Below are 144,179 nucleotides of genomic sequence, written 5' to 3'. Positions count from 1 at the left end.
AACGTCTGAATACCACAAAATATCTCCTTTATACAGTTTTCCAGGTAGTTAAAACTATCACTCATGTTGTCAGTTCTATTTCCTGCCCCTGAAAATACCTCTTTTCGAGTCCTACATATTCCCATTCCAGCCTGGTCTGACTGGACTCTGCTCCAGATTTGCTGAATAGTGTCCCGTGGACTTGAGTTTGCTGCTGTCCATCTTGTAGTTTCTCTTTGCTAGATCCCACGGCTGCGGCTTTTTTACCTTTTGTAGCGGAGCACATCGACTAATAGTGTCCCAAACAGCAGGGTTTGGGGGTAAAATGCATATATTTTAGAGTATATATTTGTTTAGATTTTGTATGTCTGAGAATGGCCTTAGGTTAAACTCTCACTTGACTGATAGTTTGGGTGTAGATTTCTAGGTTGCAAATCGTTTATACTGGTAATTTCTAGGTTGTATTGCTCCAGAGACTTCTAGATTAAAAATGACTGTTTAGGGGCGCCTGGGTGGCTCAGTTGGTTTAGCATCTGCCTTCAGCTCAGGTTATGATCCCGGAGTTCTGAGATGAAGCCCTGTGTTGGGCTCCCATGCTGGGGTGGGGGGTGGGGGGGAATCAGCTTCTCCCTCTGCCCCTCCCCGGTCATGTTCTGTTTCTCACTATCAAGTAAATAAATAAAATCTTAAAAAAAAAATTACTGTTTACTGGTTTGCTGCCATGCCAATTCCTCTTTCTTTATGATCTTTCTCCCCTAGTGGAAGCTTCTTTAGGAACTTCTCTTTATCTAATACAGTAATGTGCCTTGGTGGGGGTGATTTTGGTTTTTTGTTTCTTCATTTCTTGTGCTGAATACTCAGTTGGCTTTTTCCTTCTGGAGTTTTGGAATCCATCTGGAGTCTTGGTATCTGGGAATATTTCCTGCATTATTTCTATTTCTTTACTCTTGTTAAATTGAGATATACTTCACACACCATATTTCTCCCACTTAAAGTGTACAATTCAATGGGTTTTAGTATATTCACCAATCAGCCATCACCACTATCAATTTTAGAACATATTCATCACCCCCAAGGGAAACCCTATGCCCATTAGCAGTCACTGCCCACTCCTCCTACCCTCCCCTGTCCTCCACCCCTGCACAACCACTAATCTCTTTTCTGTTTCTATAGATTTGCCAGTTCTGGAGATTTCGTATAAATGGAATCATACAAACGTTTTTTGTGAGTGATTTCTGTCACTTAGCATGCTTGCAAGTTTCATCCACATTGTAGTATGTACTGTATTTATTGCCAAATACTATCCCATCAATTGGATATACCATATTTTATCTTTCTATCAGCTGATAGTTGAGTTGCTGCTGCAAACATTCCTGTACAAATTATTGTGTACACACGTCTTCGGTTCTTTTAGGTTTAGACCTTGGAGTTGAATTCCTGGGTCACATGGTAACTGCATTGTGTTTGATAATTTTGACTCCTTGGTTCTTTTCCGCACTTTCTGGAAAGGACATCAATTAGATATTGGACCCTCTGAATTTCTTTCTTATTTTTTCTAAATTGCCATCTCTTAATCTTCTTGTTTTACTTTTGAGAAAATTTCATGTTATCTTCCAGCCTTCCTATTGAATTTCTTTCAACATTTACACCTATAATTTCCAAGAACTCTTTCTTGTTTTTTGTTTGTTTGTTTAATGAATGGAATATCTTGTTATCTGTGGGAGGATAGTAATTATTCTGAAACTTTGTATTTATCTCTAGGTTTTTTGAGGTCCTATTTTCTCTTTGGGTTTTGTGTGCTTGTTTTCATTCATTCAGTTAACCAATATGCACTGAGAAACTATATGTCAGGCATTTTTCTAGGTATTTGGGGTACATCAGAACAAAGATTCTTTGTTGGACTCAAGTCTTTGATCTCTGCATTTAAAGGCCTCCCTCAAGGGGCACCTGGGTGGCTGGGTCGGTCAAGCATCTGATTCCTGGTTTCCGCTCAGGTCATGATCAGGGTCATGATCTAAGGGTTGTGAGATTGAGCCCCATGTTGGGCTCTGCACTCAGTGGGGAGTCTGCTTGAGATTCTCTCCCTCTTCCTCTGGCTCTGCCCCCACTTGCACATGCTCTTTCTCTAAAATAAATAAATCTTTAATAAATAAATAAATGCCTCCCTCAAATGTCTGGTGAATCTTGATTTATTATTTTTTAGATAAAACTTACATAAAATGCATAAATATGTAGCCAAATAGTTATACATTTATATACGGCCATGTGAGCAACACTCAGATCAAGATATAGAATATTTCCTTCACCCAAAAAAGTTCCAAGTGCCCAATCCCAATTAATATCTCCCCTCTCCCCATGGGTAATCACCATAGATCAGTTTTGCCTATTCTGATTTCATACACAGTATGTATGCACTCTTCTGTGACTGGTTTCTTTTATTCAACATAACATCTTTGAGGTTCATCCATGTTGTATCAGTAATTCATTTTTAAAAAATATTTTTGTGTTGTGTTTCATTATATGTTATGCCACAATTTATTTTTTTCATCCTACTACTGATGGATATGTGGGTAGCTTCCAGTTTTTTTTATTATGTCCACTTATTTTTTTAGAATGGAATACAAAAATGTTTCTGGAAGCTCTATGTAACTGGGACTTAGACACTGAATGGCTCTGCAGTATAGGGTGATTGGACTGGCCAGCTGGATATGTGGTTTGAGATCTTCAAATTTCACAATATTTATAGCTCTTTTCTCTCAGGTTGTTCAGTTTCTCTAAAGGATCATCTAAGATGTGTGAGCCAAAAGGCCAGTATTCTGGAACTTCAAGTCTTACCATTCCAATGGAGAATTTCATTCTGACCATTTGTTTGTTCTGAGTTTCTACCCTTACTCTCCAGGGACTCTTTATTTCAATTTTTTTTCCAGAAAACAAGCTCCTCTGGCAAAGGCAATTGCTGACAGTGAGTGGAGGGGTGATGGACACAATCTCATCTTCATGCTCCTCCATCTCATCTCAGCTTTTTGCAGTGTCCTCCATTCTTTCAGATTCTGGGGGCGAACTGGCAAATTTCACTTACCAGTCTCTCTCTGCAGACACTTAGATTTGATCTTCTGATCTGCTAATTCATTACTGTTTCCTCCATACACATTCCTTCTTCATATGCTATGGTCTAGGCAATATACCTCCTGGTTTCATCATCAGATGAGTGTGTTGTTTCTCTCGTTCTTCCTTTCTGGGGGTAAGTGCTACACAAGAAAAATGGACTCAACAGATTTCTCCTTCCTTTCCCCTCCTTTGTCGAATGGCTCCTCATTGCCAATTCTAAAAAGTACAAAGTCCTTTAGAGCTGACCCTGCCTCTCTTCAAGTTCACCTATAGCAAGACTTTTTAGACAAGACCTATACATATAGCCTTACCTGATGGTCCTCAGTACACCATGCTCTCTCCCAACCACCTGCCTTGGGAAATTCTCTTCACACTGCAGGGATCTTCCTGATTATTTGCCTAAAACACTCGAAACTGCTGAAATGTCACCTCTACAAAGACTTTCACGACTTCTTCCCAAAGTCTGCCACATACACGTATGTATAGCATTAGCTGCTTTGTGTGATCATTGTTTACATGCTCATTCTCATTAGCATACGGGCTTCTTGAAGACAATGTTTATCCTAGGAGTGTTTTCATCTCCCTCATCAAACCAAGTAGTAAAAGTGCTTATAGAATGCTCACTATGTAAATTATGTGCCGCGTACTAGCCTACGGACTTTACATTATGAACACATTTACTTCACATAATAACCCTATGATGTAGGTATTACCATCGTCCCCATGTTACATTAGAGGAAACAGCAGCACAGAGAGGCTAAGTAACTCTAATACTCCAATATTCCAATACTATTTAATAATATGAACTAATAATATGAACTAATAATAATTAATAGATGATCTCGTTCTGAGACTATGCTCTCAACCTTTCTGACTTTTGAACTGAGTAGGAGCTTAACATGTATTTGTTGAATGGATGACTGTGAAGGGGGAGAAGGAAAAACCATGCCCTTCAACAGAAGTCAAACAAGTTCAGTTTTAGAGACAGCTATATTTTGAAGCAAACAAAATGTTTTTTATTGACTTTGTTCTTTATGCAGCCCAAGCCATAATGACCCAGAGAAGAAGGTCTAGGATAAGATTTCTGTTGTCTGCTGTTATGGACTGAATGTTTGTGTCCCCTCAAAATACCTTGATGAAGCCCTAACCCCCAAGGTGGGCTCTATTTGGAGATGCGTCCTCTAAGGGAATAATTAAGGGTAAATAAGGTCATATGGGTGGGACCATGATCCGACAGCATTAATGTCCTTATAAGAAGAGATACCAGCTCTCCCCCGCCATCCGCACGCATATACAAAGGAAGAGAGGCCGCACCAGAAACTGAATTTGTTAGCATTTTGGTCATGGACTTTAAGCCTCTAGAGATGTAAGAAATAAATTTGTTTTTGAAGCCGTCCAGTCTAATATTTCGTTATAGCAACTCAATCAGACTAATATAGTTTCCAATGGCTGAAGTTTAGAAAACAGATTTTCCTTCTCCTCTTTCAGAAACCAGCCACTTTAACAATGTTCTCTCTCCCTTGGAACTGGATTTGACCTTCTTGTGCTGTGCTTTTTTTGTATTGTTTTGGTTGAAAGCAAGTTTTAAGACTTCAACCAATCTGGTCTTCTTTTTACCATAAGGAGGCCAACATTTGATTTTGTTTTCCTTCAACATTGCTTACAACTATAGACTTTCTTACTTTTCATTATCTAATTCTTGGCTTATGCGGGAATCCAATTTCTCTTCCTAAAAACGTATACTTTGGGCACCTAGGTGTCTCAGTCTGAAGAGCATGTGACTCTTGATCTTGGGGTTGTGAGTCCAAGCCCCATGTTGGGTATAAAGATTACTAAAAAAATAAATTAATTAATATAAAAAGAAAAGTATACTTACCCAATACTTTTACTGATACTGGCCATGCTTATCCTAGTTAATAATGCTAATATAATGTCCTTCCCACTGGTATTTCATTTGGAACTCTGCTATAATTGTGGAGTGACACTCTGGGCTCTCTGGGGGATTTCAAGTTTCAGTTGTCGGGAAAATTTAAAATATAACAAACTTTTATTTTTAATTATGCAAATTTCCAAATAGGCACAAGAGTAAAAGGATGGTTATATCACACAGATCCAATGTTATTAAGATTTTTGCCACATTTACTTAATCTATTCCTTTTCTTTTTTTCTTTGCTGACATATTTTAGAGCAAACACAAGACATCAAGTCATTAAATTCTATGTATCTCAATATGTATCTCTTAAAAAAGGAAGACGTTTTCTTATATAATCACAATGCAATTATCTAATCTAGGAGAATTAACAATAATTGTTTTGTTTACAGGCTATTGAAATGAAACAAATCACACAGAATTTTATACTATAAAAACATAGCACTACATTAGAATAACAATATTCTGTAGCTTCAAAACAATTTTAAAGGGAAACTTAGTATGTTCTGAAAGGCAGGATGCTTACCTACCATTCACCTAAAGCTGAGTTCAAGATGTCTACAACAACTAAAAAATACACAGTATCAAGATTCCAGTCTTTGTACATTATTTTAATTAAAAACACATTGCTATTACAAACATAAAGATCTGAAATTGTAACATAAAATACAGAGTGCAATAAAGTGGCTTTGTAAATCTTCTTCACTGAGACAGACTTTGTCACAGTTAGACATTTATGATTGTTAAGACATAAGTAAGTACAGATTTCCCAACGTAATGATTAGTAAATTCCTCTGCAAATGAATGAAGTTATACAGTCAGCAAAGGAGAAAAGTTAGATGACCCTGTCTACATTGTATTAATGTGAGGAAGAGACACAGTAAGAGCTATAAGAAACTACAGCGATAGAGCTTTCTCAGCCTTCTACCAATAACATCCTTGATAAAGAAATGTCCTTAAATGTAAAATAGTTCCGTATGACTGCATCTATATTTGTTCCACAATAACAATTTGTCAATTTTTAATCCAATATATATTTCTGAACTGCAATCATGTACAAAGATATAATGAGAAATCCTGAAAAGAAACCCTTAGTCCCAAGTCAAATAATGTTTAAAAGTTGAAAGGCTTGTGGAAAATAAGTGTGGACAAGAAACACTGGCTACATGCCAATTTTTATTTCTAAGAGAGAGTCTTATATAAATAAGTTGTCTTGTCTTACAAAACAAAACAAAAACAAAAAAATCCTAAAAGTAATACCACAAATCCAAATTAGCTGAACTTGGAGTAGCAAAGTCAAAGCCAGTCTTCTCATCTGCATATCAGTGTGATAAATCAAACTGCATTGGGGGAAAAACACAATTTTGTCTGCCCCTGGCTCCTAAGCAGAACTGATGATTACTTTCAGCACTTAAACAGAGACAACTATGACACTGCTCTTTTTAAAAGAAAGATGTATACTAGAAATCCAAGAGAATGTGTTTCTCGTGACCCTCTACAAAAGCTGTCAGGCAGCCAAGAGCGGATTACATTTAAGGACCGTAAAAGCTTGCACTCTTAATGCCCACTGATGGGCTTTGTGCCAATATTCAAAAGATATACTTTTCATCTACTAAAGACGAAATGATGAGGAAATACAATTGTTACATTATATCCCAGCATAGAGCTACTATATTTGTATAAAGGAATCACTAAAGAATTACTTGTCTTTTTAAATGAAGTCCTGTCTAGGCATTAGGCTGTTATCTAAATGTTGACAGTGCCAAATTTTAACTCTCAAGACAAACAAGAAGAGCTTATGTGTCAAGATTAATTCTCTTTGGCCGCAGCGGATACCATTTTCTCTGGGGGCAGTCTCTAGTTCGCCTTCTTTTCAGGACCAGGTCAGTGGCTTTCCTGGTTGAAGTCTCTGTTGGTGTGGTTTCTATTCGTGTTATAAAGCTCTCAGGTTTAACATCTGGTTTCCTAGAACAACCGGAAAAGACTTCTTGGTGGACTCTCTGGAGCTGGATAATAGGCTGCATCTTTAAAACTTGGGAAAATCCATCTCCTTGTTCAATTAAAGCAGGCAAGGACTTAAACAAACAACAGTAATACTTAACATTAATTTCAGGTTGGAACGCAAACACACAGAGACAAATACAACCCTCTAGATTTTCATTCTTCAGGTCAAAGCTTTTTCTAAGACCTAATTATCTGGGTCATGGATATTTGGTTTTACCTTAAAATGCCAATGTTAGTTGAGGATTTTAACCAAAAATTAAAACTAAAAAAAAATATTCTATTCCTACGATGACTGGTAGTAGAATAAAACTTTGGCAGCAGGAAGTAACAGAATTTCAGAGCCAAGGATTTAATGTCTGAAATTCCATATTTTAAGATAATAAGTGTTTTAGAAATCTTGATCATCAAGAGCAGGAATCAGTACATTTTTCCTGTAAAGGGCCTTACACCTCTGTCACAATTACTCAACTCTGCCATTGCAATGTAAAGAAGCCACAGACAATAAATAAATGAATGGAAATAGCTGTGTTCCAATGAAGTTTTATTTACAAAGACAAGTGGCAGGCTGGGTTTTTGCCTGCCTGCCACAGTTTGCCAACTCCTGATAATGAAAATGCTATGAGTACCAGAAAATCATGGAATCAATACAAACCACAAAAGAATGTTATAGAAAATTATCAGAACATGGGATATTCAGAGGAGTTTTAAAATAGTTTTCATACACTAGAAATCCAAATGTTTTCCTGTATGCATAAAATAAATGTCAAGAATATAAGCTATTTTATTATAATAATATTAAGATATCCAAGTTGGGTGTGCAGCATAATATAGTGGTTAAGAATATAGGCTCGGGAGCCAAATATCCAGGGTTTAAGTCTGACTATTTATTTATTTGGGCTATCTATAGCCTCTCTGTGTCTCAGTTTCTCAACTATAAAATAGGGAAATTAGCAGTATCTATCTTATAGGGTTATTGCAAGGATTAAATAAAGTGATATCTGTAAAGTAGTTAGATGGTGCCTGACCCATAAATGCTCACTAAATGTTAGGTGCTATTATTATCCAAAATTGTTTGATAGACTGCTAACTCTCAGAATTCAAAAATATAATCAGTGTTCAAAGCAGCTAGATATAATACTGGGCACATACTGGTGCCTACTAAATGTTAGTTATTCTCAATGTTATTGTCACTTTAATAAATTCATTAAAGATCTACTTAAGAGACTACTGAGAATTCCTGTTACAAAAGACTAAAATACATATGGACGCTGAAAGCAAATACCTAGCTACATTTTGTTCATTTTATAACTTTTTAGCATGTAGGTTTTACCTTTATGGCTTCACTGATCTCCTTAGCTATTGTTTCTCCTCTGCATTTCAAATTTTCCACACGAGAGGCTGCAAAGAAACCGCCAAATAGTATTTTAGGCTTTTTATCTAATACCAAGTCATAAAAGACACAGATGCTATTTGGACAAAAATCAGTTAGGACTATCCACCTTAGCTCAATCTTTCTTAAAATACTTTGTAATCTATTAAAATGAGTGTCCTATTAAATTTATTTAGATAAATAAAAAGAAATGTTAGAATAGTAGAGTAAAACTAACAGTTATGGTAGGCAACAAGAGTTATATTAGGAGTAGGCTTAGCACTGTGTGCCAATAATAGCCCAATGTTTGTTCTATACGTATCTACACTGTGTTTAACATCGTCAAGCCCTGTCATCACATTTGAAAATAGATATAGGCTAATATTTGATATTTGTATTACTCTGAGTCTTATGTAAGTAAAACATATTTGAATTCGGAACATACAATATCACACTGTGTCAACAATACCTAGATGGGATTTCTGGGGGGGAAAAACCTGGATTAGACTGTCAGTAATATTAATTTTTCTTTCCTTCCTTCCTTGGTGCTTTTCTGATTCCTAATACATTTTATTTCCTTCCAATCTTTGTTATAAATGTTCATGGCTACTTCACAATAGAACTGCATATTCAATGATATAAAGGGATAAAAATCCTACTAAAACTCCAAGCAAAACTGGATAAGAAAAATCATTCCATTTTGAAATCATCTACAAATTAGTTTTGAGAAGTGTAGTTGTCACTAGAAATTACTTCAAGTCTAAGCAAATACATAACCATGTTAGGAAAGTTACAGCCTTACTGGCTTCAAGAAAGTGGCAAATAACCAAGCAAAAAATTTCTTTCAGAGCTGTATTTTTCTTTTCTGACTTTCCTTAGGTCAAAAAGTGAGAACAAATTTAGAAAAAAAAAAGGAAATGAATAGCAAAAGTAACTGGGAGAAAGAGGGTACTCAAAGAAAGAGAAAGGCAAAGGCAACAGGATGGACTCAGAAAAAGGGTTCTTAACCATTTTTGCTACCAGACTTCTTTGGCAATTTGATAAAGGCTACAGACACCTTCTAAGAATAGTTCTAAATGTATTAGTTTTTAAATTGAGGTGTAATTTACATACAGTGAAATGTAGATCTCAAGCTTAATATTCAGTCATCTGTAATATATGCATACCATGCATAGGACACTTCCATCATCCTAGAAAGTTCTTTTGTGTCCCTTTCCCAATCAACCTTCTCTACAAGAAGCAACCATTCATCTGATTTCTATCATTATAACACTGTTTTTGCTTACTCTAGAATTTCAGAATGTTTTAAAATAAAATTTAAAAATATAATTATTATGAAGTTATGATAGGTAATACATGAGCTTCTTTATTAATGGCTTAAATAACAAGATCAAGTGGCAGGTCTAATAATCACCATGATATAAAAATAATGAGCATAAAAATATTGTGAGGTACCTGCAACAAATGAAATTGAAAATATCTATGGCTTTTAGTAGCAAAAAACATTACAGGTACTGCTAATACTACCACTGTGACCTACATTTAACATTGAAGGAAATGTTAAATTTCAGTCTGAGGTTAGTAAAAATAATGTAATTTTTTTCTATCCAAGTTCATAATCCCCCTTTATTCTAAGGACCCTTGCCTTAGAATAATATGCTAATTTCAATTCTTTTAAGATTTAAGGAGATTTCCCCCAAAGTACTTAGGCAATTATTAAATTTTCTTCTGAGTACGGCAAATACGTGATCCATCTCTTGGTACTCTGGCAGCAATTTGACTTCTGGCCAGCCCCACCCTTCAGCTCTCTCCCTCACACTTACACACCTGTGTGGGAGTTGTCCATTCTTCCAACATTTATTATGTATTTTCTGTGGGCTAGGCCCAGCACTAGGGACTCAGAATCAGGAAAAATGGTCTCTGCCCCTCAAGGAACTTGCAGGTTAGAAGAGAGACATAGAAACACACAGAAACCAACCAGTACTTGTTGAAAATCGGCTCAAACTTCTCCTGTGCAGCCTCGCATTTCCATGATTCCTGCCACGGATTCTACCCTCTGCCTGAACTGAGCATTCCCGGGCTACAGACTGCCACTGTGTCCTGACAGTGCCATCAGAGTACCTGGAAGACTTCATCGCACTGATGTGTTTAGAATGGTTTCTCAACCCTATCAGATCCAACCTCCCCCTTTAGAACATATTTCGTAAAGTTCCCTTACTATTCCAAAAAAAAATTCATAGATTTTTGTACGTATAAATAAAAATGCAAAGGAAAATAGACATTTATAATAAAATATTATTGAATATGTTTAATATGTTCATATCCAACCATATCAGAAGACATAATGAAGTACTCAAATAGTTGTACCTATTATTATAAGTTTGGATTTAAGAAAATTTATATTAGAAGTCATTCTACATAGAAAACAAAAGATCAGATAAACAGAAATAGAAAAATTAGTGGTTTTTTATGAGAAATAACAGACTATACTATTTGAATATGATAAGGAGAAAATACGAAGTATGGCTAACCTACTGAGACAAAGTATAGGCTGTTGAAATGGTGAAAATTTGGGGTGCCTGGGTGGCACAGCGGTTAAGTGTCTGCCTTCGGCTCAGGGCGTGATCCCGGCATTATGGGATCGAGCCCCACATCAGGCTCCTCCGCTATGAGCCTGCTTCTTCCTCTCCCACTCCCCCTGCTTGTGTTCCCTCTCTCGCTGGCTGTCTCTATCTCTGTCAAATAAATAAATAAAATCTTAAAAAAAAAAAAAAAAGAAATGGTGAAAATTAGAAGGTGCAGTATTTCTACAAATGAAATGGCCTTATTAAAAATGTCATGTCAAAATAATTCCCTACATTATAATATGGGAAGGTGTAAGATTAAATCCTACTCTGCAATTCCCCCATAATTCAGACTACATTTAGTATACACATTTACTTAAAAAGACTTCAGTGATCATACTATCAAAAGGCAATGAGGAACACAGGATAGACTGGGCCAAAATGAGAATGTGAGAAACCATAGAGAAGATATGTGGTTGATCGCTATGAATCAGTTCTGGACTATGGATAGCTCTCTGGGGATAGATTCTGAATAAGAATAAACACAAATGATCTAAAAATACAACCAGAATTTTAAACAGATTTTTTAATATTAAAGTTTTAAAATCATATAATCTATATTACAAAAATATATTTTTAGTATTTAGTGCAGCAATAATAGGAAGTATTTTAAAATCATGTCTTGGGGTGCCTGGGTGGCTCAGTTGGTTAAGCATCGGACTTTTTTTTTTTTTTTAAGATTTTATTTATTTATTTGACAGAGAGAGACAGCGAGAGAGGGAACACAAGCAGGGGAAGTGAGAGAGGGAGAAGCAGGCTTCCCGCTAAGCAGGGAGCTCTATGCGGGGCTCGATCTCAGGACCCTGGGCTGAAGGCAGACGCTTAATGACTGAGCCACCCAGGCACCCCAAGCATCTGACTCTTGATTTCAGCTCAAGTCATGATCTCAGGGTTGTGAGACTGAGGCCCACATTGGGATCCACACTGGGGATGGAGCCTGCTTAAGAACTTCTCTCTCCCCCTCTCCCTCTGTCCCCCACCCCCGCTTCCACCCCCACGTACATGCTCTCTCTCTAAAAAAAAAAAATAATAAAGAAAAAAATTATTATTTTAAAAAATGAGATTCCTACATTTTAGCTTTCCATTAACTTAGTAACATTTGGTTCTAGTCCTATTTAAAAGGACTCTCAAATCTTCTATAACATATTTCCCATCAGCTTTGTTGCTTTTGTAATAACCATATACTGTACCAAAATCCTTTTCCATTAAAAATGCTGTTGGAAATGCTAATTAATTGTCCTTTGAAAAAAAAGGAGTATGAAAGTTGTAATTGAACCTAAAACATTTCATAGACTGATAAAATGCAGCTCTGGTTGCAAAGATTCGTTTATTTAGTTTGTTTCTTTTTAGTTTTATTTACCTTTCCTGCACATGTTGACTAATAGAGAAAGAATATTTGAAGAAATATGATGATGTAAGTTAGAATAGTGGTTACCTCTGGTGGCCAGGGATTGCTAACTAGAAAGGAAGGTAAGGAAACTGCTTTGGGTACTGAAAATGTTACAAAGTACAGACTATCCATAAAGTCAGGAAGCAGAATCAATATGTGTTAGTTACATTTTCAGATACTATACCCAATATCTTTTTCTTTAAACTCAAATTACCTTTTTAGGTAAAATATTTCTAAATTTAAGGCAATGGGTCCAATTGTTAATACATAATAAATACACTATTTTCCTGTTTCTAGACTTTTTGGATACTTTCAATTGTACTTATTATATACATGAAAGCATAATACACACGTTATTTGAAAATATACTGTTTACAAATAAGTTTGTCCTATGTTTCCCTACCATGCAGACATTCAGCATGTCTAGATCAAAGTGGCAGTTACATGTGTTTATGTGTATGCATGTGTATGGATTCATCAAGCTATGCACTGTATGTTATACGCCAATATAAAAACACATCCACACAACAATGAACAGAACCTTTTTTAACATCTACTCTAGAAAGTTATCTTACTTTTACTTATAGGATATGGTAATTTATATTCTTCATTGTTACTGCATGATTTACAAAATAATCTATCATCCAAGGGAGTCTTAATTTTTGTATAAACACATGATATTTTGAAAAAAAAAAACTGTCTATAAACCCACATTGACGGACAACAATAGCTGTTATCTGCTGCACAAGCAACGACAATGTAAAAGTGCCAAGAGTAGTTTATGTGTAAAATGGAGTTAGGTCCCAGGTTTGGATAATTATCAATAGATTTTCACACATGAATTTCTGGTGGAATATTCTAAAGTTGTGCTGGACATATAAGACGTTCAGTGTTCAGGGCTCTTGACTACAAAATGTCAGCTGTACCTTCCCCATTACTGTGGTAACCAAAAACTTCCCCCACTTTTTCAAAAGGGCCGCTAGGGGGCAGTACTGTCTCCAGTGAGAACCAAGGTGTTCTTATCCGTTAGCACTTCCTTGGGAACAAGAACCTCATTCTCTTACCCTTGGACTCCCTAGTGTTGAACACAGTGCCTGACATGTAGAGCAGGTGCTCAGTCCTACGATGGAACAAGGCTATGACAAGAGTGTGCTGCTGAAGCACAAAGAAGCGTGAGGTCAGTCCAACAGGGGAACTGAAAGAAGAGTAGAAGCTTCACAGGTGTTTGAAGAAAGTTTCCGTAGAAGAGGATCTGGTGCTGGATGGCTGGGGTGAGTGGGAATGGGAGGTCATGGTAGAGGATGTGCTATACCAAAACAAGGGAATAAATCAAGAAAGAAGAAAACACAGGAACCAGGAAACATGATTCAAAACAGAAGTACAGGAAATTCCTAGGATGATGAGGAAAGGAAAAGATGGGACAAAAGCTTTGCAGAGGCCTAGACGGCAACCAGTCCAGATTAGAATAGGAAAACAAAAGGGCTCCCAGAGGAGTATCTCCAAGAAAAAGGAAAAGGCTTTAAAATGGATTTGACAGATTACCTTAAGTGTTTACCATATTGAGAGGAATTTTACAGTTCTATTGAAGAGTTTGGGAAAGAATTAGTGATAGACACAACAGCAAACAAAACAAACAGAAAAATAAAGCAATTATCATTCCGAAGGAGGATGGAAAGCTGTTCGAGAAAAATATATTCATAGTAATGATTACCTGACTCATACTGAAGAACATTTATATAGTCATAATAAAAAAAATACTAACTACTACTGATTTTTTGACAAAAATGAGAGATTAAAAGTGAAGCTGATGACTGCAGTTTATTCTTTGAGAAACTTGGCTATGAAAAGGAAACAGGAGTTCAGAGAAGAGAAACACAATGGCATGACTGCTGTCTCTACTTAATCCCCTGACAGCCCACTCCTACAGTAGTATGGGGTGGCAGCCATTGCCAATCAATCAGGTGTAATAACCATTAGCAACCCTGTGAGGCAAGCAAGTTTCATCAGCCTCCTTTTATAGATAAGAAAACAGAAGCTGTGAGAACTGAGAAATGATCTAGAATAGAATTAGAACCCACATTTCCTAGAATTCAAAGCATATGCTCTTTTATATTCTATATGTAACTTTCCAAAATAGCCCTTTGTCCAGAATTATACTATACTCATAAGAATGTAAGTTAACAAATGGTCAAAAGTTAGCTCCAACATAATAAAAATCTCTTGAAATTAAAAATAAATTATGTCTGGTAAAACACTGAAAATAGAACAATTCTAGAGTTAACTCTGTTTTAACTAGTAACATTATAGTATCCTTTTTTTTTTTAAGTGAACTAAATTCCTTCCATTGAAAACTAAGGAACATCAATAATTTTAGGAATAAAACCAAGCACACAAAGATTTTAAAAAGCACTAAAAGAGGAGGGGAAAACAAACACACAATTAAAAATGATCACTAAATATGTGAATATGTTGCCTACAAATGCATCCAAAAAAAGCATTTTCCAACATTAATATCTGCTTAGAAAATTTCAAATATGTAAACTTTCACTCCCTCCCTCAAGATTATTTTAAATAAAATTTTTACTTCTTGTAACTGGTAAGAGCATATAGGTACTCCTGATATACAAACATCTGACTGAAGAATGTAGCACATGCAGATGGCGGTCCCTGCCATGTAGGAGATTGCAGACGGGCTTCCTCCAGAAGCATTCCCAATGGCTTTCTCTCCACAGCCTTCACACGGACATCTTTGTGGCTCCACTATCCTCTCACTGCAAAGGTGCTTAGGGATCCAAACTGTCCCCTCCAAATCCAATTTAAGGATCTGTAGTGGAATTAATGTGCATCTGAAATGTGATTTTCCTAATATTTTTCAACATAAATGGGTAGTATTTCAGCTACATTATAAGAAAAAATAGGTCTTTAAAGGGTAGCCTAGAAACTTACCAATTTATAAAAGCACTTGCAAATTTTTTCAGAGGGGAAACGCATTTCAAATTCCAAAGGTCAGATTGAATAAGTATTTTTGAAACATAACCATTTATAAGTGGGTGACTACCTGTAAATATTCAGGCAGTGGCTTAAGCAAGTTGGCGTTATTTGGAAAGAAGAGGAACTGTCTCTAAGTCTTCTGCTTGTAGGGTCAGCAAAAGAACTGGAAGTATCAAGTCTACTGTAGAGAAACTTAAAATAGCTCCTTGTCATCACTACATGTTTAGTGAAGGACAAGGGAAAAAAAGGGAGTCTCTTCAATTAACTTCAAAGAACTTTTTTTAAAAAAGAAGACAATATAGAAGCAATTATTAATTTTGCTAATAGGATCACAAAAGGTTATAACTGGCAAATGAAAACTCATCTTACTGGTAGACAACCGATCAGAGGATTGCTGCAAGGATATTAAAAAAAAAAAAAAGTTTGCTCTAAAAATGTGGAAGTAGGCACCCTTGAGGACATTGCCTTCCCTAGGCACTTGCTTTCTAAAACATAGGGAAATGAAAAAGTGGAAATGAAAGATTGGGTAATCAACCTAGTTTTGCTTTCAGGTTACTGCACTGACTAAACTGGGAAACATGAACTTCTAAAAGCCTGCACGAATGTAGACATTCAGCAAAAAAGCACTAACTGAGGGCTTCCTTGCTATTCCTAGTGTATTTTATGTGCATAAATGAGCAAGCACGCACGCATTACATAGTATGTCTGGCTTATACTGGTTGCTAAAGGGATAACTAAAGGCGTGAAGAACGATGAATTGAAAAGTAGCACCCCTGGTGAAAATGAAACAAAAAACTAAGCAGTGATTTATGACTTTCTGGAAGGTAACCCTTTGCTACAACTTAAACAGAGCTGTTGAACACACCTGCTAGGTCACAGATGTATACAATCCTCTATAAAACCACTGCTACCTGCACATCACCAGCATCGGTCCATACTGAAGAGTTGTATCTCTTTTAAGGTACCACGTATTTTCAAACTCCTAGACAGTGTTGCTGGCCTGGGCCGACTCTCTAACATTATCCTGTAATGTTCTTTCCCACTCCTCCCTCCACTATAGCCTCAGTGGTCTTTTACTCCCTAAATACTCAAGCTCACTCTTGACTTAGGAACCTTGTTCTAGCTAGCTCTTCCCTAACTGAAAAAGCTCTTCCCCTTGATTGTCATAAGATAAATTCCTCCTTGTTACTTCCCCCAGAAAGTGTTTTCCATCACCTAAACACATCACCCTACCACTGGTTGTTTACTTTTATATTTGTTTATACTTTTTGCCCAACTAGAACATAAACTCCGTAGAGCAGGGACCTTGTTTGTGTTGCTCAACATTATATCCTCTTCAGTGCGAACCGTTCTGGCATAGAGTAGACATCTGATAAATACGTTGAGTGCATAGATGAATAACAGTCACTCATATTTATTGAGCATGGTGCTACATGCTGGTCACATATAATGCAAATGTAAAGTAAAAAAGCTCACAGAGCTTTCAGTTTTGTGAGGCCGTAAACAAGGAAATACACAAATATACTGTAACAAGTCCTATTAAGGAAATAAACAAGTATTATGATAGAGTACTAGGGAGAGGCTATTGTCATTAGGGTGGTTAGGGAAGATCTCTCTGAGGAGGTAGCATTTAAATGAGAAAGAAAAATTGAGAAGATGCCAACTTTAGAAGCACCAGGGAAAAGCACGTGGGAAAGTAAGGCACTTTCAAAGAACTGAAAGGTAGACCAGAGGGCTTTGGCAAAAAGGAAAGTGCCTGAAATGAATTTGGAGAGGTAGGTGGGGGCCAGATCATGTAAGGGAATGTTAAGAAGTTTGAAATGTATTTTATATATATGTTGTTGTTGGGGTTTTTTTAATTGGAAGATTTTAAGATCTTAAGCCAAGGAATGAAAACTGATTTCTGTTTTAAGAGTATCATAGACTTCTGGTCAAGTTGGTCTTGGAAATTCACAAAACTCCCCACCTTTGTCCAAAACATCATCGGATAAATACAGAAAATTAAAAAGATATCCCAAAGCATATACAAAATAAACACTCCTATGAACCACAATAAAGTAAAAGAGAAAAAGCTGTAAGTCAGGCCAAAGTTGCAGATCCACCAGTAAGCAGATGGTAAGTAGACAGTAGGTAACCAGGAATTTGCTTCCTATAACATAAAAGGGGCCCACCCAAAGTGCCCCAGAGGAGCAGGAAATGGGAAGAGTCAGCTTCACTGTATGAAACCAAGGGCTGAAATAGAGTTTTCCTACCCTGAAAAGGAGGCTGAAAAAGACCTGCCATTAACCATGGCCAGGAGCTGAGACATACATTAAAAATTATGGGAGCCAGATAATGCCTCAAAGCCTGGGCCTGGACCAAGCTGCCTGCTGACTTAGTGACTAGATCCACTCTCTCCTATATAATACAGTGGAACAGGGGCCCCAAGCTGCCAACTCAAGATTGGCTCTTTGCTGAAACTGTTCAGGGACCAGATGAAAGGCAACCGCAAAACTACTAGATAGGAAGGGGGGAAAGCAGTCACAAGAAAATAGGCACATAAATAATCTTAGCAAAGGAGAGTGTGCAAATCAAAACTCCAAAATACATGAAGAAATCACAACCATGAATAACAGCCAATATAACTAATGTCAAGGTGAGAAACTTACTGCATGCAGATGGCATAAAAATAGAGCAATCTGAAAATAATTCTGAAAGTTTAGGATCCTCTTATAGTTGAGGGAAATCATAATAGACATTACAAAAGAAAAATAAATTATTAAATAAAAACAAGAATACAAAAATAGAAGAAATGTAAAGAAGCAAAGTTGAAAGATTAGGTTAAAGATTTTCTAGAAGATGAGAGTCCTCTGATTGAAAGTATACTTGGAAATGTGAGTGAAGATGGGAGGAAAGAGGATGCAAGCAAAACAAATAAAAAAATCCCACCCGTCCCAAATGTACCTCATCTATTTAAATAAAATTGTGTGGGTACAAAGCACAAAGAAATTACCAATAAAATGCAGAGTTGAACTATTGTTACACTGTTGAGTGAAAAAGTCACAGAATGTATTGTGTAATACTTATATAATAAGCAACTTAAAACCCCCTGTGCCTGTTTGCTCACTTACAAATACACTGATAAAGATCTAAAATCAGACATCTCAAACTGTCAAAGTAGTTGTCTATTTGAAGGTGTGTGGGATCAGGCAGACTTAGAGGAGGATTTTCATTTACCACTATATATACAGCATTGGTTATTTAAAATTTCATATTAAACTTGCATTTACTGTGAGCACAAAAACTATAAAAATATAATTTAAAATACAAACACAGATCTATGGTAGTTGAATTGGAGGATTTCTTCCATATACTTAGGTTAAAAGAGTAAATTGCACGTCATATGAATACATGAATCAATTTTCTGTAAAATAAATTATCCTGCAAATGTCCAGTGCATATGTATTCCTGTATGATTATGTAAGTGGAGAAAGATGGACAAATGGATTTGTACCAGGTTAAGATTGGCTATCTGAAGGTGTAGTGAATAGAAGGCAGAGAAGAAGCCAAAAACAATATGTAAAAAATAGAATACTATATATTTTTTAAATATATATGATCAATTTATATAAAATTGTGTATTTATTTCATAGTTACTTCTTGAGTGTACAATGTCAGATAATGATTCTAGAGAGCTAGCAGGGGATACAGAAGTACAAAACAAAGTCCTTGTTCACAGGGAGTTTATACTACAGTGGGGGGGGAAGGATGAAGATGATAAAAAACAGAAATTATATGTCATTTAAGTGGTGAAAAAAACAAAAGCAGATTAAGTGGATTATGACCAAGGGGGTCAGAAGGGAATGTGACATAGGTTGTCAGGAAAGACCTCTCTGATGAGGTAACTTCGAACAGAGCTGAGTGAAGTGGGTCAGGCAAGTGGTTTCAGATAGGAACCAGGAACAGCAAGTGCAAAAGCCACAGGGCCAGTGTGTGTCGGGCAGTCCTTGGGGAAATAGCAAGAATGCTAGTGTGGTTGCAGCACAATAAGGAAAGGTGAGAATGATAAGAGACTAAGGTCAGAGATGAAATCAGAGAAGCAGCCAGGGACCAGGTCAGACAGGATCTTGTATACCAAGGGAAGTAGGATGGAGAGCCACTACAGGGTTTCAAGCAGGGGGTGACATGATCTGATTATGCTTTGAAAGGAATTCTCTGGATGCTGAGTGGAAAACTGGAATGGAAAGAAGGAGACCAGTGAGGTGACTACCATAGTAACCCTGCTAAGAGAACACCGATAAGAGAGGTAGTGATGGATTTGGTAAAAAGTGGCTGAATTTGGAATATGTTTTCAAGGTGAGGGCAGCAAGATCTGCAGGTAGACTGAAGGTGTAGAAGTCAAGCAATAATCATGAGTATGTGAGTTCATGTAATGTATTTCTTATGCTTTTAACATTTTTAGAATGTGAATGTATTTTTATATCAAGAAAAAGCAATAAAGTTATTTTCGATGTTAAAAAAAGAAGAAAAAAGGACACATCAAACACCACGCTAGATAACTAAAAATAAACATCTAGACATATTATGGTAAAATTGCAGAGCATTAAGAATACAGAGAAAATCTAAAAAGTCAGGACAGAAAAAACAGACGATCTATAAAAGAACGGCAATTAGACTCTCAGGAGACTTCTCATCAACAATGAATACCAGGCATGCAGATTGGAAAGGGAGAAGTAAAACTACATCTATTTGCAGATGATATGATACAATCTTTTATATAGAAAATTCTAAAGAATCCACTAAAAAACTATTAGAATTTATAAATGAGTTTAGCAAGATCAATATATAAAAATCAATTCCATTTCTATACAATAGCAATGAACAAAGTGAAAATAAAATTTTTAAAAATTCCAATTACATTAGCATCAAAACAATAAAATACTTGGAAACAGATGTAACAAAAGAAGTGCTAAAAACTAGAAAACTTTGTTGAAAGAATTCAAAGAAGATTTAAATAAATGGAAAGACATTTGTTGTTCATGGATTGGAAAACTTAATATTAAGTTATCATTACCCCCATTAATTTACAATTTCACCACAAGCCCCATCAAAATCCCAGCTGGCTTCTTTGCAGAAATTGACAAACTAATTCTAAAATTCATATGGAAAGTTAAGGGAGCCAGGAGTGCCAACAATCTTGAAAAGGCACCAAGCTGTAGGCCTCATATGCTCTGATTTCAAAACTTACTGCAAAACGTTAATAATCAAAACAGTGTGGTACTGGCCCAAGGACAGATATACAGATCAATGAAATAGAATTGTAGGACCAGAAATAAACCTGCACATTACAGTTAACTTACTTCCAATAAGGTTGCCAATACAATTCAATGAGGTAAAAAATAGCCTTTTCAACAAATGGTGCTGAAAACAATTTAGATATACATATACAAAAGAATGAAGTTGGACTCCTACCTCACACCATACACAAAAATTAACTCAAAATGGATCAAAGACCTAAATGTAAGAGCTAAAACTATAAAACTCTTAGAAATAAATCTTCATGACCTTGTATTAAGCAATGTTTTCTTAGATATGACATCAAAAATGTAAGCAATCAAAGGAAAAAAGTAAATAAATTGGACTTACCAAAATTTAAAACTTTTGTACTTCAAAGAAAACCATCAAGAAAGTGAAAGATAACCCGTAGGAGAAAATATTTGTAAATCATGTATCTGACAATGGACTGATTTCCAGAATATATAGAACAATTACAACTCAACAATAAAAAGATAAATAACCCAATTGAAAAATGGTTAAAGGATATGAATAGATATTTCTCCAAAGAAGATAAACTAATGACCAATAAGCACATGAAAAGATGCTCATTGTTAATCCACTTCCCACCCACTAGAATGGCCATGAACAAAAAGACAAATGATAAACTAATGACCAATAAGCACATGAAAAGATGCTCATTGTTAATCATAAGAGAAATGCAAATCAAAATCACAGTAAGATACCACTTCCCACCCACTAGAATGGCCATGAACAAAAAGACAAATGTAACAAGATTTGGTGAGGATGTGGAGAAAATGGAACCCTCACACTCTCCTGGTATTAATGTGAATGATACAGCCACTTCGGAAAACAGTTCAGCCATTCCTCAAAAAGCTAAACTAGAGTTGGGGCACCTGAGTGGCTCAGTCGGTTAAGCGACCCACTCTTGATTTCTGCTGAGGTCATGACCTCAAGGTCATGAGATCAAGCCCTTGAGTAGGGCTCCATGCTCAGTGTAGAGTCTGCTTGAGATTCTCTTCTCTCCCTCTACCCCTACCACCGCTTATGTGCTGTCTCCAAATAAATAAATAAAATCTTAAAACAATAAGGGAGGGGGGTGCCTGGGTGGCTCAGTCAGTTAAGCATCTGCCTTTGGCTCAGGTCATGTTCTCAGGGTCCTCCTGTTCAGTGGGGAGTCTGCTTCTCTCTCTCCTTCTGCCTTCCCCCCCGCTTGTGCTCTATCTCTCTCAAATGAATAAACAAAATCTTAAAAAAAAAAAAAAAAAAAAAGCTAAACTAGAGTTACCATATAATCCAGCAATCCCATTCCTAGTTACATATGCTCAAGAGAACTGAAAACATACGTCCACACAAAACTTGTACACAAATGTTCATAGAACTATTCATAATAGTCAAAAGTTAAACAACTCAGAAATGTCTGTACTCAGTACAGCATGCATCACTTGATCTCAGGTCACGAGTTCAAGCCCCACACTGGGCACAGAGCTTACTTAAAAAAAAAAGTCTCTACACTGATAAATGGATAAATAAAAAGTATATACATAAAAGGGAATATCATTTGGCAATAAAATGAAGTAGTGATACATGCTACAACACAGATGGACCTCGAAAACACTACACTAATTAAAAGAAACCATTCATTCTTTTTTTAAAAATTTAAATTCAATTAATTAACATATAATGTATTATTTGTTTCAGGGGTACAGGTCTATGATTCATCAGTCTTACATAATACTCAGTGTTCATTACAACACATACCCTCTCCAATGTCCATCAGCCAGTTACTCCGTCCCCCCATGTCCCTCCCCTCCAGCAACCCTCAGTTTGTTTCTTAAGATTAAGAGTCTCTTATGGTTTGTCTCCCTCTCTGGTTTTGTCTTGTTTCATTCTTAAAGAACTACATATTGCATGATTCCATTTATAGGAAATGTTCACAACAGTCAAATCTAAGGGACAGTAAGCAGATTAGTGGTTGCCTAGCGCCAGGGGAGAGAGAGAAGAGACTGGAGGAGAATGGCTAAGGAGTATGAGAATTCTCTTTGAATGATGAAAATGTTTAAAAATTTATTTTGGTGATGGTTGTATAACTCTGTAAATATACTGAAAGCCATCAAGTTGTACACTTTAAATGTGTAAACTGAGGGGGCACCTGGCTGGCTTGGTCACTAGAGCATGCAACTCTTGATCTCTGGGTTGTTAAGTCTGAGCCCCATGTTGGGTGTAGAGTTTACTTACAAATAAAATCTTTTTAAAAATTAAATAAATAAATGTGTAAATTAGTATGGTGTATGAATTATATTTCAATCAAGCCATCTAAAAAAGGAGTATCAAAGATAATGATGTAATATATTCCCTATGGTAAATGAAAGTAAATAAAACAAAATTTAAGAACAAGATGAAATAAAAACTAAGAGAGTCTACCACCCACAGACTTTTACTCAAAGTACCTAAAGAAGCACGTCAGCAAGAATAGGGAACCTAGAAGGAAGGCATGAGATTCAAGAAACAGTAATCATAGAACTGGGAAAATTTTGTTGATAAATTTAATCACCGAGTGCAAAAAGATAGTAATGAGTAAACTGTATTTTTTAACAAAAGAAAAACTAAGACACAGAGAAAAAAACTGGGGAAGGGATGTGCTTATTCAGTGGGTAAGGTGTAATAAGGTCCTTGTCTTGTTCAGGAGGGGACTTGAAATACTGAACAACTCCAGGCTCAGATAATTTTAGAATTCTAACTAAGCTAAATTCTAGCCACGCTAAAATTTGATAGGTAACACTAAAAGAAAAGAAACATAGCATATAGCTTCCAAACCAGAAAAAAAAAGAGAATAAAGAAAATTCTACCAACATGATAGAAGGCAAAAAAAAAAAAAGAGGGAAAATGGTAAAAGAAAACTCCTAAATTGCAAACTAAAATTACTCAGAGCCGGGCTATGAAACTTCTACATATCAAGACTTGGAAATATGGCTAAAGCAGGACGTAGCAGCCTTCAATGCCTTTATTAAAAAATAACTCTCAAACAAACTAAGTGTTCAACTCAAGAAGCTATAAATTACAGAGAAAACTCAAGAAAGCAGGAAGACCATAATTACAGATAAGAATTCAAGGAACCAGAAAACTTAAAAAAAAAAAAGAGAACTCAAAAACTAAAAGCTGACTTTCTGAAAGACTATAAAAACAAAGAAACCTAAAGCAAGATATTACCAAAAAAGAGAAAGCTTAATATTAAGAAAGAAAATAATCATATGTGGAATAGAGATTTTTCAAACATAAGCAATTCCTAAAAACAATTTCATATCAACACACTGAGCACATGGATGAAAGAGATTATTTTCTAAACAAATATTACCAAAATTGATTCAAGAAAGAAAAAAACACCTGAAAAAATAAACAAGCATTAGGTATACTAGTGGTTAGTATAGCTAGCTAAAGTCTAAGTCAGACATCACCCACCCACCCACTAGGCTCAGACAGTTTTATAGTTGAATCTTATCAACTTTTCAAAGAAGAAATAACCTCTATGTTTACAAACTGTTTTATGAGGGCAGTATAAACTTGATGCCAAAATTAGAAAAGGTCAGCATGTTTCAAAACACCACATACACATTTTTGTGTGTGTGACTACAGGTGCAAATATACTAGACGTAAATATACTAAACAAAGTATAAGCATAAAGTATAGGTAAATTTAATTCCACAGTGCATGAAAGGAAAAATATAATAAGTGGGTTTTCTCTATGAATGCAAAGATAACCATCAGAAAAATCTGTCGGTGTTTATTCACCGTATTAATGGAGTTAGAGACAAAAAGCATATGATCTAAGGGCACAAGGGAACTTTATGAATTATAGAAAATGCTCCATTTCTGAATTGTGGTGATGGTTACATAGTTGTATAATACATTCGTCAAAACTCAAATTACATGCATAAAATGGATGTATTTTATTATATGTAAATTATTCCACAATAAAGTTGGTTAACAAATATATGATCTCTGTGCAAAAGTACTCAATAAAATTAGACACTTACTTATAATTTTAAAATATTATGACCACTATCATTGCTACTAGTCACCATTATACTGAAGATTCTAATCAATGTAACAAGACAAAGATGTATAAAGTAGGAAAAAGATAAAACCCATCATTACTTGCAAATGATATGATTATCTACATTTTTAAAAATCTAGCTAAAACTAGATAAACCATTAGAACTAAAAAGAGTTCAGCAAATAAAAATCAATGGTGCTCTTAAACATCAGCAATATTTGATTATAATATGTAATCCCAAAATGCTACCATTTACAATAGCTACAAAAAGGTATCTAGGAACAAATAAAAGATATGTAAAACCTATATAAAGAAATTTATAAAACACTATTTTTTTCTTATAACCATCTTTATTACACGTTTTTAAACACTTCTCTACATCATTACAGAATGCCTACCATATCCATTCCCTTAAACAACACTGTTCTCAAAGAAACAAGTGGGCAGCACTCTCAGAATCATCTTTATTACTTATGTTTATAAAACGCTATTGAACATTTTGAAAAAAACAAAATGAGATATAATATGTTCACAAATAGGAGGACGTACATTGTTAAACATGGCACTTCTTTCTAAATTAATCTATAAATTAAATGCAATTCCAATCAAATCCCAAAAGATTTTTCCATGGAATTTAACAAGTTGATCTTAATAATGCCTATGGAACAGTAAAAGGCCAAGAACAGGCAATAAAGTTTTGAAGAAATTGCAATGTATCAAGACTTCTTATAAAACTACAGTAATATAAAAGTGCGGTTAATAGTGTACAGACAGCCATGTCAACCAATAAAAATAAAAAGAGAGCCCAGAAAAAGACCCCAAAATATATGGAAATTTAGCATATTAGAAAGTGATTGGAGAGTGACATTACAAAGCAGTGGAGAAAAGATGGGACTATTGGTCAATCAGTGATGCTAGGACAAGTGGCTATCAGTATGTAGGAATTAGATTCCTTCCTCGTAAGTTGTGGTCCATATATACAATGGAATATTACTCAGCTATCAGAAAGAACGAGTTCTCAACATTTGCTACAACATGGACGGCACTGGAGGAGATAATGCTAAGTGAAATAAGTCAAGCAGAGAAAGACAACTATCATATGATTTCTCTCATCTATGGAACATAAGAACTAGAATGATCGGTAGGGGAAGAAAGGGATAAAGAAGGGGGGGTAATCAGAAGGGGGAATGAAACATGAGAGACTATGGACTATGAGAAACAAACTGAGGGCTACAGAGGGGAGGGGGTGGGGGAATGGGATAGACTGGTGATGGGTAGTAAGGAGGGCACGTATTGCATGTTGCACTGGGTGTTATACACAACTAATGAATCATCGAGCCTTACATCAGAAACCGGGGATGTACTGTATGGTGACTAACATAATATAATAAAAAATCATTAAAAAAAAAAAAAGATTCCTTCCTCATAAAATGAAAAAAAAATTTCAGATGCATTCAAGACCTAAACTTGATAATCAAAACTCGATAAATATCAACGGATCTTTATGTCACTTGGGTAGAGGATTTCTTAAAGACACTAAAGAACAAATTATAAAGGGAAAAAAACTAGTAAATCCAACTACATTAAAATTTATATACAAGATCATTATAAAGTTAAAAGACAAGCCAAAAATTGAGATCAATTATTTAACCAAATTGTGCTTATAACGAAAGGATTAATATCCAAAATGTGTGTGTGTGCATGTGTATGGATATGTGCCTGTATGTACAACTCTTAGAAGTAAGTTCAAACAAACCAAGAGAAAAATAGGCAAACAATATAAACAGGCAACTCACAGAAGAAACTGAAGTGTTAGAAAAACATAAAGTAAACTCAACCTTTAAATACTACCGGGTGCCTATCAAATTGGCAAAAATAAAAATTGTGTGTGTGTGTGTGTGTGTGTGTGTGTGTGTGTGTATAGAAAGCCTGACAGTAACAAATGTTGGCAAGATGTGGGAAAGCAAGAACTTCCAAACACTGCTGGTGGGAATGTAAACCTATACTTTGGATGGATAATAAAGTTCAAATGTATCAGAATGTTATAGCTGAACAGTAATAGTTCAAATGTAATAGCTGAAGAGAAACAAACTCTACGACCTAGAAATTCTGCTTCCGGGAAATCTACTCCAGAAATTCTGTGGCATATTTACACTATACAAGGAGACAGTTATAAGAATGTTCTTGTAATACTATTTATAACAACACAAATAGAAATATCTAAGTGTCTCTCAAGCATAAGCAGTGCTGTATTCATATTCTGGAATACTATATATTAGCTCAATGAATAGAAAGCTTTGTGTATATACAATGTCAAGAGTGAAAAAGTTGCAAAATATGATCAGTATAATACAATTTATATAAAAATCTAAAAACAAATGCCATACATTATTTACGGTTACACATCTATAGAATAAAAGCATAACATGGACAGTAAGGATCCACTCAGCTTGAGGATAGTGATTACTTCTGAAGTAAGAGAGAATAGAATAGGATGGTGAAGGGGTACAGAGAAGGTTTCAAGTGCATCCATAGCTTTTAGTTCCTAAAAAGATCTGAAACAAATTTGGCAAAAATGTGAATAGCCCTTAAAAATAGGTGGTAGCAACAAAGATGTTCATTATGTTATACTCCATATTTTCTATATGTTTGAAATATTTCAAAGAACTTCTAAAAAATCAACTCTGTCCAATATATATACAATGGAATGGGAAAAAACAAGAGTGAAACAGGAAGACCTTCTAGAAAGCTTGTGTAGAAATCCTGGCTAAAGTGATGGTGATCCAGACTGGAAGTGATAATAGCAGGATGGAGACAAATAGATGAATGTGAGATTATATTTCAAAGGAATAATTTGTAGTTTCTTGATGGAATGGATATGAGGAGTTCAGGGGAGGAAAGACTCAAGGCTGACTTCTAACTAAAGCAATAATGTAGATGAAGGTGCCACTTACTCAGGGAAAACGGGGAAGAACCAGTTAAGGGCATGAAGGAATTCTGTTTTATGTTCATCTTTTACACTCAAACATAAGCTCTTTAAAGGGAGAATCTGTCTACTTTATCTCCATATACCTCAAAGATCCTAACATAACTGCCAAATCAATGTTATACATGCTGGCTAAGTATTGCTTCTTGAAAACCAGAAAACCTTTAAAAATGTCAGCTTTCAAATACATCTGATATCACTTAATATTCTAATAACAAGAAGAAAAAACTTACAAGAAGTTCCCACAAAAATTTTCCCATGCAGCTTATTCAGACTTTTAGGTTCTATACAAATTTATGCTATTTTCCCAAGCCATTTTAATTAATTTTGTATGATTTTACCAGTTAGATGTATTATAAGTTATGCAGTATTATAACGTATGCCGTTGTAAATGAGATAGGATTTATCCTAAGGTTATTATTTTTTTAATTTTATTTATTTATTTGAAAGAGTGGGGAGAGGGAGCACGAGAGGGGGGAGGGGAAGAGGGAGAGAGAGAAGCAGATCCCCCCTGAGCAGGGAGCCAGACACGGGGCTCAATCCCAGGACCCTGAGATCATGACCTGAGCCAAAGGCAGACGCGTAACCGACTGAGCCACCCAGGCGCCCCTATAATAAGGTTATTATTACATAGTATCTCTTTATAAACCAGTACTTATGTATTTTAGTTACAGATTATTGAACCCCTCATCTTCTGGAATTCATAATACAACCCTGGTAAGTAGGCGGAACAATGCTGTAATATTTACTGACAGAGCTGGAATTCACACCTAAAGCATCAGGCTCCAAATCTAGAATTTACCATTAAAAAACTGAAGTTTGAAGAAATCAAGGGAGACTTGCCCCAAAATACACAGCTAATAAAATTGTAAGCTAATTTTGCTGTGCTTACAGAACTGATGCTATTCTAAGTTTATAAACATTATGAAAGTGTTATAACAACAAAATCTTAAAATTTATCCAAAAGATATTCTCTAATTATTCTTTTGCTTAGTTTTGAAGTTAGAATCATATGATATAGAGGATTTTTCCACTATTACTACATAACTGGAATGGTAGGAAAAAAATCATGTAGACCTTAAAGTCATTTAAGTAAATTTGTTCTCCTTCCTAAGATAAAAAGGTTACAAGTTACTTTAGAGGATAATTATATCTAAAAAGTAATACTTGGGGGGTGCCTGGCTGGCTCAGAGCATGTGACTCTTGATCATGAATTCGAGCCCCACGTTGGTGTAGAGTTCACTTAAAAAAAAAAAGAAAGAAAAGTAATACTTGGGCAATTATGATACCACAAGTTTCAATTATTATCTTTATGTTGTTCAAACTCAAAACAAGTGTATGTCAACTACTGCCTTTTGGCAACTTTCCCTTTTTAGTGAACCTAGGTCAATTTTTATTTGTCAGAGTGAATGCTGTGATTTTAACAAATTTCTGAGTATCAGTACACTTGTACATCCCCCTCTTGGTTTATCCCCATTGGCTTTGGGAGATTTAGGAGGGGCAGGGGACATGTTAGAAAGTAGTGCACAATTTGACAAAGATAAGGTACACAAAACCGTAAGTACAGGTAGCCCATACAAATAAATCAATGTTTTAATTGTTTTTCTAATAGTTCAGAAATAGTACTTAAAAGGGGGGTATACATGGGTGGCTCAGTCGGTTGAATATCTGACTCTTGATTTCAGCTCAGGTCATGATCTCGGGGTCGTGGGATTGAGCCCCACATCAGGCTCTGTGCTTAGCACAGAGTCTGCTTGTCCCTCTCCCTTTGCTCCTCCCCGGCTCGCGCGTACATGCGCACTCGCTCTCTCTAATAAATAAATAAATAAAATCTTTAAAAAAAAGAAAGAAAGAAATGGTACTTTTGAATGCCAAAGGAAAACACCAAAAGGTCTCTTAGGAAAACTGTTACAAATTTTTAACTGTGACAATAGAGCCATTTAAAAATATATATGATCCACATTTTTAGTAATGCAAATTCTGTTGCTGGATTTACGTAAGTTTTTATTAATTTTATTTCTCTGAGTTTTAAAGGATGCATCTAAATGGAAACAGAATTGAGTTCAAAGGTATATCAAGTACGCATATGTTTTCTCAAGTTCAACATTATATTTTTATTGGATTTTATTTTGTAAACAATGAGAAACCAATTTTCACACTGGGGAGTGACACCATGAATGCTTTAACAGTATAACTTTGGCTGTAATACAAAGAATGGACAGTATAGTAGCAGTTAGAAATGGGAGAGTACTATAATAGAAGTTAGAGAATGAGAAGGTGTTGTAATAGTCTAGGTCAGGGGAGAGCTTTATAAAAGTCCAGATTCCTAGGATCTACTCCTGGAGATTGCTGAGTCAGTACATTTGGAGCAAGTTTTTATAATCCTAGAGAAGAGCTAAACACAGATGACTGGTAGTGAGTTAGAGCATTGAAGGGAAGATACCCTTCATGCTGACACCTTTAAAAGAGTATCAGAACTCATAAAATATTACAAGCTGATGCTTCACTTTTACCACAAAGAGCACTGACTTACCTGGATCAGGGTCATATTTTAGGTCCAATGGATGTACAACAGGGCAATACTGCTTCTAAACACAATATAAATTAAAAGAGATTTAATCACTTAATCCTTCATATAAACATTTCCTTCAACCAATGTAAGCAAATATACTATTAGCTGGTCAAACCATTCTTTTAAAGAAAGAAAAGTGGGTTGGGTCACGTGGATGGCTAAGTCAGTTAAGCGTCTGTCTATTGCTCAGGTCACCTCAGGTAGTGATCGTGGGGTCCTTGGATAGAGCCCCGTGTTGAGTATTAAGCTTCCTGCTTAATGGGGAGTCTGCTTCTCCCTCTTCCTCTGCTCCTCACCCCCCCCCAATAGTGCTCTCTCTCTCTCTCTCAAATAAATAAAATCTTAAAAGCAAGAAAGAAGGAAGGGACGGAGGAAGGGAGGGAGGGAGGGAGGGAGGGACGGACGAAGGAAGGAAGGAAGGAAGGAAGGAAGGAAGGAAGGAAGGAAGATTGAAAGAAAGAAAAAGATCCTGAAATCTACAGGAAAGGAGGGGAAAAGATCAAACTAAGTCTGAATTATACCTTTTATAGCATTGCCACCTACTGCATACACTAAGAAATAGCACCATAAAAAAAGTTTAAGAAAAGCAAACAAGCAAATTAAGGGCACAGAAACTGAATTTTGTGTTTAAAGTACAAGGTAGTCTCCAAATTATGAATAGACTGTTTTTCAAAAGTTCATTTTAAGACAAGTGTTTGGAACTCAGAACTCATATTTCCACAGAAATTCTGTTTTAAAAAGTGGTCGCTGCCATATCATCACGCTGAAGCCTGTACACTCTGTGATATACTGGGACTATGAGAGCAGAACTATAGCAAAGGATCCATGGGCTCACTTCGGCAGCACATACGCTAAAATTGGAACGATACAGAGGTTAGCATGGCCCCTATGCAAGGCTGACATGGAATAAGATCTACAATTTCGCAAAAAGAAAGAGTAAAATGGTTCCTCCTTACTCCTGCCCAAAGCCAGCAGCAACCAAAAATGTTTTCTAAAAGATCTGCCTTTAGTATCCTCACCCCATCCATCCATCTTGCATCCATTTTTAAACTTCCACAGTGGTACCCCACCTAGGCCTGCAACTCTCTTTCTTTTACGCAATACTGATTACTAATTAGATTTTTCTCCAGGAAAGAAGGGGGTAGTTATAGGGAGAGAGAAAATAAATGCATTTGAATGTTTTTCCTGGGGAAACTTTAAAAAGCAAGGTTGGGGGAGGGGGAGGATAGAGTAGGGTATTTTTTTGAGGATGCTTTGGAAGAAAAAAAATGAAAAATTCTGCTTATATTTTTTCTCATAGAACAATGTCTTTATTGCCTAAAACAATTCCTGACAAAAGGCGACTAGAAGATTTAAATGTGAAAGTATGCTAATCTCAAAAATTAATGACAAAGAGTATAACATAATTTAAAGCAACATGTGTTTCTCGCTCCAGAGGCAGTGCCATTCCCAGCAAAACTACTCCCACCCCATCATGACTTTTGGAGCAAAACAAATTACAAACAATTCATAAACCAAATTTCGGTGTTATGAACAGGTATCATCCTTCATCATCAATTTAAGCTAAAGGGGTCTTCCAAAATATATAAACATATACAAATAATGTGCCAAACACAAATGACAAACAGAAAGAAAAGGCTTAAAAGATAAATTTATTGAGGCACCTGGGTGGCTCAGTCAGTTAAGTGTCTGACTCTTGGTTTTGGCTCAGGTCATAATCTCAGAGGTCATAAGATCGAGCCCCAAGTCAGGCTCTGTGCTTAGCAGGGAGTCTGCTTGAAGATTCTCTCCCTCTGCACCCCCTCAAACTAATAAAATCTTTTAAAAAAAGGATAAATTTATTTTTCCTTCCTGGTCTCAGAATTGTAAAGTTAGTCTTCCTTCCTCAAATTCTATTTTAAAATCAGCTGTGTTCAAAATCTAGTATAACTTAGAACAGGAAAAAATCTTATAAGAGATAAACAGTAGTAATTGAGGAAGAAAAGACAAAGAAAACAAAATGTCATCTGTGTCCACACAGATTAAAATTAAATTACTTTAATTTTTTTATTGTAATAAAATAGACATAACACAAAATTTATTATCTCAAAGATAAATCATCTTACCAGAATTTCTTGTTTTGCTTTTATGGTTTTGATGACACATTCAAGGATCTTTCTGGGATACTGCTTACGTTTTGTGGCTACATCTACTATGATTTCATCAAACTGATCTTCAAGTATTTTGATATCAGAATCTATTTCAAGAGAAAAACAGTATCAAAAAATTTCTTAAAACACATTGCTTTTGTTCTATATAGAAGTATAACAAGCTAAATTTAGAAAATACAAAATAATTAAGAAAAACAAATATGGTAAGTTAATGGATGCCCCCACTTTGGTAATTAATTCATTTATTTACTCACTGAAAATCAATTACTGAGCCCTATGGGAAGCCAGGCCCAAATCAGAAAAATACAAAGATGAATATAACATGATCCCTGCTTTCTAAAAGCCCACAGTTCCCTGGAAGAAACATAACTGCAAAACAACTTGATAAATGCAACTGAGGTATGAACAAAATGCTGTTTGGACACTGTACAATGGAACACTAACTCTGCCTGGGGAATTTAAGGCTTTAAACAGAAAGCAACATTTGAGCTAAGCCTTAAAATGTAAATCCACTGGATTAAAAAAAGGTGGGACAAAAAATAACAAGGTGAAGCATTTTAGGCAGAGGAACCTGTATTTGCAAGATCATAGAGGTTTTGGGAAACTTTGTTCTAAAACTAAACGTTCTAAATGGCTGCAGGATAAAGTATAAGGAAAGAAGGATGATAAAATATAAAAGAACTAGACTGTAAAGGGCATTTAACGTCAGAGTTTCTAACATGTTTTGACTTCATTATGTGCTACACCAAAGCTGTGACAGTAGCAGAGTGGAAAAGCTAAATCTGAGATAGACACAACTGGATAAATAGTAGGAAAAAGTAAGAGACACGGTGACTTCATAATTTCCTTAACTAAAACTATTTATCAGTGGCTTTCCTGCTTTAAAATAGTAAATCTCAAACTTCAGCAGAATAATTACATGGGGAACTTGTCAGAAGTAGAGAAATTTTGATTCAACAGAGGCCTCTGGAATGGGGCCCCAAAATTAAGCACCCTAGATGAAATGAATGCAGGTGGTATATCAACCTTATTTTGAAAGTCACCTTTAAGAATAAGTAGTTAAAATACTAGAGAATGGGGTGCCTGCGTGGCTCAGTTGATTAAGGGTCTGACTCTTGATTTAGGCTCAGGTCATGATCTCAGGGTCTTGGGATCCAGCCCCGAGGGGCTCCGGCCTCAGTGGGGAGTCTACTTGAGGATTCTCTACTTCTCCCTCTGCACCCCTCCCCACATGCACACGTGCACCCTCACTCTCTCTCAAATAAATAAATCTTTTTTAAAAAAAATACTAAAGAGCTAGGTCATTGGCTTAACTGGTCTCACATCACACCTGTTCTGCTATGTCATAGTCTATGCTAGAAATTTATCTATTTTATTAAGTAGAAGCTTAAGAAGTCTGAAACAGTGATATTTATTTTTGGAAACCTTCAAACATTGCTGACATATATCAGTGTGTATACACACACACACACGCACATATTGGGTAAAGATTAACGAAGTACATCAGGTATCTCTCATTCATGTAACAAATATTAAGTCCAACTAAATTCTTTTGAGAATATTATGAGAAAAACAGTCACTGCTTACTTTGAATACTCATTTTGATGAGCAGCCCTTCCTAAATTTTAATTTATCCATTTAAAAAGTTCAATCATTAGCCTGAAATAATGTACTATTTCACAGTATAAAAAAAAAAAAAAAGTCTCCCAGCTAAATCTTCTATGGAGGAGGAAAGTGGTTTTTCAGCGCCACCTAATGATAAAGCTACAAAACTGAAATGTATAAACAATTTGAGTAGGGAAGATTTTGTCACCAATTTAACAAGTATTTACTGTGTACCTACTATATGCCAAGCTAAGTGCAGAAAAATAAATATAGCCCCTGCTCTCGAGGAATTTACCCTTTAATTCTTAAATGTCCCCGGTCAAGCCTGAAATCAAGTCCTTTCAGGATAGTTACAGAGGAAGGGAGAAAGTTGTTTTCACTTGTATGTTCATTCATTCATTCTTTCATTTGTTCACTCATTTCGATAATGATCCCAGGGAACAAAACGGACAAAAACCCTCTGCCCTTGCGAAGCTTACTTACTGCTTCTATGTATTAGAGCAGATACAAACCCTTTTAATCCTATCTGCTGAACCTTTTTCTCTCCTTTCCTACCGTCTTAGGGCAGGTCTTCACCATCTTTTACTGTACTATTGCGATAACTTCCCTAGGATCAGCCTGCCTTGAATGTCACCCCTCTCCAATCCATCCCCTACACGGCCAGCAGTTAGGTTCTAAAACACAAAGCTTTCATGTAAACTCTGTTTTAAAAATCTCTCCTGGCTCCCCATTGCCTACAGGATAAAGTGCAAATTTCTTAGCAAACCCTCAGGGCTCTTTGTGATCTGGCCCCAACTTCTCTCTCTAGCCACACCTGCCATTAGTTTTCCCAATTCATTTCTTTTTTTTTTTTTTAAAGATTTTATTTATTTATTCGACAGAGATAGAGACAGCCAGCGAGAGAGGGAACACAAGCAGGGGGAGTGGGAGAGGAAGAAGCAGGCTCATAGTGGAGGAGCCTGATGTGGGGCTCGATCCCATAACGCCGGGATCACGCCCTGAGCCGAAGGCAGACGCTTAACCGCTGTGCCACCCAGGCGCCCCTTCCCAATTCATTTCTGACATTTTCCAAACATATCACTCCTTTGTGCCTTTGCACATGCTGTTCTCTCTGCTTCAGATATCCTTCCTCCTTTTTGTCTAGCGCATTGTCATTCATTAAATGCATTTAATTTAACAACAATCTACTCTGTTAGGTCTTATTCCCCTTCCTAACAGTATAGTAATTCCTTGTCCATTTCCTTCCACTAACAATGAGTTCCCAAATAGTAAAGACCATGTGTTTTCATCTATGTCCTAGAATTTGGTATGGCGCCTTGGCATTATCAAGTGCCCATGAAAGAAGGTAAAACTGTAGTATTCTCAACTATTTCCCCTCACAGTTATAAGGAGGAAAAGGGACAAAGAATAACCACACTCCACCCAGGCTGCCAACCTATTAGAAAATATATATTTTTAATCTATAAATTGATGAATCATATTGTTAAAGGCAGCCTGGAGCAAACAATAAAGCAATTCCAAAGTGACTTCACAGAACAAGAGTCAAAGACACAGGAAAGTCTGCATAGTTTAAAATACTCTTAGGTGATTGTGATACACTCCCTCTCCCCTATGAATTGCTAATCATTCTGATAATATTTGGGAAATCTAATGTTCCCCGCTTTTACCATTTCAATATATAAACTAGAAAGTAAATTTTGGTGACTTTGAAGAGATAACTACAATAATCCCAAGGATTAGACAGTGAAATTTTCTGGGCAAAGTATTATCCTAATGTTGAGAAGAAAAATTATAACCACAGAGGGTTACTTGATGCGCTTGGAATCAGCTCAAGGGTATAACTGGACAGCAAGTAATATCAAGCAGTGATGCCAAGTTATGCTGGTCAGACTCTGTTATATCACCATGGGGAAAGACAAGACGCTCTGACCCTCTTGTCAGGGTAGCCCTTCTCTTAGACTTTGCTGGAGAATTCTAACTCTTTTCTCACACATCTCATTCCTTTTCTACTAAATTTTTTCCTTCTTACACTGACCACCGACCATTTTCTTTCCATTAAAACTTTGATTTTTTTTAGATAAGTCAACACCATTTGTTAGGGTACAATCAAGTCTGCTCTGAAGAAAGTATTCTGGGGCGCCTGGGTGGCTCAGTAAGTTGGAAGTCTGCCTTTGGCTCAGGTCATGATCCTGGTGTCCTGGGATCAAGCCCTGCATGGGGCTCCCTGCTCAGCGGGGAGCCTGTTTCCCTCTCCCTCTACGCCCCCCACCCCATTGGTGCTCTCAGTCTGCTGTCTTTTTCAAGTCAATCAATCAATCCTAAAAAAAAAAAAAAAAAAAGACTGAAAATGGGGATTAAAAATTAGCATTTGAGATAAAATTAGCTACAAAAATAACTCAGAAATTAATGACAGAAGGAAAGTTAAATCACATACCCATAAAACTATCTGTAGCTTCCTGCCATGCTTGCCCATTAATGCTGACATTCTCTTGCACAGCTGATTCAAAAGTCTGAAATAAATTCACAATACTCAAGTCACTAAAAATAACTTTAAATATTGAACTAAAACATTTTGGCAAAATAAGAACTTCAGATTTGTAATACAAAATATCAAGAAAAAATAGACTAGCTTATTAGTATATTCTTTTCAATGAAGATTCCATTTCAATCATTGATTCTACCTACATTTTAGCTCTGATAATCATTATGCTACGTCTGAGAAAATTTGACACAAAATTTATATACTTCTAAGATGAAGGAAAAAAACAGGCTAACAAAGTTGAGCGCAGCTGAATCTCAAGGGTACAAGTACTACATATGCTGCTGAACGAGCATCAGTGTTAACAAAGAAAAAATGGTTAAAATAAGTAAAATTAATTTCTACTTCATAAAGGACTGTATTTTTTATTTTACTTTTTAAAGATTTTATTTGTTTGACAGAGAAAAACACACCGAGAGAGGGAACACAAGCAGGGGAGTGGGAGAGGGAGAAGCAGGCTTCCCACTGAGCAGGGAGCCCGATGCGGGGCTCAATCCCAGGACCCTGGGATCACGCCCTGAGCCGAAGGCAGACACTTAGCGACTGAGCCACCCAGGCGCCCCAAGGACTGTATTTTTTAGAGATGTACACTGAAATATATAGAAATGAAATGATTGATGGGGCGCCTGGGTGGCTCAGTCGTTAAGCGTCTGCCTTTGGCTCAGGGCGTGATCCCGGTGTTCTGGGATCGAGCCGTGCATCAGGCTCCTCTCCTGGGAGCCTGCTTCTTCCTCTCCCACTCCCCCTGCTTGTGTTCCCTCTCTCACTCCCTATCTCTCTGTCAAATAAATAAAATATTAAAAAAAGATTGAGATCTGGAGTTGCTTTAAAATAGGAATTGTAGGGGCGCCTGGGTGGCACAGCAGTTAAGCGTCTGCCTTCGGCTCAGGGCGTGATCCCGGCGTTATGGGATCGAGCCCCACATCAGGCTCCTCCACTATGAGCCTGCTTCTTCCTCTCCCACTCCCCCTGCTTGTGTTCCCTCTCTCGCTGGCTGTCTCTATCTCTGTTGAATAAATAAATAAAATCTTAAAAAAAAAAAATAGGAATTGTAAAGGGACACCTGGCTAGCTTAGTCATGTGACATAGAGCATTTGACTCTTAATCTCAGGGTTATGAGTTCAAGCTCCACTTAGGCATGGAACCTACTTAAAAATAAATAAATAAATAAAATAGGAAGTATAAAAAATTTTTGATAACTGTTGAATTTGGTGATGGATATACAGGTGTCCACTGTACTAGTCTGTTTTTTGTAAGATTAAAAATGTTCATAATACATTAAAAAATAAGGGACTAAAGGAATTTGGTAGTACCATTAAAATTTTAAATGCACATTCCCTATTACCTAACAATTTTACTTCTAGCAATGTATCCTAAAGAACTATTCTCATAAAAACATAGGAATGTTTAGTAAAGCACTATTTGAAATTACGAAATACTGAGGGGCAAATGAAATCGAAATTCAAATTTGGAAAATGGTTAAATATATTATATCCATATCATGCAATACCCAAAAAGAACAAAGTATATCTCTACATATCACTGACAAATAATAGTCGAAGACAGATTTGGTAGAGAAAAAAGAAGCTAAATTCCTAAATACAGCAGCCTAACACTATTAATGTAAAAAACAAACGAAAAACTAAAACAACAAAGAGAGATGTAAAGGCATAAAAAAGGGTATAGAAGGATTACACCCTCCATGGGCCCTCCAAAATAGTAAGTTATTTCCAGGAAGGAAGAGGGATAGGGGAGAGGAATTCAGACTTTTGCTTTAAGCTCTTTTTTACAAGAATGTATTTTACACATTTTGTATAAGTAAAAATAAGCATAAATCAAATAATGACTGATAATTATGAGTTAAAGTACACACTCTACACTTTAAAGATTTTATAAAATAAAATTCTTACTTTATACATGGGATTCAAGGATTCTCTCAGAATACAAGCTGTAATATTCATTGCACAATCATATCTATATGACTTTTTTAGACTATCCATTACAATATTACGTGATTTTAGATAAAGAGATATATCAACATAATTAAAGCCTTTGCCTTTTATCTGCTCTTAATATAAAACACAAGTGAATTCCTTGGTAGTTTAAGTCTTCAAACCTTTATCTTCTAATTCACTTGATCATCCATTAAATAAGGTATAATAGGTTAAGCCAAGCTTCTCTTTTTCTGTAAAGTAAATGTTCTAAATAGGTTAGCACTTCCTACAAAGGGGCAAATTCTAAGATCATTATGCAACAAAAGTCTTTTCCCTGAAACTACTAAAAATGTCCTGAAGTATGTCTCTATTCTTCCTTTCCTTGCAAGAAGGTGGTAATAGCATTACTGTATACAAAACTGGAAGACTCACTACTCGGGCTGTTTCTTTATTCTTCTTCCATTCGACATTTATTTTTATTGTTTGCACTGTGGTCGTTCGAACTCACAAATGTACTGCATTATGAGCTTTTAAATTTATTTTCTACAGATAGACTGTATGCTTCCTTAAGGCAGGTACCAATCCCTCAATCTGTTGTGTCCTTCCTCAAAAAAACTATGTTCTTCAGGGCTTTGCAAAATATGAGAAAGGAAGAGGAAATGTTATGAGTGCCAGAGAAGTTATTAATCAAGACAGCTTCCTTATCTACTTTAGACTTGGAGGGAAAATGTTTTCACTGACTTTACATGTCTAAAACAGGCAAAAGGAAAGACCAAAGGCTAGTTTGGTGACACTGGCTGACTTCCAGAATTATTCTTTTCCTGGAGAATTCCTCCTCGAGTCTATGTCTGCACTGTCCACTAGGGGAGCCACTAGCCACTTTGTGGTTATTGAGGCCTTAAAATGTGGCTAGCCGGCAAGCAGATGAGCTCTAAATTTAAGCCGCCAGATATGAAAAGCTTAGACGAACAAAAGAATATAAAAGATTTCGTTCCTTTTTTAAAATTATTATTACAAGTTAAAACGGTATCTTGGATAGAACGGGCTAAAAAAGACATAACATTAAAAGTAATTTCACCTATTTTTTCTTCCTTTAATTTCAAGTCACATACATAGCTCGCCTTGTATTTTTCTACTGGACGGCGCTGGTCTAAGCGATTAATACCCAGCTGACACTAGCATCTATTTCGACCCCTTGAGTTTCTCCGGCTGCTTCTACCGGAGCGGGTGGCACCGTTAACTTTGCGAAGCCTGCCGTAGGCTCTTTCTGAGCCTCGAGACGGGTACAGGGTAAGGGGGTGATAAGACAAGAGATGGCTACCGGGCCCGTACCCACTGCACATCTCGGAGAGCGGGCTCCCGAATCTCCTCTGGCAGCGCGTCCCCGAGCTTTTCCACAAAGCGGCCGCACAGTTCTAGCATTTCCGTCACGGCCCGCTTCGAGGTGCAGTGCACCCGGAAGTCCTCTCGGGAGGTGGCGGCGACCGAGGTCCCGTCGTCGGCCCCGGCCACTCTCTCCACGTCCCGCGGAAGGGAAGGGATCACCAACACAGGAGACCCCGCCATTTTTCCAGTTTGAACTGCGAGCGGGAACTCTGGGAGCGGAAGGGCAGGCTCTCACTGGTGGAAGAAGCACTCGTCCGGCCGGAAACTCCACCCGCTGCAGTGGCAGCGTTCCGGCTGAGGCTCGGCGGGAGAGTGGAGGGTGGCAGTGGCGGCGGCGATGGGGGCGGTGGGCGTAGGGTTTGTGGACTGCCACTGCCACCTCTCGGCCCCGGACTTTGACAGCGTATGTAAGGGCGAAGCCCGGCCCGTGGGAGCGGGGAGGGCCTCCTCCCCCGCGTCCTTTCCCTTCGGGTTGTTTTTGCTCTCTTCCCTTAGGACCAAGCGTCAAATCCTTCCAGGCCCCTGTTCATGGCCCTGAGTGACTTGCTCCTGACTCTATTTAACCTCAGTTATTCTGATTTTTCTTTCTGGTCCTGAGTAGGGTTAAGCCCTCTATCTCTACATGGCTTTTATTCGCCTTCCCCGTTTACAAGAGGGCTTACCCTCTATCTCCCCTTGTCCCAGCTGTTTATCGCACGGGCCTCGCAGTTCCTGGCCTAGCCGGAGCGTCCACTTTTCCTAGGAAAAGTGTGCTTTCGGCACTTAGCAGCGCGCCGTGTGCTCCAGTTTTAACGGGGGAGTGAAGCAAACAGAACAGAACACAAACAAAATCAGAGTTACAAAGTGTTTTACCCGCTACATTGGAAACCAGAGACTGATAAAAGAGGAGGAAGAGCAGAGTCTCTTAAGGGGAAAAACCTCTCAAGAGGTGGCACTTCAGGGGTGCCTGGGTGACGCAGTCGTTAAGCGTCTGCCTTCGGCTCAGGGCGTGATCCCAGCGTCCTGGGATCGAGCCCCACATCAGGCTCCTCTGCTAGGAGCCTGCTTCTTCCATTCTCACTCCCCCTGCCTGTGTTCCCTCTCTCGCTGGCTGTCTCTGTCAAATAAATAAATAAAATCTTAAAAAAAAAAAAAAAAAAAAAGAGGTGACACTTCAGTTGGAACTGGAAAGGCAAAGAGCCAGCCAAGCAAGGAGGTGGGTGTATGGTGGTGTAGAAACCGAGCAGGTCGCAGGCTCCAGACAGGGTAGAATTAACGCGTAAGCTACAGAAAGGCTACGTGCAGGGTGATGAGCTAGAGAGAGCCATTGAAGTAAGACTAAAGGTTTGCAGGGGTTAGGTGAGGTAGGTCGGTAAGGACAATGTGGATCCAGTAAAGGTGTTTTGGATGTTTTTTTTTAAGGGAGAGTGACAAGATCTGATTTCCATCTTAAAAATGGAGAGCAAGTGTGGCAGTTAGAAAACCAGTTTGGAGGCTTTTGCTGTATGTAGACAGGAGATGGTGGTTGTAGGGGAGTTTGAGAAAAGCAGATGGATTCAGTGTGTTTTAGAGCTAGAATCTATGGTACATGCTGAGGAATTGGATGTGGCGAGGGAGAGAGAGAGGACATGAGGATGCTGGAGGGAGGATGGCGGTGCTATTTACTGAGAGGAGGGAAGATTGCAGTTGGGGAGGGCAGATAAAAGGAATAGGTTTGTAGAGGAGAGCTATGTTTGGCACATGTTGAAGCCTAATATCCATCCAAGTGGAAATGTCGTTTTTAAATGTCAGTTTTGGGCTCAGGAGAGAATTCTAGTCTGGAGCTCAAAATTGAGGACTCATTAGCATAATGATATATCAAAACCTATGGATGAGATCACCTGAGGTGGGTAAAAGAGAGAGGAGCATAGGGTCCTGAAATCTTGAGAGGAGAGAGCCGGCTAAGGAGACTGAAAGTAGCAGCTGGTATAGGGTGGTGTTTGCAGGAGAGCGGTATTGCAGAAGCCAAGAGTGGGAAATAATTCAGGAAGGAAGGAATGGACAAGTGAGGAGTTCTTAATGCTGCTGAGGGGTAAAGTAAGAGGTGGACAGACAGTTGTCCTTTATATTTGACAATAACAGTTCCTGTTTTAGTGGAGTAAGAACAGAAGCCAGATTTTACTGAGCGAAAGGAAGAGTAAACAGAAGGTGGGGGAGTGTAGCTCTTCACATTCTTTCACACTGTTCCTTGCCATTGTCGTCATTCTTTATGGTGCCTCAGCTACATTGATATATCCAGCCAAAGAGCAGTTACTTATTCATCTAAAATAATTGTGATTATTTATGCTTATTTTAGGATCTGGATGATGTGTTGGAGAAAGCCAAGAAAGTAAGTCAATATCTATAATTGCCCTTTGTTTTCCTATTAATTTCAAGCTAGAACAGCTTGAAATTTAGATACACTATGCCTATGTTGCTTTGTTAATAAAAAAGTAGCATTAATTAACTGTTTACTATATGCCAGGCACTGAGCTAAGCCCTTTCTGTACATTATCTCATTTAAAGTTTCACACCATTCTTATGAAGAAGCTACTATTTTATAGCCAACCATTATGCGTTTGATAGAGGAGGAAACTCAGACCTAGGGATTAATTTATCCAAAGATAGACTGCTAGTAAAGTGATACAGACAAGATAGTCTGAATCCAAAACATGTCCCCACAGCTACCAGTTATATGGAACAGATTGGTCTGTCTGTCACTTCTAAAATTAACATTATTCCAGAGATCTTGGAGAAATTATAAAAGTTTTCTGAGACATTTTGATTTGTTGCAGGAAAAGATTATTAATTTTTGTAAGTTTTTATGAAATTCATTGTAACTACCACTTTGTAGCTTTCCCTTAAAGTGATAGTCAGAAACGGTTGCTAATACATTTTTATATACACAACCATCATTCAATATGGCAGCTTAATTAGAGCATGGGCTCTGGAATTACATGGGCATAATGATCTTGAGCCAAGTTATTTGGCTCACCCAAAACTTCTGATCAATATGATGGATTACAGCAATGCCTACCTCATAGGGTTGTATAGATTAAATGAGGTAATATTTATATTCGCTGAACATAGTGCCTGAAACATATAAGTACTCAGTGATAGCCATCAAGATTATATTGATGGAGTATGAGTGAGCAAGAATAACTAAAAGTACAGAAGACTTTAAATTTCTCTTCAGTTATGTTAGATGTATATTGTTTAAGACTCTAACTATTCTGTTCATTTTTGTTTCAGGCCAATGTTATGGCTCTTGTGGTGGTTGCTGAACAGTCAGGAGAATTTGAAAAGATTATGCAGCTTTCAGAAAGGTGCTACTTTTCATTAAGAAGTTAAAGAGTTGCTGGGGTGCCTGGATGGCTCAGTTCGTTGAGCGTCTGCCTTTAGCTCAGGTCATGATCTCAGGGTACTGGGATTGAGCCCCATAATTGGGCTTCCTGATAGATGGAGAGTCTGCTTTTCTCTCTCTCCCTCTGCTTCTCCCCCCTGCTTGTGCTCTCTCCCTCAAATAGAAAAATAACATCTTAAAAAAAAAAAAGAATTTAAAGAGTTGCTAATAAGGATGCAGTTATGATGTCATATTTGTGCTTTCAAAGGTCATCCAATTTTAGAATGAGAAGAAAATCACATCAACATAGCCCTAAAAAATTATTTCATACTTGTTCTTTAGCATAGCATTGTCTACTAGTTTACTATTCCTGCTTTCTTATTTATTCTACATTTTTAGGTATAAGGGGTTTGTCCTGCCCTGCTTGGGTGTTCACCCTGTTCAAGGAGTTTCACCAGGAGATCAAAGAAGTGTCACATTAAAGGTAAAAGTGATGGGACGCCTGGGTAGTGCAGTCGTTAGGCGGCTGCCTTTGGCTCAGGGCGTGATCCCGGTGTCCCGGGATCGAGTCCCACATCGGGCTCCTCCGCTGGGAGCCTGCTTCTTCCTTTCCCACTCCCCCTGCTTGTGTTCCCTCTCTCGCTGGCTGTCTATCTCTGTCAAATAAATAAATAAATATTCTTTAAAAAAAAAAAGGTAAAAGTCATATAAAACAAGAAGCATAAAAAATGATACCTTTTGACTCAGTAATGCTCCTCTGATTTATGTTCTAAGGCAATAATCCAGAAGAAGGAAACACTGCCTTTCACAAAGGTGTTTATTGCCGGATTATCTGTAACAGAGAAAAAAACAGAAACAGCTTAGAGGCTCAGAAATAAAGGAAAAATTAACTTGTAGAGTGTTAAATATGTGTATGTATGGACTGTATGCATGGAAAATGAGAACTATAAGGTTTATGTTATGTAGCAATGAGGAAAATGTTTACAATACAATATAGGGAGAAGAGCAGGATACCAGATGGTTTATTCCCTAGTTGTGACATTCATGTAAAAATATATTCTATAAGAAAAAGACTAGAGGGAAAAACACAGACATGACATTAGCTGTGATGATCGGGTATAATTATAAGTGACTTGTTTTCACATTTTTTACCAAGTTGTCATATTGCTTTGGCCAAAAAGTGATAAAATATCCAGAAAAGGAAAGGTAGAAATTCATAGGTGTAGTACCGTAAGAGAACAGATGAGTTCAGGTGCACAGTATCTTCTTGAATATTAAACTGTCTCTAAAGGAATGCTCTTAATCTATGAAACTGCACTGCTTTTATACCGGCTCTAAAAAAATCCTACTACAAGATCTCACTGACTCACAGTAGCCAATATGTCTCATATTTCAGAATTGTCTCTTGACTCAGCATCAGGGAGATACAGTTTCTTAAGTGCTTTATTACATAATGGGATTGATAACCCACCATTTTGAAGAAGTGAAGACTTTTTGTTACTTATGAATAAATTAAGATACAAGGTCTTTCATTTTTTATAATAATGAATCTGTATTTCTACATTAGGATACACCAGGTAGCTCTATTTATTTTGAAACAAAATAAACAATTCAGCTCTCCTGAATTGTTTTCCTGGGATGATAAAATTAGTTAAATTGCCGGAGAGATACAGTTCCCAAAATGTTGGGGATCATAGCAGGACAGCATTTCTTTCATTTATATAAAGATTTGTATGAATAGGCATTCGTTTAGTTAGTCAGCAAGTATTTACTGAGTACCTACTGCATTCCAAGCACTGCTATAAGCACTATAGAGTGAAATCCCTCTCATGGAATTTATATTCTAGTCGGGGCAGACAGACAATCAACAATTAGATACACGTAGGTATCTAATAAAATAAGATTATGTGATAGGGATTGTGGATGCTGATTTTTGGATTGTAGTCAAGGAAGACCTCTCTGAGGTGATGATATGAGAACTGCAACCTGAATGCTGTGAAGGAGTTGGCCCTGCAGAGAGAGGGCTCAGAGTGTTTTAGGCAAAGGAAACAACCAAGCACAAAGGTCCTAAGGTAGGAACGAGCTTGATGTGGTCAAGAAACAGAAAGAGAGCTGATGTGACCAGAGGGAAGGAGAAGTAATGGTGGTGAGATCAGAGGGACTGGGCAGGGAGCACCTCGTCCAGGGCCTTGCTGGAGTTCAGTCTTCATCAGTGGGGGGATTCAAAGTGAGGAGGGACAAGATGGGATTTATGTTTTGAAGAGATCCCCTTGGGTATGGTGTAAAGAACAAATTTTGAAGAGTGCAAAAAAAGGAAGACACAAGGAGTGAGAAGACTATTGCAATAGCCCCTATGAGAGACGATGGCAGACTGGACCAGAGTGCTAGCGGTGGAGACAAAGGGAAGTCAGTGAATTTGACATAAATGTAGAACTGATTGAACTGTCTAACTTACAAAACTAATGAAAATAGCAACAATAGATAGGTAATTCTAGATTCACAAAATCTCAGGATAGCCCTCCGGAAAACACTAGAGATAAGCGGTTATTCCTCTTTTATTCTTGGTGTGCTTGTAGTCTGTACCATAGTTTAATTTTCTTGTAATGATTATATTATAAACCCCTAATATGTGGTACAAAGCAGGTGTGTAGTAAGTGTTTAGTAAATTCACATGGTTCATAAAATTAAAGTTTCTGGGGTGCCTCGGTGGCTCCGTCAGTTGAAGGTTGGACCTCTTGACTTTAGCTCAGGTCGTGATCCCAGGGTCATAAGATCAAACCCCATGTTGGGCTCTGCCCTGGGTGTGGAGCCTACTTGGGATTCTCTCTCCCTTTGCCCCTCCTCTCTCTCTCTCTCTAATAAAGTAAGTAAATAAAATTAGAGCTGCCTAGCATCACACAGATCTTTCAGCATATTCCTGAACTTACTCATTCAATAAATATTACCACCAGGCAGGGCTTGGGCTCTAGAGATATTTCAGGGAACCACAATTCACTGTGTGCGATCTACTGCCCCCTGCAGGCAGGGCATGTCCTCTGCAGTTGGCTCCCATTCCTGCTTGGCCCACTTCACTCATTTGTGTTACACGCCTGACCCTGTTTTCAAGATTGTGAAGACTAAACATTTTATTTAATAAAAAAAAATCTATTGTAATTATTTAAAATCATTCAGAATAAATCTGTCCTTCCCTTTTGCCTTCATCCCCTTTTTTCCTCCTCCCTTCATCCTTCTCTCTTCTTTCGGCAGCATAGTGGGAACAGCACAGGCTTTGAAGTCTCAGAGACCCAGCCTCCTGGCTTGTTTGATCTTTGGCACTTCACTTTGCTACGTGTCAATTTCCTCATTTGTAAACCATGGATAATTATACAGTGGTAGTAGTCCCGGTCATCGGGTGTAGAGGTATGGGATCTTTAAAAACCCCGTAATAGAACCATTAGCTATTAAAGAACTTGAGACGTCATGGAAGAGGTGGGAATAGAAATGAAGTCAGAAATAGATCTGTGGGGGCGCCTGGGTGGCTCAGTCGTTAAGCGTCTGCCTTCGGCTCAGGGCATGGTCCCGGAGTTCTGGGATCGAGCCCCACATCGGGCTCCTCTGCTGGGATCCTGCTTCTTCCTCTCCCACTCCCCCTGCCTGTGTTCCCTCTCTCGCTGGCTGTCTCTCTGTCAAATAAATTAATGAAATCTTTAAAAAAAAAAAAAGAAAGAAAGAAATAGATCTGTGAATGTCTTTATAAAACTTTACATCTATTGAAATAAAATGATAGAGACCACACACAAAAATACACACATATAAAATTAGTAATATGAATTATATTAATTTCTATTTACTATTCTTGACTTGCCAGAAACTTCCAGATTACTTCCTGAGAAGTTGGAACAGTCTCACTGTAAATTTGTTTTTGCTTTTTTCACAGATAATACATAATCCAAGAAGCATATTTTTCCTTCTATCTGGTCTTCATCCAAATGTACACTTTCTTTCTAAGACTTTCCAGGTGTCAACCATTTCCTGGGTAATCTCCAACTTCTCCAGCCCCTCTGAACCTCAGAGGCAGAGCAGTTTGGATGTTTGATATGGAAAAAGCTTTGGCTGACGCTGTTTAACCTCTGCTCTTGTCAGACACCTTCTCTGATCTCTAGGGTTTTATACTCTTAGCTCCTCATGACAGTGTTAATTCCTCTTTATCGAGTCTACTAGAATGTATTTCTAAGGCCATGATCTACTCTGTCCCTCATGTTTTCTGTCTCCACAGGCATAATTGTAAAATCTCCTCCCGTTCCTCTACCATCTGTTTCACCTCTCTTTTCTTAATTCTCCTTTGTTCTGATTATCCTCAGTAGAAGTTCTTTGCAGTTTACATATCCTGAGACTAAACCCTCAAAGTAGTTTTAAAGATATCTAGAAGCAAATTTTACATATATTTGTCTTTCCTTTGTCTTACAAGGGAACCCTTACAGGGCAAATTCCTTTAAGTGGAAATAGTAATATCATGGAAACTAATCGTACTTAGTTACTTCAATAATCGACAAACAAGCATATGTGTGATAATTAGTGTTTATAATGTTGAACCTTTAGGACAAAAATAGGCTAAGTAGAATTATAAAGACAAAAGAAATCAGTGAAAATAGTGCAGAGGAAGTACAGGGTTGTTGCTATTAAAAAACTCAAAAACCATTAGTATCCCAAGAGAAGAACATAACACAGTGCACTCCCCCAAAAACTCAATTACAAAAGTGACTACCTGTTAGCTTTCTTCTCTCTTGGTCAGCTATTCCAGGAGGAAATCCAAATCAGTCCTAAATGTCAGGAAATTCCTCCTAAAGATTAGGAAGTGTTTAAGTCAGACTTTTCATTGAAAGTCATGTTCTTGTAACCTGACTGGGTGTGGGATGTTTCTACTCAAATTTCCAAATAGTAGTGCTCACCATTGTAGAAGGATGACTGTCACTACTTCTTCAACTGGTTAAAGGTTTTTTTTTTTTTTTAAAGATTTTATTTATTTATTTGATAGAGAGAGAGGCAGCGAGAGAGGGGACACAAGCAGGGGGAGTGGGGGAGGGAGAAGCAGGCTTCCCACTGAGTAGAGAGCCCAACTGTGAGGCTCGTGAGGCTCGATCCCAGTACCCTGGGATCATGACCTGAGCCGAAGGCAGACACTTAACAACTGAGCCACCCAGGCACCCCTAAAAGGTGTTTTCTAAAGCATCAGTTCCCTTACCCTTCTATTTAAACAAATTTACTTTTTTTTTTTTCTCCTAGGATTTGGATGTAGCTTTGCCCATTATGGAGAATTATAAGGATCAGTTGTTGGCAATTGGAGAGGTAACACCAAATAGCTGATCAAATGACTTCTAATCCAGACTTTCATATGATATAGGAGTATAATCTTTAGTTCACTTTTGGTGATTATAACTGACTTAGATAATTACATTCACCTTATTTAGCTGGATAATAATTTGTCAGTACTTTCTTAATAAGCTAAAGAGCCTGGGGGTAAGACAGTAGAAAGCCCCACCATACACTTATGTTGATGGAAGAAAACTAATTTATTAGCATTTCTGTGTATTTTGTTCTTCTTTTTTCCTTTTCTTAAATAGGGTCATCTCTATAGTTAGTTATACAAACATACTTTAAATAGACTAGTTTGTTGGGGGTGTCTGGCTGGCTCAGTTGGTGGAGCATGTGACTCTTATCTCAGGGTCATAAGTTCCAGCGCCACATTGAACGTAGAGTTTACTTAATAAATAAAATATATATTTTTTAAGAATTTAAAAATAGGGTAGAGTTTGTAATTAAAGAACATTTTTTATTAAATAATTTGCAGTCGTGAAACATTTTTATCACTTGATATTAACTCCACTTCTAATCAAAGATAAAAGATAAGATAACATTTAAATTTAGACTATAGCAATGTATGCCAAAATAGTATTAAGGGAAATATTTATAATCTTTACTGTCCAATGTAATAACCACATACACATACACCTTCAGCACTTGAAATGTGACTGGTCCAAATTGAGATATGCTGTAATATAAAACACAAAGGATTTCAAAGTCTTAGTACCCCCCCAAAAAAAGAATGTAAAATAATGCAGTGATTTTTTTTATATTGATTTTGTGTTGAAATAATATTACTATATAATTATAATGATGTTTGGGACGTATAGCTTAAATAAAGTATATCGTTAAAATTAATTTCACCTGATTCTTGTTAGCGGTTGTAATGTGGCTATTAGAAAACGTGAAGTTATATATGTGACTTGCATGTATGGCTCCCATCATATTTCTCTTGGACAGCACTGCTCCACAGTGTGTCTTTTGAATTCATTAAACAGTAAACGTGTAAATCTGTTTTACTTTTCAATTACAGGTGGGACTAGATTTCTCCCCCAGATTTGCTGGCACTGATGAGCAGAAGGAAGAGCAACGACAAGTCCTAATCCGGCAGATCCAGTTCGCCAAAAGATTAAATTTGCCTTTGTAGGTTAATTGATCATCTTTCTGTATTAATAGCTATAGAGCGAATTAAATAATGATTCTCCTGAGATGGAGCTCTGTATTTATTTTTCTCTGAATTACTTTAATGGAACAAAAATAATACTTTCAGATTAAGTACCTAAAAGGAATTTTTTGTTGTTACACAGAAATGTTCACTCACGCTCTGCTGGAAGACCCACCCTCAGCCTCTTAAATGAGCAAGGTATTTAGGTTCCTGAGAGAAATGTGCCTAATATTTAAGTTTGACAGTTCCAGTCCATATTCTCATAGAATAAGCCATGTTTTAATTTGATTTCTTAAAGGGAAGGGAATGGGGCAAGGGTGGAGGTGGAAATGAACTAAGGTGATTTTGCAGGTCAGCCTACTTTCAAGTGTGACTATGACATTTAGAAGGGCAGCATAGAGCAAATGAAAAATTGGATCAAGTAATTTATATTCCTTAATTTAAAAATCAACAGCTCCAATTTTTTATCAGCTTAAGCAGCTGATTAATGAGAGAGGAAGAAACAAAGCAAAGATGGGTCTTGCATGTTTTCTGGCTGCTGCCTCAGAAAATGGTATTATACAGATGGTGGCCGTCATACTGAAAATGTACTGTCATCTTCGCCAGTGGCTCCTAAAGTAAAAATATGTCTTAGAGCATTAATTTTCAGACTTTTTAAAGTACCATCCGCAGTAAGAAATATACTTTGAGTGCTTTTTTTGGTACCAAGACTTTACGTACACATAAAGAGACTCAGTATGTACCCATACAGAAAACCACCAAAGTTCACGGAGCAGTACATCTATCTGTATGTGCAGATAGGCATGTATAAATATGTGCACACACATATATGCAGTCACACACATACATATAAGTATATGCTGCTCAGTTGTGGCCCACTAAATTGATTTCATAATTCACTTACGATTGTAATCCACTAATGATCACGCCTCCTGTTCGAAAAAAACAGTATCGGATAGTAAAGGAAATGTAATTGTCTGCAACTAGAAAGCATTGTATTTCTCAGTGATGAGAATCACTGGAATTACTGAGAGCACGATTTTTAGTCAGGCTGAACAGCTATCCTTTAAGAACTGGAAGTGATTTGGTAAAGCCAATCCTGACTATTGAGTCTCTGAGTCCTTGAACTCCCTGTTTCTTCTTTCACTAGCATTCTTGTTAAGGATAATTTCACTGCTTAAAAACCTAGTAGGAACCTTAATTTGACAGTTTACAAACTTCTAGAAAAGGTTTGATGGTATAAGAAGTTCAAATGTTTATTTAAAAATTTGTATTTTTTTTTTTTTAATGTAGGCTCCATGCCCAGTATGGAGCCCAGCATGGGGCTTGAACTCACAACCCTGAGATCAAGACCTGAGCTGAAATCAAGAGCTGGATGCTTAACTGACTGAGCCACCCAGGGGCCCTTAAAAAATTGCCTTTTGATTTTATTCTGAAAATAAGGAATGTCCTGTATTTTTTTATTTTACTGTTTGAACACTGTACATTTACCCTTTAGAAACCATAAAGGCATCCCTCGTTGGAAGAGCATGTGACTCTTGATCTCAGGGTGTTGAGTTCAACTCCATATGGGGTGTAGAGATTACTTAAATAAATAAAACTTAAAAAAAAAAATCGTAGAACCTCATCTTTATATCATAGTGACCAACATTTACTTAAAGTTTATAACCTGTGTTGCACAGTTTGATTAGTAGGAAAATTTCTTGTTAAGGAAATGACAGGAAACTCTAAATTATCTTTAATCTTTGACAGGTGCTGACAAAGTGCTTCTGCATGCATTTGATGGTAGGCCATCTGTAGCCATGGAAGGAGTAAGAGCTGGGTACTTCTTCTCAATTCCTCCTTCCATCATAAGGAGTGGACAGGTAAGTTCCTTAACTAAGCCTCATTTTATGCTTTGTGAAATACCCTTTAAAACATGAACTTTTTTTAAAAATATTTTAGTTTATTTGTCAGAGAGTGAGAGAGAGACAAAGAGACAGTGCACAAACAAGGGGAGCAGCAGGCAGAGGGAGAAGCAGGCTCCCCTCTGAGCAGGGAGCCTGATGTGGGGCTCAGTCCCAGGACTGGGACCATGACCTGAGCCGAAGGCAGACACTTAATGGACTGAGCCACCCAGGCGCCCAAAACATGAGCTTTTATTACACACTTACAATGGTATCCTAGTTACATTACAAAAATTAATCATAGGTTCCTACCTCACACTTATATGAAAAGTAGCTCAAAAATGGATCAGAGACCTAAACATAAGAGCTAAAATTTATAGAAATATTAGAAGAAAACAAATCAAAATCTTTGTAATCTTGGAATAGGCAGTGGGTTCTTAGATATGACACCAAAAGCACAAGCAACCAAAGAAAAAAATAAATTGGATATCATCAAAATTTAAAACTTCCACAATAAAACAATTTTTGAACTTTTTTGCTTCAAAAGACACTATCGAGAAAGTGAAAAGATAACCCACAAAATGAGAAAAGGTATTTGCAAATTATATCTGATAAGGATCTAGTATCCAGAGTATATAAAACACCATTACAACTCACCAACTGAAAAGATAACCTGGGGCACCTGGGTGGCTCAGTCAGTTAAGTGTCCAACTCTTGGTTTCAGCTCAGGTCATGGTCTTGGAGTCATGGGATCTGGCCCTGTGTCCATCTCCGCATTCAGTGCAGAGTCTGCTTCAGATTCTATCCCTCTAATCCTCCCAGCTGGTGTGCGCTCTCTCTCTCTCTCTCTCTCTCAAATAAATAAAATTTTTAAAATAAATAAATAAAAGTATTTTATTGTCAAAAAATGCAAACCTTCATCTGAGCTTTCAGTGAGTCGTAATCTTTTTGCTGGTGAGGTCTTGCCTCAATGCTGGTGGCTGCTGACTGATCAGGGTAGTGGTTGCTGAAGGCTCAGGTGGCTGTGGCAATTTCTTAAAATAAGACAACAGTGAAGTCTGCGGCATCCATTGACTCTTCCTTTCATGAATGATTTCTCTGTAGCATGCGATGCTATTTGATAGCGTTTTGCCCACAGTAGAACTTCTTTCAAAATTGGAGTCAATCCTCGTAAACCCTGTCACGGCTTTATCAACTAAGTATATATAATATTCTAAATCTTTTTTTGTTATTTCAACAATCTTCACAGCATCTTCACCTGGAGTAGATTCCCTCCTAAGAATCTAGTTTCTCTGTTCACCCATAACAAGCAGCTCCTCATTCATTCAGGTTTTATCATGAAATTGCAACAATTCATTCACACCTTCAGGCTCCACTTCTTTTTTTTTTTTTTTTAAGATTTTATTTCTTTATTTGACAGAGAGACACAGCCAGGGAGAGAGGGAACACAAGCAGGGGGAGTGGGAGAGGAAGAAGCAGGCTCTCAGCAGAGGACAGGCTCCACTTCTGATTCCAGTTCTCTTACTATTTCCACCACATCTGCAGTTACTTTTTCCGCTGAAGTCTTGAACCCCTCAAAGTCATTTATGAGGGTTAAAATCAGTTTCTTCCAAACTCCTGTTAATGTTGATATTTGGACCTCTTCCTATGACTTACAAATGTTCTTAATGGCATCTAGAATGATGAATCCTTTCCAGAAGGTTTTCAGTATGCTTTGCCCAGATCAATCTGAGGAATCACTACCTATGTGATACTAACTATAGCCTCAGAAAATGTATTTCTTAAATAATAAGACTTGAAAGTCAAAGTTATTGCTTGATCCACAGACTGCAGCCTGGATGTTGTGTTAGCAGGCATGGCAACAGCATTACTTTCCTTGTCCGTCTCCGTCAGAGCCCTTGCGTGACCAGGTGCATTGTCAATGAGCAGTAATATTTTGGAAGAAATCTTTTTTGTCTCAACAGTGGACTTAATATTTATTAAATCATGTTGTAAACAGATGTACCTGCATCCAAGCTTTGTTGTTGCATCTATAGAGCACAAGCAGAAAAAATTTAGCACAGTTTCTCAGGGCCCTAGGATTTTTGGAATTGTAAGTAAACCTTGGCTTCAACTGAAAGTCCAACCAACTGTATTAGCACGTATTGAGAGTCAGCCTGTCCTTTGAAGTTTTGAAGGCAGGCGTAGACTTTTTCTCTCTAGCTATGAAAGTCCTAGATGGCATCTTCTTCCCACATAAGGCTGTTCTATCTACACTGAAAATCTATTGTTTAGCAGATTTTCATGAATTCTTTTAGCTTGATCTTCTGGGTAACTTGCTGCAGCTTCTACGTCAGCACTCGCTGCCTCACATTGCATTTTGATGTTACGGAGACGGCTTCTTTCTCTAAACCTCGTAAACCAACCTCCATTAGCTTCAAACTCTGCAGCTTCCTCACTTCTCTCAGCCTGTGTAGAACTGAAGGGCCTTGCTCTGAATGGAGCTTTGGCTAAAGGGAAGGTTGTGGCTGGTTTGATCTTCTATCCAGACCACTCAAGCTTTCTCCATTTCAGTAATAAGACTGTTTTGCTTTATCATTTGTGTCTCCCCTGGAGCAGCACTTTTAATTTCCTTCAAGAACTTCTCCTTTGCATTCACAACTCAGTGAACTGGCCCAAGAGGTCTCACTTTCAGCTTATCTTGGCTTTTCTCACCAGGCTTAATCATTTCTAGCTTTTGATTTAAAATGAGAAATGTGTGACTCTTCCTTTCCCTTGAACACTTAGAGGCCATTGTAGCATTATTAGTTGGCCTCATTTCGGTATTGTGTGTCTCAGGAAATAGGCCCAAGGAGAGGGAGAGAGACCAGGGAATGGCTGGTGGGTGGAGCAGTCAGAATACGTGCAACTTTTATCAATTAAAACTTACCGTCTTGTATGGGCGCAGGTGGCAGTGCCACAGAACAATCGCAATGGCGACATCAAAGATCACTGAGCACAGATCAGCGTAACAAATATAATAACAGTGAAAATGTTTGAAATATTGCAAGAATTACCAAAATGTGATACAGAGACATGAAGTAAGCAAATGCTGCGGGAAAAATGGCACCCATAGACTTGTAGGGTCACCGCAAACCTTCAATTTGTTAAAAAAAAACAAAAACATAAGGAGGGCACGTATTGCATGGTGCACTGGGTGTTATACACAACTAATGAATCATCGAGCCTTACATCGGAAACCGGGGATGTACTATATGGTGACTAACATAATATAATAAAAAATCATTAAAAAAAAAAACAAAAACAAAAAAACAAAAAAAACAAAACAAAAACAAAAACCTCACTATTTGTGAAACACAATAGAACAAGGTGTGCCTGTATATTATCCTTTTTATAGTTTCATTTTATAGTGTAAGGTAGAACTTTAGATTATTTATTTAAAATCTTTCTTATTTTCTAATATACATGTTTACTGCTATTGTTGCATTAGCACTAACCAGATCCCGTAGTTGCAATCCACGGGTCTTGATAGATACTGTATTTTCACTTTCTTTCAGTTTGAAATACTTTCTAATTGACCTTGTGACTTCATCTTTAACCATATTGATTATTTCAAAGTGTGTTGCTCAATTTCCAAATACTTAGGAAAATATGTGGATATCTGCTTGTGTCTGTACATATGACTCTACCTCGTCTTTAAAGTGATTGCATAATACTTCACAATAGGGATGTACAATAATTTATTTAATCATTACCTTAAGTAAAGGTCAGGTCATTTCCAGTTTTTCACAAATAGTGCTTCAGTAGTCAGTCATAAAAAAGAATGAAATCTTTCCATTTCAACAAAATGGATGGATCAGAAGGGTATTATGCTAAGTGAAATAAATCAGACAGAAAAAGACAAATACCATATGATTTTACTTTTATGTGGAATCTAAAAAAATGAAACAAATGAACAGAGAAAACCAGACAGACTCATAAGAGAACAAACCGGTGGTTGCCAGAAGGGAAGGGGGTGGGGAAATGGGCAAAATAGGTGAAGGGGGTTATGAGGTACAAACTTTCAGTTACAAAATAAGTTATGGTGTTGAAAAGTACAGCATAGGGAATATTGTCGATAGTATTGTGATAATCTTGTATGGCGACAGATAGTAACTACATTTATTGTGGTGAGCATTTAGTAATGTATGTAATTAATTGAATATGAAAGCATGAATTTTAGGTTCCTGAAAAGTAGGATACATTGGTATATGGATTTAATGCTCCTTTTTTTTTTTTTTTTAATCTTTGTGTCTCGTGTTTTAAACTGACTAGCTTTCTCTTTTCTCTAAGAAGCAGAAACTTGTGAAACAGTTGCCTTTAACTTCAATTTGCTTAGAAACAGATTCACCTGCACTAGGACCAGAAAAACAGGTAAGGGATTATCTAATTCCTACATTATTTAGATTATCTTTCTCTTGAGCTATTTTCAGTTTAGTTGTGTTTCTCATTACAGTGTAAATACAATGAAATCCTGTTTTATTTTTTTTAAAGATTTTATTTATTTATTTATTTATTTAAAAGAGAGAAGAGAGTGAATGAGAGGGAGAGAGAATCCCTCACGGAGCGGAGTCCACACTGAGCACAGCCCGATGCAGGGCTTGATCCCATGACCACGAGATCATGAACTGCTCCGAAACCAAGAGTCAGATGCTTAACCGACTGAGCCACCCAGGCACCCCCAATGGAATCCTATTCTAATGCTTGGTTGAGAGGTTTTACTAATTATATAGCTGTTGTGCTCCAGCAAATATTGGAAATTGGCCAGGTCTTAATTTACATAATAATGAGAGCCAGACCAGTATAGTAAAAAAGTTCAGTGTCTAGAGTCAGAAAGACCTAGATTCAAATCCTATCTCTGCTACCCACTAGCTGTGTGACTTTGGGCAGGTTAGTTAATCTCTTTGAAACTGTTTCCTCAGGGGGTGCCTGGGTGGCTCAGTCGGGTGAGTGTCTGCCTTCGGCTCAGGTCATGATCCTGAGATGGAGCCCCGCATGGGCCCCTGTTCAACGGGGAGTCTGCTTCTCCCTCTCCCTCTGCTCCTCTCCCTCTGCTCCTATCCCTCTGCCCCTCCCCCTGCTCTTCCCCCACTCCCCCACACCACCATGCTCTCCCTCAAATAAATAAATAAAATCTTAAAAAAAAAACCTGTTTCCTCATTTACAAAATAACAATAATAACATTAGAATATTACACTGTGGATTAAATGAAATAATGTATATCAAATGTCTAGCAGTGTCTGGTATACAGTAGATGCTCAAGAAACATTTATTTTTCTTTTTTTAATTAGCATGTTAAAATGATGCTCTGTTTCTTTCAGTACAAATATTAATATAGTCATGGATTTACTGATGTGGTCTTTGCTCTACATTTTGTTATTATAGGCCACAAAGAATCATACTTTAAATATTGCTACCTTTTAAAATTATAACCAAAAAGAAGCCAGAGTATCTACTCTTTTTGCCTTAGTGCCTATTATATTCGCCTCCCAGCATGTAGCTTACTTGTGCCCTTGACTGCCCATCAGATAATGTGTCTCCATGCCTACCAGGTTCAGAAGACTGGCTCTCAAGATTCAGAGGTTTGGGAGTAGTCGTGATGTGATTTTTAATAAACTATGATTGTTTATGATTGTAGTGTGACTATTGCTAATTAATGTCCAATTGGATATAAATTTTATAAGTCAGCTCTTAAAACAATATAGAAGACAGAAAAATCACAACACGAGTTACAGTTTTTGTCTGTGTATAGGACAAAATGGTACAGAATTGCTTTCCTGGTTAGTGTAAACTAGAAGGAAAAGGACCTAGCATTTTTTTTCCCTAAACAGGAATGAATTTCATTTTTTTTCTTTTTTCTTTTTTTTTTTTAAATTTATTTGAGAGAGCGTGTGCATACATGCGCATGATCTGGGGGAGGGGCAGAGGGAGAGGCAGACTCCCCACTGAGCAGGGATCTCCATGTGGGACTCAATCCCAGGACCCTGGGATCATGACCTGAACCAAAAGCAGACGCTTAACCGACTGAGCCACCCAGGTGCCCCAACAGGAATGAATTTCAAATGCTATTTTAGTTGATTTGACAAGAATTCCGGCGCCTTGCACATAGCAGGTACTCAGAAGTACTTACTGAATCAATAAATTTTGTAGTTTGAATATGCTTTTTGTTAAGTAAAATGTGTTTAGAAAATTAGAGAACACAGAAAATCATAAACAAGAAAATAGAACCATCTACCACCGAGAGGCTACCACTGGAGCACAGTGGCTCGGAGCACAAACTGACGCCGGATTGCTCACGCTCAAACCTCAGCCCTCTGACATACTAGTTTTGTAGGATTCCTTCTTACCTATAAAAACAGCACACAGGTAAAACTGCTAACAATAGTTCCTATCTCACAGAGTTACTTTGAGGAATAAGTGAGAAATTCCATGAAAAGCTGATAACAAAACCTTGCCCATAGTAAGCACTAAATAAATGTAAGTTTTTATGTCCTTCTAGCCTTTTTAACATCCATATATGTACATATATATTTTTTTTTCATAAAAATAGGATTCGCTTGAACACATTTTATGACTTGCTTTTATGTGGTATCTGTATGTCAATAACTATACTTTTCCTCATCAGATTTAATAACTGCATGATATTCCAGTGTGTGAACAGACCACAATATATGTAACTTGATATTGTCATTTATGTTGTTTCCAACACAGTATCATAAACAATATAATGAACGTCTTGGAACAAAAATCTTGGTGCACATTTTTCATTGTTTTTTAGGCTAATTATCAAGGTCACTTTTTAAAACTTTAATAGTTATCTTATTCCTCTGAATGTTATCATCCTGAGTAGACAAAAAATAATAATCAAATTTATAAAATCTGAATACTACTGACTATATATACACCACTGCTTTATGACCATGAAAAAAGAAAAAAACACTGCCAGTTATGCTACGACATGCCACTGAATATAAGTAAAACATATATCAATTTCAGAGATGTTTAATAGGAGGAAATGTGTCTTAGAATCAGTGAAATACCAGTACATAATCTATTTAGTCTTCCAGACACAGTAGCAATTCTTGAATCCAGCTGTAATAATTACCTGTGAGGTGAAGAGGCCAAGCCGCAGAGCAGTGACCTTTATAAGCACTCATTTATGCAACAAACTAAGCACAGTTAATCCATCAGGTCAGGCAGGTCACCAAATGTTGACCATCTGCAGACTGCTTCATATGCTAGGTGCCAGGACCTCAGTGGGAATACCACAGGGCTCTTTTCAAGAGCAGCACCAGCTTACAATCAATGTTGGACAGGCCAGCCTTGCAGCTGTAGCTTTTAAGCTGAAGCTCAGGGCCTTCTCCCCAGCCTTGCCTCCCTGCCTCCCCTAATCTGCCCATTAAAAAAAAAAAAAAAAAAGCTCTTTGGTTTTTACCAGCTCACTTTGTTCTGTTTTATCTATGGTCTCCAAGATTGTTTTCCTTGAGTGTCATGTCTGATTGACTTTCTGCTTTGTTCTGTTTCAGGTACGAAATGAACCCCAAAACATTTCCATTGCAGCAGAATATATTGCCCAGGTGAAGGGGATCTCAGTAGAAGAAGTTATAGAAGTGACAACACAGAATGCATTGAGACTGTTTCCCAAGCTTCGGCACCTGCTCCAGGAATAGCTTCGAAGCCAAATCTGCTGTGGGGACAGCACTGAGAGAAAGAAATATTTTGAGTAAGAGTCTGAGCTGAAGAGGCCATCATCTAAGGACATTGACGATTATAAATTTAAAGAAATATTTCTCCTAAAATCCTGAAACCCTAGATTCTGATTCTACCTTGTACTTCTTTATAATTAATGGAGTCCTAGCAGGAGATTGGGAAACACCACTGCTTCTTACCTTACCCCATTAGGTAGAACCACCATATGACCTGAAGCCATCTCTTCTGGCAAGGGAGGCTCCACCAGGTAAGACATGAGTGCTACGGGGACAGTTAACGTTGATCCTTCACCACCGTAGGATTTATCTAGTAGAAAGAGATCATCTCGTTTCTTACATTGTCAGAGATCTCTTCTCTGGGTTTGTAAAATTTAATTGTTAGTACTTTGAATTACTTCTTTTTAAGAGAAAAATGTATAGATTTTTATATTGATCGTGGATTTTGACTTAGGAAGCCAGTGGTTTGTGCAATCACCGTTAAAAGCCAAGCCCCAAAGTTTAGGCAATAAACTGAGTTTAAGTTGCAGTCTGAATATTGTCACGTGTTTAAAATGTACATAGCTTTATTAAAATGTATCTGACTATTTTTGCACGCAGTGATATTTTATATTTTTAAGTTTAAAAAATCTTGGCTGCAAAGAGTTCCGTGGATGGATGGTGGGTACGGTAGCAAAATGATGTGAAGTAATACCACTAACCTACACACCTAGAAGTTATTAGAGTGGTATTTTATGTTATGTGTATTTTACCACAATTTAAAAAAATCTTATACGTAGTTTACTAGGCGTTGTGATGCATACCAAAGCCTGAGTATTTAATTTTACTAAATTATACAAGCAGCAAATACCGGGAAAAGTACCTATCATAGAAAAAAATTAACTTCCTAAAAAGCTAAGTGATTTTACATAATCTTTAATATTTTGAAATTTATTTATAGAGGAATCAAAACTAGTTGTAGGGCAGACTGTCCAAGCCAAACTAGACTAGCTAAGGAACAGAAGAGGGTGCTTCATGAGGCACGTGACCACCCGTCAACATCATGAGAGATGAAATTCCTACATGTAGTGGCGGTTCTATTAAAATCTGGCTCCGGCTCTCTTTCAACTCTGCGTTTCTTCTGCCTATTTACTACTCTTTCTGCTCGTACTCCCTTTGTCAAACTCTCACCTTTCAATCCTTTAAGATCCAACTTAAATGACTTCCGCTGGCCTCATCACCCCAGCCAGACACAATCCCTGCCCTCTAAATTGTGTAGCCACTTTCTTCATTTACTCATCAATTTATTTGTTTCATTTATCGCACAAACAGTTATGGAGCCCCTCCAATAGGTTTCCCACTAATCTGGGTCCATAGGCTACAGGGAGGTATAAGACATGGTCCTTGCCTTCAGTTCAAAGTGTAATAAAAGTGGACAGATAATTTCAAAGCATTGTGAGAAGTACTATCATAAAGGAGGAACGAGGTTCTACAAAACCAGTCTGATGACATTTAACACACATTCCTTTTTACTAGAGTTACCTTGTGTATGTTTTTCACCTTTAGAAGTTACAGACCATTTGAGAACAAACCAGTTACTTCATTTTTGCATCTTCTGTGCGGTCTGAAACAAAGTTTGCAATATCATATGCTCTCACATATCTTTTAAATAAGCATATGGAGGTAGTAAGTCGAGCTGACCTCCGCAGACAAGTTAGATATGTTCTCTTTCAACCTGCTCTTTGAAATGGAGATTTAATACTGTGTACATTTTGACTGGTTTGTGTTTGGTTTGGTTTGGTTTGGTTTCATGGTGCATATTTTTCATCTCCAGCCTAAGAATGTATTAAATGCTATTCGAAGATTTCCAAATGTTAAACATTGTGAAAAATAGGAATAAACTCTCATGGTCCAGAAAAGCAAATCTTTTATGTTCTGTAGGAACACACTCCCCCAAGTGAAAGGCTAAAAGGGCTTTTATTCCCCCTCCCCTCTGCCAGCATATGGTGACCTTCTTTACTAAAGGAAACATTTTTTTTCTTATTCTAGCTTTTGTCGTTTTTTATTCCGGTAAGAATCAGATGAATATGTATCATCCTTTAAATTAAAAAAGAAAAATTAATATCAACTCTTTTCTTTCATTATTATGCAACCAAGGGTTCATTTGATCCCCTTGCTGCCGCTTCTCTGTCCTCCTGCCCACTACTTTTCTTGGTGGTTCTCCACTGTCCTCTTGCTGTTGCATGTTTCCTTCCCCTCTCCCAGATCCTTCTTCTAAGCCGAACGTAAAGAAGAGTCTTGTCTTTGCTGCTTGAGCTACACTCATACTTCAGAGTTTAATATTTTTATCTGCCCTTTGTTGCTCTGTTCATGCTTTTGATTGAATACTTCACGGTAAGGTATTTGAATTGACATTTCATTGACAAGATCTGAGTAACTTACAAAGGGTTTCCAGAAACTGTTCTGGGCTTTTTAGGGCTTAGCTTTTCAATCATAAGCAGATCTCACTGTCCTTTTTATTTTTTTTTTTCACGGTCCTTTTAAAATTATGACAAAGTCTGTGCTAATAATTACAAAGTCAGTCAAAAAGATAGAGTGGAAAGAAATGAGATAATTCAGGGATTATCAGTGTTACAAGCTTAAACATGAGGCTTCAAGCAAAAACATCCTTGTATGCCCTCCTCACCCTCCTTATTTTTGGCTAATTCCAAAGCAAGCACAACTCCAAAAAAGAGAACTTCTTTGGTGAGCATCTCTGTAATTCATTAACAACCTGAGTATTATTTATATCTTACATGTTAAAACTGGTCCAAATAACATTTCCCAGTTAATAGCTTAATATAATAAATATAGAGAGCCATGTGTAGCATATAAGAGCAGAAAGTGTTCAAAGTCTAATGTCTTCTGTACGGGACCTTTCCGTGGATTGCTTCTGAAGCCCAAGTAATTTAAATTCATTGTATAAATGCTCACAGCTTATGTGTGATACGTTTTGAATTATAATCCCCTGACTTCCATTCCAGCACTTTTTCCAAATATCGCAGTGCCTCCCGATTTGATTTATGCATTAGTTTAACATCCTTCAAAAGCCATCCTTCAGGTATTTCAAATCAAGAACTCTGAATTTGAGTAGATAGGCAGTAACTGAGGGAATCAGTAGGAGAGAGAAGGGGTCTTGAGGTTCATATGGACGGACATCTGACTGTCTTTTTTTGGCCATGACACATGCGAATTATTTTCTGTAGAGAACCTCTCACCTTGTAGACGTTGAAAATGCCAGGCAGTCACTCCAGGCTTCTTTGTAACCAAGGCACTGATACCATGACTCACCCTGGAGTTTAAATTTTGCGAGGGACATGAAGAGGCCAGGACTGACCCAACTCCATTTTGGTGAGGGTGGGCAGTATAGCAGCGAATTTAGAGTCCAGCTTGGCAAGGTTGGAAGTCTTCACTGCAGGGTCTGTGCCCCATGGCTGTGGCAGTGGTCTTTATGCTTCTAGTTCAGTGGCATGAATTTGGTTTTCCAGCCCTCCTGGAGATTTTATCCAATATCCTTCAGTAAGTTCATTTCCTTACACTAGATTTCATTTCTGTTGCTTATATCTTTAGGAATCCTGATTGGTGAGAAGATTGGTACCCTAAAGTGGTTGTCACCAAGAGACCCTTGGGGAAATGAAGGAGAGGAGGAAGGAAGAGAAGGAAAATGGGACTCATTATAGAGCCTGGAGAGCTTTCCAGACAGCATGTGTCCAGTTACTGTTAAGGGATAAGGCACTGGCAGTCCGTGGCAGGTGGTGATTTGTCTTGTGAAAGCATCTTAAAAGACATTCGCAGAGCAAGATGGATATGTGTTGATTTGGGGATAACCCAAAAGCTATACTGCAGGTGAACATTTTCATTCTTTTTCTCCACTTTTCTTGTATTTGTGGAATCTCTTACCTTAGACGGCATCCACTTTAGAAACTGAAAATGCCAAATATTTGCTTTCCCACATTTTCTTACAACTCTGACTGTTACATGACCTACGTTCCACCAGTAGGCTGCACCCAAACTTGGAATCTGAAGCCAGGGATGTAAAGATAAAGAAACAGGCTGTGTGGACGCCATGCTGGGGTGGCAGGTGGCAGCTGCACCCAGTTGAGAGGCGCTGGTGGCCTTGATTGTACTGCCGTATCCCACGTTCAAAGGCAGTGGGTCTTCCTGCACCTTGTGTCCCGATCTGGGCATTGTTTCTAGCTCTGTGGCCTACAAACCTGGTCCTCTGGCCTTCTTGGAGCTTGTGTGAGCTACCCAATATATTTAATAAATTCCTTGTCTGCTTAAATTATTCCAAGTTGGTTTCTGTTTTTTGAAACAGACTGCTGTTGTTGTCAGTCAGTCCATAAAACTCCACCCTCCAAATCCAGAACTTACCCTCCTCTCTCTCTCTTGTCCTCCATGTTTATTTTATGATTTCTTGCCTTTATTGCCACTTTGGAGTTCATTTGGGGCCTGATTCCCAATTTTAAAATGTCAAGATGGGGAAGAAGCCCACCAGGACCTCCTTAACCTCAACCTCAGGAATGGTCCCCGAGGGTTGGTGATACTTTGCAGTTCATCAGTCGCCACAATTCAGTGCCCATTTATTAGTCCTTTTATTATAAGAGGCCTCTTGTTGGGGGTTCAGAAGAAAAGCCAGACATTAATTTGGCTAGAAAGAATACACCCTTTGGAACTGAAGAATCAAGCCTGTAAAGTTGTATTCCCACACCCTCCACAGAACAAGGCCTAAGAGAAATTTTCCCCAATCCCCAAAGATCTCTCTTCAGGCTCACTTCTCAAGGCTCCTCTCTGGACTGGGGGTGTCTCACACTGCTATCCTCGCCCACAACAAAGTTGGTCAATGCAATACTTTCACCAAACAAATTTAAAGTCCATTTTAACAGGCGCCTTCTGAAATCAGTAGTTCCCTAACAGAGGAATTCTGTATGTAAATCCATTTTCATCTGCTTCTTCTAACTTTTATTGTTAATAGAAGTTAAGGAGTCTGGGACTGTCATTGAAATACCCAAAGTTTTTAAAAATGCAGAGAGAAAACTTTTCACTGGTGAAATGAGTAAAGCTCAAAGCTGGATTAGCTAGACGTAATTTTTGCATGCGTTAGATATATTTTTAAATGGTTGGAAAAAAACATCAAAAGAATAATATTTCACAACATGTGAAATTATATGAAATTCAGATCTCAGTGTCCATAAAGACTTATTGGAACACAGGTCATTCGTTTTCCTGTGTCTGTGTTCATTGTACGGGACAAAATTGACTAGTTGCATCAGAGATCACACGGACATAAAGACTAAAATACCTTTAGCCTTTTACAGAGAATGGTTTGCTGACCCCTGGCCTATACTTTTCAGAATGATGCCTGAGGCCCAGGGTGTCTTCTGGTCTGGAAGTCAGTCCCTTAAAGAGGCTCCTGTCACCTGAACAGAACTGGAAGGCTCACTCAGTCCCAGCCAGAGCAGTGGCTCTCATTCCTGGCTGCACATCAGTATTACCAGGGGAGCTTTTAAAAAGTTCCCACACGTCCGGCCCGACCCAGATCATTTAAGTGAGAATTGCTGGAATCGGGGTCTTGGGAAATGAATTTTTGGAAAGCTCACGAGATGCTTCTGAGGTACAGCCGAAATTGAGAACCATGTGCTAGAAAATGAAGTGGACTCCAAGAAAGGTGTTTATGGGTGTGCCTTAAACTGCAGTGCTTTTCAAACTTTAATGTCTACATAAGTCAACTGAGGAGCTTGTTAAAAGACAGGTTCCATTGCAGTAGAGCTGGGGTGAAACCTGTGCGGGGTCCACGGCAGGCCCCCCCAAAATATGCCACTCTGCACTATGAATTATTTGGGTTATTTTGAATCAAAGTTGCTTAAGAAGCAGCAGTGCAAGAAGGACACTCTGAGCCTCCTTTGTCCCCCTGCAAGCAGGAAATAAATCTCCCCTGAGAAAGCTACCCTCCCGAATCAGGAGGTAAAGAAACATCCTTATCACCAGAGATGGGGAATGCAGCACTGCGAGGCTGTATAAACACTCATTTCTTCTTCACCAGTTTACTACCCCAAGCCCAGACTTGTCAATGCCTCACAAATTTGTTTCTTTGTCTGAAAGGTATACAAGTTTTGCTTTGGTCACTTTGAGTCTCATATTTTCGTGAGCTCTCCTAAGAAATTAAATTTGTCTCTCTCCTGTTACCCTGTCTCATATCAGTTCAATTATTCACCAGCCAAAGAACCTACAAAGGAAGAAAGGAAAAGTTTTCCTCCCTTATACCTAAGGTCCCATATTGCAGATAGGGCAGCTGCTGCTGGTCTGTGAGTAGCAAGGCAAGGGCAGGGACTTCATTGGACCTGTAGAACATATTCCATGACATTTCTGCCTGCTTAGTAATAAGTAGTTGCACGACAGAGTTTTCTCTACTTCAGATGTGGTGGTTAGTTAAGGCCTCTGAGGACGGGACATGCTAGTTGAGTTGCTGAAGGGTGCGAAGGGGCCAGATCTGAGGAGAATGGGGAAAGAACTTCCCAGGCAGAGAGGAGCCGATGTGGTGGCCCTGAGGCAAGAAGGATTCACTTTTGAGTGGCCTGTGTGACTACAGGGTGAAAGAGGCTGGTGCTCCATTTGTTTCGTTAATGGAAAAGATAACCTTTAAAAAGGAGATGCCTCCATTCATCCTTGCTGGACATATCACCTTGAAATCAGTTCTTGAAATAGAAAATCAGAGGAATTCAGTCACCCTGAGAAGGAAAGCAGTTCACGGGAAGATGAAAAGGAGTGTTTGCTGGGTCTACAGAAATAATGGGACACAGAGAGGACTTGTAACAGACTTTGCTAGGTTCCTCACTCTTCCACGCCCAGTTCATATCGCACTGTAGCTCTCTTCCTGGAACAGGTCCTCTAAATTCTTTCAGGCAGTTTAGGGGGAAGGTCAAAGTTTCTTCCTGAGTCTTTGAGGCCTTGATGGTGTTCAGCTCAAGAGTCATCTACGTGCCAAAATGGCACATCTTAGGACAACTCATTCTGAACCCCTACAGCAGCTTCAGCAGCAATGGTGGGCCATGCTGAAGTCTTTTCTGGAGTACCAGGGGTGCCTTCCTGCAGGAGCATTAGTGGCCTTGACTTAGAAACTCACCTGCAGACAGCTGTACAGGGAGCCAGAGCAAAAAGGAGGAAAATGCCAGTCCCCACATGTTTATGAGGAAACATGTGCATCAACAGATATGAAACATTCCTGGGAGGGGGTGGACTTCTCGTGATTTCAGGTAGTGATGAGGGCGCAGAAGGCTAGCTGAAGACAAAGCACAAGCGGCCATCCTGCAACCTCCCCCCGCCCCCACTCCTGGGTGGGACATGTGTGACACTCTTCCAGGAATCTCCCAACTATCTTAATATTAATACCTTGCTAGAGGGGAAAACAACCTTAACTTGACAATGGCAAGACCTCTGGTGTCTTGTAGGTATCTTGTAGGTCGGTTCTCTTTAGCATATGAAAGTTCTTTTGAAACCTCCCTTTTCCTTACTTCCCCCAAACCCCCAGTATATAATCACCACTCCTCAAGACCCCGGTGCAGCAGCTCTTTCTGCCCACGGGTCCTGTCCCTGTGCTTTAAAAAAAAAAAACACCTTTTTGCACCAAAGAGTCTCAAGAATTGTTTCTTGGTCATCAGCTCCAGACCCCACCCCACTGAACCTCACCTGTATTCCAAAACCCCATCAGTAGAGTCGGAGTCCAAAATACATATAGTTTTGTGATGTTTGGGTTTCTGGTTTTAGCCCTTGGCTGTCATACGGTGTATAGAGGAGGAGGATGTGGAAACACCTGTTAGGAAAAGGGCCCGGGGGAGGGAAGGTTTCCAGGAGAAGGTGGTATTTAAACTAAAGTGAGCCAAGTGAAGGGAGGATAACAGAATAAGGCAGAGAACCGCAAATAGTTCCTTAAAACCTGGAGGAGAAGGTAGGAGGGGATTACCAAGAGATGAGGTTGGGGGGATTGTTACATAGTCCATAACTGGACACTCATTCACTATGTGTTTATTCCCCAGGATTCATCTTAGAATGAACCCGAGAATGATGTTGCATCTGAGGGTCTTTTATTTGTGCTGCTTGGTGTTGGAGGTAATTCTCCATAGAGCTCTCACATTTCTCTGCGTCTTGGGAGCACAGGCACTGACAGCTTTTGTTCCAGACTCTCTCTTCAAGGATGTTTGTAGCCAAGGACCTTGGATGGCAGAAATGATGTCTCTCACTGGAACAGAGGGCTGGTTTATTTACTATCCAGCAGAATAAAGGTCGGGTTTCTTAAGCTCAGGGGTCCTCGGGTGTGAGGCAAAACCTCAGTGTGTGTGGCATCTATCTGGAAGGTTCCATATTGCCATAGAGGGGTGAGGGGAGGGCAAGGGGGACCCACCTAAACATGAGGCTTGTGCTGCTTGCTGTGCTCGGAGAAATAAAGCCCTTTGCCTCAGAGCTAGTTTTCTGCCTTCTGTCAAAGCTCCTGAAGCTGTGGCGGGTTAACCTTCCTAGCTCTCGACACTAGGTGTTTGCCTTTTTGAGAAGCAAAAAATTAGTTTTGGGTCTTTTTTTTTTTTTTTAAACATACCCTCCGAGTTAATGAATCTTATCCATACTGGGCACTTGTGCAGTCCTAGCTGAAGGAGGATTTTAGGCCAGTTGAATGATCCATATCCCTTCTAATATGAAAATGCTCCGGCTTATGAATCTGAGCTTTCCGTGGAAGCAAAGGGCAATTAAATACAAGGTGAATATTTCACTGATGTAAAGACATATGCCAAGAAGCCAGGCAGTGCTTGGCTTACCAAATGGAATAGGCTATGACCTCAGACTACAACAAGGAACACACGCCAGGTTAAAATTGAAAAATAGCCTGCTATCTGGGAAACGATGACACAGAGGTGATGGTAGCCAAATGGGGTTTGGCCATGAGATGATTCCGGCAATGCCCACTTTGGGGACGGGCAATGAAATAGAACGAAAGTCTCTATAGGCACCTTATATTACCTTCTTAAGTATGTACTTCTTCAAGTTATCAAAATCATAGCTTTAACAGAGTAAGTTAATGCAATTAAGCAATAGAAACAAGTGTTAACTTGGAGAAATTTTAGTCTTAAACTTGACTAGTGGGATTGGTGGACACATTCTACTAATTTCAGAAACAAGCTATGTAAACATTCTAAGTTAGGGGCACCTGGCTGGTTCAGTTGGAAGAGGATGAGACTCTTGGTCTGGGGTTGTGGGTTCGAGCCCCATGCTGGGTGTAGAGATTACTTAAACAAACAAACAAACAAAGAAACAAAATTTAAAAAGAGCTTGCAAAAGAGAAGGTTGCTGTAAAGTGAACTTTTGGGTCATTCATCTTTGAAACTATCTTTAATCACTCAAAACCTCTCCAAAACATCCAAGTCTAGATAATGGGATGGAATGAATAAAGACATGTTTTATGTGACAAGAATATTTTTTCTTGGTGATCCAGTGAATAATTTTTTTGCTTCTTTTATAATTAATATTTGTAAATAAGACAGACATTGAAGAAGGATCAAAGAGATTTTATTTCTGTGTGTCTCTGGAGATGCACTTTATCCAAATATGGCATTATCTGAAAAATAAAAAGTAAGAAGTAGTTGTTATATAACGTATAATACATTTCATAGTTCCAGAATAATCCTGAAGGCAGAGAGGATGACTACTGCTTCACAGATACAGAAAGAAAGGCTTAGAAACATCAAGTGACTAAGTGCATGACACTGGTCAATAGCAGAAGCAGAACTTGAACCCAAGCACAATGGACTGAATGTTTGTGCCCTTCCCCCCAATTCCTATGTTGAAACCCTAATTACAGTGTGATGGTGTCAAGAGCTGGGGCCCTTGGGAGGTCATTAAGTCATGAGGGTGGAGTCCTCATAACTGGGATTAGTACCCTTAGAAGAAGAGGCCAGAGAGCTAGCTTGCTCTTTCTGCCATGTGACGGCAGAGCAAGAAAACAGCCCTCTCTAAACCAGGAAGAGGGCATTCGTCAAGCACCCAACCATGTTGGCACCCCGATCTCAGACTTCCAGCCTCCAGAGCTGTGAGAAATACATGTTGTTTAAGCCACCCCATCTGTGTAGTTTGTTATACCAGCCTAAACCAAGACACCTGCGTTTCTGTTTTTAAGGCTAGTATGTTTAAGTAAGACTGCCCCTCCTTTGGCCTCCACATCTCCAAGTGGAAGACTGAAAAGAGAGCTTGGAGATCTCCAGCTAAGAAAACCCATTCCCTGGTCTTCACATCCCTATTGATAGAAGCAAAGAGGAGCGTCCTGAACCCCAAGTGCTTTTAGCAAAGTCCCCAACCTTTCTCAGCTTTAACACTCATGGCCTCACCACTGCTTGACACTTAAGACTAATCTCATTCTGTTCCTTGTCCCTGTTTATTTGGGCTACCTCCAGAAGCCAGGAGTTCTGAGGGAGACACAAACCAAGAAAGACACTCAACTATAGAGTCATAGGATATGGCTACCAGTGCTGGGGGGATGGGTCAAATAGGTGATGGGGATCAAAGAGTATATTTACCACGATGGAAAAAGTAATAAAGTAAAATAAAAATAATGGGGAAAAAAAGAAGGCAGGAGTTCTGGGTTGCCCCACATGCCCTGATGCTAACCACAAAGCTCTATGAACAGCTGAGCGTCCCCCACCCGGCAGTTCCTATTCACTCCCATCCCACTGCTTTATGTTTCTCCGTAGCAGTTCCCCACTTGCAGCTCCCTGCCTCTCTCCACTCAAGTACCCACTGAAATCTAAGCTTTACGAGGCAGGAGTTTTATCTATCACAGTACTGCCAAGCACGTAGAACAGTGCCATAAAAATTTGCTGAACGAATGTGCTTCATCCTCTAACATGGGTATATACAAAGGAAAAGAGTAAAGTACTTTCTAATTACTGTGTATGTCCAGCAAAATGTACCTTATTATCCTCTCCCATTTCTAAAGATTCTTCTACAACAACAAACATGCCATGGGAAACTCTAGGTTTGTGAGCCATCACCCAAGGGCACAGCTCCTGGTCTCGAGAGGAATGAGGTAAGATTTGCCATTACTTCTGGAAAAATACATTCTATGTCCCAATATTTATTCAGTCCTCAAATGAATATTTTCTGAGTGCCTGATTAATGCCAGACACCATTCTAGGAACGGAATGGATAGAGTGAAGAGGAAACAGCTACCATCAAGGAGCATTAGGGAGTGACCAACCCTGCGGAGGAAAAGAACGCCAGGTATGGTGTTACAGGATAGATGTCTCCAACTCTGGAGAAAGGTCAGCGCCAGAAATAGAAACGTGCAGAATAGAGATGAGAGTTTCAAGTCCTGGAGCAGTTGAAGACCAGCAATGTCTCTCACTGAGGTCACCTAAAAACTAAGTGCAAATGAGAAGTGGGCCATTTTATAGAAGGAGGAGGTGATTTTACAGTTGATGATGTTTATCATTCAATTCAATACATATTTGTTGATGGTTTCTGGGGGTAATACGCTCATCAAATTCTATAAGTAATGTCCCATCTCCTTATTTTTACAAATGAGGTGGTTTTTTTTTTTTTTCTTTGCCTCTGCTGGCCTCCCGGGGGAGGACGTACTCTCTCATAGCTGTTTTCAGTCTAGTGTGGTAGGGCTGAACTCTTGGTTTGGTATGTGGTAAGTTCTCTTTTGGGCTGAGTTTAACTTTCAATGCTTTTAAGGCCATTTCTGCAGTATAGACAATTTTCCAGTAACAAAGCCAATTTTTACCTCCATCAATCTTTCCATGGATGTAAACTCAGGGACAGAAGGATATTATTGTTGACCTTTTCAAACCTTAACAGTATTCAGAATAAAGTAGATACTCAAAAGAATGTCAGCACCCTTCTCTATACCCATATACTTTCCATTTGTGGAAATAAAACAATAATAAGTCCCCAATATCTCTTATTTACCTAATTAAAATTATTTTTTTTATATTTTATTTATCTAATTAAAATTAAAGTTGAACCAAAGACCTTAAGTTTGAAGTACAGATTAATGGGGAAAAAATTCTAATAAGCTTTTGAGAATACACATTACTGGGTCAATAATTACCTACCATTTGTTCAAACAAGTGGTTCTCAAACTTTTTGGTCTCAAGATCTATTATATTCTTAAAAATTATTAAAGACCCTATCCAATTTTTGTTCATGTGTGTTGTACCTCTCAATATTTACCACATTAGAAATTTAAATGGGGAAAAAATGTAAAGCTCAAGAGGTTAAGCCCACATTCCATTTAATGGTCAGAAGAATGATGTGATTGCACATGGTACTGCTTCTGGAAAACTCCATTGTACTCCCATGAGAGTATGAAAGGTAAGTAAGATCTCAGCATTATTATGAAAATAGCTCTGACCTTGTGAGTCCCTGAAAGAGACCTGAATACTCAGGGGTTCCCCAGAACACCCTTTCAGAATTACTAATTTAGACTGAAAAAGAAAAAGCAGGTATTTACATGATAATTACCATAACATTTAAATTAGGTCTATGCTTATTCTGTATCTTGTCATAAAGTTGAATTTCTGTTTGAGTCTGTTTACTTAAAAGAAACGAAGAGCTTTTCTGCAATATTTAAAGGTGTGTTTCAATGTTCCAGAATTGTTGGTTTATAACCTTGATATCATTAATGCTGGCTATGGAAATTGCATGTGTTAGACTCTGTAGAAAACCATGTGCATTCACGTAAGTGGTAAACTCTGTCTGTCAGAGAAGGTGGATAGTACCCTCCACCATTAAACTTCTGAGAACTAACCTACTCGGTGTGGCTGAATTCAGCTAGTTCCAAGTAATTCAAGCAGAATAAAAGATTATGCAGATCCACTTAGGGACACTAGAGGCATTCCTCCTTGTAAAGAGTTATTTTTTGAGTAAAATAACCACATGGCTGTTGGATTAACTTCGAAGCACAGTGGAGAATCTCAGTTTCCCATGCCACACCGTATCACCTCTCTATCCCACTTACTAAGAGCATGGGGCAAATTAAAAGTCATAACCGCTTCATCAAAGAAAAATCTCCAAAGTAGTGATTCTTTTGTTTTTGATCTAACTTAATCATGTGTTGTTTGTATTTAATCCAGTTGCACTTTTTTCTTTTTACATAAATGACAAAATGCTACCAGTTGCTGTCTTGCCTTAGAAACAAGTATTCACAGTCAAGAGTAGTTACCCTTTCTCTTCCTCCTTCGGCAAAATAATATCACCGCCACCACAAACCCCCATGCCAAACTCCTTCCACGTGTTATTATTGTGACTTGGGGCTTCTTGTTTGATATTTGTCATCAAAATCATTTCTGTTGTATCTCCGTTTTGCACGTGAAATTTTTGCAGAGGCAACAAATTGGTGAGAGGAGGTCTCTGGAGTTTTTGTGATCTATTATAATGATCGACAACTTTGTTCAAAATGTGGTTCTCAGGCCGTCAGCTTCAGCATCTCCTTAGCCTGCTGAAAATGCAGATTCTGAGACCCAAAGGAGAGCCTCCTGAGCGAGTCCGTTTGGAGGTGGAGTCTGGGATTCTCTAAGCACAAGAAACTGAGACTCTCTGGTCTATACTAGATCTTGTATCAACTAACCTCGTTTACTGATGCTTTTTACTTGAGACAGATTTCTTTTAAACTATCCCGGAGCGATTCTTCCTGAAACTCTCTCCACCCCAGAAACTCTCCCCAAGTTTACTTATAAATCCCTGCTGTCAGTCGGGTGGGACTCCTACCAGAACAACTTACTTTTTGCAGGAAAGTGCTTTTTCTCCGTGTGAGCAAGGAGACCCAGTGTGACCCAGGAGCTCCTTCCGCTATCAGGAACAGATTCTTTGATGTGGGCGTGAGTAGAGGACATATAGGCACCACTGAAATGCCTCTTTTGAACTCTCAGTAAACTGACTTGATTGCTTCTTTCCACAAGGCAGTTAGAGTCACGCTTTTCATTTATCTCCTCCAGGAGACATCGTCTGCTTTCTCTGAGCTTTGTCATTATTTCGCTGGTTCTGTTCTTAGCAGTCATTATGCTGACAAACTAATCATCAAGTAATTCTTACTGTCCTGCAAACAAACCACAAAATACTATCAGCGGTTGCTTGACCCAGCAGCCAGGATTCAGTCGCTTTCTCTTTCTCCTCCTGTAAAATACCGCCCCCACTGTGACCCTCACCCCACATCTCTGTTTGTATTATTGTTGCCAAAGATCTTTTTGTTTTTTGATGTTTCTTCAGGGAAAAAAATAATAAAAAGAGGATTTTACATTGAACACTACATCAAAAACTAATGATGTACTATGTGTTGGCTAATTGAATTTAAATAAAGAAAAAAAGAGGATTTTAGTAAGAGAAAATATTTTGTTTTGGAAACTAATGCTATGTATTGATTCTTGCTTTAAGGGACTCTTGTATCTTTTCATTATAAATAATACATAATCATTGTAGAAAATTAAGAAAATGCAGAAAAACATAAGGTAGACAAGCTAAAATCACTCTTGATCCAGAGACAATCACATTAACATTTTGGCTGTTTCTTTCCCAATAAATATCCAAAGGGATTTTATTATAAAAAGTACAGAAAAAGACATTAAATTAGCTATAGCAGAACATAAAAACGTAAAGTGTTGTTAAGTATTTAGGAAGATTTTACTTGGTAGGGCTATCAATTTGTCTTACCAGACATGTGAAGTACTTAAAAATCAAATATGTTAAATTTACAAAAGAAGTTTAAAATATTTAATGTGAAGTACTTAAATCAAATATGTTAAATTTACAAAAGAAGTTTAAAATATTTAAATATTTAAAGTATTAACTAAGTTTGTAAATGGACTAATTACTTAGAGATGTTTAGTCTTTTAAACTTGGGTTAACTGAACATTAATTTCAGAGAAAATGAGTGTGATCTATATATAAAAATAGTTCAATTTATACATAGAATACGAGAATCATATATTGAGCTCAAAGGTTGACAGAAAAGTTTTTAATGTTTTAATTTTATAAAATCAATATTAATTTGAAAACCAAGTAACTATAAATATTCCTTTCTACACACAAAGGCTATTCTCAGACATTAAAAAAACAATCTCACATTAACATTTTATATAAATGAACAGAACTTTCTTTTAAATGATTATGGTGGACTAGATTATTCAGACATAACTCCCAGTGAAAACTACTAAAAATTCTGGGGGAAAATTTTTTTTTTATTTGTTAATAATGAAATTGATAAGAGAGTTAGAAAATACCAGGTCTTCAATGAAGGAATGCAAGAACAAGGACATAGAGAGGTAGACAAAACCTGTGCTTGCCTGAGGACATTTTCTGATCCTGGAGGTTAAAGAAGTCATCTCGCTAGCCTAGAGGACAAGAGACAGAAAGATCAAAGCCCAAAGCCTATGCGCGGTGGAGAGCCTAAAGCAGGCTTTTTCCGTATTAAGTTGGCATTCAAAGGCTTATCGCCTCAGGGTGAGAGTGAATAAGAAAGAAACTCACATTGCATCAGGAACTTGCAGGAAGAATGTTGCTTTAGCACTAAGCACAGCTCTAGGGGAAAATCCCTCCATGAAAAATTATAAGTGCTTCCTGACTCTCTCATGGATTTTCAACCCAAATTCACAACTGGGGCAGTTACAAGAAATGTCAAGCTGAAAAGCAAGAATGGTGCAAGAAGCATGAAGCTGAGAAGCAAGGGTGGTAGCAGGAATTTAGCTAAAGGGGTTCCAGGCTAGGGGTACCTCCAAGTGACCAACAGAAGCAAACACAAGTCTTTTCTGGAAGAACTTCATCCTAGGCCTCTTGGAATCCCCAACAGTACTTCCTCAAAGACAACAAATAGCACACAGCCAAGGATAACCAATCAAGCACAAAGGTAGATGAGGCATCACAAAGTGAGAACAGCAGCAGCAAAACCATGAAATCTACATATGTGAGAAGCATCAGATGAATCATAGAACAACTACACATACTGCAGCTAAAGAAATGAGGAAATAACTTTGCAGCTTTAGGAAACAAGAAGCCAAGAAGAATTTCTAAAAATGAGAATTAAATAATTAATATAGGTTTAGCAGAAGATAGGGATTCAGATGAAGAGATAATTAGAAGACTGGGGGATAAATCAGAAGTCATTATCCTAGGGGCGCCTGGGTGGCACAGCGGTTAAGCGTCTGCCTTCAGCTCAGGGCGTGATCCCGGCGTTATGGGATCGAGCCCCACATCAGGCTCTTCCACTATGAGCCTGCTTCTTCCTCTCCCACTCCCCCTGCTTGTGTTCCCTCTCTCGCTGGCTGTCTCTATTTCTGTCGAATAAATAAAAAAAAAAAAAAAAAAAAAGAAGAAGTCATTATCCTGAATGCAGCATAGGACAAAAAAGACAAAAAGTATGAAAAAGCTAAATATGCAGAGGACACAGGGAGGACATGAAACCTACATGAAATGGGAAATCCAGAGGACACAAATGAGGCAGAGAGAAGATTTAAAAAGATATTTGAGAAATATCCAAAACTGATACATGATACCACTCCATAGACTCAAGAAGCTCAAAGAATAGCAGTAAGGATTTTTTTTTAATCCACACTTAATTATAGTGGAATTTGAAAAAAATTAAAAGGAAATCTTAAAAGCAATGAGAGAATAAAAAGGAAGGGCAGTTGAACTAACAGCTGACTTCTCAAACAGGAATAATAGAAGCCATTAAACAGAGAAATTATACTTTCAATGTGGTAAAGAAGTTGTATAGATGGTAAATCAGCCCACAAAGAGATGTTTAGCATCATCAATCATTAAGGAAATGTCAATCAATACTACAGTGAGCTACTGCCTACCACTAGGATAGCTGAAATTAAGACTGACCAAATCAAGTGCTGGTGAAGATGTGGAGGACCTGGAACTCTCAGACACTGCTAGTGAGGATGTAAAACGGTACAACTACTTTGGAAAACAGTGCAGTAGATAAAAAGTTAAACATATATCTGCCATATGTTCTACTCCTAAGTATTTACCCAACGAAAGTGGAAGTCTCTATACAAGTGTACAAAGAAACTATTTGTACACAAGAAAATTTATATATGAATGTTCATCACAACTTTTTTATGAGCCAAAAAGTTCTACCAACCCAAATATCCATCAACAGCTGAATGGATAAACAAATTATGGTATATCCATACAATGGATACTACTCAGTTATAAAAAAGGAATATATTATTGATAGACACAGTAACATGGATGAATCTCAATGTAATTACGCTGAGTGAAAAAAAAAGGCAGACAAGAAAGAATACATACTATATGATTCCATTCATATAAAACGCTAGGAAACGTGAACTACTCTACTGTGATAGCAGATATGCGTTTGCCTGGGAATACCTGGGAAGGGATGGAGGACAAGGGCAACAGACAGGGGTTATAAGGGGATGTGAGTAAACTTCTGGGGGTGATGACTGTGTTCACTATCTTGGTTGTGGTAATTGTTTCATGAGTGTATGTATATGGCAAAGTTTACGAAATTGTGCGTACTTTAAACATGTACAGTCTATTGTATGTTAATTACATCTCAATAAAGCTGTTAAATAAAATTGGGATCAGCACCTAGCACATTGCTTAATGCATATCAGGTGGTTAGTAAATATTTGTTGAATGAATGAAGAGTATATTACTTGTAAATCTTTTTTTTTTACTTTATTTTTTAAAGATTTTATTTATTTATTTGACAGAGGGAGACAGCCAATGAGAAAGGGAACACAAGCAGGGGGAATGGGAGAGGAAGAAGCAGGCTCCTAGCGGAGGAGCCTGATGTGGGGCTCGATCCCAGAACGCCGGGATCACGCCCTGAGCCGAAGGCAGACGCTTAACGACTGCGCCACCCAGGCGCCCCATTTACTTATAAATCTTGACTCCTATTCACTTACTATTGTATCCTGAGAATTTTTCAGGCCATTACATATATGTCATCCACAATAAAAACGAAATATTTGATGACACTGTGATAGTCTTTCATATGGACTTAAAATAATATATTTGATTAGTCCGTTTGTTGTTAGACTTATAGGTTATTTACACTTTGAACAGCACACTTTGAAACACGTTGAAGTGACAAAAATCACACATGAACACATGCTGTTTTAGGAAACCCACCAGAGTCATTGGTTTGTCATTCCTGGATACTCAAAAGGAGAAGAGGTGTATTTCCAATTTCTCTGGCTAACACATAAATCTTACATGTATTTGTACTTGCAGAAAATAGTTGTCGCTGAACAAAAGGAAATGGTTTCAGGGAGAATGGAATTTGAACTTTCTTCCCCTTCCCCCTTTCCAAAGCCCAAGGAAGACTAGAATTTTCTAAAAGATGGTAAAGAATTGTCTCAAGCAGTTATTGCCACAATAATGCCACAAAACTCAACAGCATAAAACAATAAACATTTATTCTCATGCTCAGTGCTGGCCTGAGCTGGGCTGGACTCACCTGAGAACTTGGCTTCCGGCTTGAAGGTCTGGCTGGGCTTGGCTCCCTGGTGAAGGTTGAACTTAGGTCTGCTCCCAAAATTTTAGGGCTGGGAAAAACAAGAAAAGCCATTTTCCTCTAATCCAACATGTTAGATGGGATCTAAGTCTCCTATCCTTATTTTGTTTCTAGGAATTTTAATAGCATAAGAGAATTTTTTTTAAGGTAATGGATATGAGAAGAAAACAATTTTTTCTTGAACTGCAGTTTCATTTTGCCACCTCTGGCAGGCATAACGTTTCCATTTTCCATTTCTGTTTCCTGTCTCCCTGGAAAATCCTCAAGCTTAGGCAGCATATCTTTCACAATAAAATTGGAGTTCAAGCTCATATAATGTAGGTGCCCAGTAAAAAGCAATTGACAAAATGACCTTCTCCTTGAGGTGCATTTTCCCAGGTAAGGTCAAATAAGGGGACACTCTGCCTTCTTGCTTCAGCTCTCATACTATAAACATGTCCTTTTCCTGATCTACTCAGCATCATTATTTGCTAGGATACCCCCCAAGTATGGTGCTAAAGTGCTGTCTAGTGCTCCTAAGCAGCAAGAAGGCTATAATATGCCTCATATGTGTTAGATAAGGTTTGTACAGGCATGAGTTATAGTGCTTTTGAGTGTGAGTTCAATGTTAATGAATCAACAGTGTGTATTAAATAATGTGTCTTTAAACAGATACGTACATAAAATAAGGTTACATATTGGTTGGTTGACAAAAATGTTATGACCAGAGGCTCACAAGAACCTAACCCTGTATTTCCCCTAGGAGCAGTTGTTGAGTATTTGCTAATTCAATGTTTGGGGCCACTTAACAGAACGTAACTACTATAATAACAAGAATCAACTATGTATATATAGAAAATATACTATTGTTTCTACAGGTATGTTATCATAAATTACCTTTAATGTACAGCAACCCAAAGCGTATTTGAAGTCCACTGGTTTGGATCAGCTTAGTGAAGTGTTACCATGGTGATGGAACATTATGATCTAAGCCATTCCAATTTTGTTCTATTCATAGAACCCTAATTAAGAGAAATTTTAGTGTTAGACCATTTACTTATCAGCCATGTATCCTTGAATAAATTACTCAGTTTCTCTCTCTTTTTTTTTTTTAAGATTTTATTTACTTATTTGACAGAGAGAGAGAGAGAGAGGACAAGCAGGGGGAATGGCAGGAAGAGGGAGAAACAGACTCCCACTGAGCAGAGAGCCCGATGTGGGGCTCAATCCCAGCACACAGGGATCATTACCTGAGCCGAAGACAGATGCTCAACTGACTAAGCCACCCAGGTGCTCCTACTCAGTCTTGCTTAATATCAATTTCTTCATCTGAGATAAAGATATTTATTTCATTAAGTTGTATGTTTGTGTGTATGTGGTAGGAGGCAGGGAGGGAGTTGGAATTAAATGAGATATACATTTTTACATTGTGCCTGGTATCAAATTATTACATGTACTGATATTCCTTGAACATGTACTCTGTGCCTGGTATTGTTCTGGATACTGGGGACAAATGGGTACCAACCCCCTTGAAGCTTAGATTTTAAAGGTTTAAGGTAGGTACTTAGTAAATCATAGCTATTTTTATTGATTTTATTAAAACCTCATATTTTACTTGGGAATTATTTTATTCATTTATCTTTTTTTCTCAGAAGAAGAGGCCTCCCACAAAAATAAAATCTTCAGAAATACATTTCAGAAATACAAAAGTCATAATTTCTTTCTCTCTTTACAGGAATTTGTGATAGGAGAAATAAGATTGGTATTGAAGAAAGCAGTTCACAATGCCAGAGAAATGAATTCCCTAAAGAACTATATGAAGGGTCAGCAAAAAAAGACCACCCATGGGGCGCCTGGGTAGCGCAGTCGTTAAGCGTCTGCCTTCGGCTCAGGGCGTGATCCCTGCGTTATGGGATCGAGCCCCACATCAGGCTCCTCTGCTATGAGCCTGCTTCTTCCTTTCCCACTCCCCCTGCTGTGTTCCCTCTCTTGCTGACTGTCTGTCACATAAATAAATAAAATCTTTAAAAAAAAAAAAAAAAAAAAAGACCACCCAACTCTGATGAGATGGGGGTAAAAAAAAAACCCTTGAGACTAATTCAGGACAGCTGCTGAAGATGAGAAGGTATTTTGCAACTGTTGGTTTTTTGTTTTTTAGCGAAGCTCCCAAAGGCTTATCAGAAGACCTAATTGGTTGGGCACAACCCTGGCACCTGAGGGCTAGGAGCTATATTCAAATCCTCTCTTCTTAGAGTGCAACCTGGAGGAAGATTTCTATATCCATGGGCTTCAGTGTCCTTAGCTGTGAAATGGGCTGATATCAGTACTGAGCTATTGTGAGGATTAAATGAGATAACAGATGAAAGGACTTGTAAACCATAAAGTATATAAAGCAAATGTTGGGGAGGAAAATTTTTTCTTCACCCTCAAGTTTCTTCGGGCTAGTGTAAGAATTAAATTGACATGAGACAGATAATAGGAAAGAATCAAATTTGATTTGTACATACGGAGGCCCTACAGATATGACCAAGGCAGGCAGCTTTTTTTAAACAAAGAAACAATAAATTAGTAAGGAATTGACAGGATAAAGTAAACTTATGTTTGGGAACTTCAACTAGTAAGGAATTCTAAACAGAATTTGGATGGGGGTAGTCAGTTAGTAAAAGTAACAAGGTTTGTTTATATAGGCTTCTTCACCTTAAATTCTCTATCCCTGATGGATAAGGATGTGTCTTTACCTCCTGATATAGGGAGGGTACCATTCACATGGGAGGGTACCATTCACGTGGGAGGTTAATTTCTTGCTTTCTGGAGACAAAGGAGGGTCAGTGTGTCCTTTTTTGCACTGGCTATTTCTTAAGTAACTTTAATTCAAAATAATCCAGATGCCAACATACCATATTTTGGGGTAGCCTGCCCTGAACCCCAACACGAGCATTATGAGTTTTTCTAAAGTGTACATTGGTTATATTAGATTATTAACTCGGAAAGTTAAGTGTGTTGTATCCAAGAGTAATTCTCCATCATTATTTTACAATGCAATTATTTGTCACATAAGAAAGCCAATTTGAATAATTCTTAAGCCAACAGTTTTCCCTCACTCAAAGGTTACTCTCCCAGTAAAGATTTCAGCCTGCGTTCAAAGGTAGCCTATCCCCATTTCCTGTACTTGCTCTGGTTTGCTGTCATGAGTTTAGGGTAGGCCACCACGCGATGTGATGCTTTCACTTGCACATTACTTTGAGCCCAAAACAATCAATGCACATAAGCATGAGGGCATACCTAATGCTATCTGGTCTAACTGGCATGAGAAATATGCTATAGGTTGTATCTGAGAGGTAAAAGATTGTCCTAGAATGCTGTAGCAATGCCATTGTTTTTAGGGAAGTATAGATGTAAAGATTTGTTAAAATTAGGTAAGCCTAGAGTTGGGGTTTTTGACAATATTCATTTCCAGGCTTTAAAGGCCAGGAAATGGGTTCTGGGCAAGGGGAGGGGGGGCGGTGTCTCTGGGAGAAGAGCATACAGAGGTTTAACTAAGTCCACAAAATCAGGAATCCATTGGCTGCAATAGTCAGCCCCCCCACCCCCAGTTTACATAATAACCACTTACTTGTTTTGGGGACAGGGATGAAAATTGACTCAAGGTGTTTGGGAGTCAGCTTTTGAAGGCCCTGAGATATCTCAGGTCCTAAGTAGTTAACAGTTGTTTGCACCCATTGAAGTTTAAATCTGGAGGCTTTATGGCCTCATTGAGCCAGTGCCTTTAGGAGGATGAGGAAATCTATTAGAGCTCCCTGCTTAGTTTGATTTCCCCCTGATTAGAATCAGAGGTGATAGGTAGAGATAAATCCTCTGAGCAGGTGGCAGAGAAAGTCACATGAGTGTCAATTAAGAAATCCAATTCCCGATCCTCTATTTTAAGGTTAATGGTGGGCTTTGGGGTATGACTGAGGACTGGCTGACACTGTCATTTAAGGGGTAATTGTCCCTCAAGAGAAAAACAAATTCTCTCAGGGTGATGGGATTTAGGGAAATTGCTTCTTAAACTTTACTTTGTCTTAAGTACAGGACAATTTCTCTTCCAGTAACCTGGGTTCTTGCAATATCGGTGATTGCCTGGAGGCGAATAGAGAGAGCTCTGAATGGGCCTTGAATTACTCTCAGTCAGCTTTCACCTTTCCAAAGACTCAAGCTGCAAAGCAAGAATTGTTGTTGTGAGGTTTTTTTCTCAAGCTTTCCTGCAAGCTCTTTTCAAAGAATTAAGTAGCTGCCTCCATTATTATGCTTAGAGGTTGCCCTGACCAACCGACCATGTGGATTTGTTATTTAGTATTTATTTATTTATTTTTAAAGATTTTATTTATTTATTCGACAGAGATAGAGACAGTCAGCGAGAGAGGGAACACAAGCAGGGGGAGTGGGAGAGGAAGAAGCAGGCTCATAGCGGAGGAGCCTGATGTGGGGCTCGATCCCCTAACACCGGGATCCCGCCCTGAGCCAAAGGCAGACGCTTAACCGCTGTGCCACCCAGGTGCCCCTTGTTATTTAGTATTTAATATCAGGGAGAAAATGTCCCACTAAAGCAGAAATTAAAAGATTCCTAAATTCCGGGGCTTCTGTATTTAACAAAGTTTGCCTTTGAAAAGTTTGTATAAAGCATTCGGCAAAGGCTTTCATGTGCTCTTCTTTCTGAGTACATGGTTCAGTCTCAGACCAATTTACTTTGAGGGGGAATGCCTCTAATATAGCCCCTATATTGAGGCCTTGGATATCAGCCACCAGCTGAGCTGTTCCTGGTCATGCGCAGGAGGGCCTGGGAAAGGCTCAGGCCATCTGTTCCCTCTGTGAGGGGGATTTCTCCAGGGACCATCTAGCTTGTCTCCTAACCATCATATAATCATGCGTAGGAAGAACACCCCTTCATAGCCGGTCTAGGTCTCTGTGAGTGGGGTGGTAAATAACCACTGATATTTCTAATTCCTATCTAAATTTGGTAGGACCTTCCTGATGTGGAGAACAAAGGCAAAAGAACAAAATTAAATTTCCTTACAACTTATAGCCCATTGACAAGTCCTTGAGACAGGCAGAATGACGTTCCTCTAGGAACTCAACTGCCTCGACATTAATACTTTGATATGGGCAAAAGGCAACCTTAGCTTAATATTAGCCTGAACTCCAGGATCCTATAAGTCTTCTTTAACATATGAAAATCCCTTTGGAACTTCCTTTATCTCTACCCCCCCACCCCAAGATACATGTTACCAATCATCCTCCAAGCATATGGCCCACTGATACACATTCTGAAGGGTTTCAGGGCTAAGGCTTTACTAGACAGTAGTAAATGACCTTTTCCTAACAACAGCTAGGCGCTCAAGGTGCTGGAAACCTTGCGATTCCTTAGAGACTTACGCTATCCCTAACCCCCTCCCAACTTGAAAGCACATAATCAGCCACTCCTCATGACCCCAGTGCAGCTCTTTCTGCCCATGGGTCCTATTCCTGTGCTTTAATAAAACCACCCTTTTTGCACCAAGGACACCTTAAGAATTCTTTCTTGACTGTTCATTCCCAAACATTTTCACATCACTCCGAGAGCAGAGGTAAAGGGGTTTTAGAATTTAAAAGATCTGCTGCTGTCCTGGGGACCTGAATTCTTTGCTCTAGGGGTCCAGGATACATCCACAATGGACTTGGCACAGGAATGCCTGACAAAGGCAGAGCTTGATTACAGAGCCCTGGAAAGTAGGAGTTGAATTCTAAGGGCTAGCAAAACAAGCCCTGTTGCTCTTCCTGGGCACTTGTGCTAAATTCACTTCCTGACATTCAGTATTTACGTAAGGAACCTGTATTACCTGGGCCTGGAGATGAGGCAGAAGTGCTCTCTGCAAATCTCATGAAGAAAGGGAAATTATAACAGGCAGCTGGTTGTTAAAGGGTTTTTTTTCTGGGGAAAGTGTAGTCTCAGGATTTAAGGAAATTGGCTGAGGAGATGGGGCTGGGTTTTGTGAAAAGGAGTTTAGACAAGGGGCCCAGATCCAAAATATCTAGAGGGTCTGGGACAGAAAGTGGGGGATAAAAGACAGCAAAAGGAGATTTATGTCAGATTGGTTTTTAAATTTCTGTTCTAAGTCTGACTTTTGACTCTTTTCATTTTATTGATTCCTTGAGGCTAGCTGTTCAAATTGTATTGTGTTTTCCTTTAAATTCGATCCTCCCGTAAATACCAGAAGGGCAGCTGCTTGGAATGAGAGCTCTTTAAAAATTTTCCCAAATATAGAATTTTTTCCAACTAAAAAGACCCATCTTCTGGCCATTAATGAGTAGGATCTCCATTAGTATATTTATTCCAATAGTGACACAATCCAATAAGCCTTTTTATGGGAAGTCCTGGAGCTAATTTCCCAAGCTTAGAATAAACCTTTACCATGGATGTAAGAGATGTCTCTGCAGTGGTTGCAGACAGTATAGCCCCGTGATCCAAACACCTCACTCCCCAAAATAGACTATGATAGCAAAGACCTTTGTTGTTACACAGGCAATAAGGATGGTGTCGTGAAAACAGTGTCGCTAGTCTCCCACGGGAACATGAACACCTCCAGTCACAGATCACTAATCTGTGACACCAGGCAGGTGCTACTGAAATGGGACTTTTCCAGCACCAACAAGCAACAAAGTTTGAGATAACAAAGACCCCTTATGTTCTGGGACCCCAGCCCAAGAGCATGCCTTGGAACCCCAGTCTATTCAACTGGCCACCAGTACACCCCAGGAAGTGCACCCTCCAGACCTCCAGATGGTGAAGACCAGAGAGAGTATTTTCACTGGTCATAAAAATAAGCAACAAAGGCCTTTACTTTTATAGTCTCTCTTTGGAAATGAACTCTCTAGATCTTGTGAGGGTGGCATATTTTACACTTTCTTGTGGGATGCCTGTTGTGTCCTTGGTTAAGCCATAAGAAGGCTTAGGTTTAACTCACTATTGAGATGAATAGATCCTACTCATCCATGGCAGGACAATGGATCTTCTGAATCAAAGAAACTTCCATGTTTGAAACATTTAACAGGGCTCTCATCCTAAAGAATTGTCTTAACGGCATCGATGCAAAGACCAGATTCAAAAATGGATACGAAAGAATGTAACAGCCTTTTCCCATAGGAATCCTCGGAATAATCCTTTTTCCAAGATGAAAAAGACAGAAATTAGAACAAAAATTAAAACTCCACATCCAACATAAATTCCTCCTTCTTAATGATGAGGAAGCAGAAGGCAAACTGAGGACAAAGCAGAAGCTGACACCCGCCCTTCATGGGATATATGTGACATTCTTCAAACACTCCTGGCTGCCCTAAAGTTAAGGAAAGAAAACCCAGATAGTTAATTTATAGAGATCACAATCCTGTAAGACATGAGTCTTCCTTACAAATGTCTTAGCAATCTATAAGAACAAAGCATTTCTATCAATAACCTAGCTTCCAGAAGGAGATGTAGATACAATCTAACGTCCTTATAACCTGCAGCCCACTAACAGATACTTGAAGCGGGCAGAGTGTAATGTTCCTCCAGGAAGCTCCCAACTATCTTCATGTTAATGCCTTGCTAGCAGGAAGAACAACCTTAACTTGACAATGGCAAGACCTCCAGTATCCTTTGACTCTTCTTTAACATATGAGAATCCTTTTGAAAACCTCGCTTTTCCTTACCTCCCCCAACCCCATAGTATATGATCCACCACCCCTCACACTCACCACCCGGTGCAGCCCCTCTTTCTGCCCATGGTCCTGTCCCCGTGCTTTAATAAAACCACCTTTTTGCACCAAAGACATCTCAAGAATTCTTTCTTGGTCGTTGACTCTGGACTCCACCCCACCGAACCTCACCTATATTCCAAAACCCCATCATTAAGAGTCAAACAATTAAATGTATCATCTTTTGGCACACCTGTTTATTTTACGTATAAGAACTGTGGTCCTGGGAACTGTAAGTATCTAAAAAGAAGGGGAAAAATGGTCACTATTGCTTTAGCAGCAGACTTTGCAATTCCTTTAAGAATTAAGGAAAAGTTCTGGATCATAGCCTTAATTTACATTTATCCCTAACCAAGGAAGTAGGGATCTGCCAAAAGGACTAAAACTGTCCTGGTGGTTCCTTTCTAACTCCACAATGTAAATTTAGCGGAACTGACCAATGAGATGTCTTATTTCGCTTGTAAACATTTAGAAGTGTAGTTAGATTTTTCTCCTACCCTGAAGTAAAAGGTTGCTTTCAATTCCAAAGGTCACCCCTTTAGCTATGGCCTGGGAGATACAAATGAGAGCGTTATCCTTCCAGGCCAATGCCAGAGTCAAGGAAAGGAAAAGGAGAAAGGGTTTCAGGTTTAGTTCAAGTATGAAGTCTTGATCCGTTGTCTTGGGCAGAAGCAATTTACCTTGATGCCAGCTACTCTCTCTTCCTTGCCAATTTGATTCGGAGATCTCCAGGGGTCAGGGGGAACCTCCCTCAGCTGTGAAGTGTGTACCCAAGGCTCAACGTCTTCTAGTTTTGCAGCAGTACTGGTCAGTAGGAGCACTTGGTAAAGTCCCTTTCAATGGGGCTCAAGGGCTGTCTTTCTTTGATAACATTTTCAGAATACCTAATCATCGGGCTCCAAACTATGACCAACAGAATCCTTTGAATTGGAATCCAGGGAACCTTCTTTAACCTGTGGATGATAGACGTTAGAGACTTACAGTAGCTGGTCATGCTTTCACGAGACAATGAAGGTCAGCAGAAAGTAGTATGCTGGTAGAATTTTAAGAAGTTTGTAAGGTTTTTGTTAAGGCTCATGTGATTTGCCCAGCGAAGTGGGTGCCCCAGTCACCACAGATTATAGAGGTGTACCCCAAGTGGGAAGTACATTTTTTTAAACTTGTGATTTTTTTACCCATTTTAAAGGCAACAGACTTGCCGTGGGGAAGGTCTTCAACCTATCTGGAAAAACATACAAACAGCAGCAGGAACATATTGGTCACCCATATGAAGTGGCAGTTGAATGAAGTCTGGCTGTAGGTGTTCAAAGGGTCCAAAGGGAAGACGTCTGAGGCCTCTGGAAACAAAACATATTTTTTTAGGATTCTGGACCTGACAAGTCAGACATTGCTTGTAGACTGTTCTTGCCATATTATAAAAGTCTCCCCACCAATGTCTATTTATAATTTGAGGCATCTTAAATGCCTTATGGTGAGTACAGTAATGCAAAACCCAAAAAATGGGATTTGCCAGGGTCCTGGAAAGAAGCAAGCAGCTGTCTTGGTTTTCCCATAGCCCTGACTGTTTAATTTACAGTCATTGTTCAGTTTCTCAGATTCAGGAGCGGGCTGTTCCTATGTTACAAGGACATCAGGATGGCAAAAGTTTGGCAGTGAGGGGCCATTGTTTGTAGAAGCAGAATGGACTTGTCACTTCTGCCCAAATCTTACAAATACAACATAAAGAAAACTTAGTATTATTTCTTATTTGGCAATGTTACCTATATAATTTAACATACCAAATGAGCCCACTTAGTTCAGCAAATCTTTTGGAATGTTCTAGGTCAAAAACACTTAAGTAGACCAAAAGTCTAAAAAAAAAAAGAAAAAAAGAAACCTTTGTCCTATTAAGAGAGAGAAAACCAAATTTTAATTTTGTACCAACTTATTTTTGATATTAAAACGGACTCATTTTAATCTTAATCAGTCCTGACCACCCATAAAATTCCTTTCCAACAACGATTCCTTTCTCACAAATCTTTTGCAACATTCTTTTTTACGTTCAGATGTTGTCCTGTGGTTTAAATAGCCAGCCTCACTTCAGGACAGAATTACTTTCTTCTCCCCCAACTAACATGTATTCCCATACCTCTTTTTTATTTTAACCAAAAACACACATCTTACTTCTTTTTCATGGAGTGTTGTTTCCTTTATTGGAATTTGTTAGCTCTTAGAAACCTTGATTTCTAGTGAAAGCTAGTAAGTAAGCAATGATGAACTTTGTTGCACCAGTATTTTTTTAAGTTGGTGTACTGATGAATATATTTCACAATTTTTGGAAATGTACTTTTTCATAAGACAATCTTTTTCTTTTTTAAGATTTTATTTTTAAGTAATCTCTACCCCAACATGGGGCTCGAACTCACAATCCCAAGATCAAGAGTCTCACGTTCTTTCCCAACTAAGCCAGCCAGGTGCCCCCTGCCATTGTACAATATTTAATAAATCCTAAACATGTTTACTAACAGATCCAAATGTTTTAACATTAGATATTTTTGGCAGTATTGAATAACTCGCCTTTGGTGTAGGAGGGGTCCTCAAACAGGGAGGGAAGGATATTTATCACTTTCCCCAAATCCAGAGTTGCTCCCAATGAGAGCCGAAAGAGAGAACCAGCAACCTGCATGTCCCAGGCAGGCGGAAAGCCAGGCCCCATTATGAAAATGAGTCAAGCAAGAAGACAGTAGCTTTGCCTGGGAGAGAAGGGATCAGTAGTCAGAGGTCTGGATTTGGAAGGAAGGGACAATGTGGAATTTTATTGTCTTCTCTTGACTGGGCACCACGGATAGAGATTCGTAAGAGCCGATTCTGATCAGGAATTTCACCCTTTGCTGGCTTCTGCCAGTGTTTTTGGGATCCCCTCTGCAGGCTGTGGTATTTACCAGTTTCTCTCTGGCTGTTTAAGGAAATAACATAGCAGTGTTGCAGAAAATCCCTCAGCTGTGACCACTCTGGGAGGGACCTATATGGGGACTTTCCTTTGAAGAGGGAGATGGGGGTGTCTTTAAGGCCATTCACTTGGCGGACTTTTGTTCATGGTTGTGTAGTCTGTTTACAGTGGAAAAACAATTTAGACAGAGAATTAGTAGAATGAGCACTCTAAAAAGGAGAGAAAGAAGCAGTAGGAGTTGCATCAGTCATACCCTCTTTTGTTTTAAGTACCTTGTACAACCTTAATTTTTCATTAGCCTTTTGCAATGAGAGTCATTTGATGAAATGACTTTGGAATTTTGAAAACCTTTTGGAGGCTTCTGCTTGCCAATTAAAACAGGTGTCCCATTTTGCTTAACTTGGGAACCTTGCTTTCAAGTGCACTTCTTAAATGATTGTATCATCATGGCCATTGTGCTTCTCTGTTGTAATTCTCCTAAGGGCTGGCAGCACTTTGGCAGGACCTTGGCCGCAAATGGAGTTAACCGATATTTTTGTCCACGCTTATTTTGGGGTCCTCAACCTGACGGTTACTGACCGAAGTTCCTCAGGACACAAAACCAGCTTAGTAAGATTTGCTGTTTTTACTGCATATCTACAACTTCCGGGACTACAGTTCTTAGACATAAAATATGCTGAAAGATGGCACACTTGACTCTAGGATTTAAGGATCCCATTAGCTAAGCCTTTGGGTTTCTTAGAGCCGAAGTAATACTTAACAGGAACCTGCCCTGGATTGGGGATTGTGAGTGTTTGACAGTGTACCTCATTGCCTTGACATTTTCTTGAGGTTGGCAGGTGACCTAGTGTCAATCTAACCCATTCTGTGACCTGCTGATCCTATCACGGGAATCTTCTTCAGGTGGCCAGAGCTCTAGCAGCCTTTAAATGCTTGACCCATGCCCACCAATTTTTGTGGCCTTTTTGGCCTCTGAGATCCCCGCTAGCAGTAGCCTTTATCTCCATAAAACAAGACAAACAAATATGTGCACTTTAAAGTATTGGCAGTTCCCAAGAGATGTTACTTCATCTTGACCACAAGCAGGCCCCATGCGCATACCATCAATTCCCATGGAACCTTGCTGAGGTTTTTCCCCTGGGGCTCTATGGTCTGAAAGGCTAGGGCCATGGCCCCGGCAGACCTTTCCTCCAGCTCAGTCAGGATACAAGCACAACCGCTAGCTCCACTGAGCTCCAGGCAGAACTGTCAGCTCCATGGGCAGAGTAGTGAGCTCAGCTGGGCTCCAGGCAAATATGCCAGCTTGCTTGGCTCCAGGCATAGCCGTGTCCACTCAAGCTGACCTGCCCTGTAAAGGAAAGCCAATTAGACAGGGAGCTCAAACGCACGAAGAGCGGAGCTCAGAACCAAGAGGAACTTACCTATAGCCCTTGGAAATATGAGAAAGAGTGAACTCAGTGTTTGTGGGTACCACACCTGCTTTTCTTCTTGTCCCCGAATGCTGCCAGAAGTCCACTTTGGGGGGCGCCTGGGGGGCGCAGTCGTTAAGCGTCTGCCTTCGGCTCAGGGTGTGATCCCAGAGTCCTGGGATCAAGCCCCACATGGGCTCCTCCGCTGGGAGCCTGCTTCTTCCTCTCCCATTCCCCCTGCCTGTGTTCCCTCTCTCGCTGGCTGTCTCCCTCTCCGTCAAATAAATAAATAAAATCTTTTTTAAAAAAATAAAAAGAAGCTCACTTTGGATCCCATCACTGCCACCAAATCTGTTAATTAACAAAAATTCAACTAAGGAAATTTTTGAAGGTGTAATTGGCTTTATTTAATCAATTCATGAATCAGGCAACATCCCATCTAGCAAATAGAGGGGAATTCCAAAGGACTACAGAAAAGGAAAAAGGTTTTTAAGGGGAGAGAGGGAGTGGAAAAGAATCCATTGTATTAGGCAAGGTCACCCTCCTAAGTAGACTTCCTAGTGCTGACCAGGGAATTCCCATGTTGACTGGTTAAAGATTCTGGGAGGTTGAATCTGCAGTCAGGTTAGGTATTAAACCTTGGTTTACTGACTTGGAGCCTTAACCTATGTAACACATTTTGGGCCTGTGTTTTTCTTTTTTACAATCCAGAAAAATAAAGCAAATTGGAGCTAATGTAACTGAATGGGCGTATCAACCCCTTGTGATCATTTATGCTCCAACTCAAGTCTTTGGGGAAAAAACATGGAGACCAATTATCCTTATATTACAAATATTTACTAAATTTAAAAAATGCAGCTCTAGAGGCAATGAGAAGTCCATCTTATTTCTTTTTACCAGTCCTAAAACTTCCCCTATTTTTCTCATAAGGCTTGTAAAATTATTGGCCTTAAAAAACCGAAGTTCTTCTTAGAGGAACTTAACATTCTTTCTCTGTCCTTTCAAGATATGAATCTTACCTTGTATTTGAAATATAAACACCCCAGGAGGTATCTAAAACAATGCCAACCCTAAGACTAAATGGGGGGCTGGGGACCTTTTAAAAAATACGAAGTGCTCCACGGCTTCTATAAGATTACTTGTCAAGGACAAATATAAATCATGTGCCTTCTCCACAAATATTACAAGTAAAAAGCTTTAGCTATCCAAGCAGATAAACTTAACTTACAAACTAGTGACTTTTGTATTGTTACACCTGATTCATAGCTTAAATTTTAAAATGGAAAGCTATAAAAATCTGTTTTATACATTATAAATATGGGATTTTTCTACCTCCAGATAGTATTACCAAAGTTAATTTGTAAGAGAGCTCTATTTAACTGACCTAAAATTAAGCACTTATAATTCAAGCATTTCTAAATCTCAAAATATAATAGAAACTAACCTGTTTTTCAAGTTCATGTGATCTAGGAAAATTTTCAGTAAATAAAAGCTAAGTTTAAATTTGTTGGTTTAGGGGCGCCTGGGTGGCACAGCGGTTGAGCGTCTGCCTTCGGCTCAGGGCGTGATCCCAGCGATCTGGGATCGAGCCCCACATCAGGCTCTCCTGCTGTGAGCCTGCTTCTTCCTCTCCCACTCCCCCTGCTTGTGTTCCCTCTCTCGCTGGCTGTCTCTATCTCTGTCGAATAAATAAATAAAATCTTAAAAAAAAAAAGTAAATAAATTTGTTGGTTTAGTTAATATAAGAAATACAGATGGCCAACGGACACATGAAAAGATACTCAACATCACTCATCATCAGGGAAATGCAAATCAAAACTACCATGAGATATTACCACACCCTGTTAGAATAGCTAAAATCAAAAGCATAAGAAACAACAAGTGCTGGTGAGATGTGGAGAAAAAGGACCCTTCATGCACTGTCATTGGGAATGTAAACTGATGCAGCCACTGTGGAAACAGTAAGGAAGGTTGTCAAAAAATTAAAAACAGAACTACCATATGATCCAGGAATCACACTACTGGGTATTTACCCAAAGAAAATGAAAACACTAATTCGAAAATATATATGCACCCCTATGTTTATTGCAATGTTATTTAAAATAGTCAAGATATGGAAGCAACCCAAGCGTCCATCCATAGATGCATGGATAAAGAAGATGTGATATATACGTAATATATACAATAGAATATTATATAACATACAATATATGCAATGGATTATTAGTCATAAAAACAATGAAATCTTGCCGTTTGCAGTGACATGGATGGACCTAGAGGGTATAACACTAAGTGGAATAAGTCAGTCAGACAAAGACAAGTATCATATGATTTCATTCATATGTGGAAGTTCAGAAATAAAACAAATGAACAAACAGAAAAAAAGAGACAAATTCAAATTCTTAACTACAGAAAACTGATGGTTACCAGAGGGGAGGTGGATGAGGGGAGGGGTGAAATAGGTGATGGGGATTAAGGGTACACTTATTGTGATGAACACTGAGTAATATATGGAATTGTTGACTCACTATACTGTACACCTGAAACTAATATAACATTGTGTATTACACTTCAATTAAAAAAGAGGGAAAAAAGTGTGACACAGATGCTGAAAAAAATATATAGACATGTCTTTAGAGTTATTGGCATTAAGTATGATTTGGCATTAAGATTTTATTTATTTGACAGAGAGACATAGCGAGAGAGGGAACACAAGCAGGAGGAGTGGGAGAGGGAGAAGCAGGCTTCTCCACTTTGGTTTATTAAAAAGTCAAACAAGCTCATGTTATCTTTGTTACCAAATTTGTCAGCAAAAAGTAAATAACTTAAATTATGGCTAATTGCTTTAATGTCTCGTGAAATTTTCATAAGCTATCTATGATTATTAATAAATGAATTAAATAGATGTGAATATCCTTAAACTGGGTAAATTTCTTTTTTTTTTTTTAAAGATTTTATTTATTTATTTGACAGAGACAGCCAGCGAGAGAGGGAACACAAGCAGGGGGAGTGGGAGAGGAAGAAGCAGGCTCCCAGCGGAGGAGCCCGATGTGAGGCTCTATCCCAGGACTCTGGGATCACGCCCTGAGCCGAAGGCAGACGCCTAACGACTGAGCCACTCAGGCACCCGGGTAAATTTCTGAAACTAATGAAAAAACTGAATTTAAGAAGAACAAGAATTAATTATATGGGACTGAATGAACTGATGAGGATGATTATAATTTTTATGACTTTTTATTTAAAATATGGTTGGTTCTTTAATCTTCTGTTTTCCAGATAGAAGGAAGACTTTCCTCTTACGTTAACTATGACTTACAGCATTTTGGTCAATTATACCTTTATAAGCAGAATTGTAACATCTTTTTCTCCCTACCTGATCTCTCCAGAATTCAGAAACTCTCAATGAATATGCTTATATTTTCATGGCAATATAGTTATTTGCCCAAGTTCAATAAGAATCTATTCTCCTTGTAACAGGACACAATTGGAAGCTGGTTATATTACCAAGGCTTAGACTGGAATGTCATATTTAAAAGAGACAGGCATAGACTCAGGTGTGACCAGCTTTAAGGAACTAAGGTTGACTTTATGAAGTCAATTAAACCCCTTAGAATTATCAGCCTGGTACCTTGCTTACAGGGTTCCCAGCAACCTTACCAGATGAGTAAGGAAGGCTACTTCTGGCAGGTGCAAGTACCTCAGGATATTTGGGGGACCCGAAGAAGAGAGGAATTAACCCAAATCTACAGGTATTACAAGACTAATGGCAAGTATTTGGTTTGACCTCTTCACCTTGAAAAGTTGTTAAGAGTTCAACCTGGAGATCCCTTATGAAAAGTTCCAGCAAGCAAATTTAAAGGAGCCTAAATGGGGGCGCCTGGGTGGCTCAGTCGTTGAGCGTCTGCCTTCAGCTCAGGTCACGATCCCAGGGTCCTGGGATCGAGGGAGCCCCACGTTAGGCTCCCAGCTTGGCAGGAAGCCTGCTTCTCCCTCTCCCACTCCTCCTGCTTGTGTTCCCTCTCTCGCCATGTCTCTCTGTCAAATAAATAAAATCTTAAAAACAACAACAATAAATAAATAAATAAATAAATAAATAAATAAATAAATAAAGGAGCACAAATGATCCATTGCTCCTCTTGCTGCCTTTATGTAAATAATCAAGCCACGTTCATTCAGGGTAGACTTATTTTGCAAACATATTAGTCTTAATTTGGCTATCTTTGGTAGAAATGACAGTATTTATAAAGACAAATATTATGTTTCAATAACACACCTTTATGAATATTAGAAGCTAATACTATTCATTGTAAATTGGATTGTATCCTAAAGTCTTCTAGCTACAAATCTCCAAACTAACATTTCCAATTTTTCTCCTACTATCCTGTCTTGGAATCATTAAGAACTAAATTTGCCCTTTTCCCAAAGCCATGCAAACTAAAGTTGGACAACTTGATATATAAACTTCAGGGGAATCACCACAACAGCTCATGTATGGACAATCCTTGTTGCCTGTTGCTGTGGGGGCCACTCAGAAAAATTACCAGAGACATTCAAACTGCAAACTAGGAAAGTCTGTCAGATTACCCCTGTCTGCCTCACTCCATCTAGAAATGTTTCAAGGCTGACATCTGGAAATCCTCTCAACTGGCTACCTACCCTCAGAACTCAGAAACTGGTTTAAAACTTACTCCAGTCATTAACCATTGCTTTTCTTTGTCCCCACAGAAATGCCTCTTAATACCTGATTGTTTGCGTAATGCAGGCCTAACTTGGGGAGTCTCTCTGCAAGATGACCTCCTGAAATGAATTTAACTGAATTGACCTATCGTCAGGACTAAGAGTCTAGTTCAATGAGATGAAAACAGTCTACCCATTGGACTTCTGGATGATGAAACTTCTTGGGGAAATTTCAAAGGCAGGAAGGTAGGGGAGTGAAAACTGCTACCCCAAAATGTGTCTCTTTAGCTCAAAATTTGTAATCATGGGTGAAAAACATCACTTTTGTGTCTAACTTAAATCTGTTAAAAGAAGGGGTAAGTAATTTTCATCAGATAAAATAAGGTTATCCACTCACTCTATGGGACTGACCTATTCCCAGGAGTAGGAGGCTGGTCTAATGAGGTGTGGGGTAATGGGCTTTAGTTTGTTCTTTTCTGTTTGTTTATCCTTGTTCTAATTTATGTTGTTTCCTTCCTTGGTGGATCTCTTGCCACACTCAGCTACTAACTCTCCACAGGCACCCGCTCAGCTTTTAATATGTGGGAAAAAAATCTTTTTTAAGATTTTATTTATTTATTTGAAAGAGGGAGAGAAAGCATGGGGAGGGGAGGGAGAGGGACAAGCAGACTCCCTGCTAAGTGGGGAGCCTGATGTGGACTCGATTCCAGGACCCTGGGATCATGACCTGAGCTGAAGGCAGACACTTAAACCACTGAGCCACCCAGGTGCCTCAATATGTGAAACTTCTAAGAAAGCCTCAGAGGAAAAAACTGTTGAGGTTCAGGACAGGCCACCCCAGGATGTGCTGCTTTGGCATGCGGATTATTTTGAGTTAAAAACAATCAAGGCCCCAAAGTGCAGGAAGAATCTTTGACCTTCCCCCTGTCAACCTTACAAATAAAATGGTCGTTTACTTTATTTGGAAATAGCAGAGGGATTGCAATTCAGGACAAGCAAGCTATGGTGAACCCTAGGCAAGTCCAAAGAGACAAAGGGAAGGTTTGCGTTTGTTAGGTTTTAGAAGGGAATTAGGGAGGGTTGTTTTGAACAAAAGTTCATTGGAGAAGAACAAGAGTTTGGGGTTGTGGAGGGCTCTCATTGGCTGGAAGCAGTGATTAGGGTGTTGTTGCTGGGGCGCAGAGGGATCTTTCTTCTTTTTCTTAAAAGCAGGAGATAAATACCTAGGTGGAAAATGTCCTCCCTTATCAAGATAATTCTTATCTTCTTGTTCCCTACTGGTTATGCAGGCTGCAAGGATGTGTGAGAGCTCCCCACCCTTCCCCCACCCCATCAGGGCTTCAAGACTCCATTTGAAATGAGGTTTCCTTTACTCATTTTCACATCCTCACTTTCTAGAAGAATTTAGATAGCCTGCTCCAGAGACAACTACATTATAATATGGACTGGGTGTGGTGGAAAGGGAGGAACCTAGCCAAGATTGTTTGTTACAACTCCTGTGTCCCTGTGTTTCTGTATGGCCCAGAAAACATCTGCGCACCACATATTTGCTCTGTTTCATCCTCCTGTGAATTACTTCCTTTCTTTTGAATTACTAGACTCCTAACCCCTTCCCCTTAGTTCAGGATGACATCTGTACCTCTTTTTGTCTGACTGGAATCTCTTATGTTTATGTGGCTTCCCCAGGTATACATTAAATGTGTTTTCTCCTGCTAATCTGTCTTACGTTGTTTTAATATTTTGAACTAAGAGGGTAAGGGGAAATTTGCCCCTCCCTGATAGCTACTCACTTCAAATCCTACCAAGGTCTTCATTCCTACGCGAAAAGGTTACAAGATACAACACCAGGCATGCACAATCATGGTCAAATATGTAAAATTGAATTTAAAGTGTATTTAGGAGGGAGAAGGAAGATGGTGAAAGAATAGGGGACCCACGCTTCATCTGACCCCTTGAATTCAGCTAATTATCTATCAGATCATTCTGAGCACCTGTGAACTCAAACAGAAATCTAAGAAAAGAATTGCTGCAGTTCTACAAATAGAAAAGTGACCACTTTTTGCAAGGTAGGAGGTGCGGAGACGTGAATCAGAGGGGATAAATTGGAAGATCAATGGCAGGGGAGGGGGCCTCCGTAAGCCGGCTCCTGGAAAGTGATAGAGCCCCAGAGTGCAAAACTGGAATTCTTAGAGGTCTGCTCCCGTGAGGGACTTCCCTGCCTGAAAGGTACTCGGGTGGCCAAGTGGGGCAGAATCCTAGGTGGGACAGTGTGGTCTTAGGATCCCTAGGGTCACAGAAAGAACAGGGGTGCCTGAGTGCTGTAGAGTTTCCAAGCATTAGAGTGGGGAAACCGGCTACAATTAGCAAGCCCCAGAGTGGCCTCTCAGCTAGATGTGGCCATAAACTGGGAACACGGCATGGTGGGCCGACTGCTCTCCAAGCAGGGGCCCAGCAAGTGACAACCCCTAGGACACCCTGCTTCCTCCCCTGCCCCCCGCAGATGACATGATACTTTCTGTGGAAAACCCAAAAGACTCCACCACAAAATTGCTAGAACTCATACAGGAATTCAGCAACGTGGCAGGAAATAAAATCAATGCACAGAAAGCATCTGTATTTCAGGGGGATGGGGTAATTGGGTGATGGGCCTTAAGGAGGGCATGTAATATGATGAGCACTGGGTGTTATACACAACTGATGAATTATTGAACACTACATCTGAAACTAATGATATATTATATGTTGGCTAATTGAATTTAAATTAAAAAAAAAGAAATCAGTTGCATTTCTGTATACTAACAATAAGACAGAAGAATTAGAATTTAAAGAGTCAATCCCATTTACAATTGCACCAAAAACCATAAGATACCTAAGAATAAACCTAACCAAAGAGGTAAAGGATCTGTACTCTAGAAACTACTGAACACTTATGAAAGAAATTGAAGAAAACACAAAGAAATGGAAAAACATTCCATGATTGTGGATTGGAAGAATAAATATTGTTAAAATGTCTATGCTACCCAGAGCAATATACACATTCAGTGCAATCCCTATCAAAATACCATTGACATTTTTCACAGAGCTGGAACAAATAATCCTAAAATTTGTATAGAACCAGAAAGGACCCCAAATAGCCAGAGGAATAATGAAAAAGAAAACCCAAACTGGTGGCATCACAATGCCTGACTTCAAGCTATATTACAAAGCTGTGACCATCAAGACAGCATGGTACTGGCACAAAAACAGACACGTAGATCAATGGAACAGAATAAAGAACTCAGAAATTGACCCTCAACTCTAGGTCAACTAATCTTCAACAAAGCAGGAAAGAATATCCAATGGAAAAAGGACAGTCTCTTCAACAAATGGTGTTGGGAAAATTGGACAGCTACATGTAGAAGAATGAAACTGGACCATTTTCTTACGCCATACACAAAGATATGCTCATAATGGATGAAAGACCTAAATGTGAGACAGGAATCCATCAAAATCCTAGAGGAGAACACAGGCAGCAACCTCTTTGATCGCGGCCACAGCAACCTCTTGCTAGACACGTCTCCAAAGGCAAGGGAAACAAAGGCAAAAATGAACTATTAGGACTTCATCAAGATAAAAAGCTTTTGCAGAGCAAAGGAAACAGTCAACAAAACTAAGAGGCAACCTGTGGAATGGGAGAAGATGTTTGCAATTGACATATCTGATAAAGGGTTAGTATTCAATATCTATAAAGAACTTATCAAACTTAACAACCAAAAAGCAAATAATTCAGTCAAGAAATGGGCAGAAGACATGAACAGACATTTCTCCAAAGAAGACATACAATGGCCAAGAGGCACATGAAAAAATGTTCCACATCACTTGGCATCAGGGAAATACAAATCAAAACCAAATGAGACACTACCTCACACCCGCCAGAATGGCTAAAATTAACAAGTCAGGAAACGACAAATGTTGGCAAGGATGCAGAGAAAAGGGAATGCTCTTACACTCTTGGTGGGAATGCAAACTGGTGCAGCCACTCTGGGAAACAGTATGGAGGTTCCTGAAGAAGTTAAAAATAGAGCTACCCTACGACCCAGCAATTGCACTACTAGGTATTTACCCCAAAGATACAAATGTAGTGATCTGAAGAGGCATCTGCACCCCAATGTTTATAGCAGCAATGTCCACAATAGCCAAACTATGGAAAGAGCCAAGATATCCAAGATATTCATTGACAGATGAATGAATAAAGAAGATGTGGTGTATAGATACAATGGAATATTACTCAGCCATCAGAAAGGTTCCAATGTGAGTGGAACTGGAGAGTAGTATGCTGAGTGAAATAATCAGAGAAAGACAATTATCATATGGTTTCACTCATAAGTCTAATACAAGAAACAGCGCAGAGGTTTGTAGGGGAAGGGAGGGAAAACTAATTGGGAAGTCATCAGAGAGGGAGAAAAACCATGAGAGACTCTAAACAATAGGAAACAAACTGAGGGTTTCTAGAGGGGAGGTAGGGGTGGGGTGGGGTAACTGGGTGATGGGCACTGAGGAGGGCACATGATGTGATGAGCACTGACTGTTATACGCAACTGATGAATTATTGAATGCAACATCTAAAACTAATGATGTACTCTGTTGGCTAATTGATTTTAAATAAAATAAAAAAATAAAGTGTGTTTATTTACATTTCAGAGGGAGAAAGGGCCTGATTTAACTTCGGATATAAATTAAATTTTACAATTTTGTAATAATGGGGCTGGCCATTTTCCTATTAGTCACTGTCACCTAAAAGCATTTGTTGAGTTAGAGGCCAGTGACTCTGTATGAAATGAACTGCTGTCTGGGAGTACAAATTTTCCTGTACCCTTCAAGTTTCTTTTATCTGGCCTAAATATTAAGTGAACATAAGACAGATTAACAGGAGAAGAGAAAAAAAAAAAAAAACCCTGAAGTTTAATTATGTGTGCATGGAGGGTAATGAAATTGAGACCTTGAAACCTATGGGAATGACTGCAGCAAGCAGTTTTTATACTTTTTAGTCAAAGAGACAATAAATTTGTGAGGAGTAGACAGAAAAAAGAAAACTTATGTTCAAGAGCTTCGATTAGTACGAAATTCTAAAGAGAATGTGGGCCAAGGTAGTAAATTAGTAAAAAGTAACAGGGTTTGTTTATATGGCCTTCTTGCCTCTAAATTCCCTACTTCTGGTGATAAGGATTCCCTATCTCTCTACCTCCTGGTACAGGAAGTGTACTTTCCACATAGGAGATTTATTTCCCGTTTTCAGCAGGACAGAGGAAGGTCAGAGTGTCCTTGCACTGGCTGTTTCTTAGTAGCTTTAATTCAAAGTAATCAACATGCCATTGTGGCGTATTTTGGGGCAACCTGCTCTGGGCCGCTACAATGCCAAGTAAAAAGGTTTTTTAGGTACTGAGAGTATTATAAAATAAAATCCAGTCCCTGGCTTCAAGATGCCCAAATCTAAATAAGGGATAAAAGAAAAGCTAGGTAGCCACCAGGAAATGTTTGGTGAGTAGCTCCGGGGCTGTTAACAGTCGGAAGAGGATGATTATCTCTAGGGGCTCCGATCATGGGGATAGACAAAGGAAGGGAGTGGGAGACCATAAAGGATGGGTGGGAATTGGCTAAATTAAGGGAAGGTGGAGAGCAGAATCATGAGTCAGATTGCACAATAAACACAAACGTGGCATACCAGAGGCACCGAGTGGACTAATGTGGTGTGATTTCTTCTCCACTGTGCTGGTCCTCCTCTGCTGTTGGTATGGCCTCCAGTCTGCATACTCAGCCGCAATCCTGACCAAAGGGGCGGTATATTAGTACCCTCACACTCCCAAGACTGGGGATCAGAAATTAGTCTTGCTAATACATACCAACTACCATGCTAATGTGTTTTTTGTGATTTATAGTAAGAACAATATATTTGGCCTTCACAATAGTTTCTTGCACAGAGCTTCTCAAATCTTGGGACTTTCCTGGGATGATTTCCTTGTAATATTAATGAAACGACTTTTGGAAAGTACCTAGGGATGGTGTTGGTTGCTGGGGGAACAAATTGATTAAAGGGTTGGAAATTTCAGTCCCCCACCCCATCCCTTCCATTTGGTTTCTTTGTAAGAACTGAAGAAGCAAGACAAAAATACACAGAAGGGAAAATCCTGGGATTCTTTTCTATGAGTGTTACACACACACACACACACACACACACACACACACACACACTGTCTCAATGGGGAAAATAAAGTACACATGGGAGGATTCTGATATCCAGCCTCCTTTATTCCTCCATTCCCAACTTAATCTTTCCACAGAGTACAACAGCAGCGATCTGGCCACTCAGGTGGACAGAGCACGGTCATAGTGGCATAAACTGAAGTCAAGGCTGCTGAAGTCTACCCCCCTTCCCATGAAACATGGTGGATTTTACATCTAGTAGCATTGTTCTAGTTTGCATCTTACCCTCTTAGACTGCAGGAAACCTTTGCTCAGGAACAGCCACATCACACTTGATAGCATCTCGGACCTTGGTTCCTGGACATATTCAGATCTCATATTGCTGAACTGTGACTTATTCAAATCTCTCTCAGAGTTGGCATTCCACGCCCATGATGTAGCTCGATCTCCTCTTGACTCCCAGCCAAGTGATGCTCCCAGGACTGTCCTCTCTGGCAGAGAGTAAGGTTTATGTTTTATACCTCCACACATATGATATAAAGTATGATTCATACCTAAACTGGTTAATAAGTATCTATTATTGAAGCTTCAAGAGAAAGGAGGCAAGGTTAAGAGACTGGAATGATACTGCAAAGAGATACTGCTGAGTTTTCCCCTTTCTGTACTCCATTCTTTACTTAGGAACTTTGTCGACCTAAGCATATGAATTTCTTCTAATCCTTTCTTTGGAAACATCTTATTTTACTTTTCATATATCATAGAAACTTAGAGTCAGAAGAAATCTTAAATCTTACATAGTTCAACTTTCTTTTTTCTTTTTTTCAGATTTATTTGAGGGGGGAGGGGCTGTGGGAGAGGGAACGAGAATCCTCAAGCAGACTCCCCACTGAGTGTGGAGCTCTAAGCAGGACTAGATCCCATGACCCCAAGATCACGACCTGAGCCGAAACCAAGAGTCAGATGCTCAACCGAATGCACCACCCCAGGTGCCCCCCACAGTTTAATTTTCTATGGAATTCAGTCATCCTATCTACAACACACCTGGTCCATTATGGATACATCTGTTGTCTAGATTTGTCTATTCGGCTGCTGACTACCTCTGATAAGAAATCTATCTCTTGTTAGGCCAAGAGTAGTTAGTATACACCACTGTGTGTTGCTCTTTCAGGGCATTCTCAGAGCAACCCCCCCCCCCCAGTGAAGGACTCTACAATCATAAATTCAGTCTGAGAGAGCTCCAGGACAACACAAGCAAGCTTCAATAGGCAAGATGGGGTCAAATCTAAGATAACATGAGAACAAGATACAACTTTGAAGACAGACATGAGTTGATGACGATGGCTTTGGGTAACATTTACTGAATATATTACTGATTACTATAGATCAGAGGTCAGGCACTAGTTAAGCACTTTGTACTTATTAGCCATTTATATCTCACAATTTCATGAAGAATATTGTCTTCATTTTCTAGCTGTAGAAACTGAGGCACAGAGTAACTGGTCCAAAGTCATGCAGCCGGTGAGTGAAAGAGCTAGGATTTGAATCCGGGCCAATTGGATCTGGAGCCTGGACCCTAACCACTATATAAACTACCTTAATAACTGTAACTAAGAATGCCTAAACCATGTGCCAGGCATAATTCACTCCTTTATTCTTCATAAGAGCATGTACTATTATAAAACAGTTAAGTAACTTGCCCAAGGTTGGGTAGCTAAAGTTGGGATTCAAATCCAGGTAGCCTGTCTGTAGATATGCTTTTCTCCACTACTGTAAACCCCCTTGATACTATGCTCCACGTAGATGTTGATAACGTCAGATACAGGGCTTTGCCATGGGCAGGGAAGGCAAATGACAAAGTGGGGGACAGCAGAATAGGTGCCAGCTGGTAAAAATGTGGAGGGAACTGTTAGATGCTGTTATCCAGGATACCCGGAGGACTCACAACCCCATCCTTCTTGCTATGCACATAGAGCAGGCAAATTATCTCTAGACAGAAAAAGCCTACACAATCAGAAAGAATGGCCTCCTTGCAGAAGTACATTCAGGAAGCTGCCTCTGTGCAGAGAGGGAAGTTACCGTTCAGATCTAGCAGAAGAAAATCGCCAACGCACACTGGGTAATGGGGAAATGAGGCCTAATATAATCTGCCGGTTTCTGGTTTCAGGAAGGGGGTGGGAAGTTTACAGATATCTGAATGATTACTGTGACTATTGAAATGGAGGTATGACTGGGGCAAGCAAAGAAAGGTCCATTTAAAATTCTACCCATTGGATTCCCTTTCTAAACAGCTTTTCTGTGAGCTATCTAGAAATTTTCATGGTACATGATGGTATTTTAAAAATACCTCTGAGGGGCGCCTGGGTGGCACAACGGTTAAGCATTTGCCTTTGGCTCAGGGCGTGATCCCGACGTTATGGGATCGAGCCCCACATCAGGCTCCTCAGCTATGAGCCTGCTTCTTCCTCTCCCACTCCCCCTGCTTGTGTTCCCTCTCTCGCTGGCTGTCTCTATCTCTGTCAAATAAATAAATAAAATCTTTAAAAAAAAATACCTCTGAATGTTGAATAATAAGTTGTGCTGAATATTAAGCAATGCAATTAGTATCTTTTTCAGAAATCCATAAAATAAACTTCTTAACTAAGACTGAAGTCCTTTGGATTCCACATTTGGTTGGTTGGTCATTCAGAGAACAGCTTAATAATCTGAAATATTATCTAAATCAATGTTTAGAAAATCATATTTTGCAGGGGAAATTTGCATGTTTTTAAAAAAGAAATGGATTCACTTACAAAGCAAGTAATTATTTAAAATATTCAATAGTAATTCAATGCTTGTTAGCTGCAGTCCTTTAAGAAATAGTAATAAATTTTCAGACTTGCTGTCATGGAGCTTACTTTCTAGTGGGGAGGGAGAAAATAACCAGAAAAAATAAGTAAAATGTAGGACATTTTAGTGGTAAGCACTAAGAAGAAAAATTAAGCAGGGAAGGGGACTTAGTTGGGGGGGCGTCATGTGGCAATTTATATAGGTGGCCAAGGAACACATAAAATGTACATATTCCTTAAAGTTTAGGATTCCATAGTATTTCACCTGTACTGAGAAGCATCTGATATATATCTGAGGCAAATATCGGGTATACATCACCAAAATAATAATATTAAGAGGCATTAAAAAAAGATGTACAGGGTTTTAGGCTTCTAGATAGGAGCACTTTTTAAGATTAAACCCATAGTTAGTTACACTGAGTTTCAAATTCACTTTCAAATGAATATTTGGTGGGACACCTGGGTGGCTCAGTTTGTTAAGCAGCTACCTTCGGCTCAGGTCATGATCCCAGGGTCGTGGGATCGAGTTCCGCGTCTGGCTCCTTACTCAACCGGGAGCCGGCTTCTCCCTCTGCCTGCCTCTCCCCCTGCTTGTGCTCTCTCTCTGCCTCTCTCTGACAAATAAATAAAAATAAAATCTTTAAAAAAAATAATGAATATTTGGAGTCTTTCGGTTTGTTTTGTTTCAAAATTAGTTTCTTAAGTAGCAGCAGGAGGGACATTTTCTCTAGAAGACTCTGAAGGCTACGTACACGTGCTCTCGAGAGCAGAAACTGTTGGCTTTTTTTAATTCCCTAGGGCACAGCACGATCGTGTCTGGAACATACATAAGGAGTTTGGTCCTGGAATCCCCGGAGCCCGCTGAATGTGCGCGTCCAGTAAGCACTAGCTGCCGGAGGTGGTCCGAGGGAGAGTGTTGAGTCACAGGCTGTGCTCAGGCACGACCCGTCTCACCGGCTTCCGTCATCAGCCGCGTGGGCTATTCCAACTCCACAAGGGGCAGATTTCTGACGAAATCTCTTTATTTGGACTGAAACGCTTTCTGGTGTTTTTCCTCTGCCGAGGTGGCACGAATTTCTGAAATGGGGTCCTGTCTGCTCTGAAGGCGGGGTCCGATCTTGACAGACAGTTGTGCTGGGGCGAGGCGTCTCCTCCCCGCACATTCGTCCTCTGCCTGAGTGTGGACCTGGCCCTCGGCGAGCCCCTCTTTGTCTCCCCGGTTTCTCCCAACCCCTCGCTCCCCGTTCTGAGGGGCCCAGTTGCCCCGGCCGCCTCACGCCCGCCCTCCCCTCCCACCCTCCCGCTCAACCTCCCCACCCCGTCCGCACCCCCTCCCGCCCTCTTGCCAGGGCGGTTACTCTCGGCCACTGCATCTCTCCACGGGAGTGAACGCAGGGCCTTAACCTTCCCGTCCCTCCTTCCTTCTCTCCTTTCAGCAATTTGTTCCCGCCTCATCCCTGACAGAAGCTCACCGATTGGCTCTCGCGCCGGGCGAACACGCCCGCTGATTGGTCGGGTGACGTTCTTGGAGGAGGGGGGCTGGCGCAGGGTGACCGTGGGCCTGGAGGCGCGCGAGGACAGCTACTTCGCCTGCGGCCTCCGGCAGCGCGGGCTGACTTTCGCGGCTCGCACCCAGGCTCACCCGGCCAGGGAAAGGGTTGCATGAGCGGTGGGCCAAGGGGTTGGGGTTGGGGTGCGGGGAGGACCTCGGGTCCTGGGCGGGGGAGTACAGGGAGGGGGAGGAGGGCCGGGGCGCGGGGGAGCGCAGGGACATGGCAAAGCTGGACGATGAGAAGGGGGCAGCGGTGGCACCCGGACACCCGCCCGCGAATGGATACCTGCTGGTCCCGGGGGGCGAGCCCCCCGGAAAGCTGAGCGCCGAGCCGCAGAACGGGCCCAAGGCCGGCTGCCTGACCCTGAATGGAGTGTCTCGGGACAGCCTCGAGGCTGCCGCTGAATCCCTCGGCAGGCCGCAGACGCCGCTGGCTCCAGAGGAGGAGACCCAGACCCGGCTGCTGCCTACGGGCCCCGGGGAGGAGACCCCCGGGGCCGAGGGCTCCCGGGTGCCCCAGACAGCGCTGTCTGCGCGGCGCTTTGTGGTGCTCCTGATCTTCAGCCTGTACTCGCTGGTGAACGCCTTTCAATGGATCCAATACAGCATCATCAGCAATGTCTTCGAGGGCTTCTACGGCGTCTCCTCCCTGCACATCGACTGGCTGTCCATGGTGTACATGCTGGCCTACGTGCCCCTAATCTTCCCGGCCACGTGGCTGCTGGACACCAGAGGCCTGCGGCTCACCGCCCTCCTGGGCTCTGGCCTCAACTGCCTGGGCGCCTGGATCAAGTGCGCCAGTGTCCAGCAGCATCTCTTCTGGGTCACCATGCTGGGCCAGTGCCTGTGCTCCGTGGCCCAGGTGTTCATCCTCGGCTTGCCCTCCCGCATCGCCTCAGTGTGGTTTGGGCCCAAGGAGGTATCCACAGCCTGTGCCACCGCCGTGCTAGGCAATCAGGTAAGAACTAGAGTGAGAGATGAAAATTCGATCCTTCAGGACCAGATCAAGGCATAGGCTGTATGAGCTAGGCATGCGGATGGACCCTCAGGAGGCAGATGTGTATAAATGAAGGAAAGGAGATGTGTCGTTACAAGGTAGGAGGCAGTCTTGGATTAAAGAGAGTATTTGATTTATTTGTAAGGACAGAACTTCAAAACCAGTTTGAAGTGACTACCTTATCATCTTGCTTTGAGAATTACCTATAAAATAAATAAGTGAACTGGCCCACAGATCCCTAACATCATAGAAAACTTGGCAGTGTAATAACCAGTGAGACTTAGGTATTTTTGTCCTCCCCAGTGTATTCTTTGTAAAAGGAAGGTGCTGGATTTTGGGAAGTTTGTTCTCATTTTAAGTGATCCGTGTGAACAGCTCCTGTTTTATTTTATTTTGTTTTGTTTTACTTATGTATTTATTTTTCTAAAGTTTATTTATCTTTGGTAGTAATCTCTACACCCAAGGTGGGGCTGGAACTCATGACCCTGAGATCAAGAGTTGCACACTCTTCTGACTTGAGCCAGCCAGGCGCCCTTCCTGTTTAATTTTATATGTTAGCAATCAGCAGAGTGTCTGGTACATGATACTTACAAATGACAGCTACATAAACGTTCTGGTGGTAAAGACCTCACAACATGCCTGAGTCCAAGTACCAAATTTTAACAGTAAGAAAATGCAAGACAGATCACAGATCATGGAACCCATTCTAAAAGGGTGGCTTATTTTGCCAGTTCTCCCTTAAAGTGCTATCTAGTCCTTCTAACACCATAGGTTCAAATTCCAGTAGCATTCCAGTAGCATTACTAACTAGAATGGTGTGTGTGTGTGTGTGTGTGTGTATGTGTGTGTGTGTGTGTTGTAATTGCAGATTGATTCTTTTATTGTCATTTAAAATTTGCATATGGAGTTCTGTGATACTTTATGTACATTGTATTGAGTGTTCGTTCAGCTTGAGGAGAATAGTAGTTAAAAATCTATATACCATGAACTTCACCTCTCTCTGCCTATATTCCTACATGCTATGTAACAAAAGAATGTTACTCTCTTACTTCCAGTCTAACACTTGTTTCAAGATCACAAGATTTAGCCAAAATCCATAAAAAGGCGAGCTCTACATGTTTATTACTTTATTTTTATCTTCTTTCTCTAAAAGTACAGAAGAAAAGGTAGCTTGTTGTTCATATTCAAAATAATTTATAACTGATATTTTAGTTGGTTGCTTCCATATGTTTAGATAGGAACTGTTTTCTTTTTTTCAATCTTTTTAAAAATTTTTTAAAAGATTTTATTTATTCGACAGAGATAGAGACAGCCAGCGAGAGAGGGAACACAAGCAGGGGGAGCGGGAGAGGAAGAAGCAGGCTCATAGCGGAAGAGCCTGATGTGGGGCTCAATCCCATAACGCCGGGATCACGCCCTGAGCCGAAGGCAGACGCTTAACCGCTGTGCCACCCAGGCACCCCAGGAACTGTTTTCTTAAAGTATTTTTCATTTACAATATTATATTCCATATTCATACTTCATTGAATGGCAGAAATATTATTAACTCCATATCTATGGATTATCTACTTATGGATAATAAATGGAAATGTTTTCTTATATGCAGATTTCCCTCTGATGTTCAGCACACCTCTGCCTTCTTCGTACGTTCTCCCTAGGTGTTCTTGTCCTTCCTTGACTGCAGTAGCTGTGCACGTGTTCATGGCCCTCATTTTCAGCCTAAATTATGGCATGATCATGTATAATAAGATTCAGCATTATTGAGCGTTCACCAAGAACCTGGCACCATGCTAAGTATTTTACATGCATTGTGTCCTTGAGCTTAATAATATAAGGTGGGAACCATGAGTCTCTTCATTTTCTAGATACAGAAACTGAGACTTGAAGGGAATGAAATTATTTTCCAGGAGTCACACAGCTAAGTGGTGGCAGAGCATTCACACCCAAGTCTGTCTGATTGCTGCATCCTGGGTTTTCACTATCCATCTCTACGGCCAGGTCTCTAACCTGCGAGACCCTTTTAAAACATGGATCAGATCCATCTCTCTGCCTGGAATGTTCTTCATCCTAGGATCACATCATTACAGCCTTACTGTCACTCAACTCTCAGTTTAAATTCATTTTAAATATCATTTAGTGGCATTTCTTGAGGATCCCATTTAGAGTTGCCCAGTCACTCTCTTATTACATCATTATACTTACCTCCATATGGTGCTTATCACTGTCTGATATATTTATGCTTATATATTAATTGTTATTACTCATTTCCCATCCCCACCATTAGATTGTAAGTTTCATGAAAATAGGCATGTGGTCTGAATGTATACAGTTGTCTCACCAGCATTTAATACAGTGCCCCACACATTATATATTCTCCATAAAATTTGTTGAATAAATGAATCAGCTTCAGACTCATGTAGATACTGGCCAGCTGAATGTTTCCATATGATCCTGCCCATCCAAATTTGCCTTGTCTCCTTCTCATTTCTCTTCATTTCTACTAGCACTATCTTAGCTTTGGCCACCGGCGGCCCTTACCTAGAGGTTGCTGGCTGACTTTCCTATCTGCAGCTCTCGCTCTTTTCCTACTACTCTCCACATTCATGCACTGTGGTCCTTCCGATGTGCAGATCTGTCCAGGACACTCCCTTGCGCTCTGCAGTGGTTTCCATGGCCCTTAGGATAAAATTCAAACTTTCTAATGAGACAATGTGAGACCGTTTGGATCTGCCTCCTGTCAACTCTTGGGCTTCACCTCTCCACACCCCCCGTTCCTCACATCCACATTCTTTCTCTGCTCTGAGGGGAATTGTCCACCACTTAGAGCTTCTCACAAGGTCATGCTCTCCTTCCTTTGTACGTGATGTTCCCTTGGCTGGGAACACCCTGATTTCACTTGGCTAACTCCAGTTTCTTTTTCAGATCTTTGCTCCTCCAGAAACTCTTCCTGAACCCCAAGTCTGTACAAAGTGCTCCTTCAAAGTAGTTTCTAGGGTAGTAGCTAGGGTGACTGTATATTCCAGTTTGCATGGGATAATCCCTGTGTAGAGCTGTTCATTAGAATAACTACTCATTTAGTCCCTTTCGCTCTGAATAGTGTTCTCATTGGGATGATAGAGCATATGATCATCCCAGTCTTGGCACCCTCTACCTCTCCATCACTGTCTCTTCTAATTACCTGTTTAATGGTCTCTATCCAACTTTTTGTTAAGGAGCAAATGAAGTGTTTGGTGACTCTTACTATCTGCCTCAGCCTCCTTTTGGAAACCAGTCTTGGGGCCCTTCCTCCTCACCTCTATCCCTGAAAGAATCTGCTATTTTTCTCTATTGAGTTCCTTTAATACTTTAATTTTATTTCTTTCATTGTAATTATCATATTCAACCTTGAGTTTTTCTTACTGAGGTAAAATTCACAGAACATGAAATTAACCATCTTAAATTACAGCTCAGTGGCATTTAGTGCATTCACAGTGTTGTACAACCATCACCTGTATCTAGATCCAAAACATTTTCATCTACCTTCAAAGAAGACCCAGTACCCACTAAGCAGTCACTCTTCATGCACCCCTTCTTCTGTCCCCTGACAACCACTGGTTTGCTTTTTCTATGGATCTAGCCATTCTAGATATTACATGTAAATGGGATCATTCAATATATGACCTTTTATGTCTGGCTTCTCTCACTTAGCATGTTTTCAAAGTTCATCCATGTTAATATTTCATTCTTTTTAGGGCTGAATAATATTTCATTATAGGGATGTACCACATTTTGTTTATCCATTCATCCACTGAGGGACATTTGGGTTTGTTTCTACGTTCTGGCTATTGCAGATAGGGCTGTTATGAATATTCATGTATAATATTTGATATTTGTTTGAATACCTATCTTTAGTGTTTTGGGTATTTGTTTAGGAGTAGAATTGCTAGGTCATATGGTAATTCAATGTTTAAGTTTTTAAGGCACTGCCAAATTGTTTTCCACAGTGCATGCACTGGTTTACAATCCTACTAGCAGTGTACAAGGGTTGCAATTTTTCACATCTTGCCAACGTTTGTTATTTTCCAATTTTTTTTTTTTTTGTTTATTTATTATAGCCATCCTTGTGGGTATGAAGTGGTATCTCATTATGGTTTTGGTTTGCATTTCCCTAATGATTAATGATGCTGAGCATTTTTTTTCATGTGTTTATTGAACATTTGTATATCTTCTTTGGAAAAATGTGTATTCAAGCCCTTTGCCCATTTTTGAATTGGATGTTTGTCTTTTTGTTGTTGAGTTGTGAAAATTCTCTATTTATTCTAGATGGTAGACCCTTCTTCGATATATGATTTGCAAATATTTTCTCCCATTCTGTATGTCATCTTTTCTCAGCCTTACTCTGCATATTCTTCTTGCTCTTTTTGATTGTAAGCATCTAAAGGGTAAGGATGGAATCTTACACATCCTTACAGCAGAATTATTCAAATAGTAGGAGTTTGTTGAACAGGAAAGTCATTTGTCAGCAACTACCCTTTAACAGTACAGTAAAAAAAAGAAAAAAAAAAGAACATGGTGTGGGTTTTTTTAAATAGTTATTTATTTGGGTAATCTCTACACGCAGTGTGGGGCTCGAACTTACGACCCCAGGATCAAGAGTCCCATGCTCCTCCAACAGAGCCAGCCCAGCATCCCAGAACCTGGTGCTGTAGAATGTGCACCTTACACCATAAATACACTAGCTGTCTTCTCTATGTTGTATTAATTGTCAGTATGTCCTTTTTTTCTCTTATTAATGGTAGCTATTAACAGGATTGTTTATTTTACAGCTTGGAACTGCAGTTGGCTTTTTGCTACCACCAGTTTTAGTGCCCAACACACAGAATAACACAGATCTTCTGGCTTGCAATATCAGTACCATGTTCTATGGAACAGCATCCATCGCCACGTTTTTATGTCTTTTAACAGTAATTGGTAAGCAAATTATTTTACTTATTGCTTAAATAGATAAATGCATGGCAAACATATGGAAATAAACATAGCTGACCCTGAACATTTTTATGATAATATCTCCAGTGCCATTTGCTTGTTTCATTCTTGCTGTCGCACTTGTTCCGATAATGAATGCTACACCCCTAGGGATGTGTGATGGTCAGCCACATCTCTTTTACTATCATCAAGGGTTTCAAGACTAATTCATCTAATTTCTCTCCCTACTAACTTTTCTTCCCTGATAACCGTTGTTTCCAACATGCTACCTGCCTCCTGTTTGCATCTTCCTCTACGTGCTCTGCGGCTTATGCTAACACAGCCAGGAACAAATTCTTGTCGTGCTTTGAAATGATGCAAAGAGGCTACAATCTTGTTTTCTTTTTTAATGAGAAATCCTTCCAAGGATCCCCATTTTAACAATTAACTGGATCTGAACATGTTGACCAGTGAACGATCCTGGGCAGTGGCAAGCTGTTCAGCAGTCTCAAACTGGCGACTGTCTGCTTGTTAGGCCACTCCAGCAAAGCACTACTGTCACCACTCGTCCCTGAGTCCTCTCGTCTGGGCCTGTCTCTTGAAGCAGTCAGTCAAAATCAGCTGCAAGCAGCCATCGTCAGTTTGGAAGAAGGTTTGGGAAGGTCTGCTTTTTAAAGTTTATTTTTAATGGGAAACGATTTTGCTTGCAGGGACGAAGGACAGGTTTTTTCAGTAATGTGGTTGCTAACGTCACTGTAATATTGCCCTTTGAGCACTCAGGATATCTTAACTTGATTTGAGGAAGAAAGCAACTTTAAAGTTGAAAGGCCATCTTTTAATCATGAATATTTACATTTATTGCATTATAGCTGGAGTTTTAAAATGTATAAGATTAATTTTTACCATGGCTATAATAGTAATGAAAAATTCAAATTTCGTGATCTCCAGATAGGAAATCCTTGTTTTTCAAAGGCATGTAGGTTGAAGACTGTTGATAGAGACTGCCTTCATAGATGAACTGCCCGTACATTTAACTTCCCTTTAGATAATGAAAAAAATATTCTCTCGGTAGCATATAAAGTATTCTGACATACCAAATCTACTCATTTTATGTTTCAATTAGGGAGTGACATTTAGCTGTGTAGAGACTACTGAAAAAGGACAATTATCCCTGTACTATTTCAGCAGTTTAACAAAGTTTTAAAAGAAATCTACAGTTGACCCTTGAACAACATGGGTTTGAACTGCACGTGTCCATCTATACACGGATCTTTTACAGTACTGTAAATATATTTTCTCTTCCTTATGATATTCTTAGTAAGATTTTCTTGTCTCTAGCTTACTTTATTTTGAGAATACAGTGTGTAACACATATAACATACAAGATATGAGTCAATTGACTGTTATCAGTAAGGCTTCTGGTCAACAGTAGGCTATTGTTAAGTTATTGGGGAGTCCAAAGTTATGCATAGATTTTCAGCTGTGTGGGGGATTGGTGCTCCTAACCCCCATGTTGTTCAAGGGTCAACTGTATATTTTTGAAAAACAAACTCTTAAGTCGTCTTCTCTGGGAGCCATATTTGATTTGCTAAATGACATATAGTTTGTATATATTTTGCATAAATGGATCCTCTATCAGCAATAGGGATTATTAATATGTAAAATCCTCCTTCCTACGATTGCTTGTGTATCTTCACATCAATTCTGGTTTTCCTTTTTTTAACTGTCTTTCATTGCTTTATCTCTTTGGAAGAAATGAGAGCACAGGCTCTATATAAGATATCTATACATATGAAATTATATATGTGACACATATGTGTTTAAGCATATCTGTATGAGATGCTACAAATATAAGATTTTTATTTGTCAGAGGAAGAGGACAAAAAGGCAATAACAATAGGTGTGTACTTTGACATAGCACCTGTGTTATTTGAGAAATTAAAAGAGACCTATATCATGTCCATCATTACTTATTTACGCACTCATAGTTTCTGAGTGGAGATGGAGCCAGGAAAAAAGGGCTCACTGTCAAGTTTTGCTTGGTGACCCATAATCTTAATCTAATGAAACATAGTTTAAAAGGGAGATAATATACAGTCGTGACATGAATGTCAGGTTGAAAATCGTGACATTTAAACAAAAAAATTTATCTGTTTTCTTTATACTCAAATATTTGCTATTGAGGAAAATAGGGATTATTTTTAAAATCCCTGCTTAAAGGTCCTTAATTACTAAGAGACAATCCTGCTTCCCTCTAAATACTTCCCATAAATACTTTGGAAACCCAACCAAATTTTATAAAGTGATTTGGCTTTGCTGTTGCTTTTCAGCAATGTGACATATACCAAATTGGTATTCAGCAGTCTTTGAAAAATGCTATCTGGAGGCTTCATGCCCTGTAACCCTATTGCCCTCCCTTAGTCATAAGCTTAGTCATGAGTGTAATCCATCTAGCATTTCTAGGAATAACCCAAGCCTTCCACCGAATCTCACAGTAATGCTTCATTCTTCATACCCCATGCCATTGTGGCCTCTAACATTTGGTGGTTTGGTAAGTACCAAACATGTTTAAAGGCATGCTACCTGCTGGATCATCTAATCTGCATAGCCATATGAGGGCAGTACTATTATCATTCCCATTTGATAGATGAGGAAAGTAGGACACAGAATTGAAGTGAATGTAATCCATCCATGGTCATAGTGAATACTGCAGATGAAATTTGAGCCTAGGTACCCTAACACCACAGTTAAAATGTTATATATAGAAATATGTCATTTTAATTTTTCTTTAGTCTTTTTTTTGTTCCAGTTCAAATTCCTCTTGTATAAGGGGTAATGCTGTTGTGTTTGAAGCTGTCCTTGTGCAGGAGGACAGTAAACGCTACCACTTAACTCAAATGTGCAAATTAAAATCCTTACCTTCCTGACTCACTAACATGAGTGGATGAGAGAAAGCAGAAGTAAAGGCAATCAAAGTATTTAATATTAAGGTACTTAAACACATGAGTATATAACATGGATATATAATTCTAGTTTTAATTCTTATATTCAAGATATTTATAGATAGGCTGCTATTGTAAACATTTAACAGAAATGTGTTTTACTTAGTCTATAAGAATTTCAAGCCCCTGAGATAAAGTCTCTGACTTTTAAAAGTAGGTATTCCTGGGGGCACCTGTATGGCTCAGTCGGTTAAGTGTCTTACTTCAGCTCAGGTCGTGATCTCGGGGTCCTTGGATTGAGCCCCGCATTGGGCTCTACTCTCAGAGGGAATCTACTTCTCCCTCTCCCCGTGCTTGTGCTCTCTCTCTCTCAAATAAATAAATGGATTTTTTAAAAAAATAAGTATTCTTGAAAATGACACTGCATTCTGTGTAGCATTCCATAATGGCAAGATTATTTTGCATATATTATATCATACAATCCTCATAACAACTGGTTATTTCCATTTTATGTATGAGGAAGCTATAGTTGAGAGACAGGAATTGACTCCTTCTGAGTTATACAAAGATATGAGGCAGAGCCAGTATTCAAACCTCTACATATCTTGTTATAAGTTAATGTGTGGAATGTCTGCTTGAATCATACAGAGACAAATAATGAAATCAAAAGATAATGTTATTATCTAATTCCAAAAAGTGGTAGTAGTCCTAAACACAATAGATTTCCTTCTTTTTTTTTTTTTTAAAGATTTTATTTATTTATTTGACAGAGATAGAGACAGCCAGCGAGAGAGGGAACACAAGCAGGGGGAGCGGGAGAGGAAGAAGCAGGCTCATAGAGGAGGAGCCTGATGTGGGGCCCGATCCCGGAACACCGGGATCACGCCCTGAGCCGAAGGCAGATGCTTAACAGCTGAGCCACCCAGGCGCCCCAATAGATTTCCTTCTTATTCATCACGGGAGAAAAGGTTTGAACGTGGTGCCCCAAAATCCTTTGGCTACTTTGGAGAATAACTGCTTGAATAGTTGTTTTTTATTATTATTATTATTATTATTATTATTATTATTATTATTATTATTTATAAGCTCTCTGCCCAGTGCGGGGCTTGAACTCATGACCGGACATCAAGAGCCACATTCTCTACCGACTCAGCCAGCCAGGGGCCCCAATAGTTAATTATTTTATTGGCACACATTTTTGGTGGGGAGAAGAAAGAAGAAGGCTATTGTCTTCATTCTTTAAAGGAAGCAATGCAGAGTAAACAGGGTCATAGACCAGTGGTTTTCTGCCCCTCCATTTCCTTTTCTTCATATAGACTGAAACCCAACTTTAGTGTATTGAGTAGCTGATAGATATGGGCCTGATTTTCTCCAACAGGGTAGATGACTACCTGAAACTAAGAGATAACACATGTATTCAGAAAATAAATTCAGCGAGGTTGAAGACTAATATGAATTGTTCTCTTTTTGCATTTGAGTTCAAATCTGAGCCATTTATACTTACTTTACCAGAGTAAATGCGAACCTAAGTAAGAGACCGAAGACTCACTCAATCCCCATGACTACCTTGTAAGCATCGTTTTTATGTTCTGAAACTTCGTTTTACAGCTGCGTGAGTTGTGTATTACCACTATTAACGAAAAGAGATATCTTGTATCTTAACTAGGACCCAAAGAGACTTTAGGAAAGGACAACAGGCGTTCTCAACAGTGCAAGGAGCAGATAGGGTAAACAGAAGAGAAGGGATTGCAACGACTTAAACATTTTATGTGTAGCAGTCCTCCGATATAAGGACATTCAAAAGTAAATATTCATGAGTATGTCTCCTCTTGAATTAGTTGTGACACCTGTAAAAATAGAAGTCTGTTTTAGTTTGGTAAGTTATCAGTATATCCTAATTAATCGATGTTTTGGGTGAGCTCTGTTCCATGAATCCACCTGGACCTTTTCAATTCTAGAGGTGTAATTAGATCAGATGATAAAGTTTGTAGCAAATAGTAGAAGAAAACAGTTACTAACTCAAGACAGTCCTCTAAAAAGTAACATATTGGTTTGCTCGTATCTGATGTTACCTGTAATCACAAATTGAACTAAGTGTAGAAATGGAATTGTTGAAGACTTTACTAGAATAAAAATTAATCTTGCTCAACTAAGAATAATCAGTGGGCAAGGTTGTGACATATTATTGATGGTTTTGCAGTTATGTGACTTGGCCAGATCTCTGAGTTGTAGTCCGTTTCAGAGGACTGAGAGGATATTCTTCAGAAGTTAATGAAAATGAAAGGCTCACTGTAAGACTTTCACTACGTCTTTAAGCTTAAACTGATTTAGTCTGCTCACTAAGGGAGATCCATGTATTTAATTACCTTCCCATGTGTTTCCAGCATTCAAAGAAAAGCCTCAGTATCCACCAAGTCAGGCTCAAGCAGTTCTTCAAAAAAGCCCCCCTGCCGAGTACTCCTATAAGAAATCAATAAGGAACCTATTTAAAAACATTCCCTTTGTCCTTCTCTTGATCACTTACGGTAAGTGGTTTTCTTTTACTTTGATTTCTGTATAAAACTTTGAGCATTGTAGATTCTTTTCATTTAATCTAGTGGTTTGAGCTTTAATTAATGAGATAGATTTGTTAACTATAAAAAGAATGATGGCATAGTCATAAACTTAAATTTTGAACTAAAAGCAAAAACTTCAAGATGGATTTTCTTAATAATTTCTTAATCTAATTTCTTAATTTCTTTCTCTAATTTCTTATGTTTTTTTTTAATGATTTTTTATTATATTATGTTAGTCACCATACAGTACATCCCCGGTTTTCGATGTAAGGCTCGATGATTCATTAGTTGTGTATAACACCCAGTGCACCATGCAATACGTGCCCTCCTTACTACCCATCACCGGCCTATCCCATTCCCCCACCCCCTCCCCTCTGAGGCCCTCAGTTTGTTTCTCATAGTCCATAGTCTCTCATGTTTCATTCCCCCTTCTGATTACCCCCCTTTCTTTATCCCTTTCTTCCCCTACCGATCATCCTAGTTCATATGTTCCATAGATGAGAGAAATCATATGATAGTTGTCTTTCTCTGCTTGACTTATTTCACTTAGCATTATGTCCTCCGGTGCCGTCCATGTTGTAGCAAATGTTGAGAACTCGTTCTTTCTGATAGCTGAGTAATATTCCATTGTATATATGGACCACAACTTCTTAATCCAGTCATCTGTTGAAGGGCATCTTGGCTCCTTCCACGATTTAGCTATTGTGGACATTGCTGCTATGAACATTGGGGTGCATATGGCCCTTCTCTTCACTACGTCTGTATCTTTAGGGTAAACGCCCAGTAGTACAATGGCTGGATCATAGGGTAGCTCAATTTTTAACTTTTTAAGGGACCTCCACACGGTTTTCCAGAGTGGCTGTACCAACTTGCATTCCCACCAACAATGTAGGAGGGACCCCTTTCTCCACATCCTCTCCAACATTTGTTGTTTCTTGCCTTGTCTATTTTTGCCATTCTAACTGGCGTAAGGTGGTATCTCAGTGTGGTTTTGATTTGAATTTCCTTGATGGCTAATGATTTTGAACATTTTTTCATGTGTCTGTTAGCCATTTGTATGTCTTCATCGGAAAAGTGTCTGTTCATATCTTCTGCCCATTTTTTGATTTGTTTATTTGTTTCTCGTGTTAATTTCTTATGTTTTTAAATAAAATATACTACATCTCAAATAGACAAGCACCACCTCCTTTTTTGAGTTTCACCAAGTATTTTAATTAAGTCCTACTGCTGGAAGCATATGGAAAATGTCACTAGTCCTTTCGCTGACCCCTTGCAAACTGACATCTATTTTGACTACTAAGTCAAAACTGACATTAATGCGATCGCCCTAACTAGTTCTAACTTGAAAAGCAATTCTTATCCTTCTGGATATTTCAGGATAGCTGACAGATACTCACCCTGACGCTGTAGCTTTGACTGCAGGCACCAACCCATTTGGTTCCCTTCAGAGTTTGCTGACAGTTTATTCTTTATTTTTTATATCAACACCGTTTATAATAACTGCTAACACACCCTATTTCTATCTTCCTTGTCTTCAGAAGTCACTCACTGCTGTTCTTTCTCTTCTTTACGTCTGTTGGGGAGTGCATACCCTAGTACATAACCGTTCTACGAGTTGTAACAAATTATGCCCTGACCTAAACTCACTCACCCTTTTACCCGGATTACTTCATCTTCTTCTTCTTTTTTTCAGTGAAAAGTTGAACACAAAAGTAGAACATTTAATATAGTGAATTCTTATGTACCTATCATCACCCAGCTGCAATTATCAACATTTCACTATTCTTGCTTTATCTCTTTCCTCTACATTTTTCCTGGAATTTTTTTTCCTGGAATATTTTTAAGCAAATCCCAGATGTTATATCCTATCATCATTAAATACTTTGCCATGCCATAGTGCCTTTTCTTAATTTTGCTGGTTACCTCCACTGGTTAGCTTAAACCTAAAACACATAACTAGGAAGTAGAGAAAGTACAGTGAGTGAGTGAGTGATTATTATCTATAAGAGCAAATTCATTTCTTTCTGTAGCCTGTCATTTAAGGAAGAAAGACTCCTACCTTCTTTATCTCTTACTGTCTCCCAAGATAAGCTTTCTATGAGCCAGTTTATAACCACCCCTTGTCACAGACATACACGCTCACACATACAAACACGCCTCCACGTGCATGTATGCTGTGAATTCCAGTCTCTGTAATTCTGTGCCATTATTCTTTTTACCTGAAATGTACTCCTTTTTTCCCTTAAGCAGTCCTACAAGAGCTGGCTTAACGTTTGCCTCACTTACTCTCTAAAGTAAATACAAAAATCGTCAAAAAAAAAAAAAAAAAAAAAGAATCAGAAAGAAGGCATTGGGAAACACTGTGGAGAGTTCGCCAGGAGAGATGGAAAACTTTCTTGACCTCCTATTCTTCACCGAAGGGGTGCCTAGTTAGGGATTATGGTTTTGAATGAGTGTGTCACATCACACCTTTCGACAGTGCACCGGTCTCCCTCCATGACTAGTATTTTATATGTAAAGTTGGAGCAAACTCGGACGTGGGGTGGTTTAGATAGGGGCTATCCTCCTAGGACAGGTTTTCAGGATTACATACAGGGTCCAAAACTTAGGAACCAAATAGTCTAAGGTAACATTTTCTTGAGGTAGGGCTATTTGGAGAAAACGCAATCCTTCACTATGCCACTCTTGCTATTTGCTATCTGAAACTCAGACAAATAATCTAGACTCAGATAACAGTATTTCTTGCTCTTATGATCCTTCATCCTGACTCTTGCTATCTTTACTCAGGTCTGGAATAGATGAAAGAGCAGCGTGCAGTACAATGCAGTAGGGTACCCTCAGGCCTGAGCACAGGCCTCCTTGCTTTCCTTGGTCTCCCCAGGCTAACCACGCTGGGTCGCTACATGTGTCCGAACTCACTGGGAAGTGAGCATCAAAGGCCAGTTGCTCGGGATGTTTTGATACGATCTTTAGACAGCCGTATGTCTCATCCTGCAATCTTCCATTTAAACGTGGTTTGTAAGGGAACTTGACTAATTGTAAAACTCCCGCAAAAGAAGTAAGGGCCAAGAAACAACAAAGATAGTGTCAATGAAGAACAAGGTGAGAGACACATTCTCAAATATCAGGATTTATAAAACAACGAGAATTAGGATGCCGTGTATAAGCAAGGGATAGACTAGTAGATTACCGGAGTGAGAAGAGAGCCCAGTGACCTACTTCTCTGTATCCGTTTGCAGGCCGGTTTGTATGATAGCAATGAAATTCTGCGAATGAAGAATCTCAATGGCCTGACACGTCAAAAATTCATTTACTGCCAGTGCTGCGTGTTCAGCGTGAATTGGCAGCAAGGTGCTGCTCCCCAGAGTTAACTCAGGGATCCAGAATGACATCTTGGCACATGCTATTATGATTACTAGGGCAGCAAATGGGAAATGTCACTTTTGCTCACATTTAAGTCATATGGCCATGCCCCTAAGTGGCTGCAGACGCTAGAATACAGTGATCCTTTGATTCCTAGTTTCACTTTCTCTGGTTTCCGTTACCCATGGTCAGCCACAGTCAGGAAGCTGGTGCTCCTCCTTCTGACCTATCACAGAAGGTCAACAGTAGCCTAACCCTACGTCACACGGTTTATGTCATTCACCCCACTTCATCTCATCACGTAGGCACTTTATCATCTCACATCAGCACAATAAGAAGAAAAAATACAGTACAATAAGATTTTGAGAGAGAGGGACCACATTCACGTAACTTTTATTACTGTATATTGTAATTTTTCTATTATTAGTTATTGTTAATCTCTTACTGTGCCTAATTTATAAATTAAACTTTACCATATATATGTATGTATGTACAGGAAAAAATATGGTGTGTGTCGGGTTTGGTACTATCTGCAGTTTCAGGCATCCTCTGGGGGAAACTTGAAACAAATCCTGTGCAGATAAGAGGGGACTACTGTATTTGCAAAGAGCTCTAATGACTAGAACATGTATATATGAAAACTAGATGTTTGTGTAAGAGAGACTATATAGAAATTGCCCTGGGATAATTGATGATCCATATGGGAAAAATAAAATTAGCTCTCTAGAACATACCATGAAAAAAATGAATTGCAATGGATTAAAGACCAAAGGGTGAAAATTAGAACTTTCAAGTTTTAGAAGTACATGTAGGAAACTGGCTTTAGTATTCTTAAAAGAATTTCTTGGGATGCCTGGGTGGCTCAGTCAGTTAAAGCGTCTGCTTCAGCTCAGGTCATGATCTGCCAGTCCTGGGATCGAGCCCCATGTTGGGCTCCCTGCTCAGTGGGGAGTCTGCTTCTCCCTTTCCCTCTGCCCCTCCCCCTGCTTGTGCTCTCTCTCTCTCTCTCTCTCACTCTCTGTCAAATAAAGAAATAAAATCTTTTTTTTAAAGATTTTATTTCTTTATTTGACAGAGAGAGAGAGCACAAGCAGGAGGAGGGGCAGAAGGAGAGGGAGAAGCAGGCTCCCCATTGAGCAAGGACCCCAATGCGGAACTCGATCGCAGGACACTGGGATCATGACCTGAGCCGAAGGCAGACGCTTAGCTGACTGAGCCACCCAGCGTCCCATGAACTAGAATTTCAAGTATTGACTCTGATAAATCTAAAAACTATAATATTGAGTGATAGAGGAAGCTATAGATAGATACAAATAATATATTATTTATATAAAGTTCAATTACATGCAGAATGATTCTAATTGTTATTTATGGATACACATATATTCAATATCTAGAATGATAAGCACCGGGATACCTGGATGGCTCAGTCGGACGTCTGACTCTTAGTTTTGGCTCAAGTCATGATCTCAGGGTCCTAAAATTGAGCCCCGTGTCAGGCTCCCTGCTCAGCGGGGAGTCTGCTTCCCCTCTCTCTCCTTCTGCCCCTCCTCCACCCATGCCCTCTAAGATAAATAAATAAATCTTAAAATAAAATAAAGTAAATAATATAAAATGATAGGCCCTAACAGGAGGGTCGGGGTTACCTCTGAGAAAGAATGGGAGAGAAGAACAGGATTAGAGATCTAAACAGTGAATCTGAAACAAAGATGGCAAAATGTGAGTGTTTGACAAGCTGGGTGATGAGTAAGGGTATTTGTTAAATTATTCTCTGCATTTTCTTCTATGCTTGAAATATTTAATAATACACTTAAGTCTCGCTAGAGGCCCACAAATGTGCCAGTAATCAGCAGGATTCAAACCCAGTCATATGCTTTCTGATAGCCAGCTGTTTTTTATTTTTCCTTTTTAAATATTCTGGAATTAATATTGTCTTACTAATTGCCTTGAAGTCTTTGCTGCAGGGGTGAGATCTCTGAGGTGGAGATTCTGTCTCCTGTTTGAACACTCACTAGCTCGGGGACATTGTGGGTGCTCAGTGAGCAGTCCACTCAGTGCTTCATTGCTCTAGAGTGTTCTGCACGGAGATGGGAGTTGTGGTCGGCATATCTGAGTCCAAACAATAATAGATGGTGTAATGACAGAAGTTTACTATTGTAATCTCTGTAAGTTGAGGTGTTAACTTGATCATTCCATATTCTGAAAGGGAATGGTCAGAGTTTTTAGTTTTCTCTGGCAGCTGTCTGAGAAATACGTTATATTTTCACCATTGTCACAGAGTACTCCATTATCACGTTACGAACTAATAAATGGTACGTTTATAATTTTCTGTTTATTATTGTAGGTATCATAACTGGAGCATTTTACTCAGTGTCAACATTATTAAATCAAATGATACTGACATATTATAAGGTGAGTTTCCGTCTAGACTGTGTCGCATGCCTGGCCAAGAATGTTATTTAAACAGCGTAATTTCTGTTAGCATGATCATAAGATTAAAGATTTATTGGGCGCCTGGCTCGCTCAGTTCGGGGAGCGTGCTTGACCCTTGATCTCAGGATTGTAGGTTCAAGCTCCACGTGGGATGTAGAGATTACTTAAAAATAAAATCTTAAAAAAAAAAAAAATGTATGACCTTGTTGCTTTAAAAGATTTTCTTTGAGAATACATTTAATCCAATTTATAGAACACACAAAATGGAAGGAAGAAGGTATTATTGCTGTGACAATACATAAGTCTTTTTTCAGTCCTTTTTAAAAGAAACATGACTGGTTATATGGGAAAAACAAACAATTTTAAAGGAAACCAGCCCAAATATAAAGAAGTAAAGATCAAGCTGTGACCTGTCTTTGCTTTTGAAAGGAGAAAGCAGTTGTAATATATAAAAACTATCAGATTAATCTCCTTCTCAGACTTCTGTGAATTACATGAGAATTCTAACAAAAATCATTGCACTTTCTTAACCATAGAGGATCAAGAAAAATTTATTTTATTTCTCCCACATTTTAGGTTTTCTTTTTTTTTTTGGTTTGAAAATAGAATGTCCTTGATATGTGCTTTACCTGCCCCCTACCCCCTCACCCTAACAGATGTACTAAATTTCCTACTATTTTATCCTGTTATTTCCATTGACTATGAAAGGTATGGGAATGTGAAAGATCTATTGGAATTAGAAGTATCTGATTAACTTCTTATGAAAATTTTTTTAAAGGGAGAAGAAATCAATGCTGGAAGGATTGGGCTAACATTGGTAGTAGCTGGAATGGTGGGCTCTATTCTTTGTGGCTTGTGGCTAGATCATACCAAAACATACAAGTAAGTGATAGTAGATAAATGTGTGGTATACAGCCTAGGGTATTTGGGGTTTAATGGAAACTTTGCTTTTTATTTTAAGAAATTTAAAAAGTGTTATTATTACTAAGAGACTTGGATTCTAGACATTCTTAGATTCCCTTCACTTCTGAATGAAGTCTATATATTGTCTTATTTTATCAGTCATACTTTGAGAATTTGAATACCTTATGAAGCTTCTTCCCCTCTAATAGGAATCATGCACACATATGTCTTTAGAAGGGATCATTACTATCCTACAAAAGCCCTTTCTGAGAAACATTTGACTTCTGACAGAGACTTTATCCTGTTCTTTTCTCATGTCGTAAGCTTAAAAACAAACAAACAAAAAGTTGTCTTTCCTACCAAAAAATTGCTATTGAGCATAAGGCATTTTTGGTAAAAAGTTATTGCCTAGGAGTGCCTGGCTGGCTCCGTTGGTGGAACATGCAACTCTTGATCTCAGGGTCATGAGTTCGAGCCCCATGTTGGGTGTAGAGTTTACTTTAAAAAAATAATAAAATAAATAAATAAATAGAATCTTGGAAAAAAGTCTTTAAAAGTCTTTGCCTAAAGTGATCCACACTATTGCACCACTTAACTATAATATAATACATAATATGAAAATACTATATGAATTATACATTTATATAATCAAAATTTTAATACAAAAGAAGAACTTAAGAATACCAACTGGGAGACTGAAAAGGGATTTCAGGGGCAGCATCTTTTACATTGAGCCTTAAAAGAATAGCCATATTTATATGGCTATATATATATTTTTTTGTTTTTTTTAATTTTAAGTATTGTTGACATACAATATTATATTAGTTGCAGGTGTGCAGCATAGTGATTCAACAATTATTTTCTTTTTTTAATTAAGTTTTTAAATTCCAACGTAGTTAACATACAGTGTTATGTTTCAGGTGTACAATATAGCGATTGAACAATTCTATACATCACTCAGTGCTCATCAAGATAAGCGTGCTTTTAATCCCCTTCACCTATTTCACCCATCCCCCCACCCATATCCCCCTGGTGACCATCAGTTTGTTCTCTATAGTGAAAAGTCTGTTTCTTGGTTTTCTCTCTCTTTTTTTAGCCTTTGTTTTGTTTCTTAAATTCCACATATGAGTGGAATCATATGGTATTTGTCTTTCTCTACTTATTTCATATAGCTAGATCTGAATAATATTCCATCGTATATATATGCCACATCTTCTTTATCCATTCCTTATTGATGGACACCTGGGCTGCTTCCATAGTTCAGATGACTATATTCCCTGTGCTATACTTTTCATCCCCGTGACTTATTTATTTTATAACTGGAGGTCTGTATCTCTTCCGGTCTTGAAGGAGCGGCCTTATGTAGGAACGTCCCCCGTGTAGACTCTGTGTGCCTGGCTGCTTAGGCTGATCAGCTGGGGCTGGATTTGGTCCGGGCCAGAGGTCCTGGTGTGCTCCATGCCAGAGGCCACCCTGGTGGGATGGCTAGAGCTAGAGCACATTTGGGCCCTGGGGGTCCCAGGGGCTTCATGTCAGGTCCACATTGGCAGAATAGCTGGACCTGGAGCAGGCGTGAGGTAGGGGTCCTGGGCATTTGTAGGCACTCTGTGCCCTGGCTGCCGTGGCAGGATGGCTGGAGCTAGAGTAAGTGCTGGTGGGGGTGCTCTGCACCGGGTTGCCCCGGTGGGACAACTTGACCTGGAGCAGATGCAGTCGGGAGGGCTTCCCTTGCAGGACAGATGGAGCTAGTGTGGGCTAGTGGACTCTGTCCCCGTCTGTGCTCTCAAGGGGCCGCTGTAAACAGTGGCTATCACAAGCATCTCCAACTCCAAAGTGAGTTCCAGCAGTTTCCCCACTGTTTGGCAGACACTCTAGGGTTAGTAAATGGATTTCCTTCACTCATAGTCTAGTTGCTCCTTAAACCACTGTTTTGTTTTTGTTTTTTTGCTGTGCCCCAGGGCAGGTGAATCTGAACAGGGACAGCTCAGTGATATCTGTCCCTACTGCAGGTCATAGGGTCTCCAGTGGGGTTCCCACTGTTACCCTGTCTCTGTCTCTCCTGATCCTCTCTATGTGGTCCCTCTACCCTTTATTATGCAGAAGCTGTTCAGTCAGTCTTCAGTTCTTCTTCAGGAGGAATTGCTCTCTTTCTTTCTTTCTTTCTTTCTTTCTTTCTTTCTTTTTAAAAAGATTTTTATTTATTTATTTGACAGAGAGAGACAGACAGCCAGCGAGAGAGGAACACAAGCAGGGGGAGTGGGAGAGGAAGAAGCAGGCTTCCCGAGGAGGAGCCTGATGTGGGGCTCGATCCCAGAGCTCCAGGGTCCGCCCTGAGCCGAAGGCAGATGCTTAATGACTGAGCCACCCAGGCGCCCCAGGAGGAATTGCTTTCTATGTAGATTCTATGTGTCTGTGGGAGGACATGAGTTCAGCGTCTTCCTAGGCTGCCATCTTGGGCCCCTAAGTCAAAAATAGCTACTTTTTTTTTTTTTTTAAGATTCTATTTATTTATTTGACAGAGAGAGAGAGAGAGCGAGAGAGGGAACACAAGCAGGGGGAGTGGGAGAGGGAAAAGTAGGCTTCTCGCTGAGCGGGAAGCACAATGCAGGGCTCGATCCCAGGACCCTGGGATCATGACCTGAGCCAAAGGCAGATGCTTAACCGACTGAGCCACCCAGATACCCCAGAATAGCTACACTTTTTAACAGGCAGAATCTTCCCAACTGCTTGGGAGAAATGAATGAATGGAACTATAAATAAATGATGGAATGAAATAAAATTAATGCATGAAATATGGAACTGTCACCTATGTATCCTGTGTACCTTTCAAGGCTCAAGATATGTTCGATATCATCATGTAAGCCCTTCCAAAGACCTCTCATGTTGAAAAACTCCAAGACAGCTCTCCCATAATTTAAGACAACACTTGCTGTAGTTTCATTATTATGAAATGGTAGCTTACATTCGATCTGTAGATAAAGGGAACATATGTAAAGGATTAAAATTATTCCTAGCCTTTGGTCCACTTTACAGTTAGAAAACTTGATAGGCATAGAAATGTCTTCTTTGTTGTCCTGATTTTGTTCTCAGAGTAATTGCCATTCATTCACCAGACTTGTGTTGTGGCCATAGTTCAGCTAGGGATTGTGACAAGCGACATAGAGTCCCTGTCCTTGAGACATTTATGTCTGGGGAAAATAGAGTGTTTGTGTATGAAAAATAATGATGTAACAGACTAAAATAGATGTCGTACACCCAATAGATGTCTGTCATGTGACAGTTACGTAGCTACTAAGATGATAAGGGGATTTGGAAGAAGAGACAATGTTATAAGCTGCCGTGGTTAGGAAAGGGTTTTGGGAGAGGTGGAATTTGAAGTCAATCTTCAGATACAGATAGGGAACTATCCCACTTGGTGGCACAAAAATTATTTGATCCATATGAATATTCCTTCCTGTCTGAACATTGGATATGGTGTGAGTTTTGTCGGTTGCTACTGTTGAATCTTAAATGTAAGCTTTAAAGTCCACGCTTTGGTGGAAACATTTTCCATACGACGGAAACCTAATCTTGAAAACCAAGGCATTTATTACTGTATAGAGAGAGCAATGGTTAGCGACAGGATTTTTATATACCTAGGAAAATCAGGCAAAATACTAACAATTTTGTTTTTGTTTTAGACAGACAACTTTGACAGTTTACATTTTGTCTTTTTTTGGAATGGTTATATTTACTTTCACGTTGGACCTTGGATACATTATGGTCGTGTTTGTTACGGGAGGGGTGCTCGGGTAAGCATCGTGTGTGCGTGTGCGTGTGCGTGTAGGAGGAATGTTAGCGTGCTGTTACAATTTTGAAGTATTACTACTGTGGTTTTAAATTTTTAGTTCATTCAAATGTCCTTTAATATTTTAAACTTTAAAGAATCTATCCTGTGCACATAAATACGTAATTCTTTGGAAATTAAAAAAAAAAAAGTAGTTTACAATGTTTTTTTGGTATATATGATAAGTGAAAAATGGATAAGGCTTCCTTAGTCCAGGTAGCTTTATTTAGTTAGAAAAACAACTGAGTTCGCAAATTAGAGGTAAATTTTTCTCAAAAAAAGAAAAACTTAGGATCTGCTTTACTTCTCAGTTCTTCTGTCCCTGGGCTGATTGGTGAATAACAATAGGGCCTTACTGTCACACATGAATTCAAAACGTTCAGTTATCTGATCACTAGAATAGGCCTGAGAAGTAGAACGATTGCCTCAACATGTGATATGCCCTCAGTTAACTGTTTCTATAATTCTGGATTTATTTTCCTAGTTTCTTCATGACCGGCTACCTCCCAGTGGGTTTTGAGTTTGCTGTTGAAATCACTTACCCTGAATCTGAAGGCACTTCCTCTGGTCTTCTCAACGCTGCTGCACAAGTAAACCTCTGACTTCTCTTAAATCTGAGATGATTAGTTTGCTGACTAGTCCAGTGGATAATAAAGTTAAAAAGAATTTTTGTTCGAAAGATTCTACCTTTCAATGAATGTTTGTAGAAGCTAAATCATATGAATAAGATAGGAACAGTTCTGGGGAAAACGTTGCACTTACTTCAAAGAAGCAAACTTAACAATTATTTCTCTTATTTTAGATATTTGGAATTTTGTTCACATTGGCTCAAGGAAAGCTCACATCAGACTATGGTCCTAGGGCAGGAAACATTTTCCTCTGTATTTGGATGTTTCTAGGCATCCTTTTAACAGGTAAATTAGGGCATTTTCCTGGCAAAATTACTTATGTCATATTGTCTTTATATTTAATTTTCGTGTCTATTGATTCTCACTGACTTGGCAGAACTCAGGGGGAAAAAAGAGATACAAAGCAGGATATTGTCTTTTCCCAAGGATATGAATCTATCAATTCATTTTTCAGATTTTAACCTCAATACTGTTACTATGCATAAAAAACAAAACCATTGTATTAAGGGTCGGTAAAAATTCTGGACAGACCTGCTTCTCACGGGCTGTGTGACTTTAGACAAGTGACTTCACCTCTCAGATCCTCCTTTTCTCATTCATATAACAGGGTATTAAAAAGCCTGCCCTAGAGGGTTGTGACACGGATTAACTGCGGTGCTTCATGAAAAGCTCCCAGTGTCGCGTCTGGCACCTAGAACATGCCTAATCGCATCCTCAGTGATGATCGTGTGTGGTGGTGGAAATAGCACATGGAAGGGTTAGCCAGTAGTACCCGAGATAGGGATAATCAGAGTAGACATGGGCAGGAATGAGAGTAGGGCCCAGCCTGCCCAACACTAGAAAAAGAGCACAGAAGAGGGCTTTTATCTGTAGTCTGTCCGGGCGCATTAGCGTAAAAATGGGTTTAGAAGCAAAGTTTAATGTCCGGCAGTGTTTCTACACACACGTTGCTTCATCTGGTAGCTCGCTTGGCTGATTTCTTCAGTGCAAACTATTTTATACAATGTACACGGTACCTGCCAACCGAGCCACATATCCTGCCTCCTCCGCCTTGTACTTGATGCTCCAATGGTCCCCAAACTACCTCCAGTGCCAGATTCTTGTTCATTCTATTCCTGTCTCGCATTCTTTGCATGTACTGTTTCCTGCCCAGAATGCCTTCCTCTCTCTTCTTGTCTGCTTGACAAGTTCCTACTCATTTTTCAAGTTTCAATTCAAATGTATCTCCTCTAGCAGGCCTTCTGTGATTTTCTCCGGATTGACAGAGGCCTTTTTTTCTCCCATGCTCCCACCACACCTTCTACATAACCTGCGTGATTGCACCGATCCCACAATGTTATAATCGTTCGCATGCCAGTATTTCCTTAGAATCGAGGGTGCTCTAGGGAAAGAATTGTGCTTTTCACCTTTGCCTCTTTGGTTCCCAGCATCCTGTATGTGTTCACTGATGAAGGAATTGCTAATTAAATTAGTGCCTTAGAGAAACACTAACATTTTTTTTTTTGTATTTTGTTTATTTGTAGAGAGAGAGCGAGAGAGCGAGCACAATCAGGGGCAGCGGCAGGCAGAACAGGCAGAGGGAGGGGGCGCCTGGGTGGCGCGGTCGTTAAGCAAGGCTCGGTTTATACATGACAGGAGATGGGTACTTACTGCCTTCGGCTCAGGGTGTGATCCCAGCGTTCTGGGATCGAGCCCCACATCAGGCTCCTCTGCTGGGAACCTGCTTCTTCCTCTCCCACTCCCCCTGCTTGTGTTCCCTCTCTCGCTGGCTGCCTCTGTCAAATAAATAAACAAACAAACAAACAAATAAATAAATAAATCTTAAAAAAAAAAAAAAAAGAAGAACAGGCAGAGGGAGAAGCAGACTCCCTGATGGGCAAGGAGCCTGAGGTGGGACTCCATCCCAGGACCCCCGGGGCATGACCCGAGCCAAAGGCAGACGCTCAACCGACGGAGCCACCCAGGCGTCCCTAGCATTTTTTCATGCTGTGAGGATGCCGCTGAATATGATGGTACTACAGTGCGCTAAATGTGGCAACATCCAGAAAGGCCTTGTACTGCTTAGAGAAAAATATATCCCTCTATACTCTTTGGTAACTCTACCGATGTTTCTCTATTTCAGCATTAATCAAGTCGGATCTCAAAAGACACAATATAAACATAGGAATTGCGAACGGTGATATTAAAGCTGTAAGTAATGAATATATTTATGACTATACTATGGAGGAATGTGTGAAATCAATCTGTCTAGTCGGCTCTTTTGTATTCCCGAGCCAGCTGTCGATCTGTCATCATGGCATATGCCAGATGCCGTAAGGTTTTTTTATCTTATGATTCTTTCTCCAGGTACCAGTTGAAGATAGTCCCACAGATCAAGAATCCAAAACTATGATGATGTCCAAGCAGTCAGAATCGGCAATCTGAGGTGAAAGAGAAAGTTGACATCACGTGATAGTTGAGCAGCGAGGCTCGGTTTATACATGACAGGAGATGGGTACTTACTTGAAAATTATTACGTGACCGCTGACTACAATTACTGTCTTGCTTCGTTGTTAACGTAAAGCAAGATTTTGCTTAATATGCTTTGGCTCACATCCTATTCACACTACCACTTAATGCACCTAGCATCCCATTGCTAATCTTCTATTGCCGATCAGAAAGTAAGCTTCCTGACATGTATTTTCCGAAAGTGGTTTTTCTTGTTGTTGTTGTTGGGTTTTTTTGGAAAATGGAAGGTCAGAGGCTCTCTAAAATGATAATGTGGAGGTCTAATCCCTTTAACTCACATAGGAGTACATGCCATTTAGAACCAAGTGTGCAATATATTCCTAATTAGCTCCCTTTCCATTATTCTTACCAACTGTCCAATCCGCCTTGGTGGGAGTACCAGTGTGGCACTTCGAACTCCTCGAAGGACAGCGCTGGGATGAGACTTCCACGGAAACCTCTAAAATTTTTCTGGTTTCTTCTCTTCTTGTCAAACAATGCTTTGCAACATGTATTGTCAGTGGCCATCAAAACTGTTCTGTGTACACGTTGAAACCATGACTTTGGTCTTAGACGCTAAGGAGCCAGACACAGGCTCATTATCTTGAGTTCTCGGCACTGCCTTCCTATCATGGTCTAAATGCTAATACTGTTTCTTTCACTCCAACTTGAAATAGAGTAATTTTGTACCCACTCCCCTGTTGACTCTTCTTTTTTCAACGCAGGCATACCTCGGAGATATTGCAGGGTCAGCTGCAGACCATTCAGAATAAAGCAAACATCACTATAAAGTGATTCAAATGAATTCTTTGGTTTCCCAGTCCATATAAAAGTCATGTTTACACTATTCTGTAGTCTAGTCAGTGTGCAGTAGACTGAAAGAACAAGGTACATACCTTAAAAAAGACTTCTTGCTAAAAAATGCTAACCACGATCTGAGCTCTCAGCAAGTCATAACTGCTGATCACAGATTACCTACTAAAGAGAATAATAATGAAAAAGTTGGAAATATTGCAAGAATTACTAAAATGTGGCACAGAGACATGTGTGAGCAAATACTTCTGGAAAAAATGGCACCAATGGACTTCCTTGATGCAGGGTTGCCACACACCTCCAATTTGTTAAAAAAACAACAACAACAACAACTCGGTATCTGTGAAGGGCAGTAAATCAAAGCACAATAAGACGAGGTGTGCCTGTGTATGACTTTCTAGCAAGAAAACGCCATCCTACGTGTTGTTGGCTTTTTCATGATGTCTTGCAATACTTTGGCTTGAAGGTTATGGAGATAAATCTATGGTAACATAGCCCAGGGGTTCTCATTCGTGGAGACCTCTGGAAATACTGTCTTCGTTCCGCACTATCATACGTATGACCGTTCTCCTTTGAGGAATACTGTGACCGGGTACGTCCTCCCGCGGCATGCGGGGGAAGAGTATTCTCTGCTTCACCGGACGGTACATAGTCTCCACACTGCTGGAAAACTTCTGCTCTGTTACATGCTCAGGGTAAGGAAAATAGGACCAAATGTGTTTCTACAGTGCCTACCACTGCGTTTTGTTTACAATGAGAATTTAAATGTCGTTCCTGTCCTGACTCTCCTAAGCTGATAGGGAAATATCTTTACAATAATGACATCGAAACAGCCATGATATTGACATTATGTCCACATCAACCAAAACAACAGCAACACCAACCCAGTCAGGTAAACCCTTGAATACTCTGACGTGAATTAGCAGTTCTGATTTGTGCATTGCTTTATAGTGAAATTATAACATTCTCTGTAATCGGACGACAGCAAATTATGTAGAATCTTACCCTGGAGAATGTGTCACCAGAAGAACGTAGCTGGAAATCAGGAGCTCTGGGGCTGTGACCTGGAGCTGTTTCTGGCTGTCCCTGTCACCCACTGGCCAGCATTTTCCTTTCACTTTGATCTCAAAGATCCTCTTTGAATCTTAAACGCCACTCGTCATGGGGTAACCAAATCACTGAACCGCAGGAACTTAAATCTAGCTAGAGAAGAATCCCCTGGAGAATTGGATACACAGCTGTGATTGACACTTCGTGGATATGGGGAATTTAGCATCTGTTTTTTGCTTTTTTATTCAGTTGGTGATAGCGTAGGCAGAATATGCTGGATCATTAACTTCCTTAGATACTTACATCACAGGTTTTATGGCCAAAAATATATTCTGAGATCCCTCCTAAATAATTACTTTTATTTTGGAACTATCAATTGTTTAAAATAATCATGTACTTGTTGAGTTCCTAAACTTTTGAAAAAATTACAGATAAAAGTTGAACTACTTTGTTTCCAAAAAGCATAAATGTCCTGTGTGTCTTTCTTTGTTGACTAGAAAAAGGGTGAAATACGATGTTCCGAAACACAAAATGGATGGATAATTTTTTTTGTATCTTGAGTTAAAGTTGTAGCAGGTCAAACAAGAACGTCATGTAAATTCTGTCTTATCTTTGGAGAATGGAGTTGGGTAACCAGTACTTGTGTAAGTTTTAATGAAGTGATTTTAGAAAGAAATTGGATGCTTTTAAAAGCTGTTGCATTTATAAATGTTGCAAAAACAACAACAAACAAACACTAGCTTTTGCCTTTTGTGAATGTTGGAGAAATGTCTTTAAAAATGTGTTTGTGTGTAAACTCAGAGTATTGCCAGAATGTCTGTCTGTATTAAATCATCTTTCATGTTCTAATTTTTGCTTTTTGTACTATTTGTCGGTATGCTTGTCCTTCAGTGTTTCAGACCTGAAATAAATTTATTTTTTTAATGTTCATTTTGTATGGCTTTTTTTTTTTTTTTTTTTTAAAGTTCTGATGCTTAGGTGCACATGGGGAGTGGAAAGGGACTGTAAGATTTCAGAATGGGCCAAGGAGGCAGTTTTGTGGAGCGCGACGAGGCCAAGTCCCCCAGGGTCAGGACTAAAACAGCAAAGTAGTAAGGGCTTGATCTCCTTTGGTGCCTGACTCCTCCTTGGGCAGATAGGTGCCTACCATGAGCTGTCTGGGGACCCTACCCCTAAGCTGCTGACTTTCCCTCTTTCCTCTGGTAGCGTGTGCCTGTATGGGAACTGACATCCCACAGCAGGTGTCGGTTTTTCCTCAAGGCCTTGCTGATTAACATCATTAACCAAACTATAACTTTCTTCATTGAAATATTGGGTCTGATGAACACTCATTGTTTATAAGCTTCGGTGAGATAATACATAAAAAATGTTTAGCAGAAAGCTTGACCTAGCCAACGCTCAAAAGTTTTGGCTACGATTTTTATGCATTAATGATTGGCAACCAGCACCATATTACCACTTAAAAGGATTTGGATTTGAAGAGAGAAGTTCAAGTGACTTACATCAAAAGAATACCACTGAGGAAAATTTGAGGTCCTGGAGAATGGCCAATAAAGAAGATATTTAGGGAGGAAGAGAGTGGTAACCACATTATTCAAATCCGACCTGGCAGGGGGCTGTCCACTCCACATCTTCCTGAAGCCAGTCCTGTATGCAAATAATCTGGTTGGCCACGATTAAGGAAATTGTCATTGAGACTGGAGGCTGGATGAGAGATTAGTCTAGGGCAATGAATCCCAAAGTTTTGGTCTCGGAATTCTTTTACACTTAAGAATCATTGAGGAACCTGGGACTCCTGAGGGGCTCAGTCAGTTAAGTGTCTGCCTTCAGCTCAGGTCATGATTCCAGGGTCCTGGGATCGAGCCCCACATCCAGCTCCTTGCTCAGTGGGGAGCCTGCTTCTCCCTCTCCCTGCTGCTCCCCTTGCTTGTGCTTTCTCTCTCTCTCTCCCATAAATGAAATCTTTAAAAAATGAAAGACTCATTGAGGAACCCAAAGAACTTCTGTTTTTCTGATTTATGGCTGTTAGTATTAAACATACTAGAAACTAAAACAAAACTATTTTATTCATTTAAAAATAACTTCATTACATCTTAATAAATTACATTTTTATGAAAAATAATTATTTTCCAAAATAAATGTAGTGAGAACAATGACACTTTTTAATGTTTAAAGAGGGCAAAAATCTTCCACGTCTGGCTTCAAAGAAGGCCACTGGATTCTCCTACCAGATCCTACCTTCAGTCTGTGAGGATAGGCTATTTTGACATGTTTGAAGAAAAGCTTTGCACAGGGGCAGTTGGAGAAAAAGAAGTATTTTAGTAGCCTTTTCAGGGAATTGTGGATAGTCTTGAATACAATAGCAAGTTGGAACTGGTAGTATCTTAAAGATCAGTTGCTAGGTGGACTCAGGAGCCGTATCCATAAACCTTCCCTACTTTGTTAACATCCAAATCTAACGGTTGTTGCCTTGTGGGTAGACATCTACCCGCACATGGTTTTGCAACGTTTTGCTCCGGCGTTTGGAAAGCATTACTTCACGGAGTCATGCAGCTCTAGCAAACATTGATATATCTCCTTGTAGGATGCCAGAAAAATCACATTCGTTAATACCTCTGATCTCATCAGAAAGTCTTTTCAGAGCTGGGAAGCGTCAAGCTCATACAAGTCTCCTAAAACTTGTTTCGGCAGGCGCAGGGTTTCCAGAATGCTCATTGTAGTTCGGAAACTTGATTCTTACCATTGGGGGGGAAATCTGTCAGTTGTTTCTTGAAGCGAGAGACTCGCTGCATTGCTTTTTGAAAAAATACCTGCCAAACACCCATATGAATAACCATAATTTATCTGTCAGCCATCCTTTCAAGTAAAAATGATGTTCTTTGAAAATAAACGTCTCGTTCAGCTTGCATCTGAAATAAATGTCCCAAAGCTTTTCCTCGAAACGAGCCTCATGCTTGGGCGTATGCACAAGTGTGCCATGTGTACTTGCCATCTCATCGCACAATATTTATTTATTTTACTATTATTTTTAAAATTTTATTTATTCATTTGACAGAGAGCACAAGCAGGGGGAGCGGCAGACAGAGGGAGAGGGAGAAGCAGGCTTCCCGATGAGCAGGGAGCCGGATGTGGGGCTTGATCCCAGGACCCTGAGACCATGACCTGAGCCCAAGGCAGACACCCAACCGACTGAGCCACCCAGGCGCCCCATCACACAATATTTAAAAGTCATCTGCCCAACGATCAGCATTCAATAGCTTTTACTTTTTTCAAGGATATTCTTGGGTGGCGCTGACTTTCTTTTTTTCATGGCTACTGAATGACGGGGAGGAACCAGTGGTCACCAGAGCAGCCCGATGCCTGGGCCTTGACTCAGTGCGAAGGTACCAGCAGTTCTATCCATCCCTGCCTCTGTGCCATCAGAGCAAATGTCAATGCAGTGAAAAAGGCGAATCACTTCTTTCTAGGATTATGAAAGTTTGACATGGGTCTTGGGGACTCCCAAGGTTCTGCTGACCACACTTTGAGAACCACTCTTCTGGAAAAGTGATTGGCTGTCATCAATGCAGGTCAGGGATTGACAGCATGAGAAACGAGGGAGAGTGGGCAGGAGAGCAGGGTCAAAATTCAAAGGCATCTCAAGAGGAGCCAAATGGAAGAGTCATTGGAGGCACAAAGGAGCCTGGGGGAAAGAAAGGCAAAAACCTGGTAGTTTTGTTAATGAAACCAAAGAGAAGAGACCCGGCAGGTGCAAATGAAGATGCTACCTGAAGCCATAAAAATGTTACCAGTACCTCGTTTCATACTATTTTTACTATAATTAGTGTGATATTTCAAGATGAAGTTTCAGTTTTATTTAGCTTTATAGGTAGCTGAATGTTAAGGCAAAGGTCATGAAACTGAAATAAAACGACTATATAGCATTGTACCTGTTACCATCACCCTGTAGTAAACAGGGGCTTTAAAATCTGAGACCTTTCACTAGAATTACATGGAGATTTTCAATGGAATAAATAACTTCCATCCAGGAGAAAAAAAAACACCATTCTTATTTTCCACAGCCGGCAAGCACATTTCCGAAGCCCGTTGTTTCTCCTGTGACCCACCCGCCTGTCTCAGCTTCCCAGACCCAGACACCTGCCTATACCACACTGCCCCTCCCTCTCTGAGAGGGGAGCTGGTCATCTGTGTAGGTGCCAGCCTGCCCTGAAGTGACGTTAGGGTTCTTGACAGGACTCTGTGCCTGGAAGATGCCTTGATGACACCTCACAGGAGACAGAACAGCTTTGGGTCCCTGAAGAGAGGCAAGGTTTCAAAGCACACTGACCACCAAGAGGAGACACGTTATCAGAAATCTAGGGTCTAGACATGCCCTTGAGCAGGTTCGAATAGAAGGGAGGGGGCGATGTGGTCCGGAGACCCTAAAGCCTTGAGAAAGGAGGAGAATGACATTGGAGGGGGAAGCGGGAAGACTCATTAAAATAAGGTATATGCCACTTAGACAAATGATGCATTGGGCCTCTGCCTATCTTGTTTGATGTATTCATTTGCACTTCCCCTTTCATTTGTTACTTTAAGCTCATGATGAAATGGTCATTGTAAAGAGAACAAACTGTTAGAAGCCAGTAGAAACTTGATTTCTGGCTGGAGACTCCAGACTTGGTTAATAAAGGCTGTCTGAGCACCTCTCTTTCTCAGAGACACATCTGATTCCTGCAGGAACTGAAATGGCCCCTAACCCCTGAGATTAGCTGATTGATTAAATTTTCATGAAGTCTCATCACGCATAAAAGTGAAGCTGAAATAAGAGTGGCAGTGTTTTCTTTTTCAGTGAAAAGCCTGAATCCTTCAAAACATATCCTGACCCAAAATGAAGACTAGTAAGCTCTGGATTATTCTGGCCAGGGCAGAATTTACGTGTGGACAGAGGTTCCGACGCACAATCAGGTTAGTATTAGAAAAGATGTCCCTGGAGGGGTGACACATGGGCATAGATGCCTCACCTGCAAACCTGGGCAGCACTTGGTACTATTACTCACAGGGCAGCTTAGTTTCCTTGCACGGCTAGAGTCCGTAGTTGATGTGCAGTACTTTATTGCATCATCGGCCCCCGGAAGTCAGGTGTCATGGCGGGTAGGGTAAAAACATGTCCTCTGGGAACCCAAAGACTTAGGTGTGGAACATGACTGTGATCTTGGGAAAGGAATTTACACTAAATTTCTGTTTCTTCTCGTACTAAAGCAGTATTTCCTACCTTTCAGGTTGGTGGTGAGGTTGAAATTTAACTAGAAGGCACGCAGTAGATCCTCAACAGACCAGATGCCTTGTTATTCCCATTGTAAGAAACAGGAAAGGTAAGGACTGACTGCTGCTAACACTTGAGAGGCAGGTCACTGATTGGGGAGAATATGTGTTTAAGTGTTTGAAGTTGACATTATAGCAGCTGCCTTTAAAATCATTGATATCCAAAGTACGTAGCCACGTCTGTGTGCATGAGGGCGCAACGCTGGGTGTGGTGCAAAGACAATGAAACAAAACCAAATTCTAAAGAGTTGGTGAGGTCTGGACGGACGCGGTGGAAGTCAAGGTCCTTGGGCACCAAAGAACAAAACTGAGACGCACAGGAAAAAGTGGTTTCTGTGTTTATTGCACAACCCACAACAAAGGAGATTAAACAACAAGCTAAGAAGGAAGCTACCCATGAGTCCACCACCCATATAAAAGCAACTATTTCTCGTTTCCTTTTCGTTCACATGCAAGCGGAGTCTCACACAGGTAGAAAGCAACCTTTGTATTTAACATAATATCTTAGGCTTGATAATCATCACTTCATTTCTATTTTTATTTTTTCCAGTTTTATTGAAATATAATTGACATAGAACATTGTAGTAGGTTAAGGTGTACAGCATAATGAGTTGACATACGTGTAGATTCCGAGATGACTGACGCAATGAGGTTAGTTAACATCCAACCACTCACACGGTGGTGACACATTTTGTTTTTCTTGTGATGAGAACTTCTAAGATCTACTCTCCCAGTGCCTTTCAAATAGCCATTATTTAAAACAAAACAAGACAAAATAACAAACAACCATTATTTAAAACAAAACAAGACAAAATAACAAATAACCATTATTTAAAATAACTGCATAATATCCCCATCAGGCTCATACACTGTAATTTACTTAATGTTTCTCTACTCGTGGACACTCATTCGTTTACCTATTTGACGTGTATTGAGCACGTACGAACATGTCAGGGTTTATAGTAGGAGCTGGAAATACAAAACAGTGTCCCTCTCTCAAGACGCTCTAAGACAAGAAAACAAACCATCAGAGTCCACAGCACCTGCTCAGAGACTGAACGTGAGCAAATGAAAAGGCAGCACTAGGGAAGCGGCGCCCCCTGCTGGGGACACCAACACGCAGCCTCTCACCCTTGGAATCAGGCAAGGCGTTTCTCTTGTTTTGAACAGAGGAGGTTCTCGATACTTGGGAAGCCCCAATTTCATTGTTTTATGCCCCTTATGCCTCTTGGCACACCCTCACCTCCTAGTTTGTCAAAACCTTCTCACAGCTCCCTTCCTCTCACAGAGACGTGAAGGCCTGAGTGTAAACCTGGATTGTATCTGTATTTGATTTTATTTTTTAAAGATGTTATTTATTTATTTATTTATTTATTTATTTATTTATTTATTTAAGAGAGAGAGAGAGAGCATGAGCAGACAGAAGGACAGAGAGAGAGAGGGAGAGACAGAATCCTCAAGCAGATTCCCCGCTGAGAGGGGAGCAGAACATGGGGCTCCATCCCAGGACCCTGAGATCATGACCTGAGCTGAAGTCAGATGCTCGAGCCACTCAGGCACCCTTGTATTTTTGTTTAAAATTGGTCTAGGCTAAACGGATAAAGCTCAGACAGCCTCAATAGTCCAGTAGGATAATGAGGCTTTGCACCTCCTTGTGTCCCTGAAATCATTCTGCTTTAGGCTTCTGCCTCTTAAACCTACCAGTAGATCTGGCTTTTCCTTATTAGCATTGAAAACCTAGCTGCTAGACCTTTGCCTGGCACCTGGCAGGAGACCCATTTCCACTCCAAAAATGGGACAAGCGCTCCCTCTATTGGTCATTTCATGAACTACTCTGGACTGGCTGCAATTTCGCTGGATTGCTATGAGGGGGACGGGTGTGCATGTTTGGGGAGGGGGGGCAGGGATGTGCCAGTTCATTTTAGTTGTACCTCCAAACCAGTAGGAGTCACTTGCCCTCTAACACACACACACACACACACACACACACACACGCACACGGGTTAAACAAGTGAGTGTCCACACACTCCCACTGTCCGGGCTACACAGCACGGGGCGTGGTGAACATCAGCCATTGACAACCTCTCACATGTTCAGGGACACGTTCGAGGCACGTCCGGGCGTATCGTATTTTATTGTGCTTCGCAGATGTTGCATCCTTTACAAACCGAAGGCTTGTGGCAACCCTGCTCCGAGCAGGTCTCTTGGGGCCATTTTCCCAACAGCGTTTGCTCCCTGCGTGTCTCTGGGTCACATTTTGGTTTTCCTCGCAATATTTCAAACGTTTTCATTATTATCACACGTGACTTGCTGTAATCTCGCGACGCAGCTTGAGCGGAGGAGGAGTTGCTTGTTCAGGGCGGGGACAGAGAGTGGCTGCTCCAGGTGGAACGTGTGGATGAAGACGCCGTGAAGACTGCGGAAGGGACCGCAAGGGTTTAGGGTGTCCGTGAGCTTAGCCCTTAAATCAGTGGAAGGCTTGAGAGGATGGACTCCAGTTTTGAAAGAAGTCCGACTGTGGGTAAAACGTCCTTTCTCCACGCTAACGAGAAATCGTTCCCCAAAGGAAGAGTCAACCGATGTGGCCGACTGCTGTCTTGCTTTCAGAAGTTGCCCCGGTCACCCCAGGCTTCACCCCAGCCTCCGCCAGCCTGACCAGCCTGACCAGCCGCAGCATCAGGGCCAGACCGTCCATCGGGAAAGATTCAGACTCACTAACAGCTCGAACGACGGTTGGCATGTTTTAGCAGCAAAGTCGGTTTTGCCTAAGGCCGTCCTTTTTCAGGCCTAAGGCTGCTGCACACTTACCGGACCACCGCACCGTGCAAATGTCACTGTCCTAGGCACTGCGAACCCAAACATTCACTGGACTCGCTTTGCGGCGACATCCGAGTGACGGCGGTGGTCAGGACCGAGCCCGCGGCACCCCGAGGGGAGCCTGTTCCGGGAAGGTGGTAGGTGACTCAACTTAACTGTCTTGTACAACTTGTGTGCGACGGGAAAAGTCATGGGGTTTTGGCCGGACACCGCTCCTCGGTGGAATCTGTGAGCCTCTCCCGTGGCCCCCGCTGCGCCCTCCAGCCATGTGCGCCAGGCCTGGCCGGGTGCCACCAAGGGGACGCTTCCTTCCTTCCACGGGCAGCCGTGTGCTCTCTCCACCCCCGTCCCCGCTGACCCAAAGGCAGATGGCTGAGGCCGCTCCGGCTGGAGGCCCCCTGGGGGTCACCCACAGCACCCTTGGCCCTGCCGCCCAGCCCAGGGCCCCGGGCTCACAGCATGGCCTACTCTAACCGAAGGTTCTCCTAGTCGAGTGTCCTCAGAATCACCTGGACCGCTTATTAAAGCATAAAGGGCTGAGCCCGAGCCCCAAGGTTCTGATCCGGCGGGTCCGAGGTGCGGCCCGAGAATACCTATTCCCGCTGAGTGCCCGGGTGAGGTGAGGCTGCCCATCCGAGGACCACACTTTGAGAACCGCTTCGGCACAGCTGCCAGCCGGCCCTGCATGCCCAGGCGGGCTCAACACACAGGGCCTCTTCGGGTGGGTCTGCCTGGGCTCGGCGCCCCTCCCCCAGAGGCTCCCCGTGGCTCCCCAGAAATGCTTGCTTGGGCTTGACCGGACACATGACCTGGCTGTTCTTCTCACTGTCCAGATGCGAGGCTTTTGTGTGTCCCCAGTGAAGAGGAACGAGGCAGGGCTCTGGTTTCTCAGACGCCCCGACGGTTCCGAGCCCAGCGGGTGCACCTGGGGTCTGGGCGGGGGGAGTGGGGGAAGGCAGGTGGTGCCGCTGGCCCGTCTCCAGCCTGCAGGGACCACAGCCAGCGGGCATCGGCCTCTGTGCAGAAACACACTTCGCCCCCACGGAGCCCAGGGAGGGCCAGGCTGACCCCTAGAGAGTGTCAGCAGCCGCTCCTCTCCATCAGCCCTGAATCTTCCTCCCCTCCTCATTCCTCTGGACTGCTTCAGGAAACATGGGGGGGTACAGGTGGGAGCAGGGGCCACCGGGTTACAACTGGCTTCTAGGAAAGCAGTTTCCTCCCGGTGAAGACAGCAGGCACCCCATCCCCACAGCCCGACTGCCACTAAGCCAGGAGAGCGAGCGACACCCTTACCTGGTCTGGAGAAAAGGCAGCACAGGAGAGAAGGGGCTCTGCCTCAGAAACTGGGCTGGGAACCCACACTTCCAACAGGGGAAACTGCTGGGTTTGAAGCGAAGGCCTCTTCTGAGAGAGCCCCTTGGCGAGGACAGACGTGGGGAATTTGAACAGTGAGAAGGTGTGAGGGGGCGTCTGTGCCTGGCTCGTGCTGTGGTGCATAGCGAGGAGGGCCTCTGTGGGCAGAGGTGAGGCGGGCAGGTGCTTGAGCCGAGTCTGACAGGCGAAGCCACCTGTGCCCCTCGCAAGACCTCCTCTACCTCCCTGTCTTCTCCCCCAGAGCCAGGCGTTTCTGTCCTCAGCGAAAGCCCCGAATGCTCTGAGCACCTGACCTTCCCCAGTCCTCTGTTTAATCTTGAGTCTGCTCCTGCACAGTCTGGGCTGACCTTCCTTCCGAAAGGACGCGTGGACGCTATGTTTTACATGTTCCTGTCACTTCAGCAACCTCCCCGGACAGGTGAGCTCTTTAGAAATGGGGAAGATTGTCCTGAAATAGAGAAGTTTGCAGGAAGTCTGTCCTGCAGAGCAGACCAGATCCCATGAACATCCCTGTCCAAGACTCACATAGTTTCACAACAATAACCAAGGATGTCTTTGATTAAAAAACTAAACCAAACAAAAAACCCCACAGATCGTTCAACCCCGCTCCCAGAAACTGGTTCCTGGGACACGGGATGGGGCTATGGAAGTTTTCACAAGCACCTGACGTGTTCCTGAAGCAACTGGGCTGTGGCCACCCTTCGCCTATGAAGGCTCTTACTGCCTATTTGGGGGACTATGTGGGCTGTTGATGAGTGGGGAGATTCCCCCTGAACAGTGCTTTGGGGGCTTGGAAGATCTAACCACATCTCTGGCTTAGGAAGGGGCCCCTAGACAACCAACTGAGGCATCATCCAGGGCTGGGGAGAGTACTCAGTGGTGGCCCCTTTGCAGAAGGGTCCATGGGCAACATCACGGATCCATTAGCTAGCAATGCTGGCCAGGCTCCCAAGTCAACTTTAGGAGGAGATAATAATACGCTCCATCTGTTGAGAACACTCCCCAAAGGCGTCATCTACATGAGCTCATCTGACCCCGCGACGGAGGCCGGCTTCGGTTCCTTCAACCACAGCAGCACCAAAAGCTGGCTGGGCTTCAGCAGAGCCCTGCCTCGAGCTCCCCGGTTCACCCTGCATCCCCGACACACACACAAGCCTGTAATCTAAGGAAAATGGTGTATATGTACTTGTAGACGATTTCCCAGCACCCCCACCTCCTTCCTGAGGGCCCCCTAAGTGCCTCCTATAAAAAATTCTGGAGCCTCACTAATTGCAACCATTTTGCAGAAGAGTAAACTTGGGCTCAGCCTTGCCAAAAGTTGCATAGCTAGGAAAGAATGGAGTCAGGGCCCCACTCCTCCCCCACTTGGGGAGATTGCCCAGGGAAGGCCTCTCTCCTAGCTAGCCTCTCCTGGCTCCTTTGGAAAAGGGCGATCAGAAGCCCCAAGTCAGGAGTGGCTGGCAGAGCTCCAGCCCCAGGCAAGGAACTTCTGCCGCCCAGCATCCATCAGACAGTTGCCTGCATTGGTCCACAGCGACCCTCAAGGAAGAAGGCCTCCCACACCCAACCTATCTGGGGGTAGCCGCCCCTGGTGAGCTCCCTTTCTAAGTCCATCCATGCCCTGGGCCTCACCGCGAGGATGTGGGTCAGTGACAGAGGCTGGGGAAGACATTCCTGGCATACAGAGTGAGCCACAATGGTGACCCTCAAATTTGGGGGTATCTGGAATCTTTGGCAAGGTGTAAAGTCCAACGAGCCACCCCCACGTACTCCTGAGCCAAAGTGTGAGGTGCGTCCGTGTCAGGCTCTGTGATAACAATTGTATACTGAATAAAGTTGAAAGTACAAATCCTATCATGCTTTTCTTGTGTTTATTTTAGCTACGGTTATGAAGCTTCAAGACTGCAGCAGAATATTTATCCTACAGAAGCTCCCTTGGTTTTGGGTACCCTGTACTGTGAGGTGGCTGTGGCTCACCAGCGAACTCAGGACAGCAGGGCATCGGGGAGCCGCCATCCTGACTCAGCTCACCTGCTTTCCTGCCCCTGGGGCTTGTGGTGGCCGGGCCGCTCCCGGGACCCCATCCATCTCTCCTTTGGATATGCTGAGCAGTGACTTTGCTCCCTCCTCTGCCCTCCCCTTCTCAGGCTCCGCTCTGCACCTCTGGTTGGGAGCCCTGAGGGCAGAGATGGGCACCCTCTGGACCTTAGCCTTGCTTCAGGATGGAGACCCCCCTCCTCCCCGCACCTTAGACAGAGGCCAATGTCCCAGTTCCTAAGTTGGCCGGAGCTTCCTCCCTTGTCAGAGATGCTACTGAGCCAACAAGGGGCCTGAGAGCAAAGGGCAGGGCAGTTAAGCAAGGAGATGCTCTGTTGCTGTTGGATCCCATGGGGTTCTGGCTGCAAGACCCACCCGGCAGGATGGGGACAGCCAGCCCGGAGGGATTCTGCAGTGAGGAGTGGCCGGTAGAGAGTGCTGGACAGAGCATACGTAGCTGTGGGACTCTGGACAGGTTCCTGAACTCTCTGAGTTGAGTTTTCCC

General features: G+C 39.9%; 4 protein-coding genes and 1 pseudogene across 11 annotated transcripts; 3 read left to right on the top strand and 2 right to left on the bottom strand.

Moving 5' to 3' along the window:
* Positions 1-5,607: 5,607 nt before the first annotated feature.
* On the bottom strand, positions 5,608-40,125 carry NSL1 (NSL1 component of MIS12 kinetochore complex). Of its 2 annotated transcripts, none has more exons than XM_026509110.4 (6): positions 39,842-40,125; positions 36,471-36,546; positions 32,387-32,517; positions 30,243-30,297; positions 8,352-8,419; positions 5,608-7,092 (listed from the first exon to the last, which is right to left on the bottom strand). In XM_026509110.4, the coding sequence occupies exons 1-6, from the start codon at positions 40,073-40,075 to the stop codon at positions 6,814-6,816; spliced, it is 843 nt and encodes a 280-aa protein (XP_026364895.1). In that variant the 5' UTR covers positions 40,076-40,125; the 3' UTR covers positions 5,608-6,813. The 2 variants fall into 2 exon arrangements, with proteins under 2 accessions (XP_026364895.1, XP_057171314.1); XM_057315331.1 differs by having other exon boundaries at positions 5,608-6,982; positions 39,842-40,113.
* On the top strand, positions 31,109-31,204 carry LOC113262999 (U6 spliceosomal RNA; annotated as a pseudogene).
* A 23-nt stretch (positions 40,126-40,148) lies between the features above and the next one.
* On the top strand, positions 40,149-63,656 carry TATDN3 (TatD DNase domain containing 3). Of its 6 annotated transcripts, none has more exons than XR_006410634.3 (11): positions 40,159-40,298; positions 42,210-42,242; positions 43,145-43,218; positions 43,635-43,719; positions 48,498-48,560; positions 49,609-49,718; positions 49,883-49,938; positions 51,493-51,605; positions 55,938-56,018; positions 59,171-59,601; positions 62,939-63,656. XR_006410634.3 is itself a non-coding variant. In XM_026509113.4 (10 exons), exons 1-10 carry the CDS (start codon positions 40,233-40,235, stop codon positions 59,312-59,314), a joined length of 822 nt encoding a protein of 273 aa, XP_026364898.1. In that variant the 5' UTR covers positions 40,149-40,232; the 3' UTR covers positions 59,315-59,939. The 6 variants fall into 6 exon arrangements, 4 of the variants coding, with proteins under 4 accessions (XP_026364898.1, XP_026364900.1, XP_044243758.1 ...); XR_007191383.2 differs by having other exon boundaries at positions 40,160-40,298; positions 55,941-56,018; XM_026509113.4 differs by lacking the exon at positions 62,939-63,656 and having other exon boundaries at positions 40,149-40,298; positions 55,941-56,018; positions 59,171-59,939.
* A 5,253-nt stretch (positions 63,657-68,909) lies between these two features.
* On the bottom strand, positions 68,910-104,874 carry SPATA45 (spermatogenesis associated 45). The gene is made up of 8 exons (XM_057315316.1): positions 104,476-104,874; positions 101,109-101,314; positions 100,345-100,445; positions 86,309-86,965; positions 78,777-78,901; positions 77,844-77,931; positions 73,137-73,451; positions 68,910-68,972 (listed from the first exon to the last, which is right to left on the bottom strand). The coding sequence occupies exons 7-8, from the start codon at positions 73,411-73,413 to the stop codon at positions 68,953-68,955; spliced, it is 297 nt and encodes a 98-aa protein (XP_057171299.1). The 5' UTR covers positions 73,414-73,451; positions 77,844-77,931; positions 78,777-78,901; positions 86,309-86,965; positions 100,345-100,445; positions 101,109-101,314; positions 104,476-104,874; the 3' UTR covers positions 68,910-68,952.
* A 326-nt stretch (positions 104,875-105,200) lies between these two features.
* On the top strand, positions 105,201-133,072 carry FLVCR1 (FLVCR heme transporter 1). Of its 2 annotated transcripts, XM_057315315.1 has the most exons (11): positions 105,405-106,158; positions 111,003-111,147; positions 111,677-111,793; positions 116,468-116,608; positions 122,346-122,413; positions 123,213-123,316; positions 127,018-127,128; positions 127,648-127,753; positions 127,966-128,077; positions 129,915-129,982; positions 130,139-133,072. In XM_057315315.1, the coding sequence occupies exons 1-11, from the start codon at positions 105,421-105,423 to the stop codon at positions 130,214-130,216; spliced, it is 1,788 nt and encodes a 595-aa protein (XP_057171298.1). In that variant the 5' UTR covers positions 105,405-105,420; the 3' UTR covers positions 130,217-133,072. The 2 variants fall into 2 exon arrangements, with proteins under 2 accessions (XP_026364907.1, XP_057171298.1); XM_026509122.4 differs by lacking the exon at positions 111,677-111,793 and having other exon boundaries at positions 105,201-106,158.
* The last annotated feature ends 11,107 nt before the right edge of the window (positions 133,073-144,179 follow it).

Source organism: Ursus arctos, unplaced genomic scaffold (assembly GCF_023065955.2).
Source record: "Ursus arctos isolate Adak ecotype North America unplaced genomic scaffold, UrsArc2.0 scaffold_2, whole genome shotgun sequence".
Taxonomy (NCBI): domain Eukaryota; kingdom Metazoa; phylum Chordata; class Mammalia; order Carnivora; family Ursidae; genus Ursus; species Ursus arctos.
The sequence above is the reverse complement of the archived record's forward strand: the minus strand, read 5'-3'. Positions and strand labels throughout refer to the sequence as shown.

Coding starts and splice junctions, on each gene's coding strand:
- FLVCR1 (XM_057315315.1), top strand. CDS start 105,421: ATGGCAAAGCTGGACGATGAGAAGGGGGCAGCGGTGGCACCCGGACAC. Junction 116,609..122,345: donor CCTTCTCTTGATCACTTACG/GTAAGTGGTTTT, acceptor TTATTATTGTAG/GTATCATAACTGGAGCATTT. Junction 122,414..123,212: donor TGATACTGACATATTATAAG/GTGAGTTTCCGT, acceptor ATTTTTTTAAAG/GGAGAAGAAATCAATGCTGG.
- NSL1 (XM_026509110.4), bottom strand. CDS start 40,075: ATGGCGGGGTCTCCTGTGTTGGTGATCCCTTCCCTTCCGCGGGACGTG. Junction 32,518..36,470: donor AGCTACAGATAGTTTTATGG/GTATGTGATTTA, acceptor CTCTTGAAATAG/ATTCTGATATCAAAATACTT. Junction 30,298..32,386: donor AAGCAAAACAAGAAATTCTG/GTAAGATGATTT, acceptor TATTGTGTTTAG/AAGCAGTATTGCCCTGTTGT.
- TATDN3 (XM_026509112.4), top strand. CDS start 40,233: ATGGGGGCGGTGGGCGTAGGGTTTGTGGACTGCCACTGCCACCTCTCG. Junction 42,243..43,144: donor TGTTGGAGAAAGCCAAGAAA/GTAAGTCAATAT, acceptor TTTTTGTTTCAG/GCCAATGTTATGGCTCTTGT. Junction 43,219..43,634: donor ATTATGCAGCTTTCAGAAAG/GTGCTACTTTTC, acceptor CTACATTTTTAG/GTATAAGGGGTTTGTCCTGC.
- SPATA45 (XM_057315316.1), bottom strand. CDS start 73,413: ATGACTGCTAAGAACAGAACCAGCGAAATAATGACAAAGCTCAGAGAA. Junction 68,973..73,136: donor AAAGCACTTTCCTGCAAAAA/GTAAGTTGTTCT, acceptor TTTATTTTTCAG/ATAATGCCATATTTGGATAA.